Source organism: Atractosteus spatula, chromosome 25, assembly GCF_055471065.1.
Source record: "Atractosteus spatula isolate fAtrSpa1 chromosome 25, fAtrSpa1.hap1, whole genome shotgun sequence".
Taxonomy (NCBI): Eukaryota; Metazoa; Chordata; class Actinopteri; order Semionotiformes; family Lepisosteidae; genus Atractosteus; species Atractosteus spatula.
Genome location: NC_142730.1, coordinates 13,767,445 through 13,911,623, shown reverse-complemented (window position 1 = coordinate 13,911,623; position 144,179 = coordinate 13,767,445). Strand labels below are relative to the sequence as shown.

At 37.9% G+C, this 144,179-nt stretch overlaps 2 protein-coding genes across 3 annotated transcripts in view; one reads left to right on the top strand and one right to left on the bottom strand.

Annotated features, from left to right (window-relative positions):
* LOC148815479 (membrane-spanning 4-domains subfamily A member 4D-like) overlaps positions 1-13,225 on the top strand; it is a 22,425-nt gene extending 9,200 nt beyond the window's left edge. For both annotated transcript variants that reach the window (XM_088905596.1, XM_088905597.1), the window contains exons 3-7: positions 7,895-8,005; positions 9,567-9,623; positions 9,764-9,925; positions 11,614-11,733; positions 12,056-13,225. In XM_088905596.1, coding sequence (XP_088761722.1) covers positions 7,895-8,005; positions 9,567-9,623; positions 9,764-9,925; positions 11,614-11,733; positions 12,056-12,187 — 582 coding nt within the window. In that variant the 3' untranslated portion in view covers positions 12,188-13,225. The remainder of the gene's footprint in view (positions 1-7,894; positions 8,006-9,566; positions 9,624-9,763; positions 9,926-11,613; positions 11,734-12,055) is intronic.
* A 28,861-nt stretch (positions 13,226-42,086) lies between these two features.
* On the bottom strand, positions 42,087-100,987 carry ntrk1 (neurotrophic tyrosine kinase, receptor, type 1). Its single transcript, XM_088905114.1, has 17 exons — positions 100,803-100,987; positions 90,121-90,195; positions 84,660-84,731; positions 80,086-80,154; positions 76,274-76,428; positions 74,243-74,385; positions 67,774-67,912; positions 63,248-63,574; positions 62,867-62,884; positions 60,180-60,238; positions 58,812-58,914; positions 55,699-55,863; positions 52,021-52,151; positions 50,827-50,999; positions 46,490-46,730; positions 45,192-45,350; positions 42,087-42,272 (listed from the first exon to the last, which is right to left on the bottom strand). Exons 1-17 carry the CDS (start codon positions 100,985-100,987, stop codon positions 42,087-42,089), a joined length of 2,400 nt encoding a protein of 799 aa, XP_088761240.1.
* Between the last annotated feature and the right edge of the window lie 43,192 nt (positions 100,988-144,179).

Sequence of the window (144,179 nt, the reverse complement as noted above, 5' to 3'; positions counted from 1 at the left end):
AACGTTTGCACGTACTGTATAGTTAAGTTATTACTTGGTTTTCAAAGTGCAACGAAATACAATATTGTTGTTGCTGCTGTTCTGGTTGTTTTTATCCCGTAAAGCGTTTTGAGAAGCCACCTTTAAAGGCGATATATACTGTAAAACCGCTGATTCTTATGGAATGTGTTCCGCAGGAGATTCAAATTTTTATTTATTTATTTTTTAATCGCGTATCTTAGGAAATCTCAGTATAACTTTGTTCATGAACAGTGGCATGTTACATTATCATTCGTTTTTTTAACAAGGCTCGCCAGCTAATGTGAATCGAAACCTGTCTTGCTAGCTTTTAAAGTCGTGCATGTGTAAACTGTACTAGAGGGCATGCAAGTTACTCTGCCCCTTTCAGCTGCAGGGAGTCCCTCTGCTGCAACACACAGCAGATAGAACGGGAGACTATTGCCTTTCATATCTGACACCAGTGAAGTAAAAGGGGTGTCTAAAGGGGTGATTTCAGACCACATTTTAGTTACTTTATTTTGTTTACTTTTAACATTTCTGTAATTTACAGTAGATGTCACAATTGAATTGTGAAATTGAATCATTTCAATGAATCTGTGCCATTCAAGTACCTGCTCCAGACAGTAACCACTGCTAAGGGTTTATATGAAGCTTGCATTAAAAGACTTTAAAAAAATGTCATGTTCCCATAAAAAAGTCATGCCTTGGAGTATAGACCCCCCAAAGGAATGCCATAGACTCAAACTGCAAAATAAACACATACAGAAAGAAAGTATTTGTATTGTAATTACAAATCCTGGTATGAGTGATTGGTATGACTTTCCTCATTACAAATCTCTTATTAGAATTTAAATTTCTCTGTAACTCCAGGTCAGAACAGAGAAAATGTAACTGCCTTAAGGAGTTTACGATTATGAAAAATAGAAGGATAAGCATGATACGTATGTCTTCTGTCATTTTCTAAGTCATGTTACTGAGCACCAAATCTTATTGAGAATATGAATCCATTTAAGGTTTATACCATTAAAGTAAAGGTTTATTCCATGCTGAAAATGTTTGTACCAGACTTTTTTGAGGCCTGTTTAATTGTGTCTGAAGTCTGATGTTGTAAATTTTATTGTTAAAAAGATCCATGAAAATGTCACTACTAAAGTTAGCTGGTACTGTTGGTATTGTAAGTGGCAAGTAGAGCTCATATTTTAGATTTTGTGTAGTTGCTAGCGTTGAACTGTGTGTTGGATGCACATGAATTGAAGGAATGGGCAAACATAGCTGATGCGGATCCACAGAGCCAGCATATTAAGATGTTTATAATTAGAGGCAATTTGTTTAAATAACTAGGTATGGATACTGATGTGCAAGAGAGGTGGAAAGGCTGTTTCCTTAAGCCAGCACTATAAAATGTTTTATTCTCAGTGAGATGCTGCCATTTCATAGTGGGTTTCTAACACTGTGTATAGTTCCATCCACACAGTGCCTTTACTTCCATCCATTTCTAATCTCTTTATCCAGTACAGAGGATTTGGAGCCTATCCCAGTAAGCGACGGACACAAGGCAGAATACACCCTGGACATAGCGCCAGTCCATCACAGGACAGACAGACACAAACACACACACACCAGGGCCAGTTTAAATCTAACCTCAGAACCTTTCTTTTCAGAAGACTTAGTGTCTGTATCTGCTTCATTTTCTAATTTTGGTAGCACCTCTAACTGCTTGTCTTTCTTATATGCATTTACTTTGTAATCTGTGGTTCTTTTATCTGTTTTTACATCTACTGTATTGCTTTGAGATGCCACCTTTAATGGTGATATATCAAATAAAGTTTTTTATTATTGTTATAGGGAAACATGATCAGATTTAAAAAGATCTAAAGTATACTAGTTTGTCACTCTTCTCATTCCCTTTGCTAAATGACTTTTCATACTAATCTGATCAATCTAACTGCCAGTTTTCTGTGCTTTCTCTATCCTGCTAGATTTGCAATTATTCTGAAAATGTTCATCTTGAAATAACTCATTTCTAAATACCTTTTTCACTGTTAACATCTTGCAGCAACTCTGCGACAAAATATACACTCTGACAGTTCATCCTGCTACCAACATTAAATAATACAAATCTTAAGATTTCTATATTTATGTCTTTATTTAGTGGTTTCATTAGTGACAAAGGCTAAACTTTCTTGGAAAAATGTCTTTTATGTGTTGCGGAAAAAACTGACTCGCTTTAACAAAATATGTTTACAAATCCTTTCACCTGGCATTTTCGTAGTTAGAAATTATGGAACGCTCTGTTAAAAGCAAGGGAGTTCTTATGTCCGTTGCAGTTCTTTTGCAACATGAATATAATTATATCGTTATTAATTTCTTGAGATACGCGATTCCATATTATATTCCCTATTAATCAAATTCTAAAAGTATGCTTGTTGACTCCGGTATCGCGTTAGTTAAAGACTTCGATGCTTAAAATGTTTAGGGAGAAATGGAATACTGGTGTGTATGTTTTCTTTAAAGTACCGAGACCAGCCATATACTGTATGTTTAAGTTCCAAAATTAATATCGTTTATGGACTTCACACGCGTTGCAGTATGCTCCTATTCTTTTTATGCTCAGGCACTAAGATCTCCCTTCTGCTTTGTGTAAGGATGGTATCAAAAGCAATCTTAAGTGGTGAGAAAGCTGTGCTCAATGTATTTAAGGGACTTAAAAGTAAAAGGAGATGCTTCATATTGCTTGACTAATTTTAAAAACTAAGTTATAAATGCAGACGCTCCCTCGGTGCGCTGCTCTGGTGCGCCGGCTCTTACACAGTGCCTGTCTGCCGTAAGCGTTGCAATATACATACCCAACACTGCTTGTACCCATCTGTCATGCAAATAAAACACCTTGAATTGAATTGAATTGAGGGGAGAGGGGGGGAATACTAAAGCCAATACTGGCTCAATACCCTCAATGGGCTTTGACGTGCTAATGCGTTGGTTTAACAGTTCGGGTGTGGCAGGCTTCCAATGTCAACTCGACTCGATTGGAAGACAATGAACGTATTTTAGCCCTAAATGAATTAATAGCAAACATGGTTTACATAAAATACATTTTTCCAAGAAAGTTTATAATAATACGATCTATAGTTGAAATCTGAGCCTACTTTAAAAATAAAGGAAAAGCATTTTCAGAGAGCAATCACGCTGTGTTTATGTAGAAAAAGCGATTAGGTTTATGAGCAATCTAATTACCTATTCGCTTAAAACGCTATATAAAATAAAGTTTATTTAGAGATGAATGATCAGTGTCGCAGTTTAAATAATGGGAGTCAGGAAACTAACACACAGCGCCACCGGATTTAATAACGCAATAAAAACGCTATAAAGTAATGTGACTAGGCACAGAAAAAGTTTACAGCACAGTACAATAATAAATGCTGGCCATGACTTTAGAAGCATAAATTACCTTACACTCAATTTAAACACAAGCTGTCTTTCTGTATGAACCTCTAAGCTGGTTCATACAGAAAATGTAGAAATGCATTAGCCTGATTATGATTAAAAAAACACATAATTAAACACGCGTTTGCGATTTAAATCAGAACACGATTTAAATCAATATAAATGTTTATATTGTAACGCATACTGTCCAGCCTCCATTTCTCTATAAAAATTTACTCTGTTGCACACACACACACAACAGAAGCAGGAACCGCTGTCAGAAGGGAAGATATGTTCAAAATATCGCAAATATCGATCATGTTGCAATATTTTGAAATATAAAAGTCAATTGATTGTCCATAATATCGCTATTCTATTTTTTCGAAGAAATGTTTGTTAAAAGAGAAGTCCGGCACCAGCTGGATTCGAACACACAACCTGCCAGCTGGTAGTCACGCACCTAGACCAGTCGGCTACAAGACAGCTCGCATGAACAGGTAGGCGAAACAGCCCTACACAGCCCTGTCGCAGCACACGAATACCGTTATTAAATTCTTTAGATACGCGATTCCATATTATATTCCCTTTTAATCAAATTCTAAAAGTATGCTTGTTGACTCCGGTATCACGTTAGACTTCGAAGCTTAAAATGTTTAGGGAGAAATGGAATACTGGTGTGTATTTTTTTCTTTAAAGTACCAAGACCAGCTATATACTGTATGTTTATGTTCCAAAATTAATATCGTTTATGGCCTTCACACGCGTTACAGTATGCTCCTATTCTTTTTATGCTCAGCTACTAAGATTTCCCTTCAGTGGTAAAATTCAATATCTACAACTTGCACAGCAAAGACGTTTACTGTAAGTCTTTCTACGACAGACCAACAGACCACGAGTGCCCCTGTTGGTCAACCAATCACGTACTGCGGTGCCACGCGTCATCTTGCGTCACACTGAGCGACGCCACCTGCGGTACGTGTCTGTAACGCGCACTTTGAATGGCTGCATCTGTAAGTGTGCACCCCCCCCCCCAACTAATACTTTGTGGAAGCACCTGTTGCATTTATTACAGCAGTAAGTCTTTGTGAATAAGTCTCTATCAACTTTGCAGATGATAATTTCTAGCGGCTTGCTGAATATTTATCCCACAATAGAAACGTTTTGGGATAAAAACAATTTTGATTTGATGTGCTATCATGTAAACTCTTTCTCTTAAGTTTGAAAGAGATTGCATTTGGTATTGCATGTAATTAGATGGTAATTCTTTTATTTGCTCTGTCCTCTTGTTAAGATGTGTTTTATCATGAAAATAAAGTATATGCTCATTAGAGGGGGAGTAATACCTTGTCTGTTAATCAAATATAATCAGCAATTATGGACAACAATTTTTTTGCCGAGGTTGTGAATATTATAATGCCTCTGAAGTAGTGCTGGGCGATAATTCGATAACGATAATTATCGCGATATAATTTTCTGCGATATATGTTTAACAAAAGTTCTATAAATGTTCGATATATATGTTTATGCTTTGCGCAAAATACTGCGCGAGTACGCGTGCGCGTGTGAGTGTTGCAGACCGGGCAGCTAACGTGGTGGTGTTTACCCACACGGTGGTGGCTGACAGGATTGTAGTTAGAGTGGAGAAATGAGCGACACTGAAGCAAATGTAGTGCTGCCAATGACCAGCTCGAAGGACGATGACATCGTCGACAGAAAAGGTCATTCAACTTCGGTAATTTGGAGATATTTTGGCTTTTTACGATCAGACATAAAACAGAGCACTTTAAACATTGCAGTCTGTCTTAGCCATGTTCTATGTGTGTTTTATCACACTGCAGTATTTAATTTTTCTATTAAGATATTTATTTTGTAAATTTTACTCATGCATATTTTGACATAAAAAAGACTTGAATACTCTCTACCTCAGATTTGTTAAATGTTTCTGCTGTTTGGCAAGTGTTTGTTGCATTCTTAAAATAAAGAGTTGTTTAATTTACCAGTTAACTGGTTTCTTCAACTTTCACTAAGGAGAAAAAATCTGCCTTTAAACTTGAAAGAAATAATGATTTGACATTTATTGTGATAATTATCTATATTGACTGATATGAACATTTTTATCGTGATAATGTTTTTGGCCATATCGCCCAGCCCTACTCTGAAGTCACATCAAACCTTCCTGTAAAATTAAAAAATACAGAAATACAAGCGGGCACTGATTTGTGTCCAGGATACTCTAACGTAACGGATCCTGCCCCAGAAAGTCCCCCTTCTCCCCTTTTCAGCCAATGTCCACCAAAAGGTCTCTGCACGTCTCTGCTTCACAGGCATTCTAGCATGTTTGTGGAAAATCATGCTTTCCTAGTCACGGTCATTTAAACCGTTTTACAAGAACATTTTGCTTTGTATTGTATGTGCCTTAGAATAGTTGAATCTCCCTCTGCCGTATTAAATGTATCATGGGTTTTTTGATTATTATACAATGTAATGATGTAATTGTAATTATGTAATTATACAAGGGAAGTTATCTGTCTGATGGGGTTCAGACCTCTTACCAGAGTGTGAAATACTGTAGGAGTGTTTCATATACCACAATAAAAAATACACCTTTATTTATTTATTTTTAATCATTTAATTAGTAATTTATTAAGTAAAATGTACTTGTGCACTTTGGCTGCCCTCAAATCATCCAGGTGGGGGCTGCACATTGGTGGTGGTGGAGGGAAGTTACCCGTAAAGAGCTTTGAGTGGATTATTATTATGGTTTGCTAGAAAAGCATCAAAATTGTTGGGGCTTAGGTTTTGTGCTTCAGAAGGTCTAAAAAAACAATTAAGTCCAAATTTAGAAAGCAGTAAAAATACAAGGTACTTGAATGACAAGGTAAATTAGAAATCAAGTGAAATCAAAGTGGTGTGAATTTTGGTTTTGGTTTATTTCTTTCAGGTTCTAGAGCAGTACAGGAGATGTAGGATGCTTTTACAAAACAAAGTTACTCCTGCTGATTGAGAGAGTCAGTTTTTAATGAATGGTTTTTTGTTTATCCAGTTTCCAATTCCTTTTGATCTATCTTGCTTAAGAAAGTGAGACAAAATATGATTTGGGAGTAAAGATGGAAGTTAATGTCTTCATAATGCATGCAGCTTTTTATTTGCTCCCACCCAAAGAACAAGTGTATTAGAATGCCTTGAAATTAAAGCAAAGCTGGATTCTAATGTTGTAATTTGATCCTAAAGAAAAAACAAGATCTGTGATTTCATGTGCTGAAAATACCTTAAAGCCTCTGATCCATGACTGACACCTTTTTTCTTTTTTAAAGTGGTCATTGTTATCACACTCACAGTGTTTTTGCAGTCCAGGTAAACAACAGAATTCACTTGTAAAAAAACATCTCTTTATAAATGGCAGACATTTTATGGACAGTGCCTTACAGGGCAAGACATCCAGAAATACAGTGCATCGCTTCTCACAAAAAACTGTCATGTGGAAAATATTGATTTTAAAATGTTGGGTTTTTACCTTTATGATGTGACATACCTGGGAGACATGTGCCATGGCAGTGATCATTTAATAGGCAAGTCTAGGTAAAACACACAATGCTATGTTTATTTACAGTGAAATACAAAAGAAAAATAATCTACCAAACTAACAAAAGTCAAAACTCCTCCTTGTGCTCAAAAAGTAGACTTCTTCTGTTCCTTCGTTATGCATACTGGCATACCAGTACAAAAACTAAGCTTCTTTTAGAAAGACCCTTCTTAAAACTCTTCTCCAAAAATAGTCTCTGTCAGAAAACGTTTGAAATTATGCTTCTACATATCCAGCCGATAACAACTCACAAGTCCTGAGCTTTAAGCTCCACAGTTGTGTGCCTGGTTGCCTCCTTTTCCTTCTGGTTCAGACACATACAGTAGCAAAGGATCTGCTCTCTTCAAGGACAGCAGTAATGACTGATGTAAAAGCCTCAGCTTCCTGGTTTTGAAAATGCTACCTGACCAATTGTCTTCTCCCAGCTGGTTAGGTTACTAAGCATTCTGAACTGCCCTCTTACAATGGTCACAAATATAGGATGGAGTGCTGCATTTAAATGACCTTATATAGTTGCTATTCTAGACCTGTGTCCACCAATATGATTTGTGGGTCAGTAGGTAGCATTCTCTTGTTGGGGCATAAAAATGAATGCACTATTAATTCAGTAATAACCTGTGGTATTCGTAGTACTGATCAAGCCAGGGCCAAACATCCAAAATGTCCAAAAATAGTTTTCTACTTGAGATTTTTCTTCTAACTACTGGTAAGAGGTTTGTAGCTATAAATTGTCCCAATATGCAAACACTGATGACCAAATGGAAAACTTTAAAAAGAAAAGTTTAAACCAAAACAAAAAAATTGATACCAAACAGGGATACATTGCATTTCTTTCATATAGTTGTGATGTTGGTACATAATATTGCTGTTTGTCATACTGTCTTACAGACTGTCCAGATTTTGATTGGGGTTCTGAACCTCATGTTGGGACTGTTACTTGTTTTCACAAAGCCTACCATGGTGACCTTCTTTGGTGTTCCCTTTTGGACTGGAGCTATGGTAAGTTAAAGGATACAGGTTTTAGAAAGACTGATATTTTTTTGAATTTGTGAACTACACTGAAAAATTGAAATTGATCCTAAAATGAGAGTGATCTGTTGCACGTCTGTGTTGCCAACTGGTGTTTGGTAATCCTAAGACTTTTTTGTGTTTGATGTTTGGCAAATGTCTTGATAGTCTAGCACTATCAATTATTAAATCTTCAATTTTACTCATCAATGATGTCTGTTAAAAGTGAAAAGAGGTTTTTTTTGACATAGCATAGAATCTGTCTGTACTAATGTTTGTGTGGATTTTTTAATGAAATAATACAAAAACAGTATAGATTGCTATGTCTTTAAAACTAAAATTAAACATTGATTGTATAGATTCACTAATAAGGTTATTTACAACAAAGCACTTAGTTAACACCTGAATGATGCTTTCTCCTCAGTTTAATCATATGGAAATGTTATTACAAAATTTAGATCTTTAGAAAATCAATGAAAAGCAGGAATTAAATGAGAAAACATATGTACTGTACAGTACAGGAAGAAGCAGTTAACACTTATTAGCGACACAGTTCAGTTTTCCTGAATACCAGTTTGCCTCTGAAGGAAAACCATGTTTAAATAATGGTCAGATCATCACACTGTCCTGAAATATCTGCAATGCTTTCTCTATTCCTGCTTAAGCATGTCTGCAATGGGAAAATAACAAAGGAATATAAATGACCTTGAAGTTTTTTACATGATTGTGATCGTGTAGCACTTATATGCGTTAAGCTTATCTGCAGTGTGCATTTTCATTTAGTAGGAAAGTTATAAGTAAGGCTCTAAGCACTAGGATGTATACTGACATATACTGTATAGTTATGCAGAGATTACATTATGCACTTGTTGGGTCTGTAAAATAGCAAATAGAAGATTCTTTTCAGTCTGAAACAGAGCAGACAAAGGGTCTTTTCATGAGTGCACTGGACGAAAATACAAAATCCTGAAAAATTATTAACAAAGTTAATATAGCAGGCTGCTGGTTTCAATAATAAGGCACACATCTGAGTGCCAGATTATTAAGAGATATTCCCAGTCTTAGATGCACCAGGAGTTCTTCTTTAACAGTGTTAATTTCTTCTATGAAAATTATGATGAAAGTGCTTGTCAGTGACCTGTTTTTTAATTTTAGTCAATTATGGTGAAACACTCACAAAAATAATCCACAATCACCACAATCACCACGACGAAGAACACATAATATAGAATTAATACATAAAATACATATAAACTATTTAGTTGAGGTGGGTAGCTGCGTCAGCATGTGTAAGCAGCAAAGGAACTGAAGATTCTTCACACCTGAAGAAGGCTCCACGGCTAAAACGTTGTGTTTTCTTTCTTTTCTTTTCAGCATGGAATAAACTATACAGTTTGTGCTCAAATATATTTCCAACAGTGAAAGGTCAAAACAGGAAAATAAAACTTGAGAAGCTGTAAATGTACAAAGAGAGGTAGTCTTGCCATCTCTTAATGATGTGAATACTCCATTCATGTAGTATCATTAATAATTCTTTTTTTTTCTTCTGCAGTACATAATATCAGGGTCGCTATCTGTGGCTTCTCACAAAAAAGCTAACATTCACATGGTAAGTTCAGAAAAATCTATGCAACCACAGATTATTGGTGCATTATCCAGAGTCTTTAATGAGGGAGGTATCATAACATTTTACACATTTATACTCTTCTTCCTTTGTTGTTAATAATTCACTTTCTTCTTATTTTTCAGATTAAGGGGACTATAGCAATGAACATTATCAGCTGTATAATGGCTGGTGTTGCAATTGTCTTCCTCTGTATTGACCTAAGCATGAGACACTCTAACTGCTGGCCATGGTCTTCCTTTACTTATGAGTACAGGGATTGCCAATTAATGACATTCCAGCTCAATGTAAGTAATGTATTTTAATAACAATTGTACCTAATGCTGTGTTGTTAGTACTCGAGTATCCTTAGGAATGATACTGCTATACTGAAATAGTAAAGCACCAGTAATTTTAACCCTTCCTCTCTAAACAGTTTCTCAACTAAGTTGCAGAAGCAGATGTATTTTGCTCTTTCAGTATAAGGTGATGATTGAAAAAAGAGAATGAAATAAGTATAAAAAATAATCGATCATGTGTAGATGATTAACACACCTGAGGGGATAAAGTATTTGATCATACATTCTTTTTTATAAGCTTTTTTCACTTCTCTTTTGTTTCATATGGTAACCAAGTTTCTGTGTAAATTTCTAAATTGAAATTTGAACAAAAAGTACACTTAATTAATAATATTTTACATGAATGCATTAACAGAGTGGATTAGGGTGAAATTCGTTAAATGTTTGCAAAAACTGTAAAGAAAAATCAAAAACTCAAATTAGTTGCTTAAGTTTTCACTTCTTTACTGTGGCAAACCTAACAAAATTACTTTGAAACCGTAAGAACAAAGTTTAAAACCCAGGGATTAAATTGTAGAGATCAGGAAGATGGTTTAAAAAAAATAAAGATGATGAATATCCCTGAACATGATGAATTTGATCATTAGGAATTGGAAGGTGCCTCATATACACAGCCTTACAGTGACAGTTTACTCCTTACAGTGCTCAGTGTGAAGAGACAGCCTGATTTAGGCAGTGACTTTGAAAAAGCTACGGAGCTCAATGGCTGAGGTTGAGAAAATGTCAATGCGTCAAAGCTGGCATGTATGGCAGAATGGTGAGAAGGAAGACATTATCATGACAACTCAGATCCTACACTGGGTTTGCAACAGCATTTAAGGGATATTGCAAGCATGTGGTAAAATATTTTGTAGTCAAAAAAGAGAAAATTGGAACATTTTGAACTACAGATGTAGCCATTTAAAATGTGTGAGTTGTCGCATACAAGTGGCATACAAGTTTTGATATGCATTCTGAATGGCTGCATCTGTAAATGCAAAAGGGTTATGTTTGTCCCATACCCAACACGGCACATCACTAAGTTAATGGCAGCCCTATTTGTCGGTCAGGGTGTTTCCAAGGATTTCCAACCACAAAATTATTCTGAAAGAATGTTTGCAAGAAAAGCATTGCAAATTAAACTGCTGAAAGCAGTGAAAATATTAATTTTGATTGTTTTTTTTGCAGTCTTAGTCCAATTTATTTGAACATTTTTCACAGCATTAACAAATTGAAGGATCAAACAGCAACATCTCTATGAGCACATGACCACAAATCAGTTATCTGTTTCCCCCCCCCTTTTGCTCTTGTGGGACAGGCTCTGGGCTGCCACAGTCCTTACCAGAAATATGAAGCTTTCTGGTAATGTATGGATAGTTCTACTAAGTAATTCTACTAATTGTAGAATTGATACCTTTCACATATTTGTAATTAATACTTTATTCCTTCATCTCAAGCCCTAAATCAAAGAAACTATGACTCGGGAAAATATTTATGACCTGTGTTTCTGGGCTTGAAAATACCACACTGATTTAGTATGGTATTCTGTGTGTTCTGTGCTTGTAGTGTTCTGATGCCTAGGAGTACTATAGTAAACATGTTGCTTAATGGTTGTAATCCTCCATTGTGTGATTCTTTGTCTTGTGCATTTTTGACAGGCTGCACTGGATGGAATCAGGGGGATCCTACTGATTTACTCTGTTGTAGAGCTCTGTGTGGCACTGTCCATCTGTGTCTTTGGATGCAAGGCGGTTCACTCCAATTCAGGCGATCAAATGGTATAAATCTTGCAAAGCAGTGGATTAATTTAAGTTCTTAAACATGAACAACACTTTATGCAGCAGACTGTAACATTATAACAGGGCTTCCCAAATGTGTGGCTAGTTGCATAAAATGTCTTAATTTTCTGTTAAAATTTGGCCTGAAGTGTCCCTTTAGTTCAAAGGTTTTGTGTTAAACGACTGTTGTAATAACTTCAGTTCAGGCACTGAATTGGTTCCTTATTACATGTGTTCAGCTGAGAGAATAAAAAGGACGATTTCTGTTTCTCAGACATTGATCAGGCCATTGTTCATATTTTCATCTGTTGTTGTCTTGTAGTCTGTGGTCCTTGTCCAGCATGCTGGTGACCCGATGACTGACCCAGAGCTGGCTCGCAGTCCCAGCGAGAGTGACGTACCCCTGCTGGACAGTGAAGAACAGCCACACACGTCACCTTCCTGTTCTGCATAACTGAAATAAACCAGTTTGGGTTCAAGGCTTACCGAAGGAATAAGGCAACAGATGGATTCTGTAACTACATCACAGATTGCACTTTTAGCTTAGGTAATAATCTCTGTCAGTCTATCAGCATTATTCACATACTGTATTTACATTACTGTGGACATTTGTTCTTCAAAATATAAACATAAAATCTTTAAAAAAAGTGATCCAAAACTCTGCCACACTTTAATAAAGCTACTATTTTAAACATTTTAAATAGCTATCAACACCCACATTCTTGCAGTTCTAAAGTGCTTTTAGGCATCCAAGATGCTGTGGATGCTGAAGAACCTTTTAATACTTATTTGATCCAGATTCCACCCACTTCATAGTTATTTAAGTAAGAGAATTAAGTTAAAAACAGCGGCACACCTGTGCATTTATAGCAATGTAATGAGGGAATGACTTGAGACTATAAGTAATAGAGCATGAATGTGCGCAGAAATCCATTAAACTTCTACTTATGCGAAAAGTTTAAGTCTCGAAGCAAATGTAAATTAGCAGAGGCACTTTAAAAGTTTTTTAAGGGGAGTAAGAGCATGTTGAAGGCTGAAAAATATCTTCATCCAAATTAAATGCTGCCATTCAACCCATGGAAGAAAAAAAATGATTTATAAAAACAGCATAGTGGATTATGTTGTAAAGGAAAAGACTGCAGTCAGACATGAGTGGCAACATGTTGGGGAGCACTTTCTCAATGTATGTTTAAATCTTTGCTTGGATAATTCTTCCAGTCTTTGACTTTCATCTTATGGATTAAAAGAATTAATAGCAGTCACTTGGAAAAAGCACAGTAAGGAGGCCGATCCAAGAGCATTAAAGACAAATACAATATATATAATATTATGCACCATATTAACACCTTATAAATGCACCTTATTTGTATTTGTATTTTGAAACAGCCTACTTTCATCAAATTATCTGAAATTGCGTCATTGTATTGTGTTCTAAGTGCAGTGAAAACATCTTACTTGGTATTTTCTAAAATAAACCTGTTAATATGGAAAATGTGTCTTTTGTATCAGTTTATGAGTCGAAAGTTGATATCTGCCATAGTAGTAATGCCTATTTGTTTTTCTTTATTATCTGCTTGTTAATCCAATAAATTAAACTCCACCCCACCTGTAATTGCCAATTCCAAACATCTCACTTGAGGCAATACTATTCACCAGTGATCACATACATTGTCGCCTTTGAGTTTACTGGTGGAGTTATTCCACTTTTATGCATTTTTAAAATCAAATGCTACTAAATACAGTATATATTTATACTACTTACTAAAGACTGCTTTTCCACCACATTTTTGTTGGATTTACTGTCATGAACCACACGTAAATACTTTGCCATAAGGGGCTATTTGTTTCACCATCACCCTTCACCTCTAGAGTGAATCCCCACCCAAATATCAAAATTCTATTTTAAGGATGTGACTTGCACCAGAAGTTAAAACACGAAAAAATACACCTGCAGATCATACAAATCATGCACTGAATATGGGTTGAGTCATGACATTACTATAACAATTAACTATCGCAGAACTACATTTTTTCATTCACATCATAGATACACAGGCTCCAGAATATCGACTTCATATTATCTTTGCAATGAGACTCCTCACAGCATAGCACCAGTCTATCAGTATGTATACAATGTGTAGCCAGCTTTTGTCTCTACTTTGTCCATCATTTATTCCTTGTGCTAGTTTTATCAGATGCATATTTTGTGCCATTAGAGATGTTAAAAAATAAGTTTGAAGTATCAGGCATTCTCGGGGAGGGTGAAACATGTCAAGAACGTACAGTATTTTAGACCTCTAATGTCTCTTTATTTTCATAGGTTGTAGACTTCTGAAAATACATAACTAACATGGGTAGTCACATTTTCAAATGCTATGATATTTGGTGATAAACTAGATACTTGTATAAAGTGCTTTGTAATAATCATAATACAATAAGTGACTTAATGGATGGCAGTTCCATATTATGAATTACTTAACAGCACAGACTGGTGCAAGTTGGGTGTTTTTCTTGCCAGTTTTGATCAAGCTCTCTCAAGATGTTAGGGGATCTCTTATGGACAGCAGTTTTCAAGTCTTTCCACAGATTCTCAAAACGGCTGTTGCTCAATGTCATCAGTTGGGTTCTATACAGTAGTAGTTATTTTAGATGTTCATGGGCCTTTTAAATACTTTAACATACTGGATGAAAAGACCTTTTCTAATGATTCAGGTAAGTAAACGTTTCAGGAAAATGCTTTAACATATACTGTTCAGTGGGTATAGAACATCTGCAGATCCTTTTCAGAGTAATACAGTAAAAAACGTTAAATCAAGATGCACTAAATCAGAAGTTATTTACACTTCAGTAGTTTGATTAGATTCTAAGAAATGTGAGAAAGAAATACTGTAATATTCAGAGTATACTTGGCTTAGCTCACCTGGCTGAGGGAATTGGCAGCCTAGCCAGACGGGGTCCAGACCCCCCAAAAGAATCCCCAAGAACACAGTGTTAAAAACACTGAGCTGAGAGCCAGTCAGTTTGGCTCCAAGGATCAGCTTAGAGCTACCTGTGTGGATGTAGGTGACACAGAAGTGTTAAGCAGCAGAAGCCGCTGGGTGACCAGAAGAGTAGTAGTAGTAATAATAATAAATTTTATTTTATATAGCACCTTTAAAGGTGGCTTGTCAAAATGCTTTACAGAATGACAACAACAAATGAAAAAAATATATACACAATGAAAATACGCAATTAGAGGAGACAGTAAATGGGAGTACTGAACACAGTAGGAGCAGAGGGTTAAAGAACAGAACAGTTAAGTAAAGGCCCTTCTAAATAAGAAGGTTTTGAGTCTATTTGAAAGACCTTAGGGAAGGTGACTCTGATATCCTTAGGGATAGAGTTCTGGAGCTTTGGGGCATAACAGGAGAAGGCTCTATCACCCATAGAGTGTGGAACGGGTTGGGAGGACAATTGGGAGAAAGGAGAAGAGCGAAGGTTGCGATGTGGAGCGTAGGACAATAGTAGCTCACACAAGCACTGAGGTGCCTAGCCATGCAGAGCCTTATAGGCAAGCATGAGGATTTTTATATTGACACAAAATCTGAGAGGAAGCCAGTGCAAGGAACCCAGGATAGGGGTAATGTGATCACTTGCAGTAGACCTGGTCAGGACTCTGGCTGCCAAATTTTGCAATACGTTGGAGTTTGTTCATTGTGGGTTGAGAAACCTTAGCGAGTAGAGCGTTACAGTAGTCAGTTCTGGAGAAGACAAATGTGTTGATGGGCTTTTCAGCACCAGTTAGTGATAACGTAGGACATAGTCTGGCAATATTTCTGAGGTGAAAGCATGATGTTTTGACAATATGATGCACATATAGGTCGGACGTCAAGCCTGAATCATCACCAGGTTTTTAATTTTGACTGAAGCTCAAGTACAGTACCATCCACAGATAGGGTTAAAGCATTGGCTTTAAAAAGTTGATGTGGGCGGGGGGGGGGCGCCAATAAGCATGACTTCATTCTTGTCACAGTTCAGATGAAGGAAATTTTGACTCATCGATGTTGGACATGCAATTAGAGAGAATAGAGACAGCCACATCAGTGTCAGGTTTGGTATGGATGTAGATTTGAGTATCATCAGCGTAGAAATGATAGCTGAGGCCATGTGATCTTAAAAGCTGACCAAGAGGAAACATGTAAATGCTAAAAAGTACGGGGCCCAGTATCGATCTGTGAGGATCACCAGACTTAACGAGGCCAATTTTAGAGCTAAATCTGCCAAGAAAGACAAAGTGACAGCGATCATTGAGGTAAGACTTGAATCATTTGAGAGCAGTTACTCTCAAACATACTCAAGATAAGTAAGATATCATGATTAACAATGTTGAAAGCAGCACTGGGATCAAGAAGAATGAGTAAGAAAAAGAACCAGAATCAGAAGCTATTAGAAGATCGTTAGTGACTTTGACCAGGGCAGTTTCTGTTCTGTGAAGTTTGGAGGGGTTCAAAAAGGTTATTTGCAATGAGGTGATTATTGAACTGAATTGCAACAACACATTCTAGAATTTTTTCAAGAAAGGGTAAGTTGAAAATGGGGTGAAAATTGTTAAGATTTTCCAGAGCCATGTTTGGATGTTTTGGCACAGGGGTAATTGCAGAAGTTCTGAGGACCATTGGTATGACATCAGTGTTCAAATATTCATTTATTATATTGAGGACAGTGGGGCAGAGTGATATGAAACAGGACTGAAATAAAGTGGTGGACTTCATATGTTAGACCAGTTTACTGACGAATGCTGAGTCAAGAAGAGAGAAGTTAGAAAGAAGGGAACCAGTAATGTTAGGCAAGCTAAGAGGAGGTGTGGAAGTGACATGGGTTGTGGAGAGAATGTGATGCTGCATGCTGTCAATCTTGGAGCTAAAGAAATCTAAAAATGTGTTGCAAAGTTGTGACGAGGCAGGTAATGTGATGGGGTAGTTTGGCTTTAGCAGTCTGTTGATGGTGGAGAAAAGATGCCTGGGGTTGTTATGGTTATTTTCAATGATGTGTGAGAAGTAGTTGAATCTAGCAGACTGTATCATATCCTTATATTCAGACAAGTAATTGTTCCAAGCCTGATAATGTACATTTAGGCCAGAAAGACATTCAAGTTTCTGGGAGACTGCCTTCATTGAACGCAGGTCGTTGGTGTCCCAGGGGCAGAGCACGAAAAAGAGATGGTTCGAGTTTTTAGAGGAGTGAAGGTGTCAAAGGTAGATAAAACAGTGCTATTAAGCAAATGTATTTTGTCCTAGAGGATCAGAAGTAGAGAAACAAGATATGGAGGATAAAACAGAATTTGTGAAACTAGGTTGATCAACTGATTGCCAATTACGAAAACTTACAGAGCATGAGAGGTAAGTGTTAGAAACAGGTAATTCTAGATTGAAAAGAATAGCTAGCTGGTTGAACAGGAGACCACTGTTTTGTCTGTGCCAGGTTTCGGTTAAGCGCAGAAAGTCAAGTATTTTTAATAATGCCACTTATGAAAAGAGCCTTATTGTTGAAGGAGCAGGTGTTTAGTAGTGCTGATCTGGCCAGTTTCGGGGAGCCAGGAGCAGCAGGAGAAGCCCTGTCACCTATAGAGTGTAGATGGGCTTTGGGGACAGACTGAGATTGAGAACAGAATTAAATGAATGTGAGGTGCGAGGTAGGGAGTAGGAGGATAGTAGCTCAGACATATACTGAGGTGCCAAACCATGCAGAGCCTTGAAGGGCAGCATGAGGATTTTGATGGTGACACGAAACCAGTGCAAGGACTCCAGGATAGGAGTAATGTGATCACTTGCACTAGATCTGGTCAGGATTCTGGCTGCCGAATTCCAAATGTACTGTAGTTTTTTCAATGTTGCATTTTTAAAGAAAACCTTCTGTCCACTGCAAAAAAGCTAAAATTGAGGTGGAAGTTTATCTTTTAATATGACAACTACTCTAAGCACACAGTCAAAGCAACAGTGGAGCTGCTGAAGAACAAAAACATAAATGCCTTCAAGTGGCCCAGTCAAAGCTCTGACCTCAGTCCAATTGAAAATCATGGAATGACTTGAAGTTTGCGTTCTATCAACAGTCGCTTTGCAATTGAACTGTGCCTGAACAGTTCTCTTGGGCAAATGGGCAAACAATGCCAAATCTAGATGTGCCGTGTTGCCACAGATCTAACCAAAATGAATAATGGCTGTAATTCAAATAAAAGGTGCTTTTACCAAATACTAATTCAGGGGTGTTAACAGTTACCTAAGCCGTTTTTCAAGGTTTTTATTGCTTTTCAAAATGTGTTTTTTCTCTTGGAGTAGTGTATTATGTGTTGCAATACTGTGTGTAAAGTGTAAGTTTTGATTTAGCGTATCTTGATTTCAGGCTGTTAGGCCACAGAATGTGTTACTTTGGAAAGTGTAGACTTTCTATTGGCACTGTCGGTATGTTTGTACTACATGTAAGTCAGCAGAGGGCCCCATTGCATTAAATGTAAGCTTTATTTCAGCTTTAAGTCAATAAAGCCTGTTCAGTTTTCTAGCGTTTTTCATTATTTCAATCCTTTTAATAAAACTGCTCATTAGCTGTACAGTATACATTTTTATTTTAATACCATCTCTAGTGACCTTACAGTCTTCAAGACCTATCCTTTCATAGAATTTAATATTATTCTGTTGACAGGTGTGTTTTCTCCATTCCATAACACACATTTTGAACTATTACAATTATATTATCTTAAATTAGTTATATTAATTAGTTAATTAATACATTAATTTGTTAATCTAATCAATCCATTTTTAGCCATTTCTTCCAATTTGGGGTTGCAGTTGAGCCAGAGCCTATCCTGGCAAGCAATGCAGGATATACAGTACCTTGGACATTGGACAGCCCCCGTTTGTCCGTTTTTTTACTTTCTTCAAATCCAGACTTAAGAACTTCTTTTTACCAGAGTTTACATCTGATTGATATATATTCTATCTGTATGAACCTGTATACTTTTGGGTTTTTTTTCTTTTACTTTTTGTATGTTTTTGTCATTTTCATTATCACTATCTACAGTGTTTTTTAACTTGGAACGGCATTTTATAAATACAACTTATTATAGTACACTACCATAAATACTAAACACATTGCATAGTATAGAAACATGTTGTTAGCTTATTGGTTAACAGAAGTTAATTTGAGTTCTCTTAAAATATGTGTATTGTCTATGGCGTTAATGTATATTATAAATAGTCCTTGGATGAAGAAAGACGATGGTGGAATACTAATGGAAAGGGTCAAAACAGATGGTATCAGTGAGCTCTGTATGCACACACCCCACTGAATTTGCTGAAGGAAAGCCCTTTAATACTCCCCTAGGGATGAGATTTCCCCATTCCACTCTCACTCTAAGAGCATCTCAAATGGTGTAACAGTGTTGAGGTTTATTAGCCTCCACTCTGGGTCCAGATTGGTGATGCAGGTACTGTCAATACTAGCTGACTATCAGATGTGTAATCAACAGATACAGCTTGCTACTTGGGAAGACACTAAACTCTCTTTGGAGCAGAGCAAGCTAGTATGAGATAAGACATGTCTGTTGTTTCACATCGAAACAATAATGATTAAAACTTCTGCCCCAGGAGGCAACTGTATCCTGTTAGGGTAACAGAACATTTAAATTTAAAATAGGAAAGAGAAAAGAAAACCTTTTCATTTTTACTTCATATTCTAATAAAATGGCAAAGCATTCTTCTTAATCTTTTTTGACACCATACTACTTCATACATAAAAATCTGCAAAGATGTATCGGGGAATCAAGAAGAAATGGATTGGGAAAAAAATACTGTATTTAAAAATCAAGCCGCTACTTGAATGACGCCAGAGATCTCTGCATGAGAGAATTTCACAATCACTCAGACAAGTTTCTGTATGCTTTGTTAGAATGTTGCTGCTTAATGACTTGATAATCCCTTCATAACTGTTACTCAAGAAATTATAATCATGTGCATAAAACCATATAGGAATGTGCAAATCACATAATTTGTGCATACGAGGTCATGACATTTATTTTAGCATTATTTATAGCGCTGAACAATACAAAGAATTACTGAAAAAAATGTCATGACCTCATAGTAGTGTAAGTATACAGGTCCCACGCCCCCTTTCTTATCCAATGGGATGCCGTTATTTGTTGTGATGCCCCGCCCCCTTCTGAGCCGATGGGAGGCCATTATGTGTTGGTATGTCCCGCCCCCCACCTTCGACAGTGGTGTGGTGTTGCAGGGTGCCAAATTTCCGTTGCCCCGCATTTATAAATATTGTAACGCTCACGGGGTTCACTGATGGAAAGAAACAGGCCGGACGCTCTGGCACGGGTTGGCAGGACATTTATTAGAGACGCTGAAGAAGGTTACACACATAGGGACAGGGGAGATACAGCACTGCACCACACCTACACAGACACAAGGGGGAAGAGGGCGTCTCCAGCCCTCGTCCCACTCTATACAGGCGGGTAGTCCCGCCCATCAGCTGATGTTCCCAGCCTGCCTTGCGTGTGCATGGCTACAGTGCCCCCCGTGAGTGCTACAATATATATATATATAAAAGTGTATATTTGTATCAGACGTCGCCTATTAACAGGTGTTCTATGATATCTGTATATATACTGTATATACCTGTACAGTACATGGTGTTAATCCCACATGTCATATCGACAGGATGTAGCGATTTTACACTTCCATCACCAGATCTGAAACCCAGAACCCTTGCCAGACAGTCATGCGCGTACATAACAAGCTGGGTATCCCCAACAACCCTTATAGACCTGCTAATGGGGTTGTATTTAAAACCTACAGTTGTCAGCTTGGTTTTGTCCATAGTGTGCTTCATTTCAAGCATGAGCTGATCGATGCTACTGTAGTACCCCCTGGGAATGGTGCAGGTCCATATAGCATCAGTTTCTTCGTTGATGAACAGAAAATCTTCATCTTGGTTGAATGTGTTTAGCACGTGCGGATAGTGCAGTTCTATCAGGTACACTTCCCAGCTCCCATCCAAGTCAATTGCCTTTGCTAAATACTCCGTGAAGCATGAGATGGTGTTCTTTGGAAATATTTGCATCTATATATCTGTGGCACTGTGGCTAAGGATCTGCGCCTATGGCTGGAAGGTTGCTGGTTCAAATCCTGTGGCCGGAAGAGGAATCCTCCTCCGTTGGGCCCCTGAGCAAGGCCCTTAACCCCAACTGCTCCAAGGGTGCCGTATATATGGTTGACCCTGTGCTCTGACCCCGAGCTTCTCTTTCCCTGTCTGTGTGTCTCATGGAGAGCAAGCTGGGGTATGTGAAAAGACCCATTCCAAATACAAGAAATTGTATATGGCCAATAAAGTGATCTTATCTTTCACCTCTGAGGCCTTTACCCAACTATTGAATTTATCCTTCCAACCATGCCACTTTAACAAAAGCTGTTTGTTTTAACCACACCCCCTGGATGCTAGAATCTTTTGTATGTGGTAGATGCGCTCGGCATTGGGGTTTATTTTCTGCAGCTCCTCTGTGTAAAAGGAGCCCTTAATGTAATCGCCTGTGTAGTCTTACAGTTTGTAGTACAGTCTCAGAGCTGGGATCCGCTCTTTGACAATGAAAATGTCATCCGTGAAGGTCTGCTTATACCCTTTCTCAAACATTCCCTTTATTTTGGACACCCTTACATGGTTACCCACATTAAATGAAAACTTTGACAGTTTTCTCACAAAGACTGTTACTGTTACTGACTGTTATGTCTCACCATAGACTGTTCTCAACACCTTAAGACCACTGTATTAGCCATATACAATTTCTTGCATTAGGAATTTGTCTTTTCGCATACCCCAGATTGGTACCCTGAGATACACAGGCAGGGAGAGAGAAACCTGGGGTCAGAGCACAGGGTCAGTCATTTATATGGCGCCCCTGGAGCAGTTGGGGTTAAGGGCCTCACTCAGGGGCCCAATGGAGTACGATTCCTCTGCCAGCCACAGGCGCAGATAATTAGCCACAGTGCTACCGCTCTGCCCTAGGGAGATGTCGGGTGTAATTTAAATGTTGGAGATCACTTAATAGTCGTGTGGTAACTATGATTATAAGAGTAATAAGGTCAGGTAGGACATCAATATATCGGAATGTGTTTTTGTGGGTAAAGTACCTCCACATTTTTGTTTAATTAGTTCTGTTAAACCTCTCTATCACACTAGCCTTCACATCACTGGCTGTAATGAAATGTTCAATATTCTCATGTTAGAGAAATTTTGGAAAGTCCTGTTAAGAAATTATTTTCCCTTGTCTGTTTGTAGTTTTTTAGGAGAACGGCCCTCTTTGAGTATATTTCGGAAAGCCCTGGTCACTGCTTCTCCAGACTTGGTTTTCATCAGTACAGCCCAGGCATATTTAGACGTATTTATTGTCTATACATGTTAAGATGTAACTGAAACTGTTCTTGAACTCGGAGTACTCTCTCATGTCCACTAGATCAGCCTGCCACTGCCAGTCGATATCCGACACCAATGTCCCGTTTCTCCTAAACCTCACGCGGGCCGCCTTGTGAACTGTGTAAGCTTATTGATCAGACAACCAGTCTGACGCGCCCGCGGCTTGCACGGACACCTGGGAGCGCACAGCCCTAACCAGACTCCACCCCGCCGTAACTCCCCGGCTCCTTAGGAGTATAATATAGCGCGCTAAAATCCTCTTCAGACACGATCGCTTACTCCTGATACAAATATACATATATATATTTAATAACGCTGGGAAACGGAAATTTGGGATCCTGCAACACCACACCACAGGGGAAGTGTGGGCGGGGTGGGGGGGCGCGATGGGACATACCAAAACATAATGGCCTCCCATTGGCTCAGAAGGGGGCGGAACATCCAAAAAAATAATGACATCCCAATGGATAAAAAGGGGGTGTGGGACCTGTCAAAAGGTTTGACAAAACATGTATACTTACACTACTCCTGATGCACACATTACAGTATTTTTCAGATTCATTATAATCGGATTTCAACTATTATTCCAAGCATATTTGATAAATCTTAGTTCATGACAGTAAGTGAATATTTTCATGTCTTTGAGAATATGAATGTAATTAATTATACAAGAAAGACACAGCTTATGAGATAGATGATAAATGTTATACTGCAATCTGTATAGATTTTCTCTCTCATCCTAGCGTTAATCCTGCATCAGCAGGGTCTGCTTGTCGGCACGCCCGTCTCCATTTGGTGGTTTGAACCAAATCTTTGAGCTGACGTTGCCATTAAATGCGACCGAGAATACTCCAACCGGCGCGTCGCTCCGCCTGCCGTTGGGGGGGAAGGGAGGAGAACAAAGTAATGTAGCCAATTCATAGAGGGGGGATTATTAGGAGGCATGGGGATACACCCCTACTCTTTTCGAGAAACACCCTGGGATTTTTAATGACCACAGAGAGTCAGGATCTCAGTTTTACATCTCATCCGAAAGACAGCGCTTGTTTAAAGTATAGTGTCCCCGTCACTATACTGGGGCATTAGGACCCACATGGACCACAGGGTGAGCACCCCCTGCTGGCCTCACTAATACCTCTACCAGCAGCAACCGTAGTTGCATGTTTTGGTGTATTGTATTAATAGACTATTTATTCAAAATTTGTGTGCAGTGACTGCAGATTATTCTATTTGATTGATTCCTAAGAGTCATGAAAGCAGTCTTGCAATTTACTTCTCCATTTTCTAATTGTTTCAGTAAATTAAAAACTCTCGCATCACTTAAACAATAGGGGTGATCTGATTTTTAAAAAACTTTTTCTGGTAAATAGTTGTTTTTTTCTTTTCTGGTAGTTGCATTTGAGTAATTGAAGACAATAATGTTAGAATGCCTCCTTTTCCTCATTTGCATAGACGTAAAGTGAGAAAACAATTTGAAAAATGGGAAATACCACATATTCTGACTACAAGGTAAGTATAAGCTTGTCAATGGGAAAGTGTTATATTTGCTTATTACATATTCACGTTTAATGGGTCAGTATTTGATCTGATACAATGTTAATACAATATAATATCAAGCATGCTAATTTTGTATGTTCAGTCATAAAAAAACTTAGGTGTTATAGTGAAGTCAGAAAGTTATTTTGACCTTTAAAGTTTTTTATTTATATTATTTAATTTGCTCTTGATATTGAAAAGTCAGACCTCAGGTCAATAGATTAAATAAACTTAAATTATCAGGAACTAGATAGGGAAACTACCAAGAAGATATTTGTGCATATAATGATATAATGATATCATTACAACGTGTGGGATAATATTCTGGGTAATTTCTATTTTTAATGTTTATGGAGGAGTTTATGTTTCCATTGCTTTCAATTATAGTGTTTGTCACTGCAGCCTATCCATATATTATTGATTAGCTGCCCCATATTTGGATTTTTCTGTAATAATGCCTTGAATTCTAACTTGAGAAAACATTTGATTGCTTTTCATAACTATTTCATTTCAAAGTATTTCATTTTTTGTAATATATTACCTGGTTTGTTGTCTGGTTGTACTGTTTCAACATTCCACTGGATGGCTGGTCTCTGAGGTGTATCAGTGAACCTTACCCAGCTCCCTTTGTAAACATTAAGACATAACTCTTACATAGTGATGAGGCACTCTGTGAAATTAAACACATCTCTTTGTTCGTGTCAATGTATGCCTTGTTATGGACTGGCTTCCTATACAGGCTGTACCCTGCCTTGCGCCCATTGCAGTTAGCAAATGGATTGATGGACTGATGTTTATAGGTGTCTGAAAAAGTGATGTTGATGAAGCAACCAAAAGAAGAGCAGAATGGCCTCCTCCAGTTTGTAATGTTTTGTGGTCCCACTCTGTTAAATATTGGTGTGGCTTTAGGGCTCTACTTGCCATTAGAAGTAGAGAATCCCACTATTGAAGACATTCTCTAAGATTTTCAAAAATTAGAATGTAATAGAACAAATAATATTGCATCTTGAACAATTAACATCCAAGTAATGAACATCTTTGAACAACCATTAGATGAAAAATAAGCCAATAAAAAAATGAATACTGTATCCTCGCTTGCTGTTCATCCACCTTATGTAAGCAGATCAACATATTTTCAAGACTGACTATGAAGTCTAAATGGCAAGAAGAAATGTGACTCTGGGGAGAGGGAATGTTAAAGTGACGGGAAGGTAATTGCTATCGACAGGAAGTTTAAAAAATAAATAAGTAAATAAAAAAGTATATCTGGGAGCCTAATTCTTATTGAGTTCTGTACTCGTCCAATTAGTGCTCCATTTAGCACTAAAGACTACCATAATTGGATCAGATGCCTCTCCTTTCTCTCCTAATCTTGAGTGCATTAAAAGAAACCGCAGGCTGTGCAGCCCTGTGAAGCACCTTCATTGATGTATGGAAAATGTCTGATCATTTGAAATAGCTGCAGGGATTAACCCTTGCCCTCCCAATTGCCCAATGGAATGGCACAGAAAATGAAACAGGAAAAGCATTAGGAAAGGAGCAAGAAGGGATTTAAAAGGAGCAGTGAGGTGAACTGTTCAAACAAATAATGTTGCTGATGGTCTTCACTCTGCTGGGAGACATGTGAAGGATTACTTTCTAAAGGACTACACTAATGCGATTTAAAGGACATCTGCTTGTTGACATGAGATTAAAAGCAGTCCGTGTTTCACATTGCTTCTCATCCTTTTGGTAAAGGTTTTAGTTATGCTCTGAAGGCATACACAGTAAGCTATGAGCTTTTACAGATTCATGGCTTTAGTCTTGTGCAACACTGATACACCTGGATTTCTGTCACTCAGCTTTGCTTAAGGTCTGATGATTCATTCACTATTTTATGTGAGGCCACAGTTGTGTATAGGTGGGCTTGTCCATTACATTTCCATGAAACACTTCAATCCAGACAGTTGTTGTTTATTAGCCAGTAGCCATATCACCCAGCAACTCACAACTGGCAGCCCACTGATGCTAAGTAGGTATAAGCCTGGTCAGTACCTGGATGGGAGACCTCCTGGGAAAAACTATGGTTGCTGCTGGTAGAGGTATTAGTGGGACCAGCAGGGGGTGGTTACCCAGCAGTCTGTGTGGGTCCTAATGCCCCAGTGTGGTGACAGGGACGCTATACTGTAAAAAAGCGCCAACCTTTGGATGAGACGTAAAACTGAGGTCCTGACTCTCTGTGGTTATTACAAATCCCAGGTCTTTCTTGAAAAGAGTAGGGGTGTAACCTTGGTTTCCTGGCCAAAATTCCCATTGGCCCTTACCAATCATGGCCTCCTAATAATCCCCATCTATGAATTGGCTTCATTACTCTGTTTTCTTCCCCACTAATAGCTGATGTGTGTTGAGTGTTCTGGAGCACTATGGTTGCCATCACATCATCCAGGTGGATGCTGCACATTGGTGGTGGAGGGGAGTCCCCATTACCTGTAAAGCACTTTGAGTGGAGTGCCCAGAAAAGTGCTAAATAACTGTAAGCAATTATTATTAATGTGCTGTTGAAGATCACTTCAATATCTGACAACTAGCTGGAACAAAAACTTGAAATTAAAGAGACCAGGTATTTACTGTAAGTCTGCATAATCTTGCTTTAGGCTGCTCAGTGTCAGGCCAGCTTTAGCTAAACTGAATCTGGCATGGGTCTTCTGTTCTGATGATCACAAGAGGGCAAAAAACATTTTAGCATTACACCATTTTAACAGACTGAAACCAGAAAGTGAGGAAATGAGGCCAATCAATTTAATTCACAGCAAATTAAATTTAAAGTGGCTCTACACCCTGTTGCCATGGCAGTTTTTACCCCATTCCCTCTCTCTTCCTACTCTCTCCTGCTTCATTCTCCTCTCTCACCTCTTCTGTCTCCATTTGTGGTTGAATGTCCAACCTACCACACCTACCTATCCAGCCTATAAATGTTGGTTTGTCTCTCCCGGAACTTTCTTTTGACTTCAGGAGCCCCTGGTCACTGACTCCCACTGTGCTGCACAAGTATGAGCAAAAACATCAGTCTTTTTTCATTCACCCTAACACTCCCTAGCAATCAGGCCTTGACAGCTACAGGGATGCCCCTTAAACCCCGTTTTAAACTGGTCTGTTCCGACCTCCAACTGCACCAACTGTTGCCTCTATTCACATATGTAGCAAATATTCCTCCATTTTTGGGTACTCACCTCAAAATTAGTTGCTTTCTATCTAAATTTAACAAGCAGCAACTCTCTTGCACGTTCCATATTGTGTGAATTTTCTGGGCTGGCAGCTCTGCAAGTTGCCAGTACCTTCTTCTGCTACCTCAGAATTCCAGTCTCAGAGAAATAGTACAGATATCTGCTAACTGGTGGCTTGCATCCTGCAGCCCTTCAAGCTCGACAAATCACCTCTAGTCAAGCAGTATGAACACAACAGTAGTTGTGCAGTATCAACAGAATTCGCTCATACGGCAATAACTGGAAACTGGAAAACCAAGAAAACAACATCCTGCACATGGTTCCTATACCACTTCCACACAGGCAGCTCCAAACTGCTCCTTCCAGGTCAGTGCAGCAGCTACCCATTATGGAACTCCACCATGTGTCAAATAGCGGTGTCCATAATAGGAGTGAGCGCAATTTGGACTGTGACGATTGACTATGAAATTGAGAACTTTACAAAGCTCAAGTTGCCATTCTAAAAAGAAATGGTTAAAATAAAAAAAAACTTATCTTGGTTTTGAATAAACAAAGGAAAGTGGAAAGAAATTTGAATAGACAAAATGCAAAAACTGTATTAAACTTCCTAGTACCCGTGAGAAAAGGGTGGAGAAACCAAAATGATACACAATGATACATTGCCTAAAGCAAAATGATTAGCGCACCATAACAAATTGAAATTAAGTGATGTAATATAATAATCTAATGCTTCTCTTTTCAAGCAAGAGCTCTTCTGTCATCCCTCTCCATCTCTTTATGCACTGCTTGTCCACTCCAAATGGCCTTCCAGCCTAACAATTTCCCTGCAGTTCAGAGTACAGGAGCATTCCCTTCATGAATGAATCCTCTTCTTGTATTTTTTCACTCAATATACAGTATATCCGCAATAACACTCCTGAACCAAGCAAAATGATGGCAAAATCCATTACACAGTAATTTTGACAACAATCAGATCAGCTTCAGAATTATTTTTACTTGTATTGGAACATAAGCCACAGTCAATTGTACCACATTGAAATTTGAAAAAAAAGTGTAGCATACTATATATTTGGGTAAATACTGTACTTGGTCATATAGTAGTGCAAGCTTGCACTATTGACATACTTTCGTTTGTTGCAGGCACGTAAGTTTGACTAAAAATCTACAGTTCTAACAAAGCTGCAGCCAAATTGATTGGCATTCAATGTTTGAACTCAGCATTAGTGTTTTTGAGGATTTGGGGACTGGATATATCTCGACTGCTGCCACAACCGGGCTCGAGCTATACTTAGGGACCCAATTCACCCTGGGCATGATCTGTTTTCACCCCTGGGTTCTGGTAGGAGGTATCGCAGTATCAGAACACTGACCAATTGATTCAAAAACAGTTTCTTCCCCCAAGCAGCCCGCATCATAAACAGTTCAAATTAGCACCTGCACATATTAACACCTGTATTTTAAGGTACTGCAGTTAGCACTTTGTCCTGTCTTGGCTGTATTAAAACGTCTATTGTCTAAATTTATTGTCCATGTCTGTTTGTCATTTGTGCCTATTTTTTCTCTTCTGTTACTGGATACAGCTGACAAGGTTGCCAATTTCCTCAACCAGATGAGCTATGTCATACACTCCTGTCTCTCTCTCATCCTTCACATTTCTTACCATCTAACTGACCTGCTGAATAAATAATGATAATCAGCGATCAAATCAAATTAATACTTTAATAACCAATAACATAAGACAGTCAAGAAATCAAAGGGGATGCACAGAAATAATGTGAATAATAGAATATATATATAAACTCTTTAAAAGATTTTTTACACTTTTTTCAACAAATAACACATAAACACAAAAATGTAATCATCCTTCATACGTAAGTCAACTATTTCCATTTTTAGAAACTTCTTTGTTTCATTATCACTCATCACAGTCTTTTCCAACATGTCCTAACATGCTTTAATCTAACATTAACACATTTGCATATATGCAAATATATATGCAATTTGTGACTTGTGAATTAAAGCTTTGGTATTATCAATGTACTAAAGATAATACTACAATCACTTATGATCCCCAAATATAATAAGTAACCAGTCTTAATTAAACCTTATTAGTCCGTAAGTATACTTTTATTATGATAATATAATATATATTTATATTTATAAATAATTTTATTAGTCACTTTTTTCAATATGAGAGCCAAACATATAGATGATTATAACAGCATAATATAGTCAAAGGTCTCCGATTTTTTAATATTGCAAGATGCTTTCCAACTGAATCATGCTTAAATAATAATGAAATTAAGCTCTCCCTCTGCATGGGCAAAGAAAGAACACTTAAAATAGGCCAGAAGAGGGCCCTCAGTAAAAAATACTTAATAAAATACAGTCAGGAACCCATCTAGGGTTCCTGGAGAGTTTCCAGATCAAAAGGACGAAGCAATTTTTGCTCAGATACCAAGCCATCACGAGCCTTTTGTTGTTCAGATGATTTTACTATATTGTTATAAGGAAGAAATCTTTGACAATTCAACTCTGTCAAACTGGGAGGTTGTTCAACAGTAGAAAATATTGCAGAAATAATTTAATTCTTCACTTAATATCTGTTGAGAAGATGTTAAACAGATCCCATTTGATGATTCCAGCTTTCCAATATTTTTTCTAAGATAATTTCTATTATTTAACTTATACTTAAAACCTATTCCATTCTTGATATTCAAATTAGCGATTTGCTTTTAAACATGTAGCCTTTCCATTTCCTTTTGCTTATCCTTTAATAAAAGAAGTAACAACTCTGGAGGATCTGTTGTTACATCTACTAATTGATTTAATTTATCTATCCTGTCTTTATCTTATTTAGTTGAAAATACATACTAATAAATCTTTTAGTTTTTTCAACAAATTCATCACTTTGGATTAAGTTTCCAATACCTTATTCATCTAGGAAATTCACTTGTTATTAAATGTTAAGAACATGATCTGAACAGAGTCAGCCTGCAATTTTGTCCTGTGTAACCTTAGCTACTAAAGCAAAGGGAATAAGAAAATAATCAATCCTCCTAGCTTGTTCATTTCTTTGCCACATACAGTATAGGCTCCAAATATCAACCAAGTCTAAATAGGACATTAAAGAAGAAATATATTCAAATGTGTTTGGGCGATAATTATATTGTCTAGCTCCTCGTCTGTCCATATAAAGTAAATGGTCAAAACGGTATTAAATAACAGAACTATCACTAAACTTTTCACTTAACATTTTACATACATTATTAAGAAAAGAAAGCATCTTTGGAATTTCCTAACTGATCAATATTTTGTCAATCAAAATCCATTTGCCTTCAATATCCTTGATAATAGAGTGCCTAATATATTGAATATTATTTCCAATTAAAATAAATACCCCTATTTTATTTCTAAAGGCATGACTAAAATGTATGCCTCCCCCCACTGTTTCTTCCATTTAAATTCATCTTTCTCCACTGAATGGGTCTCTTGGAGATGTACTATAGTACTGTATATCCATGGGCCATATATCATTAATATACAGTATATATTATTAATATGTATACTCATTTATTAACACCTGAAGAAGGCTCCAGTGCTGAAATGTTGTGTTTCCTTTCTTTTCTTGCCAGCATGGAATAAACCTGTTATCCGTTCCTTTTAATCCATTCTAATTTATTAATATATTTTTTTCTGACTCTCATTCCCATGTTTGTTATTGTAGTCCAGAAAATAAAACATTTTACTCAACAGCATATATGAATCCTCTTGTAAGGGCACAGTGAATATTATCCTGACGCGTTTGTTAAAACAAGTCACCTCTCCTCACCGAAGTTTGTTTACCTCATTCTGAATCGCTGGACTTAACTGGAAATGTAATTCATTTTGTGATGTAAATTAGAGGTTTTACAAGTTACTGTGTACGTTTTACTTTTATGTGATTTGAAAATGCACTCATCAATGGCAATTTTTTCTTTCATCAAAATATAAAAATATCATTGCAGTTCCTCTTTAAACCCTGTTGATAATCTAATCTAAGTCCAAAGACATGGAAACTGTTGTCCATAAGTGAGCAACTTTTCTTGGCTAAAGAAATCTCCCAAGAAATTCTGAACACTTATACAATCAACATATTTCATTTGTTTCACTTTAGTTTTTTTCTGTTGTTTACTGTAATTTACAGTATCTTATAAGTCTTCATTCAGGCTTTGAATAAAATATAAAATTTAAAAAATGTAAATGCATTCATTTTTTAATTTCACAAAATGGGTCTGAATATGATTCCACATACTTATTTTAACAGTGGCAAAACTTCACTATCACTGCTAAATGGGTAAAAGGAAAAGATACATAAGAGAATTATATCAGAAAAAGAAATGCTATGGAGATAAATGGGGCTGTGTGTTGACAGAGAGAAGCTGACAGACAAAATGCAGATCTTTTAATTGGGTCTAATGGCCTCAGGCTCTGTTTGTGTGTTTGGGTGACGGGGCAGGGGGTGAAATCAAAGAACGTGACAGGACGGTGGGCTCCAGAGAGCTTTCGTGTGGATGATTGCTGAGAAAAGCAATGGCAGGGTGATTGCATTACTCAGAGAATCCATTACAGCTCCCTGGGGTTAGAACAAGGCGAGTTGTGTGTTTGTCTGTGAGGGTGGATGCTGATGGTGAACAAGAGAAAAAAAAACTACATTTGTATGATATTTCAATTACAAATAGATTATTAGCCAACATCTAATGTATAGACTAAAGCACCAATGCAGAGAAAAGGAAGTTAGGAGAAAAGTTAGGAGCAAAGTACCAGATTTTTCAAGAGCACCATTCTACGGGAATGGATATAGATACAGTATGGATATATTAATACATACACATATATTTATATATCAGGGCTCAGGAACAGAATGTTGTGAAATACAGTGAAATTATATATTATGGGGGAGACATGTTCCCTATAAGAATAGTGTAAATTTGGAGGGTTCAGGACCTTAATGTTACGGGCCTTTCCAATAAGAATTGATGCAATGGAATCAGGTATTTGACCATAAATTGGTTTGTATTTCACTTTTATCTAACCAAATACGGTACAGAGGGTCTTGTTGTAAGTCCAGGTTCCTGAATAATACACCTAAAATAGTGAAATTATTTAATATATTAAGGCGAATTAATATCCATCAGGAATAATGTAATTTTTTTTAGATGCGCTACCAAATACAGATCAGACACAAGTACAGTATATGCAATTAATGCACCTATAGCCCATAAAGAAACAATAAATAGAAATATATACAGTAGTGTCACCAACAACATTCAAACAATAGTCTTATCCAAACCAATAAAGTTGTTTGTTGCTTTAGAATATATTTTTTTTCCTAAACACTGTTAATTTTTTATTTCAGTGATCAAGCTTTGATTCACTGGTTGAATCAATGAGATATTGTATGGTGGTAAAAACTCAACGATTCATAATCTAAGTCAGCCTAACAGAAGAACTTTTTAATGTTAGACTTTGTTCTTCACAATATTTTTTCATTTCCAGAACAAAATTATCTATGAACTGTCCACAGAATAATGTACTATAAATGAGTGGAATTCTTACATCAACTTAATCAATTCATCATTGACATACAGATAAGTGCAACACAACATACAGTGTAGAGAGGAGACTTACAGTGTACTGTGTATAAGGGTGTTCAAGCCTTTCAATTCTCCTTCAATTAACTCTGGATGGGGTTAAGGTTTCTATTTTCTCACCTTACAGTGGGGTGATTGGAGATTAGTGACATGAGTTAAAACAAAGCTTTCTATAATTTAAAAAAATATTCTTTTAACATTTTCTTCTTAGTTGTCTAAAAAAAAATCCCCAGGAGGCAGTGAAGACTTCAGTTACCTGACCAATTGATGGAAGACAATCATTCAGATGGTGGTTAAATCCTGGAACCTGGCATTCCAATTTGGTCTTAAACCTATTTTGGCATAGAAGCCAGCAGAAACTCTGCGTTTTTATGCAGACATCAGGTGTTATTGCCTGTACTGCCCTTACTGTCAGTTGTACTCTCCTGAGCCCAACCTGCATGCCCCCTTGCAACTGTTACCTACAGTATTATAGAAGAACCCTTTTTATGCATAGCTTTGGATATCGTAGGCCCATTACCTAAAACATCCCAAGGTCAGGAGTGTATACAGTATTAGTAGTCCTAGTCTGTGCCACAAGGTACCTGGAAGCAATACCTCTGTGCCAGTCAGCAATGCCATACTCAAGGAGCTTGCAAATTTATTCACCCGAATTGTGCTCCCACAGATCAGGGGACCCTGTTCACCTCACACCTTACAAAGGAGGTTGTTAACCTTCTCAACATCAAACTTTTAAGGACATTGGTATATCAGCCACAAACCAGCGACTTAGTAGAAGGATTTAATTTGACCCCGAAGCAAATGTTGGGACATTTAGGACCGACTTCTTCCCTTCCTCATGTTGGTTATTAGGGAAATTCCACAAGCCTTAACGGGATTCTCATTGTTTAAGTTGTTGTATGGGAGGCAACCCTGAAGGATCCTTGATGTGGTTTGAGACGTCTAGAAAATGCAGAAAATTAACAATAACAAGGTACTTGACTACATGAATAATTTTCAGGAATATCTGGCTCACCTGAAACCCCTTGTAGGCAAGAATCTTAAGAGAGCACAGAACAACAACGCACCTATAATCAGTGAGCACAGCCTCAAACCTTTTGCCCTGGGGATTGAGCGATGCTCCTATTGCTTACACTAGAGTGCGAATTTTATGCTTACTGGCAAGGACCATAAGAAATCTGTGAACAAACAGGACCAGTTACATATAAAATATACCACCCCGACTGCAAAAAAAAGGAGAAGGTCTGCCATGTGAATTTTTTTAAACCATGGCGAGAGGTCAGGGCCCCCTCACACTGCTGCTCCTATGCTCTCATTGCTGAAACGCCAGTTTCCATGTCTTCTTATCTATCTCCAACAGAACAGTAAGATGCTATAACGCTCCTACAGCAGAATGCTACTGTGTTTTCCACACTACTGGGGTGCACACACCTTGTTCAGTATCGCAACCAGACGCCTCATGGAGTTGTTGTCAAGGTCCCCCCTACAGCATTCCTGAAGCTAAGCCAAGACATCAATTAGGAAGTACAGAAAAGGCCTGGACGTCATTGAAAAAAGCTCCCGCCCCTGGTCCAGCCCTATTATTCTCATACCCAAACCTGATGGGACTTGGCTTTTCTACAGTGACTTCAGGAAACTGAACGAGGTGTCAGTTTGACGCCTACCTCATGCACAGAGTCTATGAGCTATTTGGAGATACTATGAAAGACGAGATACCGCATAACCCTGGACTTGACTAAGGTCTGCAGATGCCAAGCCAAAGACTGCCTTTAAATGCAACCCAGGCTGTTATCACTACAAAGTATTGCCCTTCGGTCTACACGGAGTCCCTGCTACTTTCCAGCTTCTGATGGACCACCTGTTACACCTACATCTCGCATACGCCTCTGCCCAAATTAACAACCTGGAAATCTTCAGCAAAGATTGGGCATTTCAACTGGTACAAGCTGTGGTCTCATCCTGTGCTGAAGCCAGCATTGACTGTTCCACCTATCAGTATCTAGGATACATAGTAGAAAGTGGACAAGGGAGACCTTAGGTTGATAATGTTAGGGAGATCTGTGACTGGACGGTACCAAAAACGAAGACACAGGTTAGAGCTTTCCTGGGATTTGTGGGCTACTACCAGAGACTCATCCTTCAGTTCATGGAGAGAGAGGCCCTACTGACAGATATGTCCTGTCACTCTGCCCCAAAAATAGTCCACTTGACCGCTGACTCTGCAAATTTGCAGACCTGAAGGGTGCACTTTGTATGGAACCAGTTTTGAGGGTGCCTGATTTAAATCAACATTTCTTCCTACAGACGCATCAGAGAATGAAGTGTAAAACACCCTGTCCTTTACCTGTACCGCAAGCTCCTTCTCAGGGAGTGTAACTACATGGTCGTAGAGAAGGAATGTCAGGCTGTGAAATGGGCTCACTTTGTTTCTACCTGCTCATTAGGGACTTTATCCTAATAACAGATCACTCCTTGCTGACCTGGATGAAATCTAATAAGGATAAGAATACTAGTGTGACTCGCTGGTTTTTGGTTCTCCACCCTTACAGATTTGCAATAGAACACCGAGCAGGTTTAGCACTCAGAAATGCCAATGCCCTTTCCAGGATCCACAACCTCGTCGCTCAATTTTGACCACCTGTTTGAGATGGGGGAATGGGTATGTAGTAAACTAACTTTTGCTCCTCCCCATCTTCTGAGACACCCAGCTAATCCAGTCCATCATCCTGGATCCTCTATCCAGTCTGTCCATTACACCAAGCAGATATGACTGTGCTCACCTTGAGTGTAATACCTAACCTTTGCTTCTTTCTACTCAAACTCCCTTCAGAATTTGTAACCCTCAACCTTCCTGTTTCCCTGATGGAGAACCTGGATCTAATTACAACCCCCTCCCCCCCCGCCAATGAATCCAAATAAATCATTCTCTGAAATTTATAACAAGATGATTTTCAATTTATTAACCAACCAAGCTACTTTGCCCCTTTCAGAGTAAATACATTTTCTCTGGTATTTATATTATAAACCAGGTGGCATAGTAGTGCAGTGGTTAGCATTGTTACCTTACAGTGCTGGGTGTCAGGGAGACTACAACTTAGTCTGTTACTACTTACATCTGTACGTCTCAGAAATCCAGTACATAACCCAACAGCTAGGACTGCTTTCCACAAAGATCTGTTGTCTCCTCAGCCCCATAAGACCTACAGTACACTTCTTCCTTAAAGTCTAAGCTGATACTGAGATACAAGAAGAGCTTCATATCCAGATGGATGCTGCACATTAGTGGTGGTGGAGGGGAGTCACCATTACTTGTAAAGCGCTTTGAATGGAGTGTCCAGAAAAGTACTATATAAGTGTAAGCGATTATTATCATTATTATTACTGTATATGTGTTCCTCTCACACACATTTTCTCGATCCTTCCTCCAAGCCATTGCACCAGTATAAAATATGCTGTTAGGCTCACCTGGGTGAATATGTGTTCATGATTTACTACCATGATCTCTAGACTTTCTACAAAGCCATTTTTTAATAAATGCTATGTACATTGCTCTTCTCAGTATTATCTCTTTACACTGGATACAAATTCTATATTCAGTACATAGGAGGGGGCAAAAATGGGCAGGACTAAGATCTAACCTTCCTCAAGAGCCTCTGTTATAAACTCCATTTGGTATTATTTATGAACAATGTCATAACTATTGCAAGAGTGTAGTAGGTTCAGATAAGTTGGAGATTCTTGTGTGAAACCACACTTCCCACAAAGAAATTACTTTGACTGGACATGTTCAGTCACCTAACCAATTGAAATAAGACCACATGTGTCTTATTGATTATTTTTTCTTATTGAAATATCTAGTTTTATTTCACCACAGTATGGATAGCCAGTTCCTGAATATAAATTGGTAAAAATCAAGTTGAATATAAAATGAACAAAATGGCCAAAAATGACTTCAAAATCTTGCAAACTTGCTAAATGCAATGTGATTTCTTTTTGCCTTCTTTTGAGTGATAGTTGTTAGCTTTAAATACTCTTGATTATGGTGTCTCTTCAGTGCCCCTTGTAGCTAATTCTCAGAATGTATTTAGTTATACTCATGATAACTTAAGTTGTATACTTTGTATATTCTAATTTTAGGACCTTTGTTGTGTGTTTTTGTAATGTTAAATGTCAATCTAGAGATGCCTTTTGGGTGTAGCTAAAAAAAAATCCCAGACTGTGCTAAATACTGTATGGTTTACTTTTCAATGTGAAGTACAACATCAGAATATGTTTGGCTGTGTTTGTGCAATGAAATATAAATTTGTATAATAGTAGTTATCTGCACATTTATCATTTTAAAACACTAAAATGATTTAGCTTTAGGCAACCTAGAACACATTCTACAATAAAATTAAAACAGCAATGTCCTAAACTATATGTTGTCGAAACATATGATAAGAAAACAGTAAAGATTAACTGCATACTGTATGCCTTCTTTAGGTCTTCCTTTATGTCTCAGTGTGAATTTAACCTCTGCTTGTCTACCCACCCAATGTACACGATGCAAAAAGAAATACTGTATAGCAAGTTCTATGCAGTAAGGCAAAACCCAACATCCATATGCTCCCACAGTGTTTTGTGAAAATGAGTTTAATGTATGAACAATGTGAACAATGCTTTTACGTACATGAGTGTACATGAATGAGCTCAGATGTTCATTAAGCTTTGCACACCTGGAATTACAATGTAAGAAATATTTGACAGAATAACACATGACTGGTCACGCAATATTGTATATGATTAGTAAATGCTTATATGTGTTTTGTAAATACTTTATCAGTATTTAAAAGTTTCTTAATTTTATTAAAACAAAATTGGTCACAAAAACCTAAATTGTTGATATGGGTCAGGACGAGAAAGGCCACAAAATGGATTCCAGTGTGTCTGCTTATGAATAATAAGCCAAAAGCTACATAACCTTGCAACTCGCAACTGGTAGCCCACTGAAGTTAAGCAGGTGGGATCCTGGTCAGTACCTGGATGGGAGATCTCCTGCTAAAGTTAAGGTTGTTGCTGGAAGTGGTGTTAGGGGGGCCAGCCGGGGGTTGCTCACCCTGCAGCCTGTGTGTGTCCCCATATAATGACAGGGACACTATACTGAAAAAAGGTGCCATCCTTCTGATGAAATGTAAAACTGAGGTCCTGACTCTTGGGGGTCATTAAAAATCCCAGGGTGCTTCTCAAAAAGATTAGAGGTGTTACCCTGGTGTCCTGGCCAAATATCCCCCTGGCCTTTACCAATCATGGCCTCTTAATAATCCCCATCTCTGAACTGGCTTCATCACTGTGTTCTGGTCCCCACTGATAGCTGGTGTGTGGGGAGTGCACTGGCACACTATGGCTGCCATCACATCATCCAGGTGGATCCTGCACATTTGTGATGGTGGAGGGGAGTCCCCATTACCTGAAAACTGCTATATACAGTACGTGTAAACAATTATTAATATTAATAATCAGGTGTTTTTGTAATGAAATACAGAATTATTAAATAAAACAACTAGACTAGTGTTTTGTATTTAAGTATAAATCACCTTTATTCATCAAAGACTCACAAATACCTAGCTACAATAATTTGGTCGCAGGTTTAGATTTACACTTATATTATTGTATAGCAACAATTATGATCTCTCTTTCAGAAGTCCATTTTTTTCCTTTCATTTCCATCTTAGATCTGTTGTCTGCGAAAGAGGGATTTCACATTTGAATAGGCTTGCTTGGTTTTATCTTCAAGCGGTTTAGTTCCTCATTACATTGTGCACCACCTCCACAGTTCTGTGCTGAAAAAAAAAACAGTGTCTTCTGAAAAAGCTTTTTCTACGAAGACCATAAGGAAATAACATGGGGAAAATATCTCTGTCACACCACCTTTGCTACATCACACCACAGGTTGCTTTCTGTCTCCTTTGTGTATAGCACAGAGGGCATGGTAAATGTCCCTTTGTGACACGTCAGCGTCAGCATTCAGCACAGTAACCTCTGCTAAACAGTGTGACATCATGACATTGTTTGTTCCTAACATGGATACTTTTTTTTCTTTCATATCATTATGCAACAGCAATAGCCCTGGTATTGGTCATGTGTTTTAAGTCTGAAAATAAGTGAGAAATGTGCAGCAGGAAACAAAAGCACTTACAGTGAGCAATTGCTTTGATCATGCTGGCCTTATGAGAAGCTGGCCTCATTTGGTAACATTTTTTAAGAGTAATATGTACTGTATAACAATTGACCTGATTGTTCTTACATAGTTAATTTACAAAGACTTGTAAAACTAAATAAATCAACAATGAAGAGCAATAGCAACCTATAAACAAGTTTGCAATAACTTAGCTTTTTAAACTTTGCAATAAGAATAAGTTTTAGAGCAATAAAATTTTAATCTAATTTTCAAAATACAATACAATAAAAAACATTGGCACAACTCTAATACCATATTCATATTTTGTAAAACCCATAAAATCAAGAATATTTACTGAACAGACAGTAGTTTATACACTGATGATTATACTGTAAATATACAGTATATATTGTTATTAATGTTCTTTGGAGGAGGAGTAATGTATCTTATTAAATTGACCTTGTACTCAGGCTGTACTTTGATGTCAAATATCAATGGTCAACTGATTTGTACTGTGGAATTTGGACCAAGAGTGTGACCACTCGTACCTTAAGAAAAGATTGCTTAGGGTGCACAGAAGCTCACTTTGTTCTATCCTCAATGTCTAGGATAGCCCTACAAAGAGGTGGAGTGTCCTTGTTGACCACTACATATATTGTGGGAGTAATATGGTAATTGCTCACCAAAGAACTTCACCCTTATGTGCAACACTATTCAACATTCTCCATTTACATTCATCCAGACAGACCTTGTCAGAATTAGTTTTTAGGCTGATTCTGTTTTCCTGACAAACACATTTTTTTTGCAAAAGTAATAATAATAAGCTTTATTTTATAGAACGCCTTTAAAGGTGGCTTCTCAAAGCGCTTTACAGAATGACAACAACAATGAATAAAAAGAATACACAAGATAAAACACAATTACAATATACAGAGGAGACCGTGGATGGTGGTACTAAGAAAAGCAGAGGGGTGAAGAACGGAACCAGTTAAGTAAAGGCTTTTCTAAAGAAGAGGGTTTTGAGTCTGGATTTGAAAGAGTTTAGAGAAGGTGACTCTCTGATATCCTTGGAGAGAGAGTTCCAGAGCTTGGGGGCATAACAGGAGAAGGCCCTGTCACCCATACAATGTAGATGGGCTTGGGGGACAGTAAGGAGACCAGAATTAGAAGAGCGAAGGTTGCGAGGTAGGGAGTAGGGCGATAATAGTTCAGACAGGAACTGAGGTGCCAAGCCATGCTGAGCCTTATAGGCGAGCATGAGGATTTTAAAGTCTACACAAAATTTGACCGGAAGCCAGTGCAAGGACTCCAGGATAGGAGTAATATGATCATTTGCACTAGACCTGGTCAGGATTCTGACTGTTGAATTTTGGACATTAGTAGGTCATCACACTATGAATATTCAGTTTTTTAGTAAGCAATGGATGGAAGGGGTAGCCATATACAATAATCATGTCTTGTTATGTTTTTGTTATGTTTTGGATTCTCCCTTTCCTTCTCGAAGCTACGTGTTTTCTTCAAGGATGAAAGGTGACAGCACAGTACCCTACTGACTAGGAATTTTCCAAATTGGGTTTTTTGGTGAGCACCTTTCAATTTACATACTGGAGAGTACTGTGAAATTGCTCTAGGCATCATACTTGTTCTCTGTGTACTTAATATTGTCATATGAATATTTGCCATGTTGATCAGTCTGCTAACCTGAAAGACCTGACACTTACAATTGTTTTCACCTAAATAGCAAGAAATTGGATGAATAATCTATAATCACTGTGATTGAGGAATCAATGAAATGAAACAGATTTAACTGTACTGTAAGTAGAGAAAGAGTAGGCTTTTCTCCACACAAGTCAAATGATGCATTGTGATTTTAGTCCTGATCAAATACAAAATATTGAATTGAATATTATTGGATCAGCACAAATTAGTTAGGACACCATTCTATTGAAACATTTTGCTTGTATAGTAAAACTGTAAAATATACGGACAGATACAAGTGTAAAGACAATTGGAAAACTCCAATTTGTTAACAAAAACAAATAGAATAAAAGAGTCCTTAATCCTATGAGAAAGTTGAGGGCCCCCAGTCTAACTACACAATTCATGTAGAAATTGTTATCAAGTACAAAGACTAGCTAGAGCATATGAGCATATTCTCGAAAGCTGGTTTCTGGATTAACCCATGTCCATTTCATTTAATCACTAGGAAATGGACATGGTCTCTGAGATGCATGAAGCCATTTTGTTTTTGTCCTATTACCAACACCATTGTAATTCATTTATGACACTTAACTAGGAGCTCAAGTATACATTTACAACTACTGCTGGAGATCCACAAACAACAGAAGCTCAGTTTTATGCCTTAAGTACTGTACAAAGCACAAGGAAGTTGATTAATTCAGTAACATACAAGTAGTCAGTGACAGATACATGTATACAGTATGCCTGAAGCAATTAACCCTCTTAATTTACACCCTTAATCCACCATTAATTTAAACTAGCTTCCATGATACAGAAAAGGCACAATATGTTACAGCAAACCTGAACAACAGCACCACTGTTGCCACACATTATCAGCCAGTAATATGTTGTTGGTAGTATCTCCCAGGCTGAAATGTATAAATTACTGTAAGTTGTCTGCATCTGAATCATTGGTGAAAACATTATTTCCTACCCCTTCTTGAGACGAAAAATGTACAGTTTTCTTTAATTATTAACAAAACACCTTTACAATTTCCTGTTAGATTTATATTGAGACAGAATATAGTTCTTCTTATTGAGATTGTCTAGATACTAGTGTCTGAATTATAAAATGACTGATTATCTGGATGAACTGGCTTATGATTGATCAAGATCACCTGTAGGGGTTACAGGAAGAAAAAACTCAAGCACTGAGGGAATAGTTCTCTTCTGTACAGCTTGAAATGTTATCTTTAATCCTTCCATCTTCTTTCTGCACCTGTATCACAAGCACAGCACCATGTTGACCTACACTGTTCTTCTTTTGGTATACATTTATATTAAATTTGGAATTTGGTTTTCCAGATTTATGTATTTACACAGATACAAAAGACATTTAGCCTCCCACTAAAAGTCTAGCCTCCTCCATCACTGTGCCAGGCCTGAACAGTTTCACACTGTCTTCCATAATCATCTTCCACATGAACTCTTGTGTCTATACATTGCAACATCTTGACCACCTGTGGCCAGCATTCTAGTTAAGGAACTTGTTTACTCTTTTCAAACAAGCATCCCTGGGAAGAGAGATGATGATGAAAGGGGGGATGGATTGTTGGAAAGCTTGTAATGGAGTATAAAAGTGTAATTCCTCTCTACTATCCCCTATCCCCACAGTCTGGAGTCACTTCTCTTTGTGGGCTACTCCAGGATATCAAGGTAGACCGGGGGACTCTTAACCAGTGTAGTGAGGCGGTTGTAGATGTCTTTGATATTGAGCCTCTGCTGTGGTTCTCTTTGCCAGCAGCCCTGCATGATGAGGTGGACCTCCTTGGGACAAGTGCGTGGGCGTTCCAGCTCCCTGCCTTGAGTAATGCATTCTATAGCCTGAAGAAATGGAAAGAAAAAATATGAAGAAATTTCCTGTTATACAGAATAGTGCATATTTATTAGACCACCATATTAGACCACCTAAGCAAATGCCTTTTTTTTTCGTGCATAGAATGAAATGTGTTTGTTCTCATTCAGAGCTTAATCTTGAACATTCTTACCAAACCTTCTGTAAAACTAATTCAATACTAAAAGAAATAGTATTTTTCCTTTTTCCTGTAAGCTTTTTGGTTTCTTGTCTTCCTGGATGACGTCAGTTGGATTAGCTTCCTCCGAGGTGCAAAGCACACAGGATTAAATTATTGTAATGATTTTATTATTCTTGTCATTGATATGAGATTTAAAGTTAGAGGATGATGTAAGCAAAGACAACATGTGATGTCAATACGAAACAACCAAACAAAAAAAAATGCAGAATATACAGTAAATACACATAAGTATATATAATCAATTCTGTGGACCAACTTGGCAATTATTTCACATTGTACATTATTTGTGAATACATTGTCCTATTATGTTAACCAACAAGTCTGCATGGATACAAATAGTGAAATGCAAGTCCCAAAACTACTAGGTAGGAAGTTTGCATTGTGCAACCTAAAGTAAAACTTTTCTGAAAAGCACATAGATGAAGCATCCAGAGTATAATTGATCAAATTTCCTATTCTGTTTTCTCTTACATTTTTAAAAAGCTTTAATCGGCAACAACCTATTATATAAAATCACAACCTTCACAGAAATAAAATTGTTGCTGAACATGTTTCTTTTTAAATAAGGAATAATAAGAGGGTGGGCAAACAAATGTGATACTATTGGTTCAAGTAGATGACACAGAGTTGTCAAATTCTAAATGAGTCAGGATTGGGCAATCACATAATTGAATTAATTATGAGTGGCTTTCAATCACTGCTGTGAATTCTATATCTTTTAAGGGTTTCTTTTTTAAGTCTTATCCAAAACCTCTTGGGTAGAGTGCCTTTAAATATCTACAGTATCTGATCCCTCTAGCTCTCCTTCTTAATTAAGCCCAACGTCAATCTGGGGGCTGATAATAGAGAAAATTAGATTAGCAAGGTAAAATGAAGTAAATGCAAGGGTGGATGACGGCAAATTAGATTAATGTAGAGGGAACAGGGGAAAGGTGATCCACCTCTTACTCCCCCAGTCCCCCATGCCGTTACCGAAAGAGTCCACTTTCTATAATGGTACCACCGCAGCCTGTTGGACTCCAGCACATTTACTAGCTCATATTTCCATAAAGTGGGAGCTGGTCTAGTGTCATTAGGCAAGTCTCTGTCTGCCTCTCCACTCTCCTCAGCTGCCATTTCTTCTTAAATTGGAGTTGGCTGTTTCCTTGCAAGAACTGAGGAATAAGAGGTCCTGAAAACACCAAGAGAAGGGAGAGAGGTCGGGGTACAGATGAGAACACCAGCAGCATTGTTATCAGGGCTTCCGCAGTGTTGTTCTTCAATCTGGGTTGGAAAGACTTTCAGAATATAAAGTCTTTTGTTGTAAAAGCATAGCACATAATACAAGCTGCTAGCTTTTAACATCTCTTTTAAAATAGCAAATTGATTAAACTTGGGTTTCTTTTCAACAAAGCTCTTAAATGTGAAAATAAAATCTGTACTGATGGGTTTGTTGACTCAATTCCAACTGCTTGTTAAAAGGGAGACTACCATCCTAGTCTTTTATTTTTTAACTTTCTTTTCTTTTTTTATTTGTATTATTTCTTATTATTCTTTTTTTTACCCATTTAGTAAGTTACACAAGGCTATGTCTATAGATGGGCAGTACTGCGGTCTTGCAGTGCTGGGGCACTGGCCTGAATTCCTGTGGTGCTATTAGCATGGAGTTTGCATGTTTTCTCTGTGTTTGAGTGGTTTTCTAGTTATTTAACATGTGGGTTAATTGACTTCTGGGAAGATTGTCTCTGGTGTGAGTGTGTGTCAGTGTGTTCCCTGTGATGGACTCCTGTCCTGTCCAGGGTGTATCCTGCCATGTACCTGTACATGGTTTGTGGAAAGGCTCTAGCTCCTCTGCAACCCTGTATTGGATAAAGTGGTTAGAAAATGGATGATCTGTTTCCATTACTTAGACTTGGTTTAACAATGCAGCTATAAAGGAAAGTGAAGAAGACATAAAGAAACATTAACAGCATCACACAATTAAGGCAGCTTTCTATAATATGAGCTCTTTAGATTATGTTACATGACTAAAATCTAAAGGGATCACATTAATTGTCCACCTTAGGGGTACAGCACTCCCTCTACATCAGGGTCGCAGCCCAATAGTGAAGGAATTCAGGAAGGCAGAATAGACAGACGGTTAAACTGAACAATGTACTTGTGTGACTTGGTATTTGTTTGAACTGGAATTTGCATGAGAAAGGATAAAAGAATACTGTAAGGCAGCTAGCAGGAGCAAGTGTTCTTGAGTATCAAAACCACGAACCAAGGTCAGGGAAGATGGAAAATTACTGAATATACAGTATGCCTCATCCATATGCCTTATCCACCCTGAGAAACATACAGTAACATGTATATAAGCTGCTGAAAACTTGCATTCTGTGCTATCTCCTGCAGTGGCACCAACACATTATAAAAATGTAGGTTTTGAGACAGTTCTCCTGGGTACTAATTTCACCAAGTAAAGACCGGGGGCAAAACCCATTTGAGCTTTTTTGTCAACTGTGATAAAAAACTGTATTCTGTTGTCCAGATGGTCAGTTTAACCACTACAAATACCAGTTCTGGAGAGTTGCAGTGTTAGAAGCTTTTTGTTAAATACCAAAGTGATCTGATTTAATTTGACCAGCTTTACACTTTGTTCCTGGTACTGGGCATCTAAAGGGATCTGTTGTATTATAGGTCTCCATGGCTGAAGTTGTGCACCAATTATTGTATGTTATGTTACCTCGCTGTTGGAGAGCTGGTACCAGGGTTGTTTGCCATATGTGAAGATCTCCCACAATACCACTCCAAAGCTCCAGATGTCACTCTCTGTGGTGAATTTCCTGTACATAATACTTTCTGGAGGCATCCAGCGAATCGGCAGCATAGTACGGCCTCCCACCTGGTAACCAAAGACGACATTGAAAAGTGCAAACTGTCAGGGATGTCGGAAAGGACAAACCCCGGAATGGCAGAAGAGCAAAAAGACCCTATGCGTAGCAGCGAGACGGGGGTTAGCCCAGGCTCAGCTGTTCAGGAAATGCCGTATAGAAACCTATGCCCTCAGGTAGCGGACGTGGGGCGACGTGGTGCTAGGCGGGTCTCAGGACATCCGAACGTCAATGCTGAGCGAAAGCAAATGAAAGACCCAGAAATATATAGCCCTTGAGAGAGAGAAACAACGGAAGGACAGCAAAGCACCGGAAACAACAGACAGGACAGAGTAGGAGAGCCTTCTGGCTGCAGAGGGCGTGACACAAACGTATCCATCTGGGTTCCAAATCAATATGTACTATGCTATAATGAACAGAAACACACTAGCAGCGAGAAGTATCACATTTGTAACTCTAGTCACTCTGGACTACTGTAATTTTCAGACTAACGAAAGCAGTTCATGTTTGGAGGAGGAGCCATGTACTCTTTCTCTGTCCTTCGGGAATGAGCTCTGGCATGCTGTAATCCCCTCCAGTATAAACAATAAAAATAGATGGGTGAATCTTCCTGGTTAGAGCAGTGGTGATGGCTCAGCATATTGCATGTCCCTTGATTCCTGAAGACTGTAAAGTAGTAACAGATCAGACAAAGCTGTGAAAAGGAAAACAGATGCAACTGGTCCCATAAAAGATAGGATACATGTGCTTTAAAAAGGTTACAAAGATGTGGCTGATGTGTTATTTTATACAGCCAAAGTACTTAAAGGTAGCACTTGCCAGATGCAATACCTTCAACAGAAAACACTGTTCTGACCACACATGATGATAGTGATTCATATAGTCTTTTCTTAGTGGAGTGATCCTATATTTCACAGTTCAGTGAACATCTGATTGAATTGATGCTGATGTGTAATACAGATGAAATTACGTCAGTTACTGGAATCACTGTTTTTAGTTTGGCCCATTTAAATACATGAAATGAAAACCAATTGAGATGGCATATTTATTAATTTTGTGGGGGTGATGGTCATGATAATATACTCATCCATTAGAGATGTACACTAGAGATTTACACACATATTGAAATGTTATAATAACTGTGTCCTACCCTGTAGTAATCAGTGCTATAAATGTCCCGGGACATGCCAAAATCTCCAATCTTCACCACCATTCCCTCCCCCACCAGGCAGTTCCGGGTGGCCAGGTCTCGATGCACAAAGTGAAGAGAGGCAAGATACACCATTCCTGAAGCGATCTGGGCTGCGATCTGTAGCATTTGAGGCAGGGTCAGTTGGCCAAGTGGGGGAGCTTTTCCTTCCTCTAATATCCGGGCATCTGGACCATGAGCCCTAACAAAATGCAGAGAACTGGAATGTCACAGATGGTCCAACATAACATTCATAGAAGGCTGGATCTTTGGTGTACATACCTTTGATATATTAATGTATTAATACAAAAGCAAGACCAAGGTTACTCATATAGCAGAACTGCAAGACTCATTTTAGGTTTTGCAAGATTCATAACACAAATATTTTGTTAGCTTGTTAGCCTGTTGCTGTCACGGTGGACATCCCTCCTCTACAGGGCGCTCCATTACTCTTGTCATTAGTTCCGTGTGATTGTATGTTCTCCCGGTGTGCCTTGTTTGTCTTTTTCTATATAACCCCAGCGCCTCAAGGGCTCAGGGCTCAGCAATGGACTGCAGATGTCTAGAGGCCCGCCTACTACCAGGCTATGGCTTGCCTGAGGGCATAGGCCTCATCCCCGACATCCCTGATCTCTGAGCCCGGGCCCTGGAGGACGTCGCCCCGTGATCCCTCGACGTTCTTGTGTTTGTGTTCCCCCCTCCCGGGGATTTTAGCCTTGTTCTTGTCTCTGGATGGATCTCTAGGTATCGGAGTTTTGGACTGTGCCCTGACCTGCTTGGACTTGGTTGCCTTTGGTTATTCCCTTGTGCACCCGTTCATGTACCGTCTCTGTTCACTAGCATCACCAATAAACCCTTGTGTCTCTTCCCTGAAGTCTGCCTCCTGTCTACCTCCTCGCTTAGGGTCTTACAACAAACCTGGGATTGCTGAACCACATCTGTGACAGTTGCCTTGTTATGTGCACATTTGCATAGAAAGATACACCAGAGGTCAAATAATATGCAATACTTTGCATCTGTAATTTATTATTGAAATGTATTTACAGACTTTGATAAGTGTTTTTGGTAGTTGATGATTATTACAAAACACAGTAATACATAGCTTTAGTATAATGTGTAAGTATATAGCATTATAACTGTAACACTATGCAGAATAAAATACTGGGAATAAGACCAAGGGAGCTAGTTTTATACCTATACCTGTATGAAGTAAGCTATGAAAATAAATGTATTAACATATTTGATGCATTAATTTTTGCAATTCATATATATGAAAATAGCATATGGCACATTAGCATAAAATGGCTTTTCAACAGATGTTTGAATAACAGTTGTAAATATGCTAAAACATTTTGTTTTTAATTCTGATCTGCTCCTTGGTAGGGTGCATGTTGATGGATTTATCTTGGAATTGCATAATAATTCGACATACAGGACAGGTGGCATTGGGGGGAGTAGATGGCGCCATATTTAAGCTGTCTGGTGGAAATATGTTCCATCGGTCGATGAATATGCATTTTTCTCCAACAATTAAGCAAAGCTTCTTCACCATGCCCTTTTGACATATGGCACAGAGTTAATGGCTGGCTTATGGGCTTTGAATCATCACTAATGCGTATATGTATGTTGGTGTGTATCTCTGTGACAGTCCCAGGGGACTAAAAGACCAGCTTTCAGTCTCCTTGCCATGCAGCTGCATCATTAGTCATTATTTCAATGTGCTAAGGCTTCATACAGACCAACCAGCTAGTGGTACTTCCCTGACCAAAATGTCCCACACATTTTCCATGTCGGCATTTTGGACTGTTATGAGTGAATATCAACATTAGTTGCACCAGAGTTTATTATTATTTTATTATTCTTTGTAACTTGTGTTGATGGTTATTGATGTGCTGAAATGCCAACTGCTGTTTCCGGGTAGACTTTTTTTAATTCATAGCTAAACTATATTTGGGATAGAGCAGTAGAGCCCATTATAAAAATTAAAAATCACATGGACAATATCTAGAGGAATAAAAGTTTATTCATAGCATTCTTTGTTTAAAATGTTTCAAAATGAAGTCAGCATCTTCACTACATCCCTGTTTAAAAAAACATATATTTTTTTACAAATTCATCCACTCAGGTTGTGCGTCAAAACTCATTACTGAACCAAAATGACTTTGCTATACTCATACGCGGTATACTGAATCTGGCCAAAGAGGACAAATAGGTGGCACTTGTGGTGCGTTAGGTATTAGTGAAAACATTAGCTTCATTCAATGTTGTTCTACCTATTTAGTATATTAATATGGAATATTAATATGGAATCATGTAACTAAAGGGGTATTTTAATTGTAGCTGAAAACAAAAATACTTTCTGAACGTCATTAACAATATTAATTTATTAATTTAAATATAATATAATTATATAGCTGGTAGTGGTAGTGTATTCCACTTTCTTCATAAACATCTGCATCAAATTCTTTAATTCAGTCACAAGTTGTGGTTATTTTGGAAACATTTTGATGTGCTTGTTTTAACTACATTTTGCTGTTGTGATTGTTGTAATGAAAAATGAAACACTTTAAGTCTCGCTAGTAATACATTGGTATGCAAATTAAACTTTGTTATTGGAGGATTATTCCCAAGGGGCTCAGCAGTGTCAGAGATTTGAACCCTGACCTCAAGGACAGCAGCCCAGAATTCTACTGATAGATACATAGCCCATCAAAGAATCACTGTACCACCTGTCAGTTTTACAGAGCTCTCAGATTATCTCTCAGATTATTTAAACAAATAAAAAAGTGTTGGGTGTTATCTTTCAAGTTACAGTACCATGGCAGGTTCTTTGTGACATGCTACAAAACACCCCAGGCATTTTTAGTGGCTGCATCTGCATTTCTTTGCTAACCTAATTCCATCCATCTATTTTTAACTGCTTTATTCAATACAGGCTTGCAAGGGACACAGAGCCTATCAAGGCAAGCAATTGGCACAAGGCAGGACACAGCCTGGTCTGTCTGCCAGTCCATTGGAAGACACACACAGACACAAACACACACACACTTCAGACTACACAATTTCTCCAGGAGCACACATTGTAGTCAGTGATGAAACCTCCAAACTTGTGAGCCAATCTTGTGTGTCCTTTTCGATTTCATTTTGACTTCTAGTCTGTTTTTAAATATTAAACATGAAATGAAATTTTTCCCATCTAAAAGAAATGTTCATGCTGTGCTTCGCGGTCCCAGAGCAAGGACAACTTGAAATTAAGTGGCGTCAGAGCTGAGCTGAGCTCTAGAAGTAAGGCTGAATAGAAATTTTAATTTATATAAGAACATAAGAAAGAGAAGAAAATATATTATATAAATTATTATATTATTATATATTATTGTATATCAATTATTATATAAAAGAGAAAAGGCCATTCAGCCTATCTAACCCATTTGGTAGTTAATTAAGTAGTTAATTGATACAAGGATCCCATCCAGTGGTTTCTCAAAAGGATAACAGCATGGCTTGTTCCACATGCCCACAAAAGCCTTTGAGGATTCTGAATATATATTTTCATTATCTTCAAGGTTCAGATGTCAGTGCAGGACATTCCATTCAAATGTCTTGATTATATTAATAACCTTTTATGAAATTGTTTGTACTCATGCTCGTGTCAGGTGCTGGCTTTACTGCTTAAAGTTTACCTTATTTAATTTACATAACCAACCCAATTTAGTGTAACAGACTCCCCCATCTAATTTTCAGGGATTCTTAATTACTTCCCTCTATGTTAAGTCACTGTTTAATAAACATTAGCAAAATATTGTTAATAAATAAGAAAGGCCTAATAACCATCAAATGGACATTTTAACCAAAGCATGAGAGGGAAGAGCTAACCCAAAGTGCAGTTAAACATAAATACATGGGTAACTAAAAACTCTTTCCCAGCATTCAGAATTTGTTCCCTCCCTGCAACACATTACCACCTGTGCCACTGCTTCTTGGCCCTGTTTGTAATTTTCGTCACAGCCAGATTATCATTCCCTGCCAAGTAAGTTAAAGCCAGATCTGTATCTCAAATTTCTCACACATGAAAATGGTCAATACTGGTCTTGTTACAGAATTTAACCAAATTCCCTTTGCATTGTTTCTGACAAAGTACCAATACTTTTGTCTGTGACTGTATGTTTAGTTGTTTGGCACATCTAATATATGGGCAACCAAGCTTTACTCGAAAGGCTTGTGCCGTCCACAAATCCTAAATCATTTCATGTGCACTGATTGTGATCAGTGTGCCTGCAGATAGGGGGTCCACAACATACCTGAGGAAGCGGTTCAAGTCTCCGTGCTTCATGTACTCAAAGACCATCGCTAAGGGCTCGCCATCTGTGCAGACCCCGTAGAATCGCACAATGTGCTCATGCTGCAGCACTGTCAGGAGCTCTGCCTCACGCTGGAAGTCCTGCCGAGTTGAATCGTTGGCATCTTTCAGAGTCTGACACAGAGAGATTGGGAGATGGGGGTGTGAAGAAAAAAAGGGACCACAGTGTCTGATGAGATAAAAATTTAAACTTACTCTTCATTAATACATTTCAGACAGACTGCTTACTGCCAAGGACCTGCAAAAATAGACCCAGAGAACCTAATCTCTGCAGGATTCCTAGGTAATCTTTAAGGGTCAGCAGGCAGAGATTTGGAAAGCATGTTAACTTAATCATTTCAAATTCAGTTGTAATGGAAACCAGAAGACACTAAAAAGTGACAAAACATTAATTTTACTGGTGGGCAGCAATATAACATGTGTATAATAAAATCAAACATTTATAACATCAAGGCTTGTTTTCTGCAACTGTTTATACTATGGGCTCCCCAACACTCTTCTCAGTTTGTTGCAAAATGTCCAAAACCCTGCAGCTAGACTTCTAACTCACATCAGACCTTGACAAAATATCACTCCTACACTTCAATCATTGTCTGTTGCCTATAACATCACATATTAAATCATATTGACTTTACAGTTTACAGTTACTGACATTTAAAGCTAATCTGGCTCAATCATACATCTCTGAACTCCTTCATGTTTACACTCCCTCCTATAGATTTTTGCCTAAGACCTGTGTCTGATTGCCCTACAATTTATCCTGTATGTTTTTTTGTGTATTTTTCCCTTTTACTTTTTGTGTGGCTTTGAAAGTGGCTTTGAAAGACACTTCATAAATAAAGGTTATTAGTATTTGTATTGGTATTCCTCTTTAGAACAGAAATACAGAGCCCTGTTGTAGCCAGTGATCATTATTGGTATCAAACTAGGTTTTAGTTTAATTTAGTATAAACTGAAATTGACTCCTTTGTACACCAATCTAAGTTTAAACCTCTGACCTCATGAACACAAGATGCAGGACGTTACACTGGCAGCATATGCAAATGGAAAGCCAATCTGAAAGCCTTAAACACAAAAAAGCCAACACCTGAGGGAGTTGTATTGTACATATTCTTTCATTCCATCCCCTCTTTACCTTGATGGCAACCAGCATCTTGTCATTGTGGGGGCTGAGGTTGGCGCATTCTGCCAAATACACTTTCCCAAAAGCTCCCTCTCCCAGTTCCCACTTCAGCACAATGTCTTGTCGCTTGATGTGTTGGACACCTGCAGAGGAAAATGAAGGTCCCTTACTCATTCCCCATTTATTCACATTCAGTAGTAGTGCATGAATGTACAAAAACATTACATGACATCCTGTATAATCCGCATAAGAAACATTGTACTAGTCATATATTGCATGGTAGAGTACCACAATCTTTTTGTCAGGCCAGGAAGCATTAATATTAACAGGTGTGCATAGAGGACCAATGTATATCTATACAGTATATGAAATTCACTCAAACAAATCAAGTCTATGGAGATAGCTGTACCATGAAGCAATAAAATTGTGTCCACATTCAAATTGGACAATTGGGAATGTGTTGTTTTTGACAGAGACAGCATGCAGCAGAGGAATGACCTTGGCTAAACATGACCACTATGTGTCACACTGTTACTTTATTGTCACAGGTGGGAAATTTGCTTTGCAGGTAGGTAAAAGACACACCTGTAACACAATGCATAATACATTCAACACAACATGAATCTGTTAACAAATAAAAAAAACAAATAAAAAAGACAAGGATGGAGGAAATTAATTTGAGCTCTGACCAAAGATAGGTTTTCAGCTTAATTTTCCCAACACTGCAAACAAAAAAAAAACAAAAAACTGCATGTTTTCTTCACCTTATTTGTCATTTCTCTATGTTTTTTTCATTTAAATCCACATACCGTACCTTAAAGAGGCACACTACTGCACTGTGCCATGAACATTGCATATTGTGGAGAATATACACTCTAGTGGTTGGAAGTGATGGTGTAAGGGAGAATTTAAAAAATCAATAAAGCTACTGGGACTAGTGTAAATAAGTTCCTGAGATCCTGAAACTTCACTATGGTTGAAGATAGAGAAAAAAAGCTTTTCTTAGTTTCTCCAAAGCTACAGTAAGTAAAATCAATTCTGGGTGCAGTTCAAAATTTTCAGATATTTTCCAAAAGGTGTTTTGAAAAAGTTTATGCTGTATAACTCTGGTGAGTATTTAACAGTGCAACAGAGGTAGAGAGAGAAGTATAAAGGCTGTGAGAAGTGATAGGATCTACTTGAACATGTGCTTGGAACATGGTCACACAGCATCAGCCTACCCAGTGAGAAAAAAATGATGGTGTCCTGAGAGAATTGTTAAAGACCTCCACGCACCTGAGTGACTAGCATTGAGTTTGAAATGGGGAAGAAGAAAAAGCATAGTGAAATACTATAATGAGCAAATGGGGACCAGCTAATGGACATGCCTGAGTTTCTGGAATTACTGTCAGAGGGAAGAAGAAAATATACTTTTAGGCCACTCCCAAGTCTCTGGGGGGAGAAAACTTTCTCTGCGGGATATATTGTGTAAAGAATGATGAAAAGAAGAGCTCAGCGAGTCTGGATTTGGATTTGCCCAAATGTAGGAGTCCCCAGACATGAAGCAGGAGCCTCTGTCTTCCGAGAGTCCCAAGTGATGAGGGATAATGAGCTGCGAGCATAACAAGAGTTCATTGTGTAAATGAAGGATGAACTTGAGTGCTTGTCACCTTCATATGAGCTTTCTCTTAAGGAAAAGAATGACTGGCTGGAGATTGAGGATGAAGGTGATGCTGTTGACAAACTCTGTAATCGAAGTGCTGTATAAGCCACTCAGAAGCAAGAGCCAGCAGCTGCTGTCATCAGCACCTCTGTCGATGGGAGGGCTAAGAGTGGTGCTCCATGCCCGAGATTGAATGGCATAGATGTCATTGTTACCCCAGCAGAAAAAGGGCAGGACTACTGCAGGTGGCTCAGTGCCTCTAAAAAGAGGGTGGAGCTAATCAAGTCCCCACCACATCGGTGTAACAGGGAGAGCACAGAAAGCAACTGAATTAAATGGATGAAGTAGTTCAGGTGGGTAGCTGCGTCAGCATGTGTAGGCTACAAAGGAACAAGTAATAGGTTGATTCCATGCTCAAAAGAGAAGAAAGTAAACCAACGTTTTGGCTGTGGAGCCTTCTTTGGGTGTAAGAAAGATAGGGTTGTCAGCAAAAATAATAGAGGAGGAGGAGGTCGGAGCAGGGGAGAGACAGAGTGGCCAATCAAGTGGTGCGAGGTCAAGAGAGGTGAGGGGAGGTGTGAAATGAGACCTATAAATGAATAGAGAGAATTAGAAGAAAACAAGTCTGTCGTTGAGGGAAGGGGAAGGTGTGAACTAAGTTTCAGGATAATTTTAGTTTCTGATGTTTTTCTGCTATAGGAGTTAAGAAACCCTACTTTGAGAATGCAGATGGAGAGATCAGTGTGATCATGGCCATCAGAGGTGAAGTGAGAAACTATGGGCTTGGAGAAGTCTTTAATCTTCACAGCCCTAACATGTTCTTTGACGTGGTCTCTGAGTCCATCCATCTGTGAAGTGATGCAGAAAGTGCTCTAGCTGGTCATTAGAACATGTGGCGGCACCGACGCAGTCATTAACGTATTGCTTGTAGAGGTCAGGGACAAAGCCAGTGTAGGAAGTGAAGAAGTGTTCTTCTACCCAGCCGACAAAAATATTGGCATAGCTGGGTCCCATTCTGGTGCCCATGGTGACTCCACTAATTTGCTGGAAAAAAAAGGTTATTGAAAGAGAATGCATTAAGTGTGAGTACCAATTCTTCAAGGCGTACAAGTGTATGAGTGGGTGGATCAAGCACTGTGCATTTGTCCAGCGTGTGCTTGAGGGCTGTAAGACCTTCATTGTGAGGAATGACGGTGTAAAGAGATGTGATATCCATGGTAAAAATGTAGCATTCTGGGCCCTGAAACTGGAAATCATTACAAAGTTGGAGCGCGTGGTTGGTGTCCTTGAAATACTGTAGCCCTTCAACCAGCGGTCTCATAAGGCTGTCGAGAAAGGCAGAGATGTGAGTAGTCGGACAGTTGCATGCTGAGACAATGGGGCATCCAGGGGTGTAGAGTTTGTGGATTTTGGGGAGGAGGTAAAATTGGGATACCTGGGGATGTTCAATGAATTAAATGGTTCAATGTCTACAGTCACTTAACATATAGAAGAGACACAAGATTCTCCTGTATATGCTTATGTACAGTGCCTTGTACAGAAATCCACCAAAACCTTTCTTGAATTCTCTCTAAATTTATTCTTGAGTTTTGAACACTACCTGGCTGAGAGACCTTAGAAAGACAAATGTATTTATTTTGAAACCATGTGAACCACTATTATTATACACTGAAGGAGGCCATTCAACTAATTGTGTAACTTGTTACAGTAATATGTGAAGCATAACTAATTAAGCTTTGCCCCAGCAAGAGGATAAATAATAATGCAATCAAAATATTTGATATTTTTTGTTTTTTGCAGACTTTAAACTAATTTCTTCCATTAAAGTGCTCACTACAAGAAATTAATTTCTGATTAAAATATTCTCTTTAAAAATGTGTACAGTATGTATTGTAACATTTACATTTCAAATTGGACATCACCGGCAGGGAGTGAATACTTTTGCAAGGCACTAGAGACGTAGACGGAGCATAAATTACGTAAGCAATTTCCATACAACAAAGTCAGACACAGGAATAAAGGCAAATAGATCTGTTAGATTCACTCACACATGTCCTTGTCCTTTATGATGCCACAGAAGTACTGAGGATTTTCTATAAAGCTGGACAGGCCAGAATCCAGTGTTGCCTCAGCTGAGGAGGGAGGGCTAGCCCCAAAGTTCATGAAGTGGAGAGAGACAGCCAAGTCATCCTCTGTACCCAGGACAGCTGGCCCTGTTCAAATAAGGCATAGGGGGAACAAGCATTAGTCAAGCATTGAATAATTGGACAACCTACAAATCATCTGAATAATTTCAATAGGGGTTACAAGGATTGTCACTTCGTTTTGGAAAAGTGTTGTTTTACATGTATTAAATTGATCTTCTTTTATTAATACTTAACAACTATTAGCACTTAGATATACATTAATACAACTTTATTATAAAATAATTTTCTGACAATTGTTAAACTACACCCTAACACACACCACACAATTTAACTAACCACACAGTTTTCGCAGTTGTCACTTGCTAATCAACTTGCTTAACACTAATTACCACCTCAACTGGTTCCTCTCAATCCAGAGAAGCAGCTACTCTACTCTAAGGTTCACCTGGTTTGCTGAGCTCCTCTCCCTGCTGCTCCCTGAAGGTGCTGGACATAGCTGGGGTGTCATGGTTAATGTGCCTTTTCACTGTTTGGAAGGCTGGAACAGTGTCTCTGGATTGGCAAATTGGGGAGGTGGTCCCCAGTTTTAAAAAGGGTGACTAGAGGGTGTGTTCCAATTACAGAGAGATCACACTCCTCAGCCTTCCCAGGAAAACCTATCCAGGGTGCTGGAAAGGAGCTTCACCTTGATAACTGAGCCTTGGATACAGGAAGAAGTCTGGCCTTACAATGGCAGACCAACTCTTTGTCCACACACGGATATTTGAGGGGGTATGGGAATTTACTACTTCTGTCTCCACTTTAGTGGATTGGAGAAGGCTTACGACCATGCACACCAAGGTATGGAGAGCTAGGCCCGCTGCTGTGTGCTATCTGGTCCCTGTATTTGTAGAGAGAGAGTTCTGTTTGTGCATTCTAGGCATTAATCTGTTCAAAATGGGTGCATCTTGCTTCCTCTTTTGTTCTTGATTTCCATGGACAAGATATCAAGGCTCAGCCAAGATTTGGAGTGTATCCAGTTTGGGGAGTTGTGGCCAGCATTTCTGCTGTTTGCCTCATCTGACTGCATATCAGACCAAATTACAAACATTCATTTTTTAATATTGGCTTTTGCTTTAGCTTATTATAACTAAACCTAAGTAAATACTTCCAATGTTAAAAACCACGCCATGAAACAAAGTGGAAATAGGATACAAAAACATTTTTGCTTCTGTCCATACAGCTATAAACCTCTATAACACTCTGGTTTTGGACTGAAAACCAGGCTTTGGAATACCCAGGTTGTAGAAAAGATCAATAGGTGCAAGCCAGACCAGAAAGCTTTTCTGCAGCTGACTAACATCACATCTAATAATGCATTCAGCTAGAGAGTATAATGTAGGGGTGAGAATTACAGTAGGGCAGAGTCTCCACTTAGCGTTTTGAAAACAGTCCAAAAGGGCACAGACAGTCTCCTTATCAGTCTTCTTTAATGGCTCTTCAGCTAGCTGTGGGATCTGCCAACACTTAGCTTTCAAAACTTTAATTAAAACTCTCTGGTTTTTTAGCTTCCCCAGCTGGCTGTGGCAAACATACTTACAGCTGCACTGAAAATGAAATTGCTTCTTTCAGGTGTGCTACAATATTCCTTACAGTTAGATCCATTCAAAATCCACAGAGATCCTATCCCATTTTATATGAGATATGGAAGTGTCTGTTATTTCCTATATGCTGCCTCTCCAATTTAGTAATTGCAATTGTTAATCACCTGTGCTTATGACCCATACCATGCGGCAAATAAATATGTGCATATTCTAAGGCCTGTAATGTAAGGTGACATGCTTGTTTTTACACTGTAGGCCAACAGTGTGCTAAGTCACACAGCAACAAAAGACATGAGAAGGTGATGTTTTTCATTAGAGATACTCATTAGGGAACCACAGTCATAGCTATTGAAATAGCAAGAATTCATACTTCTGATCTCTTGGCAATATAATTATAAAACTGCCTGGAGTTCCTTATAGGCTTTGGCATTACTGTATGCTATACTGTATGCTAACAAAATAGTATATGCTATTTTGTTTAAAAATATCATATAAAGTAGATAAATCAACTTTAAGTCACAAGATCTTTTAAAAAACAATCTTAAGGAAATTGTTTCTCAAAAATACATCACTCTGTTGTCTGTTTACAATAATTAATTTGCCATATTTGACTAGCTACTGTACATAACTTTCACCCATCCATTATTAGAAAGACATTTATTATTAGTAAGCATCATGGTAACCCAGAGGGGTATGTGCAGTCTGCCAGGGAGGAGACTATTCTCCATTTAGAGACACCCATTAACCTAGCCTGCTTATATAGAGACAGTCAGGGGAAACAAAAGTGTCCAGGGAAATCCCACACGGACAAGATTGTGCCAGGTCTATTCAGAACACACCCCAGGCTGCCTGTTCTCTAACTGTAGAGAATAACTCTTCCTCTTTAGTACTAAACTGAACCCATAAGACAGACTTTTCTTGCAGTAGGACAACTACTGTGTACTGACATCCCAGTTCTTTGGTGTTCTATAGAAACACACTGATTCACAATGAAAATGAAAACTGAGCTCATGCCACATGATTCTATAACAAAGTACAGCCAGGTGTTAAGTGTTTGACATTTTACATTAATTATCTGTATAATTAAACTTTAAAAAATACATGATTTTACGTACTATCTCTAGATTTAAAATTTCTACTTTTAACAGCAGATACTAACATTCTGTTTGGTTTTTATACTTTGTAGTCTGAAAGGGATGTGTTTACTTAAACACCTACATTTCTTTTAAGTAGCCTCTTCAACCTTTATATATCTGTAGTTTATGTTTAAAGTATTTGACTAAATCAGTAATAGTGTTGCTTCTTCTGTGTGCTGGTAACAATAACTTCTACCAATTAATGCACAAAAGTTAAACTAATAACAAGCACATTTTTTCCAAGCACAGTAATTTGTGAGAAGGCGGAGGTGGGATGATGATGGGGTGGACTCACGGTGGATGCCGAACTTGGACTGCCGCCCACATTTGTTGATGACCATCAACATAATGAGGAGGAAAGTGCACGCAAACACTGCCAGTCCCACAGCTACAGACACCTGTACACAGATGCACAGACAGACACCAGTGAGCACAGCAGCTGTATACATATTGTTGTAATTCCCACTTTATTTTCAAATCCTTTACTAACTAGTTGTAACTTGTTGGTGTTTCCTTTTTATATTTGTAATTTCTGCTTAAAATATTTCACAAAATCAATAATACCTGAATGTTGTTTCTTCTGTACGCTGGTAACAATATGACAGACTTCTACCAATTAATACACAATTTACCAATTAATACCAAACACATTTTTTCCTGAAACACAGTAATTTGTGAGGAGGTGGACAGGTGGGATTATGATGGGGGGGTGGACTATGAGATAGACATACTGTATGTACTGTATGAGATGGACATATTTGCTGTTCTATAGTAGTGCCCTGGTTTTTAGAGTGCTCTACCTCTTTTGGTGATGTAAGTGCAGTGGTTTATACAGAGATACATTTCACTCACCTGAATTATGCTGTTAAATGAGACAAATGTCTCTACCCAATTCTTTTGAGAACAAAACCCTTGTGTTCCATCTAGTGAAATATCCATGATTTTTTTCAGCTGAAAGTTGTTTCTTAAAAAAGAACTGTTTCACTTTTACTTTTATTTTGGAGCAGACAACTTGGCAATTGTCTACTTCTTCAACATCCTTCTTGAAGAAGGCTCAGCAGCGACTCTATTTCCTGAGGTGCCTCAAGAACGGCAACACCGCTTCTCGAGAGAGAAAGGCACTGCAGAGAATGGTGAATGTGGCCGAGAAGATCATCGGCTGTGGTCTCACAGAGATTAAACAGCTCGATGAGGACCGCTGCTGTGGTAGAATTCTGGCCATCACAGAGGACATCACCACCCCGGGCATGAGCTCTTCACCCAACTGCCCTCAGGCAAGAGATTCAAGAGCATACGGACACTTACCACCAGATTCTTCAATAACTTTTACCCACAAGCAGTGTGATTGGTGAACACATTTGGCCGTGCCCCTTGGACCACACCTGTACACCATCTACCTCATTATGATTTTATTTATTGCACATCTCCAGTCATTGTTTACATGTCTGCATTGTTTACATTTGAACTGTTTACTTGTTTACTTGTACATTGTCTACTGTTTGTTTGTATATTGTCTTGATGCACTGTCTGCACTTTGTGTTTTACACTTTTTTTTAACAATCGAGAGACTTTCTGTAAGTAAGAATTCCATTGTACCAGTACATGTACCGGTTACATATGGCAATAAAGTTCAAGTTCAAGTTCCTCTACCATGAATACTCACACCAAAGTTCCTGTTCTCCAGGTTCTCTGTCACACTCCTGGGAGATAGGCTTGTAGGAGCTATGAAGAATAAGTGTAAAATGTTATTTATCAGACAAATTATTAAAGCAAATTTTACAAATGGCAAAAGGCAGAAATTTCACACCAAACAACATCCAAGATGTTAAAGCAGTTTTCCTCAACTCCAGCACTCGATGGGCTCATAGATTGTAATGCACCTAAGGTCAAAACTCATTGGATTATGTCCTCAAGTACTGCTACTGAGGGCCCCTGTTACAAAAGAATACCAATAAAAAAACACACCAATAAGTACGAAAACAGTACAAGAACTTCAGAGCAATGATCCCAGTTGGACAACATAATCAAATACATACATGTGTGAGTTTTACATTCAGTCATGCAGGAAGGGGTCTGGGACATATAGAATGCTGGTCTAACATAATTTAGACTGATTTTTTAATTGGGTAGTTTTTGTTGATCAAAGGACTAGAATGTCTACACATACAGTAAATATATATAAGAGTCTTCTAAGCTCAAATAAGAGTATTTTGCACAACCACTGGGTGTGAAAAATCAGATCTACTTGGATATCTTTTTCAGTTCAGGAAAATGACTAGACTTTATTGATTTTAGATTGTATTAGATTATATTGCCTCTTTTTCATGGGCAGTGTGATCTAGAAATCTATAGTGTAGCTTGCTTGCATTGGTTGATTAGTCTCCATGAACATGGAAAGACGTCTGATTAAATATTGTTACAATTATTGGTTGGGTGAGAGCTCTTAATGTAGTATAGTAAAGAACACCATGGGGGACAGCTGTGGATTTGAAATATTGTTAATTTAGCTGTCTACTATAGATATATAAGTAGAAAATATCTTGTCTTATTAAACATCCTTATCTTCTCAAGGTAATGCAGCTCTGTTTTGTGAACAAAAAAGATGGGCACAGGTATGATAAAACCATACATATACAATAGATTTGTCAGATAATCATTAACATGTTTATTTTAGGATTTGGATTTAGTACTCTTGAGTATTTATTTATTCGGCTGGAAATATAAAAACAAACTACAGTATATGACTGCAAAATGTATATCATTCAACTGCATTTCTGGTGTGAAACACGATTTCAATACTCCAAATATTTGTTGGAGAAGAAGATTAAGCAGCATCATTGGTGGAGGTGAGAGGGAAGGAGTCTGGTTAGCCAATGGAAAGGATAATAGTCTCCAAATACATTGAATGAAGTAAGAAAACATGCAGTGGTTAGGCTACATTTGTTTTCTTATACCCTTATTGTGTTATAATAATTTTAACCTTGTTCTGTGGAGGACATTTATCATGTCATAACTTAACTGTATAACATTTATTGGATTCTAATACTAATTTACAGCACAATCACTAAAGAACACATTGCATCATTGAAACACATTTTCTATCTTACAAAATAAATTAATAATAAAGCAATTAATTTGAAGAGTGCATAGTGAAGTTCTGAAAACTGTAGTATTGTACTTCACCCTCATGTTGGTACAATGGTTTAGGTTATACAGTATGTTGATACTGTATATTGTTTTCTTGGTTTTCTATTTGCTTTGACATGTTTTTAGATGCATTTGTTCACCACACATGCTTTTATGGCATTATCTTGGAAATATGCATAAGTGTCTCTCAAGGCTGCTATATTTCTGACACATTGTATATTACAGCTATTAAATAGCTTTCATAAAATCTCCACGCATGGTTGTGCCTGTAGCTACAGTACAGGCAGTACTGTAAAGAGTGACAGATCTCAGGGCCACCTGTGGGAATGCACTTTCAGTAGAATGCACACAGTATTTTTAAAACTTATCTGGACACATAAAAATGAAAGCAACTTTTAGAAATTATAGGCACATTATAGGCAAATTACTTCAACATTGTACCATTCTGTATAACAGAATGAATATTTGCGATGATGATAGAGAAGATAAGAAAAACATAAGGTTGGCAGATTTTGCTAGCAACCTTTTGACATTTATTAGGGCATCTTTAGGCAATGTCTTTTTTTGTCTGTTGTAGCAAGGTTTTGTAGATATGAACCTTCAAAACTAAAAAACATTAAAACGGTCTAACAAATCAACACTAGTCTTGATCTCTTAAGATGGGTGTTTCTTTTTTCTGATGTGCTCGGGTTTGGTGATTTCCAACTTAATTTATTTAGCAGCTTATTTAGCTCTGTTATTTAAGAGCATAAGAAAGGTTACAAATGAGAAGAGGATATTCTACAGGAGCAAATTAGTCTGAGAATCTTATCCAGCCATTTCACGAAAGCTGACAATAGTGTACAGTATGCCTACAGTAGGTAGGCTGTTCCAGACTCTCAAAACCCTTTGTGTGAGATAGTTTCCTGTTTTCAGTTTTAATAGAATGTGTATCGTAGAAAGCTATGCTTTACTCATAATTTTGGATAGTAAAAACATATAAAAAACATATAAAAACCATAGATCTACTGAATTTGCTATCACTGAACTCCAGGTAGTTCCAGTAAGACTCATTGGCAGAATATAAATTAGGATGTAGCATACAAAACAAATAAAACAAATAAAATTACTAGTACACCACAGTAACTAGTAAAATGAAAGCATGAAACGTATTGTGTGCTACTTCATGCAGTTTTGCTGACCACAAACGTGGTACATACTTACTTGGATCGTTGAACAGAACTAGGGTGGGAGAAGTATAAAAGAGAGAAAATGACAATTTTAAGGTGAGATGCAAAGTCAGAGGCAGGGAAAACAGAAGGAAACATTATAAAAAGAAAGTGGATTTTTAGCCTCAGTAATGAACTTCAAAGCACAGTCTAGAAAAACTGTAAGAAAGGACAGTTAGGCAAGTTTGCAATTTATCAATTATAACTACATATAAATATTTATAACATGGTATAGTAATTAAACACATTGCAGGTTCCTCCATGTTTTAAGCTTAAAATGTGCTAAAGGATTTCTCCTTTAAGGACACTCAGGACTTCTTTTAAGCACTACTGAATGTGACACAATGAGTGGCATGCCATCTCACGCTTCCAGTACCTGGTATGATGCCCTCTAAGTCATCAAATGGGTTGTCCATGAACTTGCCAATGGCACTGGCTGAGTCATATCCAAGGCCGTTGTCCACAATTAGTGTATAGTTGCCATTGTTAAGGTGGGTGGGCTTGTTGAGGAAGAGGCAGCCATGCAGGACAGAGCCATCGTCTGCATCGGGAATCAGCTGTGTGTATGTGAACTCTGTTACTGGTAGTTTGGTGCCATTGTAGAGCCAGCGAATCTGGGGTGCCGGGTTCCCATCCACGGTAAAGGGGAAGCACCAGTGATGCTGGGGAACGGCATCACCCAGGAAGAGGATCTTGACAGGAACTGTGAACAGAAAGCAAGGAGACATCTTCATGTCAGATGTTTCTCGTATGAAACCTTCTGTATGTGTGGCTTAAAAAGGGGCTATAGTTACATTCAACCTGCCCCTAGAATCTGCTAAATGCCCTCTAATAACTTGTAAATAGCTCCATTAGGGGGTTGACTGAACTATTAGGTAATTAGTAAAGGGTTTAGAATTTCACATTCTCACGTAGATGCAGTCAGGCTTTTGTTTGATATTTGTTTGGTTTGCACAGTGCTAATGGTGGTTCCGGGGTGTTATGTGTTGTCTTTTTGTTGAAAGATCCTGAAATTAGAAATCTTTTGTCCAACATTCTTCAACTTTGATTAATATTTGCAGATGTTTAAAATATAAAGGGTGTTTATCTGCACTCAAAACATGTTGGAAATTATTTTCTAGTTTCTGGGAAAATAAAATGCTAAAGAATATGTGGCGTACTGTTTAATTAGGGCACTGTAGCAAATACAATGATTGTTTCATTTCATATTATGCAACCCTCCTGAGTTTTGCAAGCGAAACAATAAATAAAATGTGTACTATCCCTTCTGAGAGTGTCACAGATACTATACTATTAGAAAAATCCGGCTCTGAAATTCCTGAAAGAATGTTTTCTAGAAGATGCAATTGTGGATTGCAGGGATCATCCTTTAAAGGGAGTTAATAATATTCTCCTTTTTAAAATATACATGGTGACTGTACTCAGTCTGTTTGAGTGTGCATGTTCTACTTAATAAATGTCTTTCATTAGTACAGTAAACCTCGCATAAACAATAAAACCATTGGAAATGGCAAGAGTACCCAGATATTGCAAAACTGAAATTATGAGACCAGTTCATAAATAATGGTGGCAGAAAAGAACAGGTTATCTTTAGACAGATTTTACTTTTAATATTGATAAAGTTAATGGATTGATACTTTGAACTAAATTAGAATTACGTTTTACAGTGCTTAGAAGAATGTCATTTTAAGATATAGCCAATAAGGATTTAGAAAGGTAACGGCTTGTTTAACTAGCTTTCTAGAATTCGTTAAAGAAGCAAAATGGATAATAGATAAAAGAAAATGATACAATATGATATAGTATACTGTACAATGAAAAGCAGAAGGAAAAAGCAGAACATATAATCTGTTAAGATTTCTTCTGGTGTCGAGGTATAATTCTGTTTGCTTCTGTTATTACTTAGTGTCACTAAGTGTGCCTCAAGGTCCACTTCAGGCTCATTGTTTTTTTATAAACATAAAAAATAGGTTCTCATATTCTTAGCAAACAACCTAAGTAGCAACTAACTAGCACATAACAAAAGGTGTAAACACAGAAATAGCAGCAAAGGAATAAAAGAAGACTTACAAAAGGACAAAGTGATAGGACTACTACTGGTAGTAGGGACACACTATATATATATAACATTCGTAATCTAGACTGGAGTAAGCTACATATAAAGGGAATCTGAATGTTGAGGTAGATGTCCAGATCAACACAATGTAGGGTACAGTATGTGGAACAATGGCCTCATGATGTTATCTATCTTTATCTTATGTGGTATAGTGCTGAGTGACTAAAAACACTGAATCACATTCTTGTATTGGGGATTCCTACTATTCTGAACAAATCCGTTGAGTATTTACACTGAGGCACATTCCTTGAGAGCTGCTTTATAATGTGAAGCTACTATATCAGTACCATCAGCTCAGCTAAGCTGGCTGCAACTGTGAATCTACAGTCCATGATGGTGAGTTAGCCATGACCTGCAGATTGTTTTATTTTATACCACTCTAGGACATCAATTAAGAGAAACCAGGCAGAAACTATGGGGAGAACATACAAACTCCAGATAGAAGCCACTCTGCTGTGAGGCAGCAAATCTAATAATGTACCACAGAGCAGCCATGTTTAGAAATGCTAAGAAAAATATTGGAAATGACACATATCTTTCATAAAAACATATTGGTTAAACAACACTTAGATTTTTTGTAAACAGGCTGAAGGATAAGAGGTAACACAGTTGATTACTTAGCATTTTGTTTGTTTAAGGATTCGTTTTTTATATCTGCACTACGATAATCTAATCTTCTATTAAACCATTGTGATAAGAAAAACCCAGCTGCTAAGAAATATTTCCATAATTAACAGAGGGTATCCACATCTTACTGGGTGGAAATACCATCATCAAGCATTTTGAGTGGAGTGCCCAGAAAAGCGCTATATAAGTGTAAGCAGTTATTATTATTATCACCATTAACATCACCGAGACAAAATGAAGGTTGTGAAAATTCATATTCCTGGGAGTATCTTTTTCTGCAAATCCTTCCACAGCTACAGTTCAATTAAGTAACATTGCAGATTGCCCAATATAATATACAGTAGCATTATATATAAAATTATATAGCACATATATGTTATATTATATAACAGAAAAAACGAGACCTATTGGAATAAGCTAGAGGTGTGAACATCAGTAGCACTGCTCATCATATGAGATGTAATTAATGGAGGAGGGGGAGTTAATGATTTGTGGTCTAGGAGGGAAATGGGGGCACTGATAGTGATGGATGAATATTGCCAGGCACTTTACTGATCATGAGGGTTCGTTTCACCAATTAGGCTTCCGGAACGTGAGGGCGAGGCCCATTAGCTCAGCATCTCTAATCAGCAGGTCAGATGTGACTCATCTCTAGTGGATCTGAACATTAAGCCTCTCTTCTTCCTGACAAGAGCCTGGCTCCCCCGACAGTGCTGGAGTCTGCCATTTGCTGTGCTTACAATCACCCCTTGCAATTGCAATCCATACTGTTTTTGTTTTTTTTTCTTTTCATCATTACTGTGAGGGGTTTAATTGGGATTAAATGTTCTGAAGATATTTGAAGAAGGTATTCTTCATATGTATGATCCATCCTGTAGATAAAAGGAGACTGCTCATGCATATTTAATAATTTCCAAGGAACTGCAAAGGATTACTAAACCAAGTGTTTTCATTTGTGTGCTTCTCTATGAAGTCTTCTTAGTGCAGTATATCTGCCTCTTGTGAAATCAACAGCACACCTACCTGTATGCAATGTGTCAATGCAGACAACCACATGGGTGAGTTTTCCCTGGAATTTAACAGTATGCCAGTGGTAAGCTCTTGACTATCACTACTATATACCATGTAGAGCTGCTTCAGCTGCTGTTGGCTGAGTTGCCTTCCTTCTCCTCATATACAGTATATGTAAACATATAATGGCACCAATGCACATGCCAGTGCAATCAATGACAGAGATGGATTAATCTGCTGTTGCAGATTGTCTATGATTTTTGGCAAGGCAGTGCAAAAACAGTAGAATGAGCCAGGCCTGCTTTAGACTTACAATTTAACAATACTATACAGTATATTCTGATCATGGTTGTCTGGACCGGAAAAAGCCATTTGTAGGTATGTGTGTTTGGCAGAAAAATGTGGAGCTTATACACTTTTTTTGCACTTTTGTGGCTTCTGTTTGGCTTGTTATTAGTAGCTGTCCTACATAGTTTTATTCAATTCAAAATACTTAATTTATCCCCAGGATAGGGGCAATTTAAGAAGCAAGCGGTACAGCATAAAACACAACAATAGAAAAAAAACATTGCTAAGAAAAAAATCTATGCGTAAATAAAAACAGCAAACAGACCATAAAAGTGATTGAATGTAACAGCATGTAGCATATAAGAATTAAAGTACATGCACATTTGTAGAGGGGCGTCTGTCCAACAGACGTCATATTGATAAGACTTCTATATAGACATTGTTTGAAATCCTGATGGCCTCTGGAACAAAACTAAATTTCAATTTATTTGTCTTGCACTGTGGACAGCTAAAACATATTCCTGAAGGCAAACATTCAAAAGACTGATGAAGGATATGTGATGAGCTCAAAAGACTGATAAAGGATATGAAATGGGTTCAAAAGACATAAAGTTCTATAATGTACTGCAGCTCTACACAGTAAAAGCCATTTATATATGAAATATATAGGCCTGTATGTATGCAACAATGTACACTAATGTACACATATGGCCTGCATACGATACAGTTTACATGTCAGTTTATGGAACCTGTGTCTTGTCATGCACAGTAGCTCAACTAATTGCAAAGGAGGCCTGCATTTGTGACAGTGTTTTTGGAAACTCCTTACAGAAAAGTGCTAAGGACTGAGTGGGACTCACAGAGGATGTCAAGCTTCACAGTGTCCTGGCCCGGCCCGGCTCTGTTCTCGGCCTGACAGGTCAAGTTCTGCAAATTGTCCTTTGAGGATACGTTCACCAGCTGCAGCACTACCATTTGTCTATGGCCTGATGTCCTCTCCTGCAGACAAATAAAGCAACCAGCACAGATGTATTATTTCAGGTGGGTAGCTGCGTCAGCATGCGTAGGCTGCAAAAAGAAACAAGTATTAGGTTTATTCCATGCTGAAAAAAAGAAGAAAGAAAACACAACATTTCGGCTGTGGAGCCTTCTTCAGGTGTGAACCCGAAACGTTGTGTTTTCTTTCTTCTTTTTTTCAGCATGGAATAAACCTATTGTTCCTTTGCAGATGTATTATAGTAAGGTTGCATTTGTAGCAGTTTATAAGCAATTTATATAATAGCAAAAGATAACCACTAAAGATAACCATTAGTAATGTAGTTACTAACCAACAGACATGTGGAGAGTATGAAAACACACTGAAGCCTTTGTTAAGCGTAGCTAACTAACAGTTAATTACTGATGCTATTAGCAACTAATACTGTTAACAGAATGCCACCATACAGCCCACAGGACTTTTTGTGTGATAGTAGTATATTGTTAAATAATATATATGTAAATATAATGTATACTCTCTGAGGAAGACTGAGACTAAAGCCTCAAAACCCGTTCTTTGCAGTCTGCTGACGTCAGCCTCTTTTCTCTGATGATAATGGAAATGCCTGATTAAAATGATTTAATTAATATTGTACCCAGTTGTTTACCAAGGAAAAAGAGGAAGTGTGAAGCAAGCACAATATTCTATATTAAATTATATCAGCATACAAGAAGCAGAAGTTTTTCAGGTACTAGAAACACTTGGGATGAAGAAACCACCAGGGTCTGATGGTAGTAAGTAAAAGTGTAGTTAAGTAAAAGTATTGTACTGAAGGAAACAATAGGTATTATTAGGCCATTAACAAAACTCAGCATTCTCTTCAGGCCATTAGCTTAATCCACTGGTGACAAAACCCAACCAAGTAATTATTTTAAATCTTACTTTTTATTACATGCAAAGGTATGGAAAAATCATTTAAAATTAGCTATAATATCATCTATATGACAGTAGGAGTCTCTGGAATAACTAACATTTAGATGTAGAAAAATCAGATTTTGCTTAATTATTGTTTTGACCTACAGTAGCTCTGCATTTAAAAACAAGTGACGCATAGACTCCCTCTAATCAACATGTTGAAGTACAAATACTAAGGAAGGTACCATATCAATCAACAAGCATTGAAGGACACTATTTACTCAGGTGCCATTCAATTACCATATAGTAAGGGATAGCAGGTTGAGGTGTGTGGTGGTACTGAGCCAGTGCAGATTGGATTTGGGGCAAAGAAGGGGCCATAATCTCACCAATCTAATTATCATAAGAACTGTTGTGAATTAAACAGTTAGAAATGATGATGACATAAGTAAATAAATTGTCACAGTTCAAGAAATCAGCAAATATACAGTACACAATATATAGCCATACAGCCATATGCAATACTATGAAGGATTTTAAATTTGAGAATACTTACTGTATTATAAAATGTACTAATTTTGGATATATAGTATCTGTCTGGTGTAATGGACACATTTCACACAATAAGATATTTATCATTGGCTGACAGTCAGAAGATAATGACAAACATTTCACATTTAAAATCAGAAAAAATATAAAAATGAAAGACTGAGATTGATGGTAGCAAGAGGAAATCTTTTGAAAAGCACAAAGGAAAAGAAAACTTGAAAAACTGAATCTACCAAGTAGTACAGGTATTAGATTGAAAAGGTCAGTCTTCCAAAGATACTGTACCTACATTTCTCAACAACTGCAAATGGTGAGGTACATGTGACAGCAAGTCGAGCGACAGGAGACCATTTAGCTCATCTAGCTTGTTTTATAGTAAGTAAATATTTGATCCAAGGATCTCATTTCTTCAGAGAACTGTCTTCATCAACACGGCCGGGTAGTTTGTTCTATACTCCCACAACCCCCTGCTTTTGGTTTTAAACTTTTGCACATTTTTCATTTATGTCATCTGATTGATGTTTTAATGTTCATTCTGAAGAAATACACTGGGTTGACCTTGACAATGCCTTTGTACCAGATACCAGCTTTTATTTACAACATACTTTTTATTTGCACAAAACCTAAATGTCTAACAGGGAATCTATATTTACAGCTGAACCTCCAGATGTAAATGATCACTATGTTTTGCTCGTTTACAATGAAAATCAAGTACTGGTGAACTGACAGACATTGTACAAAACACATCTGAAGAGGACCATAAATATATGACTGATTTGTCTCTGACAGGTGACATCAACAGTTGACGGCAGGTGCCAAGATCAGATACTTAATGACATTCTACAATGCTTGTTATCAACTTTGATACATTTGACAATGTGATGCCTTAAGGAGCTGTGTTCCCTTGGGGCGTTATTTCCACAGTTCATTTTCCTAAAAAACAATTTCCTAAATTGTTTCTAATCTTTCCCGCTACCTAAGATGGTGACGTACTGTACATCTTATCACAATCCAGCCCTGGGCTGAAAACATACAGTTATATTTTTCCATTGCAACAATCCCAGCTTTAGGGCTTCAGAACATCTGCTGTATTTACAAACAGCTGCTTTCCCCCTTTCCAGCCACAGCGCTGCAGGGTAGCTACTGTATGTTGTTATCATTCACCCAGCAAAGGCTGTCTTTGTTTTCAGTACAGACCCGGTCTGGGTTATATTAAACCAGTCTCAGGGCTAAAGCCTGGCTGGGTGATTTTGTTTGCCCTTTTGCCCCGGTTGAATTCATACAGAACAGGCTGTTTTTTTTTGTTCCACCCAATAAATCATTGTTCCTTTCATTCTTGTGAATGGGGAGTGTCTGTAATCAATCGAGATAAAGTGAAGCAAACAGAGGTGAGTGAACCACTAGGAAGTGTAATCAGAATATGGTGATCTTTGAAGTAAATTATGAAATTGTACAAAGTTGCATCCAAATCAAACGTTTAGAATTTCAAACAAGGGAGACTTTGATGGAATGAGAGAGCACTTAATAGAAATAGAATGGAACAGAATAGATATAGATTAGATTTATAGTAAGTAAAACAAAGACTAGAAAACAATGAACGTAAATGAACTGCAAGTTGTAAATAGTTGGACTGTTAATCTGCATAGTAGGAGGGACTTGCACGCTAATTCTAGGTATCGGGGTTTCACTAACTGTTATGGGTACTGTGTGTGTCAGTAATGGGGCAAGCAACAGCTTAGTCATAGGCTTGGCTGGCTTGAGGGTCTGCCAAAAGTGCAAAGTTTCCATTCATTCTCCTTGGCTGTACCCTTCTGTACACCACACCTCTTCATTCTTCCTATCAGCGCCTATCGCTTCAATGTTTTAGTTTTATGCAACTGAAATGTGGAATGCCAGGTGATTTCACGCTTGCATCAAAGTCAGTACTTCGCGCTTCAGCTGTATGAGTTTACCGATATAGTAGCCAATGCTCACATTCTGGCATATGTCAGGTATGAGTATTTAGGAGGAGTACGTGATGAATTTCATTTTTGCAGATGTTTGTCGACCAACACAACCATTGAGGCCATTTGAGTTGCTAAACAATTTCATTGTTAGTAATAACGTTGACTGGACACGATGCGTTGGTATTAATACTGATGGAGCTTTGTTGATGACTGGTAGGGTGAAAGGCCTGAGCGTATCAGAAAAGTTGCGTCATTGGCAGTAGCAACACATTGTTGCATTCATCATGAACAACTGGCTGCGAAATAGATGCCAGGCGGACTTAAACCGATTCTGGACGAGTCTGTAAAAACTGTTAATTTTATCAAAGGATGCTCTCTGAATGCACGTATTTTTAAAGCTTTGTGTGAAGAGATGGGAAGTGCTTTTCCATACCGAAGTCCGTTGGTTGTCACGGGGCAAGGTACTTACCCGTCTCTTTGAACTGCGCGAGGAGGTCAAAATATATTTGTATGACAGTGAATGTCAGATCTGTCACTTGTCGGAATGCATGCATGACTTTTCTTGGCTTGCTCAACTGGCATATCTGGCTGACATCTTTACCATTCTGAACGAACTGAATCTGGCATTGCAGGACAGAGATGTCACTATGTTTAATGTTCATAATAAAGTCAAGACTTTGTGCATAAAGTTGGAGCTATGGTGTGATTGTATTGATCGTGGAGAATTTGAGTCATTCACAACTTTGTACTTATGTCTGAGCAAGAAACCGATGAGCAGATTGTTGATTTTTTCAAAGCATATCTGTGAGGACTGCATGAGTAATTTGGGATGTATTTTCCAGAGGCCAAGATTGGATTTGAATGGATAAGAAATCCATTTGCAAATATTGGTCGAATTGAAGTGACCAATCTCAAGCTTCCATCAAGAGAGGTGGACAATCTTGTGGAGCTGTCATCAGATGGATCGCTGAAGCTGTTATTTGCTGGAAAAAGTTTGACAGACATTTGGCTCCACGTACGATCTGAGTATGCTGGACTTAGTGACATAGCTCTGAAGCATCTATTACCGACTGGACTGAAAACAAAGAAGAGAAATCGGCTGAATGTGGAGCCTGACAAAATACTAAAGTTGTCCAGCGTGGATCCAGATATCACTTCTCTGATTGTTCAACAAAAGCAGCTTCATTCAATATCAGTTATTTTTAGTACATTAATACATGATGATTTTTAAAGTGTAAGAATTGGACATAGGCATAGGTGGTCCACCGCATCTTAGAACTTTGAGAACCACTGTTTCAGACAAAGAAAGGTGGGTTGCTAATGTATTTTACTAAGCGGGTATTTCACTCAGGTGAAATAAAAAGGAAATAAAAAGCCAACAGTTTGCCTCAGGTAACGGAAGTACAAGGTATTTGCCTAGAAGAAGGAGAAGTGCTCGGATTACTAGATTCACTGATGCAACTCTTTCAACAATGTCTTAAGACAGAGGTAGTACTGCTAAAACTGCTGAAGGTAGAATGTAGCATCCATCCACAAAAAGGAGAAAACTGAGAGGTAGTAAAAACCTAAACTATAAATAAAAAATGGGAAACACTGAGCTAAAAGAGGTAAAAGACTTGTTTATTTTAACACCTCATTTACAACTTTTAGATAATGTAAGGAAAGCAATTAAAAAGGCACACAAAATGCTGAGATTGATGTTTAAAAGTGTAGAATTTCAAGGGGTGTTATGTTAAAATTGTACAATGCACTAGTAAGACCTCATTTTGAATATTGTGTTAACGTTTTATCATCGTACTACAAATTGATACTGCTGCTCTGCAATCAGTCCAGAGGAGAAAAATCAGATTAATTTTCTGTCCAGGCTTAACGGAGTGTCATACTCATAGAGGTTAAAAAAAGGAACCTTTCTATACTTGAACGGATAAGATTACAAAATACTTTCAAAAGACACCCTTTTGGTTTTGCCATCCTTACACCAAACCAGGAAATGGTTCATTTTTTGAATTAGTAATTTTACCTATATCAATCATTGAGACTGCAAACATGGAATATGTAAATTCTTCAGACAAACAAAAGGGACAAAAAAATGAAACCATACAACATACACATTCAGAAAAAAAAATGATAAAAATCTTAATAAAAGATTTCAAGGAAGAGCTTCCTTCTTGATCTGAACAAAGGTGAGTTTAAAAATAAGGTCAACCCAGAAGACACAGTTGGTAGTGAAACAAGGACACAGATCACATTTGGAAACAAAAGGGTAAGTCATTTAGGATTGAGAATAAGAAACACTTCTTTATATTAATGTTTACATATAAAGTATATAATACTTGTTCCTTCGCAGTCTACGCATGCTGACGCAGCAACTCACCTGAACTACTAATACTTATATGGGAAATGGGTTATGGGTTATCTGGAAAATGCTTCTCAGCCAGGTCATTGATACTCAAATGGTGGGACTTTAATCAAATATTTGGACAAAACTTTAGGTTTTACTAAACTATTAAATGAGCAGAGTGAGCTGAATGGCCTCCTCTTGTTTGTACCTTTTCTTATGCTTTTTGCTGCAGGCAATAAGGAAAACATAGTTCCACTGCACATGATTCCAATGTTTATAAAATATTTCTCATACTTTTATTGTGTCATCTTACACTGCAATTCATAATTTAAACAATTTTATCCTCTAAACCTTCTTGGTCAAAGGTTAATCAAAGGGCTTATGAGCGGTGGTGCAAATTTGTTTTTATTATATTTGTACTCGATATTTGGACTCAAGTTCATAAAATCTGCAATGAGAATCTTTGAAAGTTTTTCTGTAAGAAGAACACAATGGAAAGGTGGCAGTGACTTGAAATTCTCTAAGGTTTTCCAAGTAGAGTAGTCACAGAGGCCATGTCCTTTCCCTGCCTTCTGTCCATCTAAAGTGGCTGTGATTCATACCTCCAGGGTGTACTGGGAGTTCAGGCCATCAGTGTGCCACCTCACTGCAGGCATCGGGGTCCCTGAAACTTGGCAGGAGAAGGTCAAGTTGCCTCCTTCTTCCACTGTCAGCTGGGGAGCAATGATAGAGACTTCAGGTACACCTGCAAAGCAACACAAATTGACAACTGACAAGGCTGTTCATGAGTCTTGTGATGCTATTTCAAGCACATAGCCTTTGGATAAAGTGATAAATGTATCAAAACATTATTCAGAGTAACAGTTACCCAGAAAGCTGAAGATATTGAGTGAAACCACTGGTTTCAAAATCTTCACAAGCCCAGATGCCAAGGAAACAACTTTAAATATAAATTAAAAAGATGAGAGTGTACCATTTAGAATACTTCTGTTTAGAATGATTTTGTGAAAAAATAGTAAAATAAAGAGAATTTTGAAACCAAGCAATAAACTTTATTTAAAAAATGACACTACCCCAAAAAAGAACACACCCTGTCACTTTCCCCCGTCCAAAAGACAGCATCAACATTGTTTGGTTAATTTATCTCTGACAAATTAAAATTATATTGGCCAATTTACTCAAACTGCTTGTACCAAAATAAGGGTATTGTAACCTTCAACCTATATATCTAGCTAACGCTTATTGTCAATCTATCTTCCAAATTTAGACTCAGAGATTATTTATTTAATATCCACCCACTTTAGAATAGCTATTGTGTGGCTTTCACGTTTCAACTTGCAGCTTTAAACTCTTTAAATTAGAGGAGAGTGGCGTCTATCACAAACAGCACATCACACCTGCAAGTGCCAAAGGGACCAAGGTATTGTTGTGTCAGTGAGATCCCAGAAAGCCCTAATCAGCTATTCTAATCAGTCCCTGACCAATTGTGTGCTGCTGCTTGGGGAAACCTGGTCACAGTCAGCTGGTGAGAGTTGCAGGCTCAACCCATGATCTTGTGCTCAAACGAGCACTTATACCAGTTCCATCACTTGGGAGGCCCCATTAACTACTTTTCAAATTGTTTATTAAATAAGTAGTAAGGGAGCTGCCCCATATAAATCCACTGTGCCACATCCCAATCCACAAAGAGCTCTTTACAGTACCAAATCTGTGACAAAATGTGACAAAATAACACAGGCATTGCTTGTCACTGGAATGTATGTCTGCTCCTAACATGAGAATGAGGTAAATGTTACAGTATGTCTCTCAAAATTAAATAATAATAATTCCTTACAGTTAAATTAATTACTGTACATACTGTTTACCTGTATATACCCTAAACTACACTACTATATATATACAGTATAATGTATAGTATCACCTTTAAGATTATTTAAAGGAAAACCTTTAGAAGAATTTTAATATTTCAGTGTTTTTTCTGCATTATACAGTTATTGGCCAAAAATGAACTAAATAATTTTTTTAACTTGAAAATACCTATTCACTCAATGTAACCATATGCAATAAAACAAAAGCATCATTTTGAAATGAGAACCACTCACATTCAGATATTGCCAGCTTTTACCTAACAGAAAGTACTGTGTGAAACCTACAGTATAACTATTTGAGTGTTATCATTTTAAAATATTTGTGTATAAAACATTTCACATTTTAAGAGCAAAGAGTGCAAGGTTCACAGTGATTTACAGGATGGCTACTAATTATTGGAGAAGTATAACATCCTTCACTGACAGTACAGCAATTCTGCAGGACCCAAAAGACAGACGGTTGCATAAGTTTCTGTTCTGAACCACCAAGAGCATTGGATTAACTAATACCATTCCTACAACTGGTGCAGACACTCTACTAGTTGTAAGCCACTGCTTGGGGCACCCTGCTCACAATTGGCTAGTGACATAACCCAGGCCTGAGCACGCAAGGGCCAATGAGTCCAAACTGCAGTCACCACAAGCTCATTACTGACTTCCCACATGCCAGGGATGAAGCAAAGCTTAAAAACAATATTTTAGTACTATGAGTAATATTAGTAGGAGCATAAAGAAAAAAATCTTAGAAAGTAATGTTCCACCTACTGCAGTTCTCCATCACCACAGTCTCTAGTTGCAGAATGTGGTCCTCAGTGCGGCAGGTCAGGGACTGGTTCAGAAGATCTGCCCGACCAGCAAACTGCCACAACTGCAACCAGTGAATGTCACAGGAGCAAGCAAGTGGGTTGTCCTTCAGAACTCTGGAAGAAGTAAAAAAGGTGACAGGCTAGGGGAGAGGAGAAGATCTCAACTTAGCAACAGCAAGAACGCATTGACTTCTAGCAGAAACAACTAGTAGATAATATCCTAGAAGATACTTCTTTTTCTCATGGTATTTCTCATGACTTACGGTCTTGGTATGTAAACTACAACCTCAGTGACTTCAACCTGATGAAAAATCATGCACTGGCACAAGTTGCTGCACATTGGTGGTGGCATTACCTATAAAGCGCTTTGAGTGGAGTATCCAGAAAGTGCTATATAAGTGTAAGGAATTATTATTATTAAGTAAATCACTTACAGGGCTAAAAAAAACATTTGTGAACATCCTAGGTTAGCCGGTATTGTAGATAACTTCAAATGTACAGTAATTAGCTTTTAATGAGAGTCTTCATAAAAATGAATATAACCTGATTAAATGTGTAACACAAAGGCATAAAATGTGTTTTAATTATTTATGTTACCAAACAAAAATGTGACATTTGTTCTTCAGCCATTCTGCTGTAGATCTGCTTGTATGTTTAGAGATCATAATTTGGGTGCAAAACTAATTTTTGTCTCAGTTGTAATTCTCAGATGGTGAGATGGATGGTGTGACTTTCTCCTATAGAAACATGCTTCTTTGTTAATATGATACTACACTGAATTCACAGTTCTTATTGATGATGACAAGCTGTCAAGTTCCAGAAGCAGCAATACAGCCCCAAACAGTATTACTCCCACCACCATGCTTGAGTTCAAGTTCTTCCGTTGGAAGACGGTGTTTCATTTTCAGCACACAAAGTATTTCTCATTCTGGACAAAATATTTAATTTATGACTTGTCTGATCAGAGAACAATCTTCCAGTAGTCTTGTGGATCCTTCAGGTACTCTAAGGTGGCAGTGTTCTTTTTAGAGAGCCATGGTTTCTTCCTGGCTATCCTTCAGTGAAAACTATTCCAGTATTTTCTTGACAGCTGAGGCAAGACAACTGATATTAGCCACAATAATAGAGGTCTGCAGATTACGCTGGGATTCATTATGACTTCCTGGATGATCTATTTGAGTTGCTCTTTGGTTGTTGCAGATGGATGAAGCCCCAGATATTTAGAAACTGTTTTTGGTACCCTCTCCAGTATGATGAGAATTGTTTACCAAAGAAGAATTTTGGTTAAGAAAAGACCATTTTCAATTAAACAATGGTAGAGTGTTAAGAAATTGTACAGCAGTTCGGATAATAACATCAGGGGTTCACATTTTTTGCCAGCTCTCTATGCCACACTAACTAGTACTAGAAATACTAGCTATTATATACAAATCCTTAAAAAAGTTGTTAAAGACACCAGGTGCTGCAATAATTTCTGTTGTTGTAAATTGTCCAACAATCTGGCCATGACCATATTAAAGAAAAAAAATACTTTTCAGATTGATCTATACTGTAACTGATTTTTTGATTGCTTGTTTTTTCCATTTGTTTGAAAAAACATTTTTTAAAAAAGATTGAAGTGATACAACAACATACAAAGGAAAAAGGAACAAAAAGTAAAGAAAAATAGGTAAATAAGCGTCCTATGAAAAGAGAGAAAAGCATCTCCACTAGCACAGTGCAGTTTAGCTGTGCTTCTTTCTACAAGGACAATACCTATGATTGAATGTAACCAGGTCAGAAGAATCACAATCTCCACCCAGTCCCACAAATAGATTTTTTGGCTTCAGTTTTGTCTGCCAGAAGACAGACTAAACTAGGAGCTATATTTGAGAAGGAACAGCCTGGGACTTACTGTCTATACACTCAAAATCACTTTATCACAGAACACTCCCAAAATGCAAAGATTGGCACTGCGCCATCATATGACATATGATATACCATCTCATATACTGTATATACATTAGAATGGATTAGAATGGTAATAAATGTTAATGGGGAGAACAAAATTCCTCTGGATCCTGAATCCTTATCAGGATTACCATTCTTATGCACATATAATTGTGGCTGTGAGGAAACTGGTCTTAGTAGTGCAAAAAAGCCACGCATGGGAAAAAAACTTCACTTTTTCTAGTGATTGTTCAAAGAAGGTAAACACCAGATGAGAGGGAAAAGTACAAATCCCTTGCACCCCTGTTTACAGTGTTAAGAATATAAATATACTGTATGATATATAAAACACATGATCAAGTGCTAAATACTATTCTTCCAATACCCTTTTATAAAAAATAGAAAAAATACAAAAGAATTCATTTTTAACTCAAATTGTATATATTTCATTAAACAATTGAATTAAGTAAAACTGAGTTTTGTTTGACTGTAAAACAAAATGAATCCCATTTCATTATACAAGTAAATGCTACATGGTAAAAGATGGCACTAACATTGAATAGTACTGAATTCAAAAACTATTTTGAGATTCATCTTTCTGCACCTCAATGTTGCACACAGAGAATATTTTGAATGTATTGATCATTAATAAAGGCAATGGGATCTTACAACACCTCAGCTATCATTTCTATGCTGATGATACTCAAATATACATCCATACCAAAACTGACACTGATGTGGTTGTCTCTATTCTATCTAATTGCATCTCTGACATAAAAACATGGATGATTCAAAATTTCCTTCATCTTAACTGTAACAAGACTAAAGTCATGCTTATTGGCAACCCACATCAACTTTGTAAAGCCAATCCTGTAACCCTATCTGTAGATGCTTCTGTACTTGAGCTACAGTCTAAATTGAAAAACCTTGGGGTGATATTTGATTCTGGCTTAACATTCGACCTATATGTGCAGCATATTGCCAAAACATCTTTTTTTCACCTCAGAAATATCGCTAGACTACGCCCTATGTTATCACTAACTGTGGCTGAAAAGCAGATCAACACATTTGTTTTCTCTCGAATTGACTACTGTAATGCTCTACTCGCAGGGGTATCTAAATCTACTTTGAACAAACTCCAGTATGTCCAAAATTCAGCATCCAGAATCCTGACCAGGTCTAGTGCAAGTGATCACATTACTCCAATCCTGGGGTCCTTCCACTGGTTTTCTGTCAAATTCCGTGTGGACTTTAAAATCCTCATGCTCACCTATAAGGCTCTGCATGGCTTGGCACATCAATACCTGTCTGAACTATTATCGCCCTACTCCCCACCTCACAACCTTTGCTCTTCTAATTCTGCTCTCCTTACTGTCCCCCCAGCCCATCTACATTGTATGGGTGACAGGGCCTTCTCCTGTTATGCCCCAAAGCTCTGGAACTCTCTGCCCAAGGATATCAGAGAATTCTCTAAACTAGAGGAGAACTAGAAGAGCCTTTACTTAACTGGTTCCATTCTTTACCCCTCTGCTTCTACTTTTCTTAGTACCACCATCCACGGTCTCCTCTGTATATTTTAATTGTGTTTTATCTTGTGTATTCTTTTTATTTATTGTTTTTGTCATTCTGTAAAGCGCTTTGAGAAGGCACCTTTAAATGCGCTATATAAAATAAAGTTTATTGTTATTTATTATTATTATATTTAGTCCTTAATTGAAAATAATAATCTCTCAGAATTTCATATGACATTTCATATGTGTATGGCACAAATCCAACACTTCTAAGGGAGGCAATACTCATGGCAGCACAGTGGACAGTTTAAGAGTATGGAGATGCACTCACAGGCCAAGCAGAGGCAGAGAGTGAAAGACCCTCCAGCTGACATGCTCCAGGGCATTGGAAGCCAGATTGCTGTAAAATAAAAGTGGAGAAAGGGTCAGAGGCCAGCAGGAATGACACACAGTGTTTTTATTCTGGTGAAAAAAAAGTGTTTAAATGTATAAAATTGATGGATGGATAAATAAGGTCTTCAGAACATTTGCTGTTGGTCCTCTTGGATCACAAATAGTACAACACTCCATCATGCTATGCCATCTGGGAAATGAAATGCTTACAGTATCTTAGTTCCCAAACAAAAAGTGACCCCAAATACACTCTTAAGCAGATGTATTATTTTTATGTATGCCATAAATAAATTTCTGTATGATCTGAACCGATTTTAATATGTTTGTCTCTCTGTGCGACAAAAATAGAGATGTCCTAAAAGAATTACAGTTTTTATACAACATTGTTTTCTTCTTTTCACATTCCTATGTTGTCTCTTGCTAAATTTACATTTAAACACGTGAGAGCATGTTTTACATTGGAGCAAACATGTTTTGGGAGTCACTCTATTAGTTTGAATGGGGCTTCTGGCATTATGAGGGTGGCTGAGGGGACAACAGACACAATAGATATCATTGTTAAAGCAATGATCAATATTCAGCAGCTGGGACAGAAGGCAACAAGAAAGGTTTCATAAATAAGGAGAGATCTTTAATCTTGCAGCCCCAAAGATTAGTTTTTTATTATTAAGAAATAAATTCATCAAGCCAATTCTCAACATGATTTTCAAGTTTAAATAAATTCATAATCACTTATATTTTGGGAATTGCCTTTATTTCCACTTGTTTTAAATAAATCTGTAACATTTTAAAGTCAGTAATAAAATCTGAAATTAGAGCAATTTCATAATTTCTCAAGATTTTCAGGTGAAGGGACAAGGTTTTAAATGCAAAATGTAAACTACAATTTTATTATACAGTAGTAAATACCATTAAGAAACAGTGTCATGGTTTATTAAGGCACTCCCATTGCCCAAAACAGCCATATTAAAATATACAATCTAAGATGTAAAAAATAATGGAAATGTGCAGTAAATGTGTGATTTATTTATAAGGTTATAAGTTTATGAAGACAGGAAATAGTATTTTTTTTCAAAATGCCATTCATTCCATTAAGCCCGTTTGACAGAAGCTCACTGATGGAAGGACAGATGTTACGTGAAAGGAGCCAGTGCACCAGCTTCAGTGTACCAGTATAGACCACTAGGCTTACGAACAGCTTCTACCCTACCACAGCTAATTGCAATGCCTCAGAGCTCAATGCTTGTCTGCACTATGCACTTTTTGCATGAAATACCATGTTTTCTTTCACTACCACATACTGTATTTATTGTTCTCTACAACATATTTATTGTTCTGGTTGTTACTATTTATTATGTACCATTTAGTAATGTACTGTCTCCATAGTGTGGTGCTGTCTGTTGTACTGTGTTTACTGTATTGTGTCTGTCCTGAGAGATTGGAGAGAGTAAGTATTCCAATGTACATGTACATATGGCAATAAACTCCTCTACTCTGCTCTCAACAGAGCGGCTGGGCAGATTATTCCACACTCTTACAACTCTCTGCGTAAAGAAGTGCTTCCTGTTCTTGGTTCTTGGTTCTTGGTTCTTGGTAGTTTCTACTGTACTTGTGCACTCCACTCTGTGTTTAACCGATCAATGAAATCATATGTCAAATTCTAATAAAGAAAAGATAAAAAGTATATATCAAAATATATGGAAAAATACCCCATCCAAAAGAAACGTTATGAAAGTAATTACTTAAGATAATTATGCTAAATTTCAAAGAAATCATAAAAAATAGTGAAGACTGAATTTAAACCTGAATTAAATCTTAACCTCTAGTGTAAATTATTTGTGATGATGCTAGGTTTGTTTTATTTTAGTCCCACCAGCTATACTAACATCAGTGAGTCAACAATTTTTTATTTCTTTGGTCATGAAATAATTAAATGTAATTGAAAAGCAATTCAGAGTACATATTTTGAAAACTAAAGGTAGAATACATCAAAGTAAAAAATATTTTCTTTTACAATTTATTATGTAAGTGGATAACACTGGAATTATAAGGCTCTTGGCTAAACAAAGGTTATTAGATTTATATTTATAGTATGATACTGCAAATAACTTTTATCTTTAAGTAAATATTACCTTCACAAACCATTTCATATAGAAATGTTTGTTTGCTCTGGAAAAAATCAGTATATTTTGAATTTTGACTTACTGTGTAACCAAAACAAAATTGAAAATTAAAACAATCTGCAGCTTTAAATATGTCCTTAAATATTATTTTAACTCCTCTTGTGCAAACTACAAAACAATTTGTAGTTATTTTGTGAGTATTATTTGAGTATTATGTGAGGGTTAATTGAGCTTCTCTGTCCACTAGGCCAATATAAGATATTTTCCATAATCTCTGTACCATATGACATACTGTATAAGATCAACACAAGGGCTGACATAATGTACAGTATCTCTTTGTAATACATAGTTATCCATATCACTGCATAATAAATGAATCAATCACTCCAGATTTAACAGTGTATTTTCAATTTTTTTGGTCTTTTCCATCTGAAACAGACCACAATCAGCATTTCTAAAGAATTGTGAAAAAGGATGAAGCAGTATACTGTATTGGACTCTATAAAGCCTTTATATGTAGGTCACGTTAGGGCTGATGCTGGGTTGGGGGCAGGGAGTTAACTTATTTGTTTTCCTGGCTACAAAGGGTTCACGTCAGCAGGTTAACCATAAGGGCCTATCAATTATCACCAGCTCAATTCTGTTTAAAACCCCAGGGAAAAGTAAAGAAAGAACAGGCTGTTATGAAGGAAGGGCTGGCACTGTTTCTCTTTTTGACTTTGTCGTATATTAAAAAATAGAAATGGCGTATGGAGGAATTAAGGCAACAGAGGTTTTTTTTATAAGGTTACGGTAAATCAAATTGCACAACTTGCCCAGCTTACCCTTTCAAATCACTATCTCCCACTGTTTCCCCTCAGAATGTTCCTGTCTCTCTCTCTCTCTTTCTGGTGTAGATTTTCCAGTTCAAGGGGCACATCTGTTGTAGTACACAACTCTGGCCCTCTGTGCACTATCGATTAAGCGATAATGGACCCTTAGTGGAGTGTATTTATTATGCATCAATTGTCGATAATCTGCAGGAGTGAGTAAAAGGTGATGTCGTCTCCAATTACTCCAGACACCCCCCCACCCTCCTCCCATCTTCTTATCAACAAACTCCTGATGTTAAAGAGCAACTGTTATTTTCATATTTTATTTTAGATTTTTATATTTTGGGGTTAGAAATGTATGGGGTTAGAAAGAATCAGCATTGATATGGGAATTTCAATCCACAATTGAAGTAAAATGTACACAGTACTGTAACTTGTAAAACCTCTAATTTACATCACAAAAATAGACAAAATTCCCAGCTATGTGCTGCACTATATTCTGTGATTCAGAACAAGGCAACAAAACTTCCAGTGACATGATTACACTATTACACTGTAAATAAGCAGGCTTGTGAATACATCTTTTTTAATCCAATAGAAATATTACTCTCGATTTCGAGACGGTTTTGCCAACCAATACTACTTATTTGTTAACTCTGCATGCAGATCACATTGCACAACCTGTTCTTATTTGCTCTTACATTGCATCACATGAATCATTACAGTGACTAGTGAGGACAAAGGGCCGCATCACATCGCAATTCGTGGCAACTCTCACTCTCGCCCATGGCGAGAACAGGGTTTTGTGACTTCATGGTGACTTACAGAATTTTCATAATGTTCAGGATTTTGTGCTTTATTCAAAAAATGAATTTATTTTGTTACCGATATTTAATAAGCGATATTTAATTTTCCATTGTTCAGTTGTAGAATAATATGTGTATGAAAATTCCACACAACAGTGGAACAGTCTGCCATTGTTGTGCGTGGGACAACATAATTAGTGAACACGCAACATCAAACATTATCACAAAGTGACAACACAAAGAAGAATATTCGTTCATATATAAAAATAAAATAAATAATTTAAGATCTTCACATTCAAGCTACAACATCATGTAGGAAATTATGTTATTTATGAGTGTACTATGTACATTTTCTCTCTTTGTAGAAAAGTATGACATAGTTGTGTTTACATTAGTAAGTATTGTGACTGTGCTGGATTGTGTTTTCAACATCTGAGAAGTCAGGATTACAGATTCTGAACTGTGTTTGGTAGCATTTATACCACAGCATACAGTAATATCAGAAGCTGTCCAATTAGCTACTTAATCCATAATATCTGTGCTTGTGAAAACACAGTGTATATTCAACATTGTGTAGAGATGAGGAGCATGGAGACAGTTTGGCCTGAATGCCGCTGTTAATGGAATGAGACAGAAGGAGGACATACAGGACTTGAAGGTTCTTTTACTTGCTTAGTAGTTAGGGCATCCAAATCATGACTTTGTGGGAACAAATTGAGATAGAAGAAAACAGTTTTGTGAAAAGTAAACAATTCCGTATTGTTAACTTACACATATTGAAGCTTGAGGTTGTGCTGAAACGCCCCTAAGGAGATGTGCACCAATCCACAAAAGATAACTGTTCTGGAAAGAGAAAGCACATAATAAAGTGAAACAGGAATTTCAAGAAACATGCTTCAAAATCCTGTTGAACTTTTTTCTTCTAATTCACTATGTTCTCAGTTGTCTTGAACAATATCAGTTATTTCTTCCTCTCATTTCTAGAGCCTACATTTACTCATTAAATTAATTTTGAAATATAATTAGGATATACTACCAGTACAGAACTGGAAGTTCACAAAGTATTAAAATACTCTCTCTTCTGAGTCTGCACTGTTAACATTCAAGTTTTAGGTAAATTGTAAAGACTAATTTTTTTTCGTCTTTAAGTCCCTTTTCTGGAAACACTGGATTCTGTTAAATGCCATTTTTAACTTAATGTGCTGTTTTTCCAATACCATGTTGTGTTCCCTTCCCAGGTGAAGGCACTCATTTCTTTGTATCTGAACCATGATAGAAAACAATTCAAGGAAAAAGAAGTTCAGAGAAAGTGTGTGTGCATTCCAAAAAACAAAACAAAACAATATAAATGATGATGAATGTGAGAACAGAAAGCATATAATTTGGTTTGGGGCCAATATCTACACCACTCCAATCAAGGTACTGAATTTTGTAACTGTGTGAAATTTTAATTAAATCCCAGGACATTCATTCTTTTCAGGTGTGAAAACACATTGTAGTATTTGTAATTTAGTAATTGAGCTTTACTGAACACAATGAAGTATTTAATTCACTTCATGAAATGAAGCAGGGAAAGGGGGGGGGGGATGCTAATAATAATAATAATTTGTAAGTTGTTTGTGGTTATTGGTTCTATATTTGTTTCAGGGGAAAGAACCCCTGTCAGCACCAATACCTTCAATACCTGACCGGGTGATATTTTTGTGTGTGTTTTCTCTGTGTTTGCGTGGGTTAACTTCAGGTGCTCCAGTTTTCCCCCACAGTTCAATGACATAATGTACTGGTTAGATAAATTCGCTTCTAGGAAAACTGGCCCTTAGTGTCAGTGTGTTTCTGTTTGTGCCCTGTGATGCACTGGTGTCCCGTCCAGGGTATATCCCATGTGCCCGGTGCTTGCTGGTATAGGATCTCAGTCCCCTTCATCCACTGAATAAAGAAGTTATAAAATTGATAGACATGAACACAGTATTCAGTATGAACAGTATTCTTGGCATACAAATCTATTCAGTAGGCTATTGACCATCAAATCCATATATTCTATTAATCACAAGATTGTATAATGAAATTTTATGTACAGTATATGAAGTATATTTTATGGGAGACTTCAGATTTTCTCTTAATCCCACCAGAAAAAAATGAAATGGTATTTTTAATGACAGTTTTCTGTTTGTGTCCGTGTGTGTCCTGTGTTGGACTGGTGTCCCATCCAGGGTGTACCCTGCCTTGTGTCTGTGCTTGCTAGGTATTATTATGATCCAGTAGCTTAAGAGTAGTAATGTGTGTGCGGAGATAAACTAATTATGAATAAAACTTGTCATGACAATGACTGATTCAAATACGCAAGAGATCACAGTGTTACAACAAGCCCACACTGAGTCTACCAGTGCAATACGGAATGACACAAGGGATTTCAATTATAGGCCATTAACAAAACACTTATGACCATCACTCAAAATTGCTCATGTAGGACATGTTTACAAAAAGGGTGACAAAATTAAAGCAATACACTACTAGCACTTTTCAGGTTATGGGACCATATTTAGAACTAGAGTATTGTCTCTTTTTCAATAGGATTCTAGGGGATAACCAACATCAGTTTAAAAAGGTCTGATTTATCTTTTTCTATTAAGGTTTTTGTTTTTTTTACATAAAAGATGAATACCTAGACTGAAATAGGTCATGCAATGCATGCAATGTCATGCATGTATCTGGATTAAAATCTCGTTAATGCACACAGACTAGAAAGTACACATAAGTAAAGAATGTTCAAATTTGGGTGAGAATTTGTGTAGCAACATGGGAGAGTAAAATAGGACAATAGGTTTTCCTATTCTATACCGATAATCATGACTAATTATAAAATCAGTGACATTCACAGCTAATATCAAAAATAGAGGATTGCAAAGCAATCTTAAAAAGATTATGACAAGCATGGAAGATTACATTTAATGTAGATAATTGCAGAGTGTTTATAAAAAAAGATATTGCTCAGGGATTTGTCCAAGGGAACAGCAACCAGATACATTCCTAGATTCCTCATTTCTTGGTGTTATTTTGCATACATGTTTGGCCATATTAGAAAAAATGTCATTTGTAGTGTTCAATCCCTCCATTGCAAGTGAGTGTTTGAATGTAACCATGTGATGGGGTCGGGACAGGAGTCTGGAAGCAGCTCCTTATGCAGGTGGGCAATTAGATCCTTGCTACCAGCTTGCAGTACTCCTGACTTGTAATTATCCCTGGGAACCGTCCCATGTTTTTTTCTTTTTAGAAAATAAACTTTTAAAACGGAATCCCATGTCAGTTTCTTCTGTGCCTACCAGATACAAGAGATGACTAGCCGTGAAGCTGACAATACTGGACGTCATCACAGCCAGGCAGCACAGGGACTGTGACACAGACGCCATCAGGATGTTGCTTGTGTTTATGGGAGTTGTTGTACTTAAGCCAATGCTATATGTGGAACATTCATAGCCAGTTTTATATTTGGCTTCCATAAGACAGGGTTGCATGAACATAAGTATTGGTCTAAATCAACTATAAATTAAATTAAGCTTCTGTAATGTTTCCACCTAACATACCTTTTACATACAATTACTGCATCAAGTCTGTGACCTCTTGACTTTTTATATCCCCTTGACATTTTATGACCCCTCAGATTTTTTATGTCTTCTTTAGAGATATTTTTCAAAGCCTTAACTGCAGTCACTTTTGGTTGTTGCTTGTTTGTGGGGTGTTCTGACTTTAGTTTCCTCGTCAATAAGTAAAATGTATGATCAATAGGATTCAGATCAAGTAATCGACTTGGTTCAAAATTTCCACTTCTTCCTGATGAACTCCTTGGATAAGTGTGCAGTATGTTTGTGTCATTGTTGTGCTGCAGGGTCATCTGCCTCCCAATGAGTTTGGAGGAATTTTTTGGACACGGGCAGACAAGATGTTTCTGAACATTTCAGAATTCATTCTGCAGCCATCATCAGTCACATCATTAATATAGACCTGCTGGCCAATTGCAGAGGCAGACATGCTTGTCCAAATAATAACACCACATTCTCTATACTTTGCAGATGAAGTGATGTTCTTAGGATCATTGGCTGTTACTCTCTTGCTCCAGCTCCACATTTCTGCCTTTCTGTCACTTTGATCATCTCGTGTTTCTATAAAACTTTGTTCCGGAATTGTGGTGGCCCATCTTTGTTCTTGAAAATTCTAATGTTTTTTTTTCTGTTTTTAGTACTTATGAGAAGTTTGCATCTTGCAGCATACCCCTTGTAATTATCTAGTCAATGTCTAGTCTCTAGTCTTCAGTGTCTTTTGCTGTTACAGTGTATATTAGTGTTTTTGTTACAGCTCACAGCTTTTGAGCGTAAACTCAAAAGAATGAGACAGTTCTCTTATGTTTTCAAAATACTGCAAAATGGATGACCTGAGCGATAAGAAGTACCTGTCAATCATTTGTGCCAATACGTATACTCACCTGAAATAGGGGGATTGAACACAACAAAAACACTAACATGGTTGAACATGTATGTTACATACAGGGTAGTGAAAAAGTAGGTGCACCTATTAAGTGTAGAATTTATGTGTGTTATTTGTCAGGTGAGGTTAGTTTTATTTACTATTAGGACATGATGAGGACTAGGTGAAGGTCAAAGATGTCTAAATATGTTGAACCATAAAATCTGAAAAAGGGTATACTTACGTTCCACCAGACTGTAATACCCAGAAACAAAAAAAATGAAATTCTACATTTTACCTTACTGTATATGAATCTTCCATTCATCCGTTTTGTAACTGCTTCATCTAATTTGGGGTTGTGGGAGAGCTAGAGACTATTAAAACAGGCAACTGGCTCAAGGTAGGATACACCGTGGATGGGAAGTCTGTCCATTGCAGGGCATATATTAATCTTTTGAGCTGAAATATAATTTTTATTAGTACATAAACTCTCTTCACTTACTTCAAGTAATGACTCAATGAAATCTAGATTTATAATTACTGGTGTATTTATATAAGCTTAGTACAAGTCAATGCTTGTGACAGATTAAGTAAAATAATTACCAACAGAATTAAAAAAGAAATGCAAAATTAGAAAAATCAATATGTAATAGACTCTTACACTCTATTAATGTAATCAAATAATATAATCTGTTTATCATACAAAGAGATGTAGATTATTTTAGATGTAAAATACAAAGAGATGTAAAATAAAAAGATATGTAAAATAATCTATATAAAGATATATATAATCATATTCACAGATTTGTAGCATTAAAAATATGCCTCAAATGAGAAATTAAAATCTAATTTAATGACAGAAATATTTTACATGAACATAATTTACAGTAAGAGTTTCTTAAATTGTATTAATAGAAAATTAAATATACATCAGCAAAGATTGTTACTGCCACAGAGGAAAAAAATATTTGTATTTTGAGATAATGTGTTATTTCAAAAATATATTACAGAATTTTGAAGTAAATGAAATAATGTAGTTCAAATGTTAAGCTTTTTTGGAGGGATGTCTTTTTTTTCTTTTGAGCTTTTTCAACACAGACATTTTTTCAATATGAAACTCTGAACAAAGGGAGACTGCACTTTCTATTCCAAGGCTGTAGAATAATCTCCCAGCTCATACCAGATCATAAAGCTTAACCCAATAAACACTTTCAAATCCTGTTTTAAAAACTGACTTTTATATACTATTTTTAATTCAGTTTAGCTGTATTGCTTTGGGTGTGCCTGTTTTTTTTGCTTTATTGTACAGCATCTTGAGAGAGTACTGTACATCATACTGGTAAAAGCGGGTTTCTTTTTATTCATGATTGTGCTTCCTGCCACAGAAAAACTAGATGTTCCTTTTTCCTTCAAAAAGCAATTGAATGCACGGTATGAATGAATGTATGCACCAAGATTTTGTGTTCTTTGTGTTTATGTATGAAATGAGTAAATGTAAACCATTGGTAAAAATGTGCCTTTTCTGTCACAATCATTATTAATGGATTCTTTTGACATGTTACAATTTTTGTGAATTTACACAGTATAAGATAACATAATAATGCAATATTTATGTGTTTCTCTGCCACTAATGAGCTTTCACAGTAGCTGTATAAATAACACTTGGGTATGAGTATATATACCAAAATAAGTATAGAGAATATTTGCCTCAGAGTAAGTATAATTCTTTGGGAAGATATTTTAGATTGAAAACACAGCAGGTGAACAAACTTACAGATTTTTCAGCTCTCTGTAGTTGACAAGGTCAGCTTCTGTAATGTTCTCCAGGTGGTCTTGGTTTTCAATATAGCTGTTTCACAGGGGACAGAAACAGTGATAGTTTTTAATACAACCCATACAACAACAACAAATTCAAATTAAATCATTATTTCTAATGTGTTCTGCACTTTATTATGTGATTTGTGTAATTTTAATCAAGTCACACTCATCCTATTTAGTGGTGACCCTCAGCAAAATCAAGCAGGAATAGAATAAAACCAATTGAAAGAAAGAGAGCTCTTACTCAATGACATTTAATTCTACTGCTGCACATGTAAACTGAAACATTTTAAATCTATATATGTATTGTGATAGGATGGCAGATCATGTCTAAACTACATCCCTCAGAAAACATGATCAAAAGAACGACCATCTTTCCTCAGTTACCTGGTTAGCGAGAGAAATACTACTGTTCATCATCCAGCTGATGAGCCCATGGAGGCTCTTTTTGGAATTGAGAGAGTCTGGATTTTGATAACATTTAAGGAAATTGTATGTATGTGTGTCTGTTTCCCTGAGACCCTTCTACTTTTAAAATATACTTGCTACTGCACCACCCACTTAGCGGTGTCACAGTATATATACAACCATTCCTCTACTGTGCTGTATATATTGCCACAGGGACGGTAGCTGCCACTGTGGGCATGAAACAATTGTGTACACAATTTTTTCTACTTTTACATGCACTCTTCTCCAAGAGCAACTTGGACCCGAGGCAAACATATTTCAAGATCTCTGAGTCCTTCCGGGCTATCAGGCTAAGAGTCTCCTACCCACACATGCCCGTGTCCATTCATGATCTCCTCTAAGATCATTCCTGAGGTTTACACACATTACAGAACCCTTTCTCACGGATTCACGGGCTCGACTAACCTCACCTCCAGCTCTCACCCTTTGACTTGTCCCTTTCAGGGAACAGCAGTGGAAAATGCTCAACTCGGTCATTCCTGTTTGGCCACACCCAATCTATCATGTTCTTTACCTTACCGGCAAACTGACACAGCAACAACCAAGGCCTTCCCTGACCCCGATGATATCATCTCTCTAGGAGTCTCCCTGCCTCAAGCCACCACACATGGAGTTGTCTGCTCCCTTACTTTAATCCAGAGCCTCCTGCTCCCAGATGTCTCACATCTTAAACACCTTGCTCCTCTTTCTCCCATATGAAGCCTCTGCTCCCCTCCTGTCACATATCCCATGAAGGCTATGAGCTCTGTCACTTAATTTGCCCTTGGACTTCTGGGTCCTCCTCAAACTGCTGTCGTCACCACCTTCGCCACACAACACTTAAAGTCTCCAGTGCCTCAGACCCTAGCTCAGACGAGGTGCTCTCATCAAACCTACAAAATCTCTCTGACTCCTCACTCTTGCGTCCCAAGCTGTGCAACTCATAGCTGCTGTTGCACCTCACTATCAAACCCAGCCACTGCTGCCTTTACAGTTTTCTTACAGTTTCACACACTTACTTGCCCCAGTGGCACCCTCTCTCTGTCACCTCTTAATGAGAGCTCCTGCCCTCAGAGACTCCACACCCTTCATTTTTGCCTGCCATTATCCTGTAATTTGTGTACAGACATAAACACAGTCAACCCAGTGAATGTCTGCAGAATCAATTGTTTCTTTTAAAACTCTGATTCATATTTCAGTGTTGTTTCCGAAGAAAGACCTCCTCAATGCCTTTGAATACTTGAATAAATTCTCCTTGTCCTCTGTTCATCACTAAAGAAGTTCAGCTCTGTTAGCCTGTCATTGTGAGTTGTGTCATTGTGAGTGCTTTGAGAACTGGAATGCATCTACTCTAATATTGACTAATTCCAGAGCAACAATATCTTCTTTCTAAAATGGTGACCAAAATTGTTGTTGAAGGTAATACCCTGGCTCTTTCCCAGAAATGGCTGTATAGGATCCTCAGATCAATTAACTACTAACTACCAAACAAGTTGAATGACTTGAATGCTCTAATCTTGTTGGTTACCTTTTATACCAGACAGACCCAACCCCACTGTGTGAGCTTGTTGCAGCCCATCTGTACACAATCTTTTTTACCTCCACAACTAACAGCCACCAAAAACAGTTTGCTCACTATCTTTGTTTTTTTCTGTAAATTACAAAATGTGTAGAAAGTATTAATCATTTTTGTATTTTGATATTTTGTTTCAATTGGAAAACTCAATGCAACATCCTCTACCACTGTGGTTCTCAAAGTGTGGTCCATGCGCCAGGTGGTCCGTGGGCTGACCTAGTCATCTTTTTTAAAGCAAGTCTAAGCAGCTCCATTCTTCACATTAACTTTTTAAGCAATAAAAACATTAGCAAACTATGCAATTTTTGCATAGCTAAGCAGGTGTGAACCTGGTCAGTGGCTGGATGGAGACCTCCTGGGAAAAACTAAGGTTGCTGCTGCACTATATGCCCCAGTATAGTGACAGGGAAACTATACTGTAAACAGGCGCTGTCCTTCAGATGAGACGTAAAACTAAGGTCCTAACTCTCTGTGGTCATTAAAAATCCCAGGATGTTTTTCGAAAAGAGTAGGGGTGTAACCCCAGCATCCCGGCCAAATTTCCCATTGACCCTTACCAATCATGGCCTCCCAATAATCTCCATCTATGAATTGGCTCTCCTCCCCACTGATAGCTGATGTGTGGTGAGTGTTCTGGTGCACTATGGCTGCCGTCACATCATCCAGGTGGATACTGCAAATTGGTGGTGGTGAGTGGATCCCCATTACCTGTAAACTGCTTTGAGTGGAGTGTCCAGAAAAGCACTATATAAGTGTAAGCAATTATTATTATTATTATTTGGTTCATAAAAATATTAGTACTTTCATGAAATTTAATTCAATATTAATTTTAGTACATTCATAGGTGATGATTATTACAGGGTAAGAAGTGGAAGTAGACATAGGTGGTCCTCCGCATCTGTGACTTGGTGTAAGTGGTCAGCGGACCATAGAACTTTGAGAGCCACTGCTCTACCATCTCAGCGTTTTCTGTAACTAGTGAAAAAACTACATTAGTTAAAAATAAAAACTTAAAATCTACATTGTAAAAGTAATCACACCCTTAGCATTAACACTCCTTAATAAGCTCTGCCTCATCCATTGCCTTCAGAATTTGCACAATATCTTGATAGAGAGAGAGAGTTTATTTGCCATACTGTATGTATGTGTACACTGGGATTCGTATTCATGCTCTTCTTTCACAGTGCACAGTACAATAGACTACACTTTTACACAATGTGCACATTACATTACAAAACAGTACATAAATACAATAAATAATGCCAGTACACCAAAGCACAATAACATACAATGGGTAGTACAGAACAATAAACACAGGACAATAAATACGTGATATCCAAGAATAAATTGCAGAGTACAGAGGTACTCTGCAATTCTAAGGCACTGCTATAGGGTAGAAGCTATTCTTAAGCCAAGATGTCTGTGCTTTAAGGGAGAAATACTACTTGCCAGAACATGGGGGGGGGGGATAATACTTTGTGGCTGGGATGGTTACGATCTGGAATAATGAAACAGGCTTTATTGCAAAAGCAGATGATGTGAATCCCATCAACAGATGGTAAGTCAGATCTTAGATTCTCTGTGCCGTTGCCACAACCCTTTGTAGTGCGACTCTGTCATGTATGGTAGTATTGCCGTACCACACACTGATACCACTAGGTAGGACACTTTCTATAGTGCTGCAGCAAAAGGTGATTGGAATCCAGCTGTGTGCAATTAAAGTGGTCCTTTTTGGCTTTTTGTGGCTTTTTGCGGGCTCTAGGCAAGATCTTGGAAAGGGCCCCCTCTGGATCACGACTTGCACCTACATTATTATTATTAGCTCCCAACACAACCTTATTTATTTAGTACAATTAAATAAATGCATTATATAACTAGAAAACTTAATTAACCAGCTTTGAAGAACACATGATAAATTACATAAACAAGAACACAAAGCACACATTTTACAAAGATAACTTAACATTTAAAGTAATAAACAGGAACATTAATAAAAATAAATAACGATAAACAGAACCTCTGTTACTTCAAAATTATACCAAATCATAAATTAAAAAGTACTGCACTGAAACCTTTGAAGAAAAGAATTGTAGAAATAAATATGAAATTAAGTAAGATAAAAAAACATGTGCCATCGATAACAAGGGAGGTGAGATTAGTAAGGTTGAACAGATCGGAAAGTTTTATTAAAAAAAACGTTCTATAAATCAAAAAGATCGGAAACTGTGACAGAGATTCATATTTCAACAGGACAAGGACTGTAAATACAAAGCCAAAGCCCAGTCAAAGTCCAGACTTAAATCCAAAAGGAAATCTATTATAGGAACTGTCAATTACTGTACAGTATACTACCACTCCCCCAGTAACCTGCAACAGTTGGAGTAATTTTGCAAGGAAGACTGGGCTAAAATTAAAAACTGCAAAATGTGCAAAGCTGGTTACAATGTACCACAAAAGACTAGAGGACATAATTGCTGAAAAAGGAGGAGCAACTAAATAATAAATGCTTTAGGTCTTAGGGGGAGCCGTGGTAGCTCAGACGGCAAGGGCATCTGGTTCCTGACTGGTTCCACCACTTCCAGTGTGGGATGGTTGAGGAAAAATGGTGGCTCTTGCCCTCCATTCCCTCGTGGGCCTTTATGGCCTGAAAAGGGGCCATACCTATTTACCCACCTACCTTTAGGTCTCAGGAAGGTGAATACTTGTCCAACCTGTAGTTTTCAATTTTCTATTTTTTAGAAATAAATCAATAAAAATGATTATGCCCCATCAAATTGTTATGTATGTTTTGTTAGTCATGCAAAAAAAATTCAAATGTGTTGCAATGTGAGGTTTTAACACAACAAAATTTGGTAGAGGATGAAAGGAGGTCATTACTTTCTACACCCACTGTACATAGCTATTCACAATCTCACAGGAATGTAGTCACCCCTATCAGGGTCCTTCTTTGTCTTTATAGTGCAGATACAGACACACCTCATTACTAGAGAGGAGGAATCTCGACAGGCCTCTTCCAGCACTTTTTGTGTACAGAGTTGAGGTCCTTCCGGCTGCACATACTGCTTCTTTCATAAAAAAAATAGTCTTTTATTCTAAATAAATTGTGCAAAATGTCAAATGGATTTGTTTATCCGTGCTTCTATTATATAAAAAAAATATTGGGAAAGAAACATGTTCAAAACATTGTACAGGCAATATGCCAAGTACACAGATGTTGCTTGACTACAGGTGTAAGATAATTTGATGGTATTTGGAGTGTTTATTTCAGAAGAACACAGCAGGATTCTTCTGGTTCTTTTGCCCACTAAGCAAGTCACTGATTTTTGCATTCATGGGGGACTAACATTTTCCATTTAGAAGTAAATGCAAGTGTAAGATTAATGTATGGCACAACCTTACAAATCTTTGCTGGATTGATATCATGCACAAAGTTGAATGCCTTGAACACACTGAAACAGATCTTTGTAGTTGACAAAGGTACTTTAGAAGAGGTTTTTTTAGTTATTATCAATATTTTTCCCTGCACATTCATACAGTACAACTAACAAAGATATTCTCACACAGTTTGCCTGCCGTTAGCACAATTCTCTTTGATTTTTCTTTTGACAGAAATAATAAAAATCCTGTTACTTTCACTTTTTAGAAACTTTAGAAACAGGTACAGTAGCTAATGGCAAACACTTAGAAGAGGGTTGCAGTCGCAGAAATGTGACAGATGATGCAGAGAGCTAGGAAGGGATACAGTTTACTGATTCAGGGAACCCCAGCAAGTCACGACAAGGTCTTAGATCAGCAACAACCAGAATGCAGCAGATTGTCAAAACAAACAGATACAGCTAGACTCAAGTATAAGAGTTTGTTATCACTTCACTGTTGATCACAAGCTTGGGTTTGGCTAACTGTTCCATAATCTAAATTAATGTAAAACTATCATGTCTTCACAGATTCACAGATCCTATGAGAGATGCTGGGCATTTGGCATTTGAACTGAAACATTTTAACTCAATTTGAATCGAAACAATTGTAACAAACATGCCTTCCAAATTATACTGAGTTCAAGTTCAAAGCAAGATTTCTTGCCCATTGGAGAGAGGTGTGGTTGACACACAAGCAGGATAGTAGTGAGCTCAATTGGTGGAGATAGGGCTGGACAGTTACAGTGGGTTACAAAATTACAAAAATAGAGACTTGAAAACATAAAAAGGGCATCAGACAGTCCAGATATCCAGCTCCTCTGATTGATTTAGTTTCCAGTAGCTAATTGACCTGAGGATCTTACAAAGGCTACAAAAAAAGAACTTTTTGGACATTTGTGTTTGTCGTATTACTGGTAGCTTAATGACTGAGAGTCCCAGCAAGATATTCCTTAAAGACTCCCACGTTATCAGCTTCAGTAACAGCGTGACAGCGTAACAGACCTGTATAAAGCTTTCCTCACACCCCAAGATGACTCTACATCCATAACAGGCATACAACTCATATTGTTCCTTTGCAACCAACACACTACGCACCTCCACACAGCGTCTGTATGAGGAATGATGGTATACGTTTAATTTCGGAGTTGCAAATTCCACTTTATGAAAGCTTAATGAACAAACTATTAACAGTGAAGTATGAGTTAGAAGAACCACTTCATTATATAGTTATTTTGAATAAACACACTCTAAACTGGATGAAACTACAGTTAGAACTATTAGTTTCTCAGTTCTACTTAGATCTAACTAGGTTATTGATACTATTGATACTATTGATGCTGTGTATATGTCAAAGAGTGAAAAATAATAGCTGTGTGACTGATTTTAAGATGCACTGAAGGGGCAGTGTCACCCTAAGTGTAATACAATTTGAATCGTGCTCCCTGAACTTTCTCTCCTGAACAAAGGCCCTCTTAGCACAGACGGCGGGCAATTACCACCCAGTTCAGAAGTGACATGTGGGTTTGGAAGGCAGCCTGTGATCTGGATGGAGACTCTGGAACAGGGTGCAAATACGCAATGTACAGTATTTGTACACCTAGCCATCTGGCTTCAGCCAGTTTCTTAATGAGCCCCAAGCAGTTTGCTCTGCCCAAGATATCACAGGGAAACCTTCACCCCCAGGGAACGAGTCACGGCCTAGGCCTAGAGACTAGGGACTGAGAGCAGAGGAGGAAATCCCAGTATTGTTTTCCTGCCCCCTCAACCCAGAACTGGACTTAGACACAAATAGGTTAGAGTGCGAACACCAGGGGTACAGTACATTGTTCAGGATGCCCTGGGCTGAGGAGGATGCTTGGAACTTCGGTGTTTCTTTGCTGTGGCAACTAACATTCTTCTCAGTATATCATCCATATGCATATCAGTGCGTATGACTTTAATTTGCATTTCTTATTACTGATATACTGTATAGAGTGACTTTCAAAAGTATTCAGACATTCCCTATCCCAAACAAGGGAAAAAAACAAAAAGTTAATGCATTAAATGAAAGAAAACTGTCTTGATAGCATAGTATTTGGATCTTTTCCTGTGACAAACCTAAATTGATTTAAATTAATAAAATGTCAACAACGAACCACACAACTGACTGAGTGTCCTCTGTCTCCATGTAATGACATAGTAGTAGTTCTGATGATTTCAGAAAAAAAAACTGTCTCTGTGAAGTTCCTTGGTTAGGTAGTGAATTTCAAGCAAAGACTCAACCATTAAAACTAAGGAGCTTTCTAGGCAAGTCACAGATCAGGAGCAGGGTACAGAAAACTGAAATACCTGAATATTCTTGAGCACAGTCTATTCAAATCATCAGGAAATGGATGGTGCACTCTGGGTACCCATCATACCACCCAGACACTGCCTAGATAAGGACATCCCTGCTAACTGAGCTGCTGGTCAAGGAGGAGACTGGTGAAAGATGCTACTGTGAGTAAGTATTTACTACAACTAACCCACCTCAAACCCTGCATGGATTTTAAAACAAAACACCTAAGAGATATTGGTATAATTTGCCAAATTATGTTGTGGACAAATTGGAACGTTTTGGTCTAAATCATTATGATTAGAGCAAAAGAAAAATATCATATCTCCCAGTCAACACCATCCTACAGTCAAGCATGGTGTTGGCAGTATATTCCTCTTTAGGAAAGACAAGAAAGCGTCCTGGATTGAAGGAAGAATGAACAGAGGAAAATCCAGGTAAATACTAGAGGAAAACATGTACAATAACCTAAAGCACAAGGCCAAAACCACACTGAATGCTATTAGGAATCTGTGGAAAGAGTTGAAAACCCCTGTCTGTAAGTGACCCTCAGGTAACTTCAGAAAGTTGACACAAACAGGAGGAGAACATCACAAACCCCATGCAGACAGCACCCTAGATCCAGACCTGAGCCCAGGTTGCCACCACTGCAAGACAGCAATACCAACCACTGCACCACAGTGCCTCCGAGTTACTTTCTTCATTTGTCTAATTATCTGAAGTTGATTTAGTGTTACAGAATATTAAAAAATTGCAAGTGTCTGCATGTTCAATATTTTCTGAAAAAAGAAAATGTTAAATATAAACATATGTTTCCCATTGAATAGTCTTGCCTTAAATATACATTAAAAGGTGGCTATATGTGTGTTGCAGTACTAAACAATTTGGCATGATATTTCTTTCTTTCACATGCACCCATACAGCTGCAACATAAGGAGCCAGCTGGCTAGACAGAAATCGTTGATTGCCCTGTATATTCAATTTAGTGAAATGGCTAATTTTTATCAATTGTCATTGAACAGGCATTCATTGCTAATTCGTTAAATCACATTTATATTTTATTGCATTAGAAATCTCAACAAGGATTTCTAAGTTAATAGTAACATATCTGCTTAAGGTTGGAATTGAATTTACATAGCCCTTGAATTTCATTGGACAGTAAACACTAGTTAAAGCTAATTGTGAGATTACAGTCAACATTCTACAATATTTTTACTATTTTTCAATAGGAGTCATCTCAACTAATGTTTTAATCACCTTCACAGTATTCTGCCTCATAACAATTCACACAAACACGAGAAAAGCAGATGACAATATCCTAACATTCAAAAAACAATTTCACAGAATATCAGATGTACAATTGTGAAACCTATATATTATTAGTAGTTTTTTAAAAAAACGTATACATCCATACAGTATTCTAAAATAATCAATTGTAATCAATCACATATAATTTGCAAAAAAATGAAAAAGATTTTTATATCATATAGTGTCTTTCGGGCATTGAAACATTGAAAAAATAGAAGGGACTGGAAAAATTAAACATTTTTGTTGCATCTGAAATGTTTGCTCAAGTTGATCAAAATACATTTTACAGTTATTGAAAAAAACCTGTAAGGTTCCTTCTATGTAAACTTTTAAAGGTCATTTCAGAGTTCATTTTTTTCACTTAATCCCTTGAATCTATAAGAATTATGCATTACTAGACAAAAGTAAATGACTGTTAACATGTGGGATCAGACACGGGTGCTCTCCCATTCAAGGCTTTGTAAGTCAGAAGCCCTGAAACTCAAAATCAGATCAAACATCCCATCATCACTCTGCAATAGATCACTGCCCTCATGTTGTTAACATGTGGGATCAGACACGGGTGCTCTCCCATTCAAGGCTTTGTAAGTCAGAAGCCCTGAAACTCAAAATCAGATCAAACATCCCATCATCACTCTGCAATAGATCACCGCCCTCATGTCACCAAACTGAAACTGAAGACATCTTTCATTTGCACTTTTTCCTGCTAAACCTCCTAATAATCATGAGATTAGGATATGTCTCAGATTTCCCTGTTTTAGGTTTATATTGACTTATGATTGTTTAATTCTTTATCATTCTAGATCTAGACAGTTACAATTTATACTCAGAAGCATTGCATAAAATATTTAATAGTGAAATATTTCAAACTTCGTGTGCAAAATGTCCACTTTCATGAAATTATATGTTAAAGTATTACAGGTATGTTTTTGTTCTAAACCTTGTTGAGTTGTATCATGCAAACATAGCATGCTTGTTTGGGATTTATTTGGTCAAATTCAATAATCCTGCTTGATAAATACATAAAGGACTATATCATCACAAATGAACACTACAGTCTGGTTGTTCAGTTTAATGTATAGCACAAATAAATATTTTGCAGCCATCAGAAAGATAGAATGGAAAATATTTCGACATATTGAAACATAAAGGTAAGATTGGTGGAGCCATTAGAATCACTACTAGTAATAATATAAGAAGTACCAGAAGCTGTAGTACTGAAAAAAGACAATAATAATCAATACTGAGCACATTTACAAAAGAAAACTAATTTTATTACCTGTACTTGGTAAAACAACATAGCCTAGTTAAAATACAAAAGTCCAACATTTTTAGCCATAACCAATTTGTTTCACAGTACTTGTTGCCATTAGACTGGTTCTTGAATTCGGAACAAGTAAGGAGAGAAGGAAAGGAAGCTCTGTGATGACTATATCTAGCACCTGGGCTGGGCCAATCACTGAATTTAAGGATAAGTTCACTTCTGAAGACTATACCACCCACAAAACAAACATACACTCTCCACCTCCAAGGTTCTCAAATGATTATCTCAGAATTTAAAGAAGAAAAAGACTTACATCTCTGTAACATTTTCGCTCTCCTGGTAGGGCAGTGCTGGGATGCTTGTGATGCTGTTGGGTTCGAAACACTGCAGGGTGGCATAGGAGCACCTGCATGAGCTCGGGCAGCTGCAGAAAGCTGGCAGTGCCAAGCTTAGCATTGCCAGCACAAGAGTCCCCCAGCCTGCAAAGCCTAAAGCCATAATACCTTTCAGAAAAGACTGATTGTTCAAGCTTGATTACAAAAACAGGCTCACAAAAATAGATTCCCTCACTTTCTTCAGATAGCCAAACAACTGTTTTTATTCTTCAGTGACAGTCTGTCAGCACTGGGCTATTACCAGACTGCTCTGTTATAAGCCAGGCACTTTGGTTCCTGAGCACAGCAGCTACTCTGGGCCCCAGGGACATAGCATGTAGCCTCCTCTCTCCAGTCATAGATGGAGGGAGGAGCAAGACAATACATTTGTTGTATCAGACAGTCAGAAGGGTACTACTGATACTGGGCAATACATAAAGAGCAGAGATGAAGCTCTAGATGGAGCTAATGGGGATCAATCTTTTTAGTTCTGTTTCTGAATAACACTCCTTGCCCAAATTTAAGGATAATATATCAGGAAATCTCTTTTCATTTTTAACAGAACTTGGAGGCTTTTCAGGTGTTTTTGAGCCTTAAGTTACTTGAAAAAAAGCTCTACTATGAAAGAAGAGAAGTTGTATAATCCACAATTTGTTTGCAAGCAGCATACTATTGTTAAAATATAACACCTCTGATATTATCTTACACAACAGATTGTAATTCCAAATACCTGAAATGGAAATATAGGCTAAGCAGTGAGAGTCCTCCGAGTTTATGTGCAGAACCAGAGTGTAAGAGGGTGAAAAATAAATAATAATAAAATAATAAATAATAATCCATACTAATAAATAACTTGTAAAATCAATATATCTGAGGGCAATATACAATATGTGTTTAACTAGAATACTTTGCCTTTGAAAGCTACAATATAGGAGATTTCCTTAAGCGAACAACAGTCTACAACTTTTAAATAGTGTTCAACAGGTTAGGAATATTGACTTTTCTTGTTATTCATCAGAGAAGCAGAAATAAATTCAGTATGGGTGGCCCAGTAGTTAAAGTAAACTGTTTGTTAAGAGAACTCATTTGATGTTGCCAGAACTTGACCTTATTGCCACAGACTCACTGTGTGACCCCACAGTTACTTAATGTTTTGTGCTTTGCCCTATTAGTAAAATGTACAATACAGCACAAATGTTTACATTTGTATAAAAAATGCTTTAGATACAACTACAAAGCACTAATTACAAAGTCCTTATGAGAATTTGATTAAGATATTATGGAAATATCTGAAAAAAAAGAAATATTACCAGAAGCCTAACAAACTGTACTGCATAATCTTTTACAGGACATATGGAATATAATATTTACTGTATAAAAACTTTCTGTTTCATTTACTAATACAGTACTTGTACTTGTAGGTAAGGATCACAATGAACTATTAAAAAAGGTGATCAATGGAATAACAGACAAATGGGCATAACACAGAAGAACCATAGTCCTGGTATCTGTAAACCTGTAGTAGCAGATATTAACTGTAACGTTTATCAGTGCTTTAGATGGATACATTTGTTAGCAAGTAGTAGTGACATCAGTTGCAAATACTGTGCTCTTGAGAATAACAGATGTGTAAAAAGATTAAACAAACTGAATAAAGATTTTCACAAAGATGTGATTAAAATACAGCTTTTGTTAGCAAGGGTAAAATCTGTTAACTCTTATTTCTTTTTTGTAGCGTGGAAAATAACTGAACATCTTTCAGTAGGTATTTCCTTAGAGCTGTGAGCCATACAGCAGAATAAGACAAACTCAAACCTTACAACACTTGCTGCAAAAAATCCTGAGTCAGAGTGTGACATAAGATGTCAGATCTGCCATTTCGTTTCTTAAAGCAACACATTTTTAAAGGCATGTTTTTAGGTACTACAATTCATTAATGGAATTTGGATATAAATAGAAATGGCCTAAAACTGCACATTTCAGCAGATGTGTGTCAATATGTCTACATTTCTATTTGCTCAGTCCCACGGTCATCTGCTGTATGAAATTGGTTCCCAGGCCTGCACAAATACCAGGAGACCAGGAGAAATTTACCACCTTTTTAAGTCTTCACTCCATTGATTCTTGAATTTGAATTTCACTTCAGCTATAGATTGGATCAACCTCTACTGTATGGTGAGGAGTGATTGGTTTGTGAAAGTAAAAAACAGAAAAGCAGAAGTGGACATGCAGTCAGAAATAAAAACAATGCAGAGATACCACTAAGAGAATTTTGCATTGGTACCAGTTCACATTGTCTTGATTCATCAGCTAAATGTATACAGCACATGATGAAACCAGTTTCTATAGATAGTTATCAAAAGTGTTATGTGTAATCAAGATTTTATTGAAAAATGATAATACATTATTTTTCTAAATAATGTCATTATTGCCTTGTTAACTGGTATTTTCACAATAGACGTCTTCCCTTTCTCCCTCTCTGTGTAATTCTAAAAGGAGATATCAAAAATGTGTAGCAAGTCTAATAACAAGACTTTTTGTCTTGAGAGCCTGGATAAACATCAGTGCTTAGAAACTCCCACCCACTTGAATACAAGGAACCCAGCAGGATGGAGCAATACTAGCAGAGCTGGGGGTGTGGCTGGGTGTCCATCTGAGACAAAGCTTTGGTGCTAAACCTTGAGCTGTGAGTGGAGTCGATTCCACCCAAGGGATAAATATAGTATTCCACCAGCAGCCATTAGAATTACCATGCATAAAGAGCAGGGCCAACACAGTGTAACCACAACTACTAACGAGGCCTGCATTACTGTTTTGTTGATGCAATCAGGATACAATAAATGGCTCCATTTTCAGCCCTCTACATCTCCTGCCACACCAGCACTCACACAGTAGAATTGTGTTACCTTTGAGAGCCACCCCAGCGTTTGCACAATTTAATGAGAAAACAAGTGGCTTTTGGTTTCTGGGAAAACAGGAACAACATGACCCCACTCTTTTCAGCTTTTTATAGACCACCTTTTTATGGTGAAAAATTAACCAAATATTGGCTCTAATATACAGTATAATGTATTTCAATTTGCAGGAACATTTACCGAAGAACTCTTAGCAAATATTTCTCATTTCCTGTCCAGAACATGGTGTATTGTGGAGTGGAGCCTGTATGATCTTTAAGAAAATTAGCAAGGCCTGAATTTTTTAAAAATAAAAGACTCCTATCTTCATTATCTATCTGTTTTTGGTGTTTTATTTCACAACATTGGTTGTTACTGCATTGAGACAGAATCTAAGGTTTATAGTCTTTAAAGGTTCGGTAACCAAGGCTGCTTCTGACATATCTGCTCTCTGATTGAACAGGGGACTTTTATTTCCAGAGTTACCCATCCTCCAGATTTCACAACAACTCAGAAACTTACAGAACTCCAAAGACTAAACAGTAGAGAGAGAGGGGAGGGGTGGAGTATTGACATGAAATACAAAAGAAAGCACACTTTTGCTACATGTGTGACCAATCGGATTAAGTATCAAATGCAAAGAAAATTCCAATAAGAATTCAGTCAAATGCTATACCACTGAAGAAATATCATAAACAATAAAAAATATTTTTTAAAAGTCTAAGAGTAGATCATTAGGAAAGAAGTTCGACAAAATGTTAAAAACTAAATTTGAATTCAAAAGGTTAATAAAGAAAATAGACATTTTATTAGAGTCATATAGTATAAATTAATGTTTTAAAGGACTTAAATATTAAATACTACAGTCACATATGACATGTAGTAGAATATAAAATATCATATTTCACAGTCTTGCTTATTACTCTATAAATAAAAACTTTAATAAAACAAATAGCTTAGGAATAATAATTATGATTTGACTACAGTGAAATCTTGATTAAATAGTAAATTAAAATACCTTATTTAAATTAACCTTAGGATATCACCACTTGGACTTACATCTGTTGTACATCTGTTGTATCACACACTTACTGTACAAATAAAAAGTCTTAAAACTATAATTTTGCAATTCAGTTGTAGACAGTCAAATTAATTGTTTGGGCTACTTTACCTTTAATCGTCAATCCTTTTTCTGGAAACCACAAGCGAACTATTAAAGATGAGTAATCAATATTTGTACAGCATTTCTTGTTACAGTTCTGTGTACTTAGAAGTCACTTTCACAGTGTTATCTTTAACAACATGGCTAGAGAGCTTGTTCCAAACTCTTTCAGTAAATTAGTGTCTCCTGTTTTCCTCTTTGGAATTCAATTTTGACTTGCATCATTCATTATATTTTGGATTTATGAAGAATATCTGTGGATTGACTAAGTTGATATCTTTCATGATTTTGGATACCTGAATCAACTTCTGTTCCATTTGTATTACTGTATTCCGCTTTGCCTAGTTGATAGAGAAGATTAAGCATAAGCTTTTAGATCTTACTGAAATGTCACCTCTTCTAGTGCAAAACCACCTGTTTGAAACTGAAAATGTACATTCTAGCTGCCTCCATGACATGTCTTGTACTTGCATGTCATAATTTAAGTCACCCGATGTCGGTCAAAATAAAGATATCTCATTCCTTCTCCCTAAAGTGCTGTAGAGTGCACCATTTCAATTTAAAAGTGCATTCTGTTGTTCAGTCAAATTCTAATAATGACCAAATAAGTTCACAGAGAACTGTATGCTTTGTATTTTTTATGCTTTTGTATGCTTTAGTAGTCTGAATGAGGAAAAAACAGTTGGCAAAGACCAGTGCTGGCACAACCCCTCTTGCTTATGAGGAGTATGCCAGTGAGGTGCTGCAACAGTGAAGCCGGGGTGCAAAAAGGAGAACCAGAAAAGGTATACAGAGCTGTGGGGTAGGGAGGTGCCTTTTCATGCCATAAAGCCCCATGGGGAATGGGGGGCAAGGGCCACAATTTTTCTTGACCATCTGACTCTGGAGGTGATGTGGTCAGCATCACACTCCAGCCAGCCTATTACCCCAAGAAGGATTAATCACCAGCACTCATTGGGAAAGTAGGCTGAGTGAACCTGGGACCCATCTGGAAGGAATTAGAGCAAATTACATCACTTGCCCCTACCTGAGATTGAACCCAGGACCTTCCAGGGAGGAAGCTAGACACTCTTGCCATCTGAGCTACCACAGCTCTGGAGTTGTGAAGAGACAGGGCGTATTTTTATACCACAGCAATATTAGAATTTGACTTCCTTTTGAAGTTCTGATAACCAAGAAAGAAAGAAAAATATTTTCTAGATATCAAAACAATCAAGAGGCTTCTTGACATATACACCTGGTATACACAGATAGACTATAGTTACATTAATAATTTTCCTGCAGAAGTAAATAACATATTTACTGGATTAAATCAAATGTAGGGAGGAATTGGAGGACAGTAATGCAACGTCTGCTTAAAAGCAACAGCAAAAAAAGAAAAGATGGGTCTAAAGAATGAAGAAATAAAATATTTAAATTTACACATGATGAAACATACACAATCATATCTGTATGCTGTTGGAGTCTTTTAACAAAACATATAACAAGGAACCAGATATGTTCCTCAGACTGCAGAATTGTTTCTAATGGTATATTCTCTCTAATTGAGAATTGCTTGCACTGGTTTAATTCAATTCAATTCAATTTATTTTTATATAGCGCCTTTCACAACAAGGTTACCCCAAGGTGCTTAACAATACAATTGACGATACATTTTGTCAATACAGAACAGAAGACCAGAAGACAATGGAGGAGAGGAACCAAAAACTCCTTAGTAAGGAGAGAAAAAACCTCTAGGGGTCCAAGGTCAACTGGTTGCCCAACCCCTTTAGGCATGCTAACATTATATCATTTAAAAAAGGAAAAGATGAGGGTATTAATCCATTCAGCCATCATGTCTTCCGTGTCCAGATCTCTGTAGACCAGTAAATTCATCCTAAACGATAGCTAAATCCACGATGTCCCTCTTGGATCCATGGCAGTGATGCAGCATCCAACTCAGATGGTACCCAGTCCAGGCACCATCCAGACATGTGGGGAGAAGAATAGGATAGTTTGGTCAGAACAGATGTATCTACCTGGTAGGCTGACATAGAGACACACAATGGCATGTACAGCAGCACCAGCAGCCATGGTTGCAGCAGGCTGTAATGGAAGGTGTGAGTAGGCTAGGCTGAAGTAGTAGGTCTTCAGTCTGGATTTAAATACTGAGATTGACTCGGCATCCTAAATATGGGGTGGGGGACTGTTTCATAAACTAGGGGCCTGTAACTAAAGGCTTTACCGCCAACTGTTATTTTATTTATTTGTGGAATATGAAGAAGGTTTTAGCATTAATGAATACAGTAGCATTTTAGTTGTTTTTAATTTACTGCCATGCCTTCTTCTATCAATTACCTGATTGACATAACTAGATGAAATGGTTATGTCTTTTCAATGGAAAAGAGGCGGCAGTTTAATTTCAGCATTTTAAATGATCCTGCAAAACTCCATTAACTCTTAATTATCAATTAATATAACATACATATAATATACAAGAGCAATCTGAATTCTTGTTCATTGTTAATAACAGCCAGTTGTGTATACATTTATTAATGCTCAATTAAAGAAATTTTAATCTTTTAAAGATTGTATAAAGAGAATTTGTGACCTCTAAAGTGTTACTGGGAAGAGTGTTTCTTAATCCTGTCTTTGCAATTGACTTAAATAGATTTAGAAGGCTAAAGTAAGACAAGTACTGTAGGTAGCTGTGTCAGCATGCGCAGTCTGCAAAGGAACAAGTAAAGGTTTATTCCCTGCTGAAAAGAGAAGAAAGGAAACACGACGTTTCGGCTGCGGAGCCTTCTTTGGGTGTCACATTGAAATGTTGTGTTTTTCCTTAAAGTATGACAAACCTTAGGGAGCTGTGATAACAACACGACTGTTTAAAATTAACTTTGAAACCCCAGTCATACAATTCAGAAGCAAAGGTATAAAAAGCCTACTATGAATGAATGGAACACTTCTCAAGAGGGAATGGGATAAAATGGACATGGAAACATTAATGAATGAGTGATTGGCTACATCTGAGAGGTATACTGTTTTTTGAAGCACAAAAACAACATCACAAAAATGTAGAAAACAATGGCTTAATGGTTTAACATTACAATTGAAAGAAAGGGGCACTATATAGGATATCCAAAAGGGACAAAAGTGAAAGGAAATAAAAAGATCGCAATAGTTTCAAGGACAGGTGCAACAAGACATTAGAAAGGCTAAGGGAGGTAGGGAAGAATGATTTTATTCTGGACAAAATTAAGCTGAAACAATTTTGTCAGTAAAATGATTATAATAAAAATAATAATTGCTTACACTTATATAGTGCTTTTCTGGACACTCCACTCAAAGCGCTTTACAGATATTGGGGACTCCCCTCCACCACCACCAATATGCAGCATCCACCTGGACGGCAGCCAGAGTGCACCAGTATGCTCCCCATACATCAGCTAACTGTGGGGAGGAGAACAGAGTGATGAAACCAGTTCAGAGATGGGGATTATTAGAAGGCCATGATTAGTAAAAGCCAATGGGAAATTTGGCTGGGAGGCTGGGGTAACACCCCTACTCTTTTCAAGAAATGCCCTGGGATTTTTAATGACCACAGAGAGTCAGGACCTTTATTTTACATCTCATCCGAAGGATGGCACCTTTTTACAGTATAGTGTCCCCGTCACTATAGTGGGGCATTAGGACCCACATGGACCACAGGGTGAGCACCCCTACTGGCCCCAATAATACCACTTCCAGCAGCAAAACTCTTTTTCCTGGAATCTCCCATCCTGGTACTGGCCAGCTTTACATCTGTTGAGCTTTAGTGGGTTGCCAATTGTTTCAGGGTGATATGGCTTCTGGCTAGGCAGTAGGAAAAGAACACTACACACAGGTGCTTAACAGATGATGATGAAGTTACAGACAAAATAAAATGCCACATATTCTGAAAGTTGAACAAAACTGTTCATTAATAATAATATATATTAATAACATGCATTTGGTTGAAATTTTTGGAAAAAAGAATATCATTTTTAACTACCTTGTTAGACTACTTTGACTACTTATGAGTTTCCTAAAAAATTGATGTAGAAGTCTTTGAGTGTTACTCTGGGTGGTGTAAGAGTCAAAAGAAAAAGTGTTAAATTTCAAGCTAAATCCTTTAGGAATTATATTGTAATGATGACATCTGTAAAGGAATAGGAGGTGATTAGAAAGCCTGGTATTGGAACAGATCCCTGTGAAGAGACGGAATGCTGGTTTAGTAAGAGAGGCGGGCAGGTAGCCCAGGGAGGAAGAGAAGGAACGATGAAGAGATCTAGAAAAAGATTTAGAGGAAGGCAGGGTGGCACTTCTCTCTCTTCACCACTCAAACACCTCATAGCTCTTGTCTGGCTGCTTCTCCAATGATCCAGCCAGCCCTCCAAGTTGTGTTCCCTGTACCTCTGAGGCACCTGCAGCAGGTAGCACTCAACTGTCAAGCAGTGCTTCTTCCCCAGTGAACACAGACACACCAGGCCCTTTTCTGCAGGATTAGGAGAACTTTCTACCAAAGACATTTTCTCTTTCAAAGAACGTTTTCATCTTCAAGAAACTTTGGGCAGGCCACTTAAATACTGTATAATGGCTCACAGCTGCAGCTGTAACCTCTCAAACCAGCACTTACTGTACTGTAGGACTGCCACGGTACTGTTTTTACATCTCCATAAGAAAAGAATGAGAAATGGTGTGAAAGACTGAGATGCATATTCCATAAGTTCAGTTAAACTGAGGTCTGGGGATTGCTTTGGACATAGTAGGTCTTATGTTCTTCGAGCTACTGATGAACTATCTGGCAGAGAGAGTCATTATTTGGTATGTGTGTTGTATATTAATAAATCATTAATTCAATTTTACCGTCTTGAAAAAGGTATATCAACAAAAAAAAAAATAAACAAGTGTTTTAAGTACTGTATCCACTATCTGAAGAGGATCAAAAAACCCCTAAAATAGAACACATTTAACTGGCTTGTTTTATGAGATGTAACACTGCACACCACAAAATAATTATGTGATTATTGGGATGAGAAATAGTAATGATGGAGAATGATGTATTACTGTACTTATAGGGCAGGAAAATGGTTCAGCTCTCACGGTTCTTTAGGAGGAGCCCGGACTTCACAATCATCCATCTTCCTCTTGGCAACATCTGTCAAGGGCCTTAGCTAAAGGCTATTCATCAGTGCAGCCTGAGAGGCAAAATGAAAAGGCTCCACTTCACTCCTACAGCTGGCCTCCTGAGTGCTTGGGTCAGAACCAAACCCAGACCATTAACCAAACCTACCACTAGGGGAGATCCCAGACCTGCTGGGGCAGGCCTCCTTGTCTCCACTTTGTGCTACTTAACCTGTCCATTTTAACTATTGACAGAACACTTGGGTATCAACAAACCTATGATGGATCACAAGGCTACATTCACATGTGATTTAGTTTTTTTTTCTATTTCATTAATGTATCCCGCTGCAGCAAATGAAGATAAAGAAAAAAAGACTATTTTCTGCCTTGCAGTGTAAGTTCTGTATTATATTTATACTAAGCAATAATCAGATAATTCCAACATGAATGCTTAATTCTGCTGTTCCCCAGATATGGCCAGTTTGAGTTATGTTGTAAGCCTTTTTTCATGAGAATTTCCAATAGCAACATACAATTGACCAAGAGCCACAAGGACTGGGTATGATTGAGTTAATTAAGGTCTTCCTGGTTTCTATCCTAACACCAAACCCCAGCACTTGCTTGGCATTGTCAGGAGATGCATCACAGACGCATTGGTGCTATTTCTCATATTACAGCTAACAGCAATAGGAATAATTCTGACAGGTGGACATCAAAGCAGCAAGCTGGAGGTCATCATTTACCCTGTGCAATGAAATGAAATTAGTTTAGCAGCTAGGTGATCATTCCAGATTTGGGGATGCATCAAAAAGAAAAAAATAAAGCCATGTTAGCTAACAAACACACATCTGTTGATTAAATGGGAAAATTGCAGAACTCTTCAGAGAGTTTAAGAGATTGCAGTAGTTTAAAATCTCTTAACAAAACAAAAGAAAATCTGTAATACAGTAATTTGCTTTATAGTTTAGCTAGAGAGACATAAAGTTAAAGTTAACTGTGAATTGTGTATCAGAAATATTTTCCTGAACACATTTGGCACATAATGTATTTCTAATAAGAGCTTTTTTTCCAGTTATTCTGATTATGTATGAGAGCAGTAGAAAGAAGTAGTGTTTGATAACTATCCTGCAATCCTGAGCACTCAAACAGAGTAAGGATTATGGTAAAGAGGATAAAATCAATACTCTACAGTTTTGGTGCTGGAGGATCTTACAATCCTATGGACAGTAAAAGGAAGAGGGGTTCAGTGTAATCAATTAATTAGGTGAAAGTGTACAACAAAGTTATTGTAAATGTTGTGCACATGGTCATTTGCCAGCAGAAAGAGCAAAGTTGTTTTACCATAAGCAGAAAAGTTAAAAGATCTGACTCTTATTTCAAAAGTGAAATGGTCTGGCAGGTTGCAGAGGAACATAAATGGAAACTCAGTAAAAGCAGATTTGGAACTGATACAAGGAAGCAATAATTTTATTTTACACAGTGAGCAGTTAAAGCTCAGAAGTGATTGCTAAGTCATAACCGTGAATCTGATCAGCTGCCACCATTCTTGAGTCCTCCAGACACTGTTTTATTGGAATGTGAAATAGTCACATGGAGAATGCAGTGCAGAGACAAAGTGATGTTGGGAACTTCTAGATCTTCACAAAAGGAATGCTGGTAAATACATTTTCTTAAAATTAACAAATGTATGCATTTTTGAATTTGTAACACAGCCTCGCTGATTGCAACATGGAAATAATTTTTCACAAAAGTGATACAGGTTTTGATAAAGAATAGCTCTTAAATGTGTGAAATAGTATTTGCTTTTTGTTTTGGGGACAGAAGCAGAGGTTTTAACAAAAGACCATTTAAGCTCCATTTTATCCATTTTTTCCATTTCTATCCATATTTTAATGTGTTTTGTTGTATTTTAAAAAAATAGAAAATTAATGGACGGTCCGCATGTTTGGAAGTTCAAAGACCCGTTATTTGTTCTATGTTCCTTTTTTTAGTCCAGAAAATAAGATCACTTTATTGGGCATATCTTGTATTAGGAATTTGTCTTTTTCACATACCCCAACTTGCTCTCCATGAGACACACAGACAGGGAGAGAAGCTTGGGGTCAGAGTGCAGAATCAACCATTTATACAGCACCCCAGGAGCAGTTGGGGCTAAGGGCCTTGCTCAGGGGCAAAACAGAGTAGGATTCCTCTGCCGGCCGCGGGATACAAAACCAGCAACCTTCCAGCCACAGGTGCAGATCCTTAACCACGGAGCCACCGCACCACCACTAAAATACAGTAAATGGCAAGATTTGGTGATGGTGTTAAAACAGTTAACCCAAACGATCATTGCAGACTCAAAGTATTGAGTTCTGTTAAAGAAACGTTAAGGCTACCAGGTGATACCACCCTCTATTTGAAGTGTATGTTGAGTCTTATAGGCCCAAAATTTCTGGCTCATATACTGTACATTAACTGGGGCTGTGTTCTAGGAAGGAAGACACATTTGGCCAAACACTGGATATAATAATAATAATTAATAATTGCTTACACTTATATAGAGCATTTCTGGACAGTCCACTTTAAAGCACTTTTATAGGTAATGGGGACTCCTCTCCACCATCACCACTGTGAAGCATCCACCTGGATGATGCGATGGCAGCCATAGTGCGCCAGAATGCTCACCACACATTAGCTATCAGCAGTCAGCAGAACAGAGTAATGAAGCCAATTCACAGATGGGGATTATTAGGAAGCCATGATTGGTAAGATACAATGGGAAATTTGGCCAGGACACCAGGGTTATGCCCCTACTCTTTTCGAGAAACGCCTGGGATTTTTAATGACCACAGAGAGTCAGGACCTCGGTTTTACGTCACTATACTGGGGCATTAGGACCCACACAGACCGCAGGGTGAGCACTCCCTGCTGGCCCCACTTCCAGCAGCAACCGTAGTTTTTCCTAGGAGGTCTCCTATCCAGGTACTGACCAGGCTCATACCTGCTGAGCTTCTGTGGGTTGCCAGTTGTGAGTTGCAGAGTGATATGAGTGGGTTCATATTCTTAATGTGCGTCTTACCACTTTTCAGCATGGGCATGCATAGTTTGCACTTTCACTGTTAAGGAAGTGAGTGAATTGCTTTTGACCATGCAAATTTAAAAGGATACAGAAATGTTGTCCTCATCTTATTCATACTGCAACTGTAGCTGTAAGTTTAGTTCCTGATGACTGTTAAAATCAATTATATAAAGATGAAAAAAATATGTTTTCCTTTGGAGTAGGGTGGTACACTGATTAACAGAAGGATTATAGCACAGTTAAAATTCTAATCATGGGAACAAGAAAAATGTTCATTATGAAGTTTACCATATTGTGTAAAAAACAACTATTGAATTAAAATGTTGCTCTGAAATAAAAAAACAAAAATACATTTACTCCATTAGAAAGAAAAAAAGAAAGATGGAGTAGAACTACATTCAGAAATGAGAAATGAAGGAATATCTTCTCACAATGAGTGGTGGCCATATGGATTAAACTGCCCAGGCCATGCTGTGACTGCAGTTTCTATGGAATCCATCAACAACTAGATCAATGCATTTGCAAGAAATGGAAGACCAAGACAAGCTGAGGTGGTCTGCTCTGATTTGTTCATTTTGCAAGTGTTTTTTGTTGTTTAGTGCTGCAGCCTAATTTTCTATTTGTAGTCCATGAGTAAAAGGAAAGCACAACAAACTCCCAAATACCAACATCTAGACTAAATAACTAGATGATGTTAAAAAACCCACAAGAGAAAAAGTGGATTGATCTGCTAGTGCATTTATAAGCTTCTGTAATGTAACTGAATATCATATTCTTCATTAGAATCATTTTCTTGGTGGCAGGGGGGCAATGTGTGTGCTGTCTTCATGCAGATGAGCTGAAACCTGAGGAGTAGCTTGTTACTGTTGTGTGAGTAACAGTTAGCTCATAACTAATGAAATCCAGCAGCATCCTACTTCATTTCAAACCCTGCTGCCTGACCTGAAAAAAACCGTTTCTTTTTGAACTGTTGTGCTTAAGCATTTCATGTTTGTTTATATTATTTCTATTCATTTAATAATATATTGTACTATGGTTGCTTGATCCTCAGGTATCCCACTTGTATATTATTTATATACAAGGGATCATGTTTTGTTTTTTAGCTTATGGCTGTGCATATAATAATGGATAATAATAGGAGACTTTGAAAAGATTGGATTTTTAATGTTTACCCATGCAAATAACCTGGTTCTGATTTCTTCTACTGATCATATCTGTCAGTATTCGTTAATTGACTGAGAAGGATCTGTACTAATGAGGTTAATTATACTGTATATTATTGAATACACTGAGTAGTCAACAATGTTCCATGACCTTCAAAACAAAGAAAATATATAAGGAAAATATATAATAATACCAATATTGTTAATGTATCAATATTTTGCAAGATGATGAAAAATGCATTTAAAATACTGTATAGGGTTAACGTTAACAATTACATTACCAAACATTGTCTCCATTGAAAGGAGTATAGGAACATAAGTAAGGTAGAAATAAAAGGAGTCTATTTTGTAAATCTTCTTTAATTGGTTGCTAATAATAATATTAATACTTTAATAATTATAATAATACATTTCTTATAAGATTCCATGAAGTCACATTCAAGAATATGGCTAAGGAGCTGGTTCATGACTCTGGAATCCTCTATGTAAAGAAAAGTTTTTTTTCTTTTATGTACTGAATGTTCCTAATATTAATTTCTGCTTGTGTTCTGGGGTCCCAGTATTGATGCTGATAATTAAAACGTCCTCTGATTTGACATGGTAAAAGGCCTTCAGGATTGAGAATACTTGGCCACTTTGAGAACATGAATCAATAATGTAAATAGAGACAGTATCTTTACTAGTGGTTACATTACAGTTATAACATAACTGCAATCAGCAGGCAAACACAAATGTACTGGTGAAACTGGTTGGCAGATAAGGTGCCAACTACTTCAGTAGTTATATATTTACTGGCAACAAAAATAACCCGGACAGACATATTGAATTCATTTTGCACTGAGCCTTGAGTTAGCAATATTACCTTTATTTTTAACCAGATTAGAATAGTCCTGGAGATATTTTCCCATAAGTAACAGGCTTAAATATTTACACATACAGATATAAATTCCTGAGTTTATCTATTGATTTCTGTGTTAAGATCTACAGCAAGCAGCCCTGATAATGTACTTTAGTCAGAGATTGGTGCCCTGGGGTGAAGCCTGAAGAGAGCAGCAATCACAGGCCTTGTAATTGTATTAGATATACAAGGAGTCCACCAACACTTATAAGAAGATACTGAGAGCTTTTTCATTGAGAGCTCAAGAATGGCAAATAAACACTTCTCAATAACTACTGAACAGTGCACTAAATGTTGGAGTAACAGTGTCACGGATGTCGGAAGGGACGAACCGTGGAATGGCAGGAGAGCGAAAAAGACCCTATGGCGAGACGGGGGTTAGCCTGGGCTCAGCTGTTCAGGAAATGCAATATACAGTAGAAACCTATGCCCTCAGGTAGCGGACTTGGGGCGACCTGGTGCTAGGCAGGTTTCAAGGACATCCGAACCTCGATGCTGAGCGAGGAGCAGAGCAGAAGCAGGAAGTAAATAGGCTACACAACAAGATACACCAGAAAGACATGAATAATCACAGGGAACTAGGAGCAGGAGAGAAGTAGAGCACCCTCTAGGTGTACTGGGCGTGACAAACAGCCTTATTTAAAGTAAAAGTTAAGTAAAGAAAACACAAAAAAGCTCCAGGATTTTTATAGCTAACATTTAGTTTGAATTAGCACATTAGAAGACTCTTTCAAGACAGTTAAAGAGAGATCGGATTAGTCAGATAAAAAAAGCAAAACATAGCAGAAATAGGAGGATACAGAATAAAGTGGGAACGAAAGTTGTTTTCCTTTGTAATCTGTAATGCAGTCATGCTTGTGAAAAACTGTGTGACCAGAATGTAAAATTAGTCATTGCCGAACAGTGGGGATAGGTGAGCTTATTCACAGTGAAGAGGCCCCATACCTTTTCAGAGAAAAATAATGTCTTATGGGAATTTCAGCAGTATGATCTCACTGCAGTTTCTGGGATCGAGATTTTTGTCTTCTGTGGGGAAATCCGTGTCAGAAGAGTTGCCAGACAAATTTTGTGGCTGCGTATTTTTCTTTTCCTTTTCCTGGGTCTTTAGGATAAAGTAATTTAAGCCTCATTGGACTTCCCATGAGCCGATGCACTGAAGAGGCCTTTCAGCACGGCAACATTCGTTCCTTTCTAGGAGACAGACAACATCTGACCTCCAGTTCTGCAGCTCAGTAAGATTTTTAGTGAGTTACACTGAAAAGTGTAAGACATCCAAAACTTAAAAAAAAAATATATATATAATCAATTAAGGATTTGGCATTGGATATATGCAACAAATAATTCAAATCAAATAAAAAAAACAAAGTGGTTGCTATTGCAATCAAATCAAACAGACTTGCAGGTCTGTCAGCCCAACACACTCTTCCGCTTTGAACAACTTCTGATCTGCCGAGTGGGGGCTGCAGATTTGCCACCTGGCCCAGATGAATGAGCCTGGTCCATCTGTCCATGAGAAAGGGGGGCTGGAAACTTGTCAATGATCTGAACAGACTCCCTGACTTCTCTGCTCCATTCTGTGCTCGGTGTTGTGTAAGATTTCTAACACAAGACTGCCATTTTTGAAGTGCATAAGTAACAGAGCTATTCCTGAATGTGCGTGGGCTAGGATTTTTATGGGAGCTGTTGTGTTTTGAGATTTGACAAATTCTCTGTGGACTATGACAGTGATGATACAGTGTTTAACAAAAATAAGCCCAGATTAATGTATACTAAAGTTCTGCACAGACATAAAGTGATCATTGAAAGAAGGTGATCATTGAAAGTATTAATCAGTGGTTTCTCTTATTTCTTAAAAACTTTTGTATCAGCACAGGACAGAAAGCTCAGGTCTTTTTTTGGACAGTAAATCCAAAGATCTGCAAACAGGAAAACCATAAAATCCAACTTTAAACCCGAATTTACACAGGAATCTCATTTACAGACTTCTAATGACAGCCTTTAATCATTGAACTATTAGGCCTAAATTATGCTTCTAAATGGATATCATTACCAAAATACATTTGGCAGCATGTATTTACTGTGTTTAGTGAAAAAGACAGCAGGTGAGAACATATTGTTTTTTTGGTAAAACTTGTGTATACCTTCGAATAGACAGAGAAAGTGTGAAACATTTTTGAAGATATCGGTAAGTGAAAATACCAACATACTTTTTCACTTCCTCTACCACTTTTCTCATCAAAAACACAATGAGGATCTTGTACTTCTCAGCTTTCCATTTCATTCAAAATACATTTATAAGTAATAAAATACTAAACAAAAATCTCACATATTATTTCCAGAAAGTATAATGTGCACAGGTAATTAGATAATATCATTCATTTTGTTTTTTTTTAAACATACACTTGAAATCTTCTCATTTACTACCTACTAAAGATGAAATGCACAATTCAAGCAAAATCACATCTGCAACCTTCTGTCGTCAGCCTGGGACAGATGGAACAACAAATAGATGTCTTCCAAATGTGCATGTTAATCAATCCTCTTCTTATCATAGTGCAAGTCCAGAGGGCAAGCAGCAAAGCTACTATTCTGGATGGAGGACTCTGTGAGTTCCAGTGACAGGGGGTGCTGCAACCTACCCAATCAGACTTGAAAGGACTAGAATTTTGTGTAACAGTTTCCTTAATGAAGACAGTGAGGAAGTTCAGAAGAAGAAACAATACAATAATAGCAAAGTAACATAACAGTACTACTTGTTTCACAAAATAATATGCTTTGCCTTTTACATTAAAACACTCATTACCATGCTGAATTTGCAATATTACTGGGCAGTTGGGTCCAGACATAACAGACCCTGAGAATAAAATACTATTTCTGTTTTCATTGCTGAATGCACCTACAACTAATTTCCAGTTGTGCAATCAGGTCAAGAAGTTGTCTTCAGTGCTGATTTTGGCTTAAGAGACAAACTGATGGATCAATAAACTATCAGGCACTTTCCCTTTTACATCTTATCTTATGAATGTCATGAGTGTGTTACAGTATATGCTCTTAATGCTCTCCACACCCAAACAGAACACCAATGACTGAGATTCTGATCCCTTCTAAAAATAGAAAAAGCACAAACATTGGGCAAGACTTTTCTTTGCGCTTGAAATATTCAAGAAGTTGGGGTATTTACATCTCCTCTCCTGCTCAGCAGATTTGTCAGCACACACAATTTCCTTTATTAATCAAATCTATGTCTGCTCAGGGCTCATAAAGCACTGGCTCACAAAGGCACTGATCAAATGTCACCATGCTAGCTAATTGGGTAGTAGGGGAAATCAATCTGACACTATGAGATTTTGAAAGATCTGTTTAGCGCCCAGTGAGAGCATCAACTGTCAGGTTTGTTTGTAAGGGAGCTAAGCAGGCACAATCTGCTGACTAACCAACCAATCTAGTATGAGAATATCAGGAGTTTTGCAAAAAACATGGGTTCTCTACATCTGTTTTCCGAAACATGAAATGCAAAAAATAACACTTTATTTTTTGCTGCCCTGAGTTGGACAGTAGTATTCGGAAGCCCTGCTGAGTTTTTGGCATCACATGGTTTTAAATTCTGATTAATATGGCAAAATTCACAAAGACCTGTTTGGTATAGAATGTGTGTGCCTTGGAGGTTTTTTTTAAAAAAAAAAACGTGTTGAGCAGACCGTGTTAAATGTTTTGTTTTACTGTATATGTTTGGTTACACTAAATGAACAAACACTACAATCTGATTGTGAGTCCCTTAAAAGGCTGAGTGATTGAGTGTAGTAGCAGTCCTCCTAAATAAAGTTGGGATGCCCAGTCCTCAGTGGCAGGAAATGAGAGTGAGCAAGACAAGATTTTGTCATAATCACTAGTCAGAGCAAACCCCAGTTTAATCGTTTTGACAACCAAAACAATAAGTGAAGCATTCAGCTTACTCCCAGATATTTCATCTTCTTCACCATCATGCTAGAAAAATGAGCTGAGTTTGGGTCACCCATATTTCACATTCTTGTGGAGTACTGACCAAACCCTGTTCAAGCTTGCAGGCTTTGGTCTTGTGGTTTACAATGGCACAACACAGGATTTCTAATATTATGGCCAGGTATTTTTCGCATCTTAGACAATTTATTTATCTTAAACAAATGTCTATGCTATATTGGTCTCAAAGTGATATACAGTATCATTAATATTAATGCATACAGACTATTAAAAAGCACAGCATCCTCAAGAACAATTAGTTATCACTCCCCAAGATAAAGATGTCAGTATCCAGAAAATGTTTTTGTTTTATATGACATGCTATCAACACTTACATCAGAATGTTATACTCCTAGTACAAATGGCCTTTCTGTTAACCAACTGAGTTCACTGCTATGGATCCTGCATCAGGATCCTCTTGAAATACAAGAAGGAGCAATACATACCTGACTGAAAACATTTTTTTTAAATTGTAATTTCAGTTGTATCTAATAACTCTAGGGTGATGTAAACAAGGTTTGCCCATTCATTACCAAGGGCAGTTAACACTGATTGCCAAAGCTAGTTCAAAGCTAAATCACCCCCTAAAAATATTCTACGCGTGATCTAAACCTCTGATCCAAGGAGACAAGTCCACTACAAAACAGAAAAGCACTTAAGCGCGTAATTAAGGTTTACCAGTATATCAAATTATCTGCTTCCTTTGCTTTTTAAAAGTGATCCAAGTTTTATTTTCAATATCCAGTCATCATATTTATAATCCATTGTGTAAGTTGTTGAACAAGTTGTGTAAGGTGTTGAAATGTAATAGTCCATTTTCATTTAAATGTGAACCATGTTTATTCAGTTCTCTAGAACAATATCGATAGATAGTAGAACAGTAAAGGATGAAGTAAAATGTAGCTATGAGTATCATAGCAAATTGAAAGATGATGAAATAGTGTGATTTACTGAACATTTTCCCTCAGACTGAGAAAACACAAAATGCTGTATTAAACTGTATTAATATAGATGAGGTAGACGTGTTAAAGGTGCTTGAATCACTTAAAATAAATCTCAAGACACTGATGGCATTCTACCAATTGTACTTAAGGAAACAGTGGATGCATTTGTAAGCCTTTAAAAAACTCTTGTGCTGCTCTAACACAAGCTCGGGACAGAGGTAAAGCCTATTGTCTGGAAAACTGCTAATGCACCACCCATCCATAAAGGGGTAATAAAACTGAACTAAGTATTTTAAATCCAATAAATCTTTCTTATATTGTGTACAATGTTATGTAATAAGAACTCGAAACAGAGGATCTCCAGTGTGGAAATAGGGTTGTATGGTAAAGCATGTGTGACAAAGGGCTACCAATACATCCTTGTCACATAACCTCTGAGGTCTATCACACATATTTATTCACTTATTCACCTGTTGTCTTTTACACTGTAACTGTTATATTTTGGTATATTTATTGTAAATAAGTTAATTTGTGTGTTGATTTCATGTTTGCCTAATCTGTTGTGGATCCACAGTCCTTGTCCTTGTCTGTTTCTGTACACTTTTAATAAAGAAACACCATTTTGCTCAACTGCTTAGTTGCTGTTTTTAGGACTATGTGACCACCCCTGAATTTATTAACAGGTACATTCGTCCCAGCATGGCTTTAGAAAAAGTACTGTAACTCTTGCTAACCTATCTTGCTAACCTAACTTGTTACAGTTCTGTAAATGAGAAACAGGCAGTGCATACATAATGTTATAATTAGATTTCCATGAGGCTTTTGTTAAAGTTCCTCATAAAAGATTAACTCTGAAATTGTGGGTAAGAGGTATAGATAGTGATGCATATGTTTGGATTGAAAATGAGTTAATTGATAGAATTTAGATATAAGGGATAAAAGCTCAAATTAAACCATAGGGTACCACAGGGATTGGTGTTACGAACACTGTTCTTCCTAATTTATATCAACATTCTGCAGCATATACTGGTATACTGTAGGTTATAAGCTATTGGAGTTTATAGAACATAGCCCTGTTAGAAGGATTATTAAATGCTGCAAAGCACAATTCAAAATGTTTTAGATAATTCAAAATGGGGATAACAATTGGCAGATGATTGTTAATATAAACAACAGCAGAAATTTACATACAGGTAGCAAAACAAAACATACTGTAGATACATAGAAAACATGTGCAGAATTCTTCAAGTAATTAAACCTGGAAGGTTTTTATTAGGTTGGAGTGCTTTGGCATTTTGTTTTTTATGCTCAAATTCTAAAGATAATGCACACATTTTAAGAATCACCCACTGCATAACAATTTACTTGTTACTTGAAGAGGGGTATGAGACAAGGGTGTCCTCTTGGTCCCCTACTTTTTGCCCTTTCTTGGATTGCTTTGTATAAGCTATTAGTGAATATATATGTACCTGCTGAGATTCATAAATCTAAACATTAAATCTTCCTGTACACTGATGATAATTTGCTGTATTTTGGTGATGTTTCTAGTTTTCTTCTTCTTTCTAGTTTTGCTAAATACATTTCAAAACCACAATTAAAGTAAAATGTACACTTGTAAAACCTTCAATATTATCACAAAACAAATTAAATTTAAAGGTATGTGCAGCGCCATGTTCTGCTTTTTAAAATGATGCACCAATATTTTAATCCAATAGAAATATTGCTTTCGATTTTGAGATGGTTTTGCCGACAAATATACTACTTACTTGTTATCTCTGCATTCAGATCAATGTTGTAACATTTCTGAGGCAAAATATCTGCTTCACAACCTGCATTTGTTTTGATTGTACATCACATAACATTAGTCATTATGGAGACTATAATAATAATAGTAATAATAATAATAATAATTGCTTACACTTATATATCGCTTTTCTGGACACTCCACTCAAAGCACTTTACAGGTAATGGGAACTCCCCTCCACCACCACCAATGTGCAGCATCCACCTGGATGATGAGATGGCGGCCATAGTGCGCCAGTACGCTCACCACACATCAGCTATCAGTGGGGAGGAGAGTAGAGTAATGAAGCCAATTCATAGATAAGGATTATTAGGAGGCCATGATTGGTAAGAGCCAATGGGAAATGTGGCCAGGACGCCGGGGTTACACCCCTACTCTTTTCGAGAAACGCCCTGGACCTCGGTTTTACGTCTCATCCAAAGGATGGCGCCTGTTTACATTATACTGTCCCCGTCACTATACTGGGGCATTAGGACCCACATGGACCGCAGGGTGAGCACCCCCTGCTGGCCCCACTAACACCTCTTCTAGCAGCAACCTTAGTTTTTCCCAGGAGGTCTCCTATCCAGGTACTGACCAGGCTCACACCTGCTTAGGTTCAGTGGGTTGCCAGTTGTGAGTTGCAGGGTGATATGGCTGCTGGCTAGACTAGTGAGCAGGAAGGGCCACATCACGTCACAATTTATGGGAATCTGAATACAAGTTTGTGACAACATGGCCACTTACAGTACTTTCACAAAGTTCACGATTTTATGCTTCATTTGAAATATTGTGGATGTTTGTGTTTTTGTGCCCAGAGATGGTCTGGTATCCTGTTCAGGGTGTATCCTGCCTTGCCCCCGTTGCTTGCCAGACTCCAGCTCCCTCCGAGACACTCTACCGGATAAGCAGGTTAGAAAAAGGCTGGATTTAAAGAATTAGTGATTGAGACACCAAACTGTGCCTTTGGATGAGACGTAAAACTGTGGTCCTGATTCTTTGTGGTCATTAAAAATTCCACAATGTTTCTTGAAAAGAGTGGGGGTGTTAATTCCAGTGTCCTGGTCAAATTTTCAACTGGCTTTTACCAATCTTGGCTTCCTAATAATCCCCATCTCTGAATTGGCTTCATTGCTCTGTTCTCCCCATTGATAGCTGGTGTGTCTTGAGCGCAGTGTTGCACTTTGGCTGCTGTCACATCATCCAGGTGGGGCTACACACTTCTGGTGATGGAGAAGGGGGGTTTCTATTACGTGTTAAGTGCTTTGAGTAGAGTGTCCCAATTATTAACTAAGAACCCCAGAATCCAATGAACTAGTCTTGAGCACCCTGATGAGACTGGGGGACTCACCACAACAAACAAATTTAGTGATTTGTAATTGACAAGTTTGTTTCTTAAAAAGCTTCTGAGCTGTATTAATACAAATCAAACTTGTTATAGCACAATTGTGCACATTATGTAAATAATTATATAGGTCAGATTCTATACTGTACATTTGTCACGCCCCACACTCTCCCTTGCAAACGCCGTTCCATTCCTGTCATGCCCCACACTCTCCCTTGCAAACGGCGTTGCATTCCCAAACCCACTGTTTCACAATCATATTCCTAATTGAGCCCATCACATTCCCACATGCACCAGATTCCACAAATTCTCACTCCCAAGCCAATTATCCAACCATATCCCTTTCCTTTCAGTATTTGAAGTTCCCTCTCACACCAACCCTTACTCACTATTGAGAAGCCTCCTGCAGAATTCTCTTGTGTGTAGGCCAGAAGAAAGGAATCGCAGTCGGGTTTTTGCCTGTGGAGTGCTCTTTGTCTTGGATCGCTTGGACTTTGGGGTCTTCTTGCCTTTGGATTGGAGTGGACCCTTCGGAGAGCCGGCCTGGAGGCCTCCTCCAGGATGGCGGGAGGGGTTGACTCTTATGATCGGCCTGGGGAGCCTCCCAGGCTGAAATTGACTTTTCGGTTCCGCTGGATGCGTGAGGGAGAACCACCTGGACGGCATGAGTTTGAAGATTGTTTTGTTTGAGGTTTTGGGCCTCACATCCAATGATGTGTGGTGTGTGCAAGGGAATAGACCCTTGAAGTATATTGATGTTTCTTTGAGAAATGAAGAGATGTATATAAGAGGGCATCTGTTAGAGTTACGGACAAGAAAAAGGAAAATTTGAGAGACTATGAGGTGTTGGGTTGCTACAATGACAATTTTCGCATGGTGATAGTGCATTTATATGACCCTTTTATTGGAGATGACGACATAACGGCTTTCCTCCTACGACATGTCTCAGTCATGGGTCAGCCAGAGAAAATTATGGATAGCCGTAATATCTGGACTGGGAAAAGAAAGTACAGAGTGCTACTTCGATCTGACGCAAGTCGGGCAGGGGGCTTCCATCATCCCCCAGCATCCTTTTCTTTGGGTTCCAGCAGGGGCTATTTATTTTATCAAAATCAGCCCCAGTTCTGTAGGAAATGTCGTAACGTTGGACACCATGTGGCCGAGTGTAGGGAGAATGTGTGTACGATATGTGATGAGACCGGGCATGTTGCGAGGGAATGTTGAAAGAAGGTGTGCACTTTATGTGGCGTGGAAGGACACTTGCTCAAGGGCTGCAAGTGGAGAAACATACAAATGGCATGGGAATATGACCAAGGCACGCTTACAGTGGATGGAGAGGAGGAGAAGGCCTCTGAGGAAGGGGAAGAGGAAGAGGAGGCTAGGACGGAAGTGGGTGTGGCTCCAGTTAATGAGGGAGCACAAGAGGTCGAGCTTCAGCAGGAAGCAGGGCACGGTCCAGCTGGTAAGGATATGGACGATGAAAACATCAGTGCCGGAAACGGCAGAAAGCGAGCAGGAACCTGGGAAAGTGATAGCTAAAAGACGAAGGGAAGAGGACGAGGGCAATTCCGGTGCGGAAGAGGAGAAGAAGGTGAGGAAGGAACCAGTGGAAGAGGGCCAGGATGAGGAGATGGAGGATCAACCAGTACCAGGTCGAAGCAGAAGAATCAGGCGACCCTGTCAAGGAGGAATCTCCAACTTCGGCCAGGAGGAGGGAGAAAACTTACCTGAGGTTCCAGTCAATTGCCCCGGACATCATCAACACAACGTCCGGGGAAGACAGTTCGAGCCAACTTTCTGTGGGATGGTACTCGCCTGTGACAGATATTTCAGAGGATTCCAGCTCTGACCAGTCAGATGGCATGGAGAAAGAGACAGGGCTGGAACCACCATGAGTCTCCGTATCTGTACGGTCAATGCAAGAGGACTGAAAGACAGAATAAAGAGATTACATCCAGCTGATCAGAGACAAACTGCAATTATGGGTAGCCCAGAAAAGCTGCCGGCCAGCTTTAATTGAATGGTGTGAAACGAAGGCTTAAAAGGATCTCTCAGCAGTATTGCACGCTGAGAGCACATAGAAAGAACATGGAGGTGTGGCGGTTACAGAAGGAACTACAAAAGATTTATGAGCAAGGGAATTGTGGTCTGGTTTTTGATGTTCAAAGAGCTCAAGAGTTGAGGGTTCAACTGAAGGAGATTCACGTTAGGAGGGCACGAGACTTTTTGTTTCGTTTGGGTGACCATGTAATGGAGCAATCAGAGGATGTGTCAGGCCAGTTCTTCATGTCAGTGAGGGCAAAACAAGTAAAGAGAAACTTTGAAGGTATTGGAGTGAGCTCTGATAGGGTGGTGCGGTCACCAGAAGGAATGGTAGAAGCTGCCTCGAGACATTTTGGGGCATGCTTTCAAGAAGAGAGTAAAAACATAGAACCAATGGAAGAAATAGTTAGATTGGTGGCAAATAGATCGGAGGCACAGGAGATGGAGGGACTGGATTCAGGATTTGAGCTGCTGGAAGTAGAGAAGGCCATGCACAGCCTAAAGAAAGGCAAGAATTTTACTTGACCTTTTGGGATCTACTCAAGCCAGTTTTGGTAGAAGTGTTTGAGGAAATGTTTAAAAGGCCGAGGGTTGAGTGAATCCATGAGGCAGGGGGTCCTGGCCCTACTCTATAAAAAAAGGCGGCTCCTTAGCTTTGGGTAACTGGAGGCCTATCCAACTTCTCTGTGTAGATTATAAGATCCTTGCTAAAGTATTGTGTAGCAGACTACGGAAGTTTTTGCCAATATTGATACACCTTAATCAGTCGTGTGGGGTGGCGGGTAGATCTATTTCCTGGAACTTAAAACTTATAAGAGACTCAATTGCCTGGGCAAAGGACAGAAATATGCCTTTGCTTGTAGCAAGCCTGGATCAAGAATAGGCTTTTGATAAGGTTCATCACACGTTTTTTGTGGTTGGTACTGCAAAGGTTTGGCCTGAGCCCTAGGTTTGTTAATTGGTTAAAGTTACTTTATGTCAACGTTAGTTTTAGGGTGTGTATCAATGGGAACATCGGTGGAAAAGTTCGGATAGGAAGAGGGATAAGACAGGGATGCTCTTTGTCACCCTTGCTGTATATTCTGTACATGGAACCTTTGCTTATCATGATTAGATCTAATAGTAAGTACATGGTCTGTGTGTGCCAGGAAGTGGAGGGAGGCAAGTTAAGCTTGCTGCATATGCAGATGATGTAACTTTGTTACTGAGTTCAGAGTTTAGTCTGCATTATGCCCTAGAGACTGTGGACAAGTTTGGCCAGGCAACAGACTCTAAGGTTAATAGGGACAAAAGCGTAATAAAAATCTTTGGAAAGTGGAGAAACAAAGCTGAGGTGTCCGAGAACTTGGGCCAATAAAGATACTAGGAGTAGAATTTGGATCTGGGGTGCTAGGGCTACACAACTGGGAAACACAGCTGAACCGGGTTAGTCGAAAGCTAGGCATGTGGAGAAATAGACGTTTATCATATATTGGGAAGGTACAGGTGATCAAAATGGACATACTTCCTATGCTTGCTTTTTTGGCAAATGTTTTTCCTGTGCCTACATGTTACTCTAAAAAGTTGACAAGGTTGGTGTTTCAATTCATCTGGGGTGGAAAGTACGAGTGTGTGAGTAGGGTGAATATGTATAAAGGATGTCATCAAGGTGGGAGGGATGTACCAGATCTACCTTTAAAGTTAAATGCCATATTTGTTGCGGGTGTGTGTGAAGCTGTGCATAACGAGGTACAACATGAGTACTAGTATTTCGCAAGGCTTTGGTTCTCCTGGTCAGTGCGGCCTTTGTGTGAGTGGACAAACACCACGCCCAAAGCGGTAAGGACACCGTGGTTTTATAAACAAGCAACAGTCTGGTTGACAAGGTATTCGAATGGGAAGCTGGATGAGGTGTGTGTGCGACATAGAGCCTTGTATGAAAGAGCGAGAGAGATGTGTGTGCAAAAAGAATACCCAGGCATAAGGGTCCCAGAGTATCGCTGGAGGTTCCTGCACTATAAAGGTTTATCTAATAGCATGAAAGACCTGAATTGGTTGTGTGGGTGGGGGAAGCTCTCGGTGTGGGAAGTTATGCATAAACATAAGCTGACAAAGTCGTCTGGGTGCCCGAGGGCTGAATGTGGTGCGGTAGAGTCAATTGCGCATGTGTTCTGGGGTTGCGCAGAGTTTTATTTTCTGGGTTATGGCTGAGTTTCCAGCTAACAGAGGCTGTGGTTTTATGGGGCTGGAAAACGATTAAGGGTGATGAAAGGATCAATTTTTTTGTTGTGGTTCATTGTGTTTAATCAAACTGATTCTATGGGACACTAGGAACCACTTAGTGAAGTACGGATGCAAGTGGGGAGTGCAAGGGATCAGTGGGCGGGTAAGGTATGAATTACGCAGGCAGCAGAGATATGAGTGCAACAAATGGGGCTACCATGCTGCTAAGGAACGATGGGGAAAACTTTTTGTTTTAGGATAAGGATGCACTGTGTTCTGTAATGTGATCGTTTTAGTTGCAACTTGTTATTTTGGTATATTAATTTAAAAAAAAAGTTCTAAACCTTTTGACTGATCTCCTGGTACCCAACTTTGCTCTTGCCTTTTGGATTTCGTTTTTGGATTGCCATCTTTGGATTTCCCTCGTTACCGGACTCTTTGCCTCCCTTTTTGACCAAGCCCCTGGATTACGTCTTCTGGATTGTCCCTGTGCTACTCCACATCCTGCGAGATGCATGGTTACGTATAAGGATCCTCCTATTCTACCCATTGGTTTCCTGACAACATTGACACTCCTGATCATGTGTAAAATGTTTAAAAAATAGTACTAGTGTATATCTCAAATGAGCATTCACAGGCTGTCTTCATTTCTGTTATGCACTTCTGGTGAAGGGCTGTGCACACCCTCATCATATGATCTCTGCTGATGTCTATAACTAAATTGTGGTATACAGTACTTGCTCACCTATTGTTTAGTTTGTTGATAAGTCACTTTCTTTATACTTAACATTTTGGTATAATTATTGTAATCAACTTAATCTAAACATTAAATGTTGTATTTGTTTTACCTGTTGTGGATCCACAATCTTGTCCTTTTCAGTTTGTCCCACCATGTTGTATCAAGATTACAGAGCCTGTCTCACCACTGGGTGAAATGACAGCCTCCTATCCAACAGGAGCTGGGGCTGGAGCTTAGTATTTAACCTGGCACTCAGGGTGGAACGAGTTTGGCTTTACTTTGTTTTTAAGGCTCATTTAGTATTGTACCTGGTCTGTGTAGTAATCCAGCCTTGTGTTGCTGACACTTTTGGACCTGCTAGTAGGACATTTCCTTTAAATATGGCTGGTTAATCTTTTTCAAATTCTCTATTTTCTTATGTTTTGTATATAGTTTTAAAAACAGCACTTTTAGTAAACAAACACCTATTTTTATTACTTCTGTGACCAAATCTAGTTCTAATTTCACTATATTTAGGGCTGTAAAAACATCTGTTTAAAGCTCTTTTTAAATAAGCTTTCTGTCCACCAGATCTTCCACTTTATCCTTCCACTCAAATTTACTATCAAAAATTGTAATGCAGACTATTGAAATCAAAATATAGTTTTGATTACCATTTTAATTGCCCTAAAAACTCAGTTCAGGTAAAGAATTTCATGTTATTATAAAATTGTCTTAAAGCAAAAAAAGGGCCTGTTTGAAATATACATCCCCACCCCCCATCCCTCTTTCTGTATGCTCATATGTAAACACTCATAAGCAGTGAAGAGCAGAAGCTTGTGTGTCTGAAAGGGGGATATGAAGGAGTAAGAGCGAAAGATGGAGAGAGATGATTTGTGGGCATCTCTCATGTAGCAGCATTACAGGAATGGCTCTCTGGGGCAGTATGAAAGGGCTTTTGATTGTAAGGAGTGTAACAGGATACTGGATCTCCTTTGCCAGAGATGTATTTACACTTTAGCGCCCAGGTCTTATGCTGGATAATTTGGGGGGTGGGTATCCTTGCACTGGGAAACATACTCTTTTTCTCTCATTCTCAGCTATCTACTGTATCTCTGATTTCCTGTTTACTTCATCCTTGTGTGAAAGTAACATTTACAGTATACCATATGCAACATACTTCCCTACACGTATGCTTAGTTACAGTAAACTTTTAGAAGGATATCTAATCTATGTGCATATCTATCAACCTGCATTATCTGTCTGTTTATACGTCGGCACTTTCAATCCTTCCTTTGTCATAAGTAAAGCAAGTGTTTATATTAAGCAGATTTGTGAAAGAAAAAGTAAAGCTTTAATTGATTACCTTGTTAAATATAGGCCAAATATTGCATTTTTATTATTTCTTATCTTAATAATAATTATTATTTCTTAAATAATATTATTTATTATTATGTACAGTATGTTATTATTAATTATATCTATAAAGCTTTTTTATGTAATTGATATATTCAGACCCTTTCTGTTGTATCCATTTGTGAAATTTCAAAATGATACATTAAAACTTTTTATTTTATTTAAACCTGAAAATTAAAATTAAGGAGTTATAAGGGTAAATCCAGTAAACGTCAGCAGAATCTAAAGAGAAAAAATGAATATATTGATTGCATAAGTTTTCAGATCTGTGAACTCAGTGTCTGGGGAAGCACCTTTAGCAGGCTTTTTGGGTAAGTTTTTGTCAAGTTTCCATTTAGCTTGGTGCAATTTTTTGTCCATTGTTCTTGCCAGATTCATTCTAAATTTTTTCTTGCTTTGGGATCACTAATGGGCAGCAATTTTCAAGTGTTTCCAGAGAATCTCAATAGCATTCAAGCCAGGTCTTTTACTGTACTACTCCAGTTTAGCTTTGGCCTTGTATGCTGTCCTTTTGAAAGATGAATTTTTGTCCCAGATTTAGGTCTAAAGCAAGCCTTTCTTTAACATTTGCATGTACTTTACTCCATTAATGTAACTATTGGTCTTGTCAATCTTTCCAATTCCTTCTGATGAGTAGCAGAACTACAGTATGACATAAAGCTGCCACCAGCATGTGTGACAGTAGGATGGTGTTGACTTACCAGAGGTCAACTATGTTGGTTTTGCATCAGAAAAAGCTTGAAGTTGGAAGATTTCTGTGAGATATTGGCGTCCTAGTTGAACAGAAAAAATGTGAAGTACTTTTTTATGGAATGTGGGAGGGAATACCAGACTAATTTTAGTAAAATCTTGTGTCTGAAATTTGATGCACCTGGGTCAGGAATTTTAAACTGGAGGGAAAAAGAGGCAAAGGTGGGGAAAAATGTTGAAATAGTAAATGGGTTGAGCTCCTTAAAAATAATTTCTAGCAATTTTCATGTTTTAGCAATGATGTGTTTTTTGACACATTTAGCCCTAAACGGAGCAAGAAGGCAGTGTTGTTGTTTTTTGTGAAAAACTGAAATGAGAAACAGTGTATCAAAGTAAGGAAAAGGGGGAAAAGGCCTGCTTGACTTAAGCTAATAGATAAGGACAAATGTGTAGATTTTCGTTTTAACATTATTTCTACAAGGTTAATTCAAAGGTGGCTTCTGAGTATTACAAGTACTGGCCTTTCTTTTACTTGTCCCTCTATTCAATCAATTAAATTGCTCTATACCAAAAGTTTGTTTTTAGTGTGAAATGATTTGGAGAATTGTGTTAGGGAAGCTTTACCTAAGCACTGTATAAATCTCTGCTGTCTTTGATGCATGCACACAGTAGTTTTCCCAGGGACTACATTTCTACTGTATATAGAAGAATATTAGACAGCCTGACTTACTGAACCAGCACTGAGACTTGGCATGGATGGTGTCCCAGAATGTCCTCTAAGTAAAGTCTTTGTTATATAGATGACAATGGACAAACTCTTCCAGGTGCACCATGGAAGGATGTGGACTTAATGTATTCTTTTGTCATGTATTTTGTGAATGTGAAGTGAATAGATGTTCAGGATAGTGGCTGTCCCTTTTGTGACTTTGCTTTTACAAGGGGCATCTGTAAAACCATGTCTATTGTTGTATAGCATGTGACAATGTAATGCCAGAAGGACAATGGATCAAGCTGTGGATAGTGATGTCCGTCTGAAGAAAATGTCACTATGGCTGGCACAGTCAAGACTGCTGTGAGAGGGACAGACCATGGAGGGTTAAGTTGTGTTTTATGTGGCTTTATCTGGCCTGGAAGGCTAGCTGAAGGAGACATGGGTGGAATAGGACTTGCCGAAGATAGAAGATGGATTGCTGGCATTTTTGTAGACTTTTATTTTATTTTTTCAGTGTGATAGATTAGTATCCGTTTTGTTTATAAGTTTGGAATAAATAAATTGAAACTGAATAAATAAATTATTCTTAACAAATTATTCTAGAATAAATTATTATAAACTCACAGACTAAATGAAAACCATATTTTTCTTTGAGATAAGCAGACAATTATTAAACTGAAAGAAAACAAGGACTCAATCAGAATCTGGACAGACAGTGGGCATACCTAAATTAGCACTGAATATACTGAAGAAGGAAAACACAGAACTAATTATCAGCTAAAACCAGGTTGGCTATGAAAAACATGTGCAGCTCATGACAAAAAAGTATCAGAGCTGTGAAGAAAAACGCAAAAACAGTGAAACCACCAGCAACCTCCAGAGTGCTGGGGAGAAGGGGGTGAAATCTCAAGCACCAGAATTCACAGAGTACTGAGACCACATATTACAAGGGTTGCACAGCAAAATGTTAACATCTATTCAGCACTAAGAAAAAAAAGAAATTAGAATTTCCTTGAAGTACAAAGAAAAGTCAGGAGAGTTTTTGGCAAAATGTTGTATGGATAAACAAGACTAAGATTACAAGTGACAGAAAAGCTGAAGAGTGGAGAATGGATGGAACTGAAGAAGCACTACCTCATCTGTGAATGTGGTGTAGTTAATGTCACAGTCTGGGCGTGCAGAGCCACCGCTAGAACTGACAAAGTCATCTGTTTTGATGATATAGCTAATGATGGCAACAGAAGAATAAATTCTCAAGATTGCAGAAACATTTTGCCTTCTTACATAGAAGACAAATGGCTGTGTTGGCATAAGGCCAATGCAACCAAGGAGTTCATTAGGAGATAAAAGTGGAAAAACATAGACCGGCCAAGTCAATCTGCCAATTTAAATCCAATTGAACACGTATTTTACATGCTGAATAAGATATTGCCTGAAAGTCAGAACAAGAATGAATACGAACCCACCTGCAACAATGGCTTGAGATTACACAGAAGTATATTTTTACATTCTGATGTTTACACTTTGAAATGGGAATGTCTCCCGATACTTATTGCCACTTGAAATCATGGAGTTAAATACAAAATGTTATACCTATCATTCACATTAATCTATTGATCATAAACACACATTGTATTTGTAAAGAAAAAAATAAAAATAGTTGTGACTTTGTTGTCCCAATTCTGTTGGATGGCACTGTGTAGTAGTTCTCACAAAATTAGAAAAAAATGAAAAGGTTTGCGCAAAAGAGCGAACATTCCATTTAAATTTCCATTTACCAAGGTAGTCATTAAAAAAGCTAAAGATTGGGAAATAAAATAGAACACATAAGAGACTCGTACCACAAAGTACAAATGCAAACATTAAGCAAAGACAAACTTCAGCCTTAAGTGGAAAAGAGTGGGGAGTGGTAGCGCCCATTTAGGAACAAGAGCCTTTTACCCTGACGATCATTAAATATGAATTAAAAACCACACAGGCCTTTTTTTCCTCTAAAATGTCATTACACATCTTTATGGCAGTGATTGCTGAATAAGCAGTTTGTTGGGTGTCCCTGGAGGTATCAGTGTATATAGCCAATAGACAGGTCTAGAGAGAGAACATGGAAGATAATGGTGGGTGAAATGGAATTTACATTATGAGTGCTAATAGAATGGAACAATTCAGGCCTATATTTCATGTGTAAAAATACACTTTATTTAAGTGTGTCTGGGAAAAATTGCAGTTGGGGTTTATATTAAGTTGGCATAGACAGGAGACACTTTTAACAAGTTACATACACTGCCCATATAGTGTGTGTCAGTGGGCTGACTGCACAGGGTGTATAGACACAGGGAGCTCAGGTCAATTGATTGTGATTTGTGTATCCTGGATGAGACTTACTTCCTTAGCCCTTTTGAGGTCTGTGTCATTAGCAACTTTCTGTTATTCCTAATTCTTTCTAGATTCCCTTTGGGCAATATAAATTTTGTATGGACCTCTCTAATTGCTATTCCTTTGATTATTATTCACTGCAGCAAGAATACTCTTTGCATCATACTCAGCATACTCATACTTCAGAGAGAATGTTTCCAGACTTGCAAAGAATGAGCAAATGGGACACAAATTAACGTCACACAAAACATAAATGTCCCACTCAGAAAAACTGTAATACCCAAACACTGATACCCTTTAACATTCATATTTTCCTTTTTGCATAAAATTTAGTTATGCTTAGGGAACCAAAAATCTAACAAAACCTGCCTAGGTTGACAAAGACAATGTTTAATACAGGAGCTGAGGAGGCAGAGCTGTTGTTGCAGGACCGGCGTTTACAGTCTTGTCTAGTACCTTTTACAGAGGCAGTCAAATAAGAAGTCAAATGGATTGGAAGAAATGTATGATATCAAAGTGAAATCAGAGAGAACAGATTTGTGGTCTAAAGAATCCATAATGGACAAGAAATAGAGATTCGAAATCATGTAGAAATCCTTCTTAATTCTTTTTTTTTTCTGGTGGGATTATTTTAAAAAAATCATTTAAATGAAATTATGAGTGTATGAAACACAATCCAGAAGAATCTGTGTTATATATACAGTTCATAACTCAGATTTCCTGTGTTGTGAATACTCTGTTAAAATCCCAGAGTATATAAATATACACAGTATATATACATAATCGCATATATAGACACACAGTACTAGAACGATAATATTTATGTCACAGGGCATAGAGGAAAAGGATTTTGCAGTATATGGAAGTGTTCTGCAATCCTGTCTATTGTTATTCCTATTTAGATTCCTTGTTTCAATGCCATGCTAGCACAAAAAATGTCTGTTGAAAATGATTCCTGAGGCTAAACAAAGCTAAGTAATATTGGGAGTGATTACAATGAATCAGCACATTCATTACAGCTAGGAAATACTTAGTAAACCCTGACATAAAAATATAATCATCCTATTGGCAAACAACTGGCAAATGCTATTTGATGTAGAGAAGTACATGTATTTGCATTCAGGTAGAAAAACATAATACATATAAAACATAAAATTCACAATTGTAGTCACTGCAGGCCAAGCATGGTGGCAGTGGTCAGCATTGCTGCCTTGCAGCACTGAGGCCCTGGGTTCAGTTCTGGACCTGGGGTGCTGGAGCTGTTTTCATGGTGCTTGTTCGTTCTCCCTATATTCACGTGGTTCTCTTTGGTGCTTTGGTTTCTTCCCACAGTCCAAAGACATAATGGTACTGTAGGTTAATTGGCTTATGGGAAAATCGGTCCTGGCGTGATTTGTGGATGTTTGTGTCTGTGTCTCTGCCTGTGATGAATTGGCACATTGGAATTGATGAATTGATGAATTCGTGTACCTGTTGCTTGTCCTGGTAGGACCTGGCTCTCCTGCAAATGTGAATTGGAAGAAGCATATAAAAAACAGATAGATGGATGGAAACACTGAGCTAGAAGAGGCTTCTTATGAAAAAAACATGTTTATGTTGAGACATCATTTTGTACAGTAGCTTCTAGATAATGTGGGGAAGCAATTGAAAAGGCAAACTGTTAGGATAAATGGTTAAAAGTGCAGAATTTAAATATTTAAATGATACAATTGAACAGTGCACTAGTAATACCTGCTGCTTTTGAGTCAGTCCAGAAAAGAGTGCCCAGATGCATCCCAGGGCTTAAGGGAATGTCCAGTGCTTTTCAGTGTAATATTGAATGGGCTAAAGGCTGAAACCTGAATGCATCAAACCTTTTAATTGTTAAAGAGAGAAGATTGTGAGGGGACTTCATACAAGTAATTCTCAGGGTTCGATCCAGCTGATTCCTTCAGAATGAACAGTGAAACATGGAACAGAGGACATGTCTGTGAGAGAGACAGTAGCAATCAAAGCAAATGCTCCTGTAAGGCTTCTGCTTTCAGCTTAAACTCATTTCAGATAGTACAAGTGGAATTTACATGGAAGGGTATTTAAAACTGTGAACAGAAGGATCTCCTTTACACAAAAGTATTGTGGAAGTATGGAGCAAACTACCCAGCCATGTTGTTAACACTGATAATACAAGCTTCATTCAAGAATTATGAAAGAAACCAGGATAGAATCTTTGGATTCTTGGATCAATTAGCTCCTAAGAAAAAAGACATGAGCTAAATGGGCTGAATGGCCTACTGTATCTTGTTTTAGCTGTCCTGTTCTTGGTATGTACCGACGATCACCAGCCAATGGTTTTAAACACAGGGCTGCCTTCAAAAAGCCATTTGTCTCCCTCTTGTGATAAAAATTGGTAAATTCCAAAAACGTTTCCTCAGAGAGTATACATTATGATTGAAAAACATTCTCCCATTTGAAACTCAATATATAATATACAAGATAACATTAGAAGCCCTTATACTATTTGCTGTCAATCAGCCCTGTATAAAACAGAAGAGGAAGGAGAGGGGGACGTGAAGGTGACATGGTCTTGCTTACAGTCTGATAATTTCAGTGACTCAGGAGTCAATTACTTCAACAGCATGGATTCATTGCAGGGTTGCTCATTTAGAAGTACACTGCCCATATTCAGGATCTGTCTACAAACATTCAGTCACTGCAGTTTCTCAGATGGACCTTTTTTCTCTGAAACAGTGTGGGTTTGGGTAACTAGATTTCAAGGTGGAGCTTAGTTTTGACTTCAAAGATATTTGATCCCTTGAGAGATCCCCTCGCATGGCTTTCAGAACCTGGAGAGCATTTTTCAATTCCTGCTCACAGGTCTTGAACATGGGGGCATTTTTCTTTAACTATGCAGGGTAAACACCTCAAGACTTTTGGCAAAACTGCCACTGGTCATCAGTGAGAGTGATATCATCTCTCTAATCAAATGATATGTTCCTATAAGCCTCCTTCTTTCAGCACAAACTCATTTCAGATAATACATGACTATGTAAGAAAGGACAGAAAATGAAAATTGAATTCAGAAAGCTCCTTAAAGCTGAGTAGTATTGAGAGATTGTAATTAGAAACATAAGAGGACTTTATTTTTATTATCTGCATTTTCTTATTTTTCTAATTTCTTTCAATAAAGATGCCTGCCTTTTTATGTGAACTTTGTTGAACCTCAGCTATTGATTGCTAAGTAACTTCTCCCTCCTAAAATGTCCTCTGGAACAGCTTATCTGAGCTGGGGGTAGAAGGAGGAGAATTATATGACCATGCCACAATGTTGTAGAGAATAAAGGGGTCACTGTATCTGTTAACCTCCATAACATTAAAATCTGATATAGAATATAGAAATAGAATAGAATACAGAAATCTCATCAGGAGAACTGCTGTGGTAGATCCACAGTGAAACAATGGAAGATACTAAAATGCTTGTATTTCACTGTTTGAGGATGATCTGTCTAACCTTGGGAAATTGTGAATTATGAATCTTGTGAAGTATAAATCTTCAATAACTCAAAACTGAAGTGTTTTCACCTGTGCAAATTTTATTTTGCTTTTAAAAGGTTGACCAATGTGAATTTGCAATGCTATGTTGACTTAGTCACTGATTTTATTCTACTTTTGTTGTGGTTTCCGATGATTTCTGTATACCTTTCCTTTGTATGCAACCTATGGGAAGTAGAAAAAAAACTTGCAAAGAAACAAAAAACTTTCAACCAAGTAACTTGTTTAATTTAACATTTAATCTTTTAGGAAAAGATCTCAGATGCAATGAAAACATCAACTATGTTGGTCCCCAGGACTAGGGTTGGGAGCCCTAGTGCTATAGAATATCTGGTTTACTCATGGTCCAGTATATTAATTTACAGGATCAATTTTCAATGTTTTTTTATCAATAAATGCTGGTTCTGAAAATGCTGTTTCTGTAGCTATGAAAGCATGTATTCAAGTTTAAAAGAGAAAATCATGGTAAAATGAGAGGCAAAGAACAATTTCCTTATTTCCTTCAAGCGATTTCATTTCAATGTTACTGTATGAAAGTGACGTAGAGGAATGTAGTCATGTATTTGAAAGCTGCCCTGCAATTTTTCCTTTGCAGAAACAAAATCTTTGAAAAAAGCCCTTTTTATAGTGCTCTTTATTTATCTTTATGTATTTATAGTGCTCTTTTCAAAAGGCTCAAAGTGCAGTAGTGTAAATGCAACACAATTAATAAACAGGATAAAATGCTGGAAAAAATCTAAAATGCTAAAATGTACAGAACAATACAAGTAAATAAAACAAATCCAAATCAATACAACAGCGATCAAAATCCAGCAGCAACAAAAGCCTTCTTGTACAAATATGTTTTTACTCTTGATTTAAATGCTGCCAAGGACTTGGTTGCCTTGGTTGCCTTGATGACATGGGGCAAATTATTCAAGAGATGGGAAGCAAAGGAAAAAACACAGAGTTTTTTCCTTTGGAACACAGTTTGGAACACAGTTTTTTTGTGTTCCAAACTCTTGGGACACAGAGTTTGACACAGACCTGGAGCTCTGGGTGGACCTCTAGTTGGAACAGTCCTTTAAGATAATAATAATAATAATTGCTTACACTTACAGTATATGGTAACACTTTTCTGAACACTCCACTCAAAGCACTTTACAGGTAATGGGGACCCCCTCCACCACCACCAATGTGCAGCATCCACCTGGATGATGTGACAGCAGCCATAGTGCACCAGAACGCTCACCACACATCAGCTATCAGTGGGGAGGAGAGGAGAGTAATGAAGCCAATTCATAGATAAGGATTATTAGGAATCCCATGATTGGTAAGGGCCAATGGGAAATTTGGCCAGGACGCCAAGGTAACACCCCTACTCTTTTCGAGAAACACCCTGGGATTTTTAATGACCACAGAGAGTCAGGACCTCAGTTTTACATCTCATCCAAAGGATGGCACCTGTTTACAGTATAGTGTCCCCATCACTATACTGGGGCATTAGGACCCACACGGACCACAGGGTGAGCACCCCCTGCTGGCCCCACTAACACCTTTTCCAGCAGCAACCTTAGTTTTTCCCAGGAGGTCTCCCATCCAGGTACTGACCAGGCTCACACCTGCTTAGCTTCAGTGGGTAGCCAGATGTGAGTTGCAGAGTGATATGGCTGCTGGTAAAGGTACGTAAGATAGGAATGGGCAGAGATATGAACATATTTAAAGATCAAAGGTCAAATCGAAACTCACAATATATGTTCTGTAGTTTTCTGTGTATATATACAGAACAACAACCTATTCAATATTCAACATGTGGTCTAAAAAAATTGTATACTTTTGTGATATATTTTGAACTTATTTGCTCACTTTTCTTGCTTGTCTTGAAGAACAGCAAAGACCACACAGAGAACAAAGTATGCAATTGGTAATACAAAAAATAAAAAAAATATATTGTTTGATTAATATGCCCTTTGCATTGAAAGTTTTTAGATCTGCGTCTCAAAAAACAGAGCACTTCTGAGTCTGCAAAAAGACAAATTAGTTTACAGTATAAAGTCTTCCAGTCAGTAATTTAACTATACAGTATATACAGTATGCAGTATACAGACACTGCAAGTAATTCAGCAAGTGAAACCATTTTAAGACTCTTTACAAAGACTCCTAAACATACCAAATAAGAGCTGGTTGGAAGAATTAATGAAAAGGGCTAGTGTATTTTCCAAATAGTACTAGAAAATGGTAAATTCTTTCAAACCATTGTGCTCTGTCTGTTAGAGAATGTTTTGTTTTAATGGTATTGTTTAACTAGCTTCATCTTTGAAAATTCTTAAGAAATAAGAACTCTTAAAATCATTTTGTTTTTCACAGAGTACTGTATGATTGATGATGCTACTTCGAAGAGCAATGATAATATTAAGGTTGAGAGGAAACCACACAAGTCATTGCTGTATGATAACATATTTATCATCATATACTGTAGCCTTCCACACTGCACTTCCTCATTCTGACCCAAACAAATAAAAACACCACATCCCAGGGCTATAATACTGAGCAACTGAACACAGTGCAACTCAGTGCTCTAACACTGTGATTCTGGACACACAGCAGCCCAGCACTCTAACATCTAACTACTGAACACAGTGGATCCCATCACTGTACTTTTGAGCCACTGAACCAAGCTAGACATATTATAAGCAAAGGGGTCAATAAACTGCTCAGAAAACTTTAGGCATGCAGGAAAAAGCAAGCCGGAATTGATTTTTTGTGTTGTTGTTTGTAGCTCCAGGAGAATGAGTTCTCAAGTTGTTATTGTTGATGCTCTTCCTTTCCTTCGAGGACTGGTTGAACAAGGCAGGGAAGCGTGTGCCATGTGCTTTTTGCTGCCATGGAGACGGCTACAAGAGCCGACCCTCTCCCAGCTTTCATTCAATTATAGACTGTGGAGAGCAAGGGATTCTTTTCAGACTGCTCAAGTGGTGCATACTTCTGACCACTTCATTATAAACAGTGTATCATGCGCCATGCCCACAGGCAGGCATAAAATGAACCTACTGTACATGGTGTGCTGTAAAAAGCTCTGGTGATAGACAAACTGCACTAGGGCATGAGTGAAGCCAAAAATAGAAATGAGAACAATCAATAACTCAATAACATGAAAATGAATGTTATTTCATTAGAAAAAATACTCTTTTCTCTTTTGCTTATAACAGCTTCCATTTATAACATAGTGTCTTCATTCCTATTGGCATAGATTGATTAAAGTACTGGTGTTACTGGCACTTACAATAGCTTTGGTGAAGTGCCAGTAACACCAATATCTGTGGTAATTGCAGCAGTCTGTCAGGAAAGATCCATAGATCCTAATGCATTCTGACGTCAATTGAAATAGAAAGACCTATGATTGTTGGGTCATTGAAATCCGAAATATAGTGGTCTTGAGGTATCTCATGGGTTTATGGTGTATTTACAAGTAATAATATAGAATACTGCAGTAATCAAATCTAAGAAGGTGTAGCAATGCTCAAACTGCACTGTACACATTTGATTTACATGTAAATCCTCCTTTGAAAGAAATTGCTGGCTGAAGTCAAGGCTACAGCATAGTGTGTCATAGACTCCCAAAAAATACTCAAGGAGTTACTGGAGGTAGGGATTCTTCAACTTGTCATTCTGTATGTGCCAGAGCTATCGATCTTACTTTTTTAATTTGTTGCTTGCCTTGTGATTTCATAGTACTAACAAAAACGTACACATTCCACTGTAAAAATCAAAATAAAAATATAGTTTCAGCCAGACATTTATAAAGCTAATATTAGGAAAGTGACAAAATCTTTTTAATAGACTGAACAGAAATTACATACAGAAATTAAGTATGCTTATTATATAACATTTGTTATAGACAGGGTTGATTAACAGGGAACCTACTATGAAAGTCACTGACTGGTACCATGTACAACTACATGTTTTGCACCAGGTAACAGATGCTATCTTGTCGGTTTTTGCCCCATTCTTGCACTACACCAGCATGTTCGTGTTCACTGACTGACATAGTAGGTTTATTTAAGTCGATTAGTTTTTTATTTTGAAAATAAGTGTAAAGACTGCTAAATGAAGTTGTATTTGTTAAGAAAATTATTGCAGACCTTAGAACTCACGTTGTTAACTATAGTGGATGGAGGATGGAGGTCTATGGAGGATCTACATGGTGCTCTGGACTCTACAGACTGGGATGTGCTGTGCGAGCCGCACGGGGACGTCATTGACAGCATGGTGGACTGTGTTACTGACTACATCAACTTCTGTGTAAATAATACCTACCAAAGAAGTACACTGCTTTCCCGATAATAAACCCTGGACCACCAGTGACCTGAAGGCTTTTCTGAATGACAAGAGAGCCTTTAGGAGGGGAGACAGGGAAGAGGTCAAGCGGGTAGAAAGGGAACTAAAGCGGAAGTTAAGGGAGAGTAAGGACGCCTACAGGAGGAGGGTAGAGGACAAGATGCAAATGAATAGGATGAAGGATGTACTGTATGGAGCGGTCTGAGAGAGATCACTGGCTTCAAGCAGACTGGGGGAGTAACAGAGGGGAACCATGAGATGGCCAATAAACTGAACCATTTCTTTAATATGTTTGATGCAGGGCCCTCTGTGGTTCACCACTCATTCCCCCACAGCCACTCAACCCCGAAGCCCTCGCAGTTGTGATTGCCCTACACCTCCTCCATTCCCCCACAACCATGGCTGCCTACAGGCATAACCCCCAGCAGCTGCTCACAGCCCCCAGCCAGCCCCCATAACCAGCCCCCACAGCTGCCTGTCTCCAACACCTCCTCCATTAGCACCAGCACCGCTGACTGTGCTATGAGCACCATTCCTCAGGCCAGGCTAACCATCAAGTCGAACAGGTGAAGAGGGAGCTGAAGAGGTTCTACCAGGGCAAGGCTCAAGGACCAGATGGCATCTGTCCCAGAGCCTTGAGGGCTTGCGCTGATCAGCTGAGAGGAGTGCTCCAGCACCTGTTCAACCTGAGTCTGTGCCTGGAGAGAGTCCCTGTGCTCTGGAAAACATTATGCTTGGTCCCAATACCAAAGAAAGGGTGCCCCATTGTCCTCAATGACTACAGACCCCTTGGAGTTTGCCTACCATGTTGGTATGGATGATGCAATCATTTACATGCTACAAAGGGCCTATGCCCACTGTAGGCAGTATTGTGAGGATTATGTTTTTTGATTTCTCCAGTGCCTTCAACACTATATAGCCAGTACTGCTAGCAAGGAAACTGAAGTAGATGCAAGTGGGTACCTTCATGATCTCTTGGATTACTGAATACCTGACAGGCAGACCACAGTTTGTGAGAACTGTGTGTCTGAATGGGTGGTGAGTTATATAGGGGCTCCTCAGGGTACAGTCCTTTCTCCTTTCCTCTTCACCCTCTATACTTCCGACTTTAAGTACAACTCGATGTCATGCCACCTGCAGAAGTTCTCAGATGACTCTGCAATTGTGGGATGTATTGAGGGTGGGCTGGAGACGTAGTACAGAGGACAATAGCTTTGTGGAGTGGTGTGGGGAGAACCACCTGCAGATCAATGTGGTTAAAACCAAGGAGTTGATGGTGGAGTTCAGGAAGAAGAAGGCCCAACCTACTCCTGCCTGTATACATGGGAGCACAGTGGAGATGGTTAACTCGTACAAAAATCCTGGCCATCCACATTGATGACAGACTGGAATGGACCAACAATACCGAGGCCATTCACAGGAAGGGTCAGAGCCGACTTTACTTTTTGAGGAGGCTCAAGTCCTTCAATGTGTGTAGTGAGATTCAATTCAATTCAATTTATTTTCACCTTTCACAACAAGGCTGCCCCAAGGCGCTTAACAATGCAAGTGACCATACATGTTGTGAATACAGAACAGAAAAGACCAGAAGACAACAGAGGAGAGGAACCAAAAACTCCTTAGTAAGGAGAAAAAAAACCTCTAGTCAACTGACTGCCCAACCCCTTTGGGCATGCTAACATTGTACAATTAAAATAAGGATTTTTTTAATAAGGGTATTAATCCATCCATCATGTCTTCTGTATGTCAATACTCCATGCAGATCTCTATAGACCAGCAAAATCCTCCTAATCGATAGCTATATCCACGATGTCTCTCTTGGATCCATGGCAGTGATGCAGCATCCAACTCAGATGGTGCCCAGCCCAGGCGCCATCTGGACATGTGGGGAGGAGAATAGGATAGTTTGGTCAGAACAGATGTATCTATCTGGTGGGCCAACACAGAGACACACAATGGCATTTTCAGCAGCACCAGCAGCCATGGTTGCAGCAGGCTATGATGTAAGGTGTGAGTAGGTTAGGCTGAAGTAATAGCTTTTCAGTCAGCATCCCGAATATGGGGTGGGAGACTGTTCCATAAGCTAGGGGCCCTGTAACTAAAGGCTTTACCGCCAAATGTTTTTTGGAATATGAAGAAGACCTGCATTCTGTGATCTAAGCGGGCGACTTGGATTGTATACATTAATAAGTTCCATTAGATAGACAGGTGCCTGACCTCTGAAAGCCTTATAAGTAAGTAGAAGGATTTTGAAGTCCGCCCTGTACCTGACAGGAAGCCAATGAAGAGAGCTAAGTATGGCAGTTATAGGGTTGTACTTTCTGCTCCTAGTAACAATTCTAGCTGCTGCATTCTGAATTCGCTGTAAGGTGTTGAAAGAGTGATGGGTGCTTCCTGATAGTAGGGCATTGCAGTGGTATAACCTGCAGTATACAAGAGCATGTATTAATTTCTCTGTGTCTTGATTAATTTCTCTGTGTCTTGAGTGGAGACAAACTGCCTTAGTTTTGCAATATATCTTAACTGTAGGAAGCATGTTTTCAATACTGTTTTAACATGAGAGTTAAACGAGAGCTTTGTGTCTAATATGACACCTAGGTTTCCTTGCTGAGTCTTTGAGGCAAATTTTTAAATCCTCCGAGTTAAGTGCTGAAGTTATAGTAGTTCTATCAGTATTGTTGCCTCCAAACAACAGAACCTCGGTTTTATCAGAGTTGAGTAGCAAAACTCAATGTGATGATACAAGGGTTATTTTTGTCTTGGGAGAGGGCCCTGTCAATAGCATGGGTGAGGTATTCTCTGTTAATGAAAAAAACAGTGCATTTTGAGGCCTTGGTTATGGAAGTCCATGTTGTCACTGCAAAGTTGTCAGAGCCTGAGGAACTGTGAGAAAGGGTGAGAGTTATTAGTATGTATGTGGTGGAAGGAGGTGTACACGAGATAGCTGTGT

Coding starts and splice junctions, on each gene's coding strand:
- ntrk1 (XM_088905114.1), bottom strand. CDS start 100,987: ATGGCTTTAGGCTTTGCAGGCTGGGGGACTCTTGTGCTGGCAATGCTA. Junction 58,915..60,179: donor TGGAGAACAGGAACTTTGGT/GTGAGTATTCAT, acceptor ATCTGTGTACAG/GTGTCTGTAGCTGTGGGACT. Junction 46,731..50,826: donor GACTTGAACCGCTTCCTCAG/GTATGTTGTGGA, acceptor GCATTTTGTTAG/GGCTCATGGTCCAGATGCCC.